General features: G+C 42.7%; 2 protein-coding genes and 1 pseudogene across 2 annotated transcripts; 1 reads left to right on the top strand and 2 right to left on the bottom strand.

The window, feature by feature from the left end:
- Positions 1 to 41227: 41227 nt before the first annotated feature.
- Positions 41228 to 100182, top strand: LOC147904671 (uncharacterized). Its single transcript, XM_087387891.1, has 8 exons — positions 41228 to 42098; positions 68301 to 68350; positions 73391 to 73526; positions 73723 to 73840; positions 74136 to 74866; positions 75005 to 75139; positions 99103 to 99147; positions 99480 to 100182. Exons 1-8 carry the CDS (start codon positions 41343 to 41345, stop codon positions 99606 to 99608), a joined length of 2100 nt encoding a protein of 699 aa, XP_087244017.1. The 5' UTR covers positions 41228 to 41342; the 3' UTR covers positions 99609 to 100182.
- Positions 100183 to 116681: 16499 nt separating this feature from the next.
- LOC147904669 (uncharacterized) lies at positions 116682 to 125785 on the bottom strand. Its single transcript, XM_087387879.1, has 6 exons — positions 125079 to 125785; positions 124726 to 124858; positions 124466 to 124569; positions 124060 to 124231; positions 119886 to 120026; positions 116682 to 119292 (listed from the first exon to the last, which is right to left on the bottom strand). The coding sequence occupies exons 1-6, from the start codon at positions 125117 to 125119 to the stop codon at positions 116842 to 116844; spliced, it is 3042 nt and encodes a 1013-aa protein (XP_087244005.1). The 5' UTR covers positions 125120 to 125785; the 3' UTR covers positions 116682 to 116841.
- Positions 120168 to 122373, bottom strand: LOC147904670 (uncharacterized; annotated as a pseudogene).
- Positions 125786 to 144179: the final 18394 nt, after the last annotated feature.

Raw genomic sequence — 144179 nt, 5'->3', positions numbered from 1 at the left:
CGAGGAGCATCTATAATATCTGGATCATAATGATTGGCATCCCACCGGTAGCTAAAAGCCAACACTTTATGAGGTCCTCCCACTTTGTGTAGAGACTAAAAGGTCCTCCCACTTTGTGTAGAAACTCAAAGGTCCCCCCACTTTGTGTAAAGACTCAAAGGTCCCCCACTTTGTATAGAGACCCAAAAGGTCCCCCTAATAAATGGAGGAACTCTTGTCCAAAAGGTCTCCTACAAAAGAGGTCCCACCACGGAGGTACCTACGGATTGTGTAGAGACCAACATATATAAGTATCTCTTAATAGAATGAAGCTCCCACTCTTTGGGGTTCAATATTCAAGCTCACTATTGTGTTCATGTGATTGATCTCCATTGTGTCCATGCTGTCTTATACTATCGTGTTCTAGCATGCCCTTACCCTTGCACTCCCTACCCTTGTACCCCCTCCTCCTCCTCTCTCCTCCTCCTCCTTCCTCTTCCTCCTTCTCTTTCTTCTCGTCCTCTTCCCTCCTCCTCTCCCTCCCTTCCCCTCCTCCTCTTCCCTCCTCCTCTCCCCTCCCTTCTTCTCCTCCCTCCTCCTTCTCCTCTTCCCTCCTCCTTCCCCCTCCCTTCTCCTCCTCCCTCGCTCCCTCCTCCCTCCTCCAGTGTCCCTCCTCTTCAACCCTTACCCCTCGAAGTCGCGAAGAAGACTAGCTCTCCACTCCTTAACCCTGGACTCCTCATAAACTCGGCAACCCCCTTTGAACCTTGGAAATCCTAGATAGCTCTCTCAACCCTATCCCCATTTTGAACCCTGCGACCACCTTTTTTAAACCCTTGAAATCCCATGGAGGCGAGAGCCTCCATACATCGTTGTGATCAAGCCTCCTTTCTCACCCACCACGTATGAGAGCTACTTTACATGCTTTAGCCTATTGTGAGGTAATAACTATGCACCTAGAGTAAGGTTAGGGAATAGTCACATGGGGGATGTGAAGGGGTGTGAATGGACCCTGAGGTTCCAACTTCCCTTAGTCTTCTCTCTTGAGAAATTCAGTCATGTATTGCACCTATGAAGAGTTACAAGGATTTCTCTATTTGCATTTCTGAGTTTTTAGGTAGGTAGCATAGCTGGTTGAGCCACGTGTCACCCTCGATTTACGGTTTGCTTTTTTCTTTGCTAATTCAAGCAATGGTTCGATGCTTGCATAGCGGTATTGCATGAACTCCTTTGCTTCAGCAAGCTAGTCTTCATCTTCTTCATGCCTTGCCGTCTCCAAGGGGCTTAGCACATGGGAAGAAATAGGATGGGAATGGGAAAAGGTGGTCCCAAGTGGTCCCATGCATATTTCTATCCTATTACCATCCCACCATGTGCTAACAAAAAAAGAACTAGGGATGGGTTTAGGAGGAAGAGCATCATTTCATGTGTTTAATAGGTGGGCACCTTGTGGGGACAAGGACACATGTCATCCTTCCATGTTTTTGAATCCCTAAAAAAGGGGAACCCATTTTGGCTACCAGGGTCTAGAGGCCATGGTTTACTCCCATTCTAAATCCATCCTAGACCACTTGGTGTAGGATGGGAGTAATGATGACAAAAAGATTCCCATCCTAAACCCATGCTAGCCACATCAGTGTGCTAAGGCCCCAACTCTATGCTACTGCCTCTACTCACCTTCATGCTCCACTGCTTTGGGAGCCTATGAGATTCGCTTTTCTCCCCCTCCGCCCTTCTTTCTTTCCCTTGTGTTTTTCGTAGTCTTTTTGGCCAAAATTATTGTTGTGGGACGTATGCACAGTCATAGGTGCACAGTCGCTGTGGGATGTCATGACAGGGGCATCCTCTTTGGAAGTTGTGGGCATGATCACGTCTACCCAGCAGGTAAGATCTCATGAGAAAGGAGTTTGGTGATCGAAAGAGAGGCCGGATTGTGCAGCTGGCTGGAATAACAGAAGTTCACGATGCAATCCAAAGATGGCCGAGGAGCCAATCGTTTCTATTCATTTTTTTTCAGGCTTCTAGACTTGCAATCCTGCTTGTGCAGCGTTTCGTCATCTCAGCTACAACTATGGGGCATGATCCGGAGCTTGCTCCCGAACAAGAGACAATTGTTCAAACCTTCCTCCTCATACTGCCTGCAAGCGAGCCATATACCTGGGTGTATCAATGGCAAAACTGCCTTCTGACCTTTGCTTAGCAATGATCACAGCTTGCCACGAATAGCATCCCGTTTCTTTTACTGTCAACTCATGGAACACTCCTCGAATCAACTGCAATAATCAATAGGTTGCTGCAAACATCCACGAGGTCCCTCAAACGATCAAGAACCTCTGGAACAAGCGAAAATAGCAACTGGCAATCAGCTCTTGTGAGCATCCATGAGCCCTTACACTGTTTTCTTCTGGCTTTTCTCCCACTGCTGCTGCTATGAGCTACTGTCGTTCACTCCTCGAATCAACTACAACAATCAACAGGCTACTGAGAACATCCACGAGGTCCCTCAAATGATCAAGAACCTCTTGAACGAGCGAAAATAGCAACTGGCGATCATTGGTTGCAAGCATCCACGAGTCCCTACACTGTTTTCTCTTGGCTTTTCTCCCACTGCTGCGAGCTACTGTCATTCAAGCATACGTAGCATGGACCTTGACTACTGTCTATAGCTTGATCACAGAAACATAAGAGCTACAGCTGTTTCGTGTTTTGTTGAAGCAACTTCTGGAAGCGAAATCCAAGTTCTTAGCGAACAAAAATTATAGATATTGCTGTGTTTTCTGCAGCGGCAATCATGATCATGTCTTCCTGTCCCAAAAGACGAAGTGGAAAGCTCCCTTAGTGGTTCCATCAGGTCATTGATGATTCGACAAAATCAAACTTATGTCATTGAACATTTATGCCCACCACTGTTGCGAAGGAACGACGGAGGTCCGCCATGAAAGCAGAAGCTTGATTGCTACAGCTACTGATCTCATTTGGTCACTGGGTGGGTATGCATGGTAGGCCCAAACCATAACCCTTTTGCACTGCAGGAGTAAGAAAATGGAGGGAGGGGGGCAAGCTGCAGCTGCAGATTTGGGGGTAGCGTCATAAGAGGGATCCATGGAAATCCTGTAGGAGTTCTTTCTAGACAAGTAGGGATCCCTCTTCACAAAATACGAGGGAAATGTTCTTTGTATCAGCCACATGGCTTGCCTGTAGGGGCGGATGGGAGGCTTATTTCTTCTTCATCCTTTGAGCATTGAAACATTGTCCCATATCATGCTATCATACTATTGTTGTGGTGGCAAGCACACATGAACATTCAAAGAATAACAAATTCATGCCTAATATACTACCTCTTAAAGGATGCTATGAAAATAGAGCCGATGGGACAAAATAGAGCCGATGGGACATATGAACTTGAACATCGAGGATGCAAAGCTCCTCGGACTTGAGAATCTAGATCCTTTGAAGTTGAAAATGATATCTGCATGTATTTTATCAAAGCCGACATCACCAACAGAGGCAGCACTATCATGCTTGCAAATTCCCACCATACAAAGGAGCGAGGCTGTATACTTCATAGACTCATCTCCACCATCGCTGCGCCAATGATATCTGTGTCACAACAATGCATCCAGTAGATACGTAATGTGGTCGACCAAACATCATGGAAAACCTCACATTCTACGAATTCTGGAAGAAAAATGAGATTCAAAAAGGCAAGCGCAAGAACAATTCAAATGTAATCATGAAGGATTCTTTTGGTAACTATCTATATCCCTCCACACGCATTGTATGCTTCACAGATTACCATCTTGTTCATCATTTTGATGGATTTTTCTATAATCTTCTACTGAAGCACATACATTTCAGAAATGAAAATGAGCTCATTTCCCATGCGAATCGCTCGAAGTCATACTTCTTGACATGCCATATACAACAACTCATACAAACAGAAGATGACATTGAATCAATCGTTGAACAATATTGCAGGGTGCACATGCTTATTGATGAGAATCGCCACCAACTAAAAAATATGATTCTACAAAAGAGTCCATTACGTGCATCGAAAGGAAATTGTATAACATCAACAGATCTTAACGAAGGAGACAATATCAACAACAAATCTCAAATCTCAATACTTCGAATGATAAACGAGTTCAAGGAATTTGAAAAAGAGACTCTATCATCTGAGCAACAAGATGTTTACGATAAAATAGGCCTCCATGTGATTTGTGGTACACCAGGATCAGGAAAGACCTTCATGATCAAATACATCACTCACAAGTACGTAGAACAATGAAAATCAGTTGTTCTTACAGCCACAATAGGTGCAACGGCACTAAGACTTAGCCGCTTAGCAACTACAGTCCATCATCAATTTGCTCTTCCAAAGAAGCATGACATGTTTCGTGCATCACTTCCAGTAGGCAACGAACGCTATCAAGACCTAAAATCTATAGATGTCATCATTATTGATGAAATCTCGATGACTTGCTAAATGCTATACATGGTTGTCAACAAACAGTTGTGCGGGGCGTGTAATCAAACACTACAAAAAAAAAAAAGCTCTTATTCGGAGACATGGCACAACTACCGCCTGTGTGCAAATGCAACATTCAAGACAACCAGTACTGTTGAAAGTGTCACATCTGTAACTCAAGCTTTTGGACAGTTGCTAAATTCTCATTTCTACAAACAGCTATGTGTCATCTCAAAGATCCTACATATGTCAATTTCCTAAATATTATTAGAATACGATAGCCTAGCATAGAAGAGATTCAATACTACTTAGGAGACTTGATCATCAATGAGACTAAGGTAGCCGAATTCATTGACAACAATACAACTATACTCTGTACTCATCAAAACGACACACGCCGCTATAATGAGCTCATTCTTCATAAACAATTTAGTGGAAGACACATCGAGAAAATTAAAGTGACTTCGAATGCAGAAAACATAATCCAATTACAAGAATGGCTAAAGGATTCTAATTTTCACTCAATACAAGAAATCGCAATTGGAGCACGAATTATGATTATTGAGAATATAGATCTCTCTATTGGAGCTACAAATGTTGCAATTTGTAACAGTTGTTGCATTAGATAATGACAACCAAACGAAAATTTTGTTCTAGTTCCAAAGTTTCGAATGAGGAAAGACTCTTTATCACATTTGAGTTCCTGTTATCTAATAGCATTAACGACCATGTCAATCATGTAGCTACGTCAGTTGTGTAAGTCGCCATGAGAGCGGATAACTGAATAACCTTAACGATTATCTTGGAAGTGTCGTAACTTCTTGATGTAAGGGTTCTCACTTGTCTTAAGATATGAGAGCAGACAATGAAGATTATCTTTGATTGGAAGTCCTTTGCATCGTTCGTGGTTCGCTTATCTCTCTGTTCTTTGTGGTTCTCATAATCTAGTTGCTACATCTTTTGGTGGAGACACCGGGCAAATGGATTTCGAACCACAAAGCTTTGATTCCTAGCCTCAAGAACAACCATCTCCTTCACGTCATGTTCAGTCGGATATCTTGAGGACACTTCTGACGGAATTGATCCGATCAAATGTGCAAGTAGCTAATCTTACTAACCATCTCATGAACACCAAGGCTTACAATGTTGGACATGACTCCAAAGTATGCCCCAAGCCGTATGGAGGCTCTTCAAGAGGATGATATTTATATGTGGGTGGACCACTTTTCCAATTTAGCAGAATATCGTCGCTGGAATGATGCATAGGTGGTGGAAGAGATTAAACCCTCTTTCCAAGGCTTAGCTGTTGCAGCTTGATGAGAATGTCAAGCATTCCTGGCCCCATCTTCAACATGCTTTTTTTGTGAAACCAGTAACTATATTATTAACATGAAATCAATGTACATGACATTAGACTCCAAAAGAGAGCCTAATGGAAGAACTCAAAAGCAGTCAGAAAACACTTTAAGGCTAGTAGCATCCAAGTCCCTCGCAGCATAACTATCATATAAGGATTGCTTGAGGGACATTCTGAAGAAAGCATTGCCTGAGGAAACTGTTGTCCCATCCTAGAATGCACTCACAACTGCCTTTGGCAATAGAGATACTGATAAGGGCGCATTAACACAGCTTCAAGAACTCAGCTAGCGCTCTGATTCGGTGTCTCAATTCAAAGTGAAACTCCCTCATCTTCTTCTTCAAGTAGACCCGAATATGATTGAAGATTTAAAGTTGTTCTTCCTTTGGCCTCATCTTGGTCCAGACATCTCAAGTAGGACTCAGGATCAAGGTCTGAAGACACTCAATGAAGCATCGCTGGTTGCATGCACAACGCATCGAATTTGCATCCAATAAGCCAAATGCTAAGCCGCCTGCTCTTCCTCCATTGTTGTCTGTCCCTACATATCCTGCCGGTCCAACACCCATGGACATTGATCATACCCAGAGCGCTCAGGTTGGTCCAAGGCCGTCATTTCGACCCCGCACATTCAATGACCAGAAGATCCCTGATCGTGACAGTGATGGTCGCCCACGTTGCTTTTACTGCAACAAGTATGGGCATTTTAAGAAGTATTGCCGTCTCTTACGGGCAACACAAAGCGCTCAAGCTAATACGACTAGTGATTCAGTCGTGTCAGGAAAAGATCACCTGGAGCCATAAGGGAGGCCATGTCTCCAGATAATTCTTTGCCTCCGTCAATTGCCTTTGTGGTTGAAGCCCTCTGTCATTCAAAGACCATCTTCGTTCTGGTGGATTCCGGAAGCTCGCTCACAACGTCATTCTTACCTTTTGTGAGAGATCATCTATTCTCTGCCGCCCAACAACATAACGTTTGGGGATAAGAAGACAACTGTTAATTCTTCTTTGGGAGCTGATGTTGAGCTCCAATTTTCTGGCACGATGTTCGTGGTTCCAACAACTGTACTGCCGCAACAGATCTTTCAAGTAACACTGGGGTGCAACTGGTTGACCAAAAATCAAGCTTCTATTGATTTTAAGCGCAAGTGTCTTCATCTTCCGAATTCTGCTGCTGCTATTCCGTGGGTTTACTCCAGGATCATTTCTTCCCAGGTATCTTCCTCTATGTTGCATAATGATCTCCTTCATCAAGCTCAAGTAAAGCAATTGTTATTACATTTTCCTCATATATTTGCTGGAGATATTCCGACAATCACCACAGCAAAAGTATGTAATGAGATCCCTACGCTTGATTCACGTCCTATTTCAACACCTTAACGCAGGAGATCTATTCGGGAGATACAAGTGTTACAAGAGCATGTTAATACAATGCTCCGTGACAAGATCATTAGTCATTCCAACAGCCCATGGGCCTGTGAACCGCATTTGGTAAAAAAGGGAGATGGATTATACCGGTTTTGTGTTGATTTCAGACCTCTTAATAAAGTCACTGTTCGTGACGAGTATCCACTCCCTAGACTTGATGACATTTTGAATTCTCTGGCAAATTCAAAGTTTTTTACCACACTTGATTTAAAATCTGGCTATTGGCAGATACCTCTTCGCCCAGAGGATTGAGAAAAAACTGCTTTTAGAACTCCGTTTGGATTATATCAGTTCAATGTAATGCCCTTTGGGTTAAAAAACGCTCCTTGATCATTTCAAAAACTAATGAATTTTGTGTTACATGATTTAATTGAACAAGGGAAGGTGCTAGTATATCTTGATGATGTACTAATTCATACTGCAACTTGGGAAGAGCATCAAGATGTACTTGACAAAGTTCTAAGATTGCTGCATAAATTTAACCTTCGGTTGAATTCAGCAAAGTGCAAATGGGCTCAAGCAAGCCTTAAATATCTGGGCTTCATCATCTCAGCAGAAGGGATTCAACCTGATCCTGATAAAGTACAAGCATTACATCGATTCCCAGTGCCTCAGTCAGTAAAACAACTCCAACGATTTCTTGGCATGGCCACATTCAGTTCGAGATTCATGCCGGAATTGGCCATTTTGTCAGCTCCACTTAGGCGACTGTTGCTCAAAGGTCACCGATTTATTTGGTCACCTTCTTGCCAGAAAGCTTTTGATCAGATCAAGGAAGTGCTGAAAGAAGACGCTTTGCTGCGACATCCAGATCTACAGAAGCCGTTCCTTATCAGAACGGATGCCTCTACAGATGGATTGGGAGCGGTTCTTCTTCAACATGGTGAATGGCATCCAATAATGTATGTAAGTCAATCTCTATTAGCCCCAGAATCTAGATATGCAGCCACCGAATTGGAATCTCTTGCTGTGGTTTGGGCAATCTCAAAATTCCATGTATATGTCCATGGAACAGTTTTTGAAGTTCAGACTGATCATGAAGCCCTAACAAGTCTCCTGAAAAGAAAGAATCGCCAGGGACGTTTGGCCAAATGGGTTCTTCTTTTGCAGGACTACACTTTCACAATATCATATCGTCCTGGCAAAGACAGCCAAGTTGCTGATGCTCTCTCACGCTCCTATGTTATGGCGGCCCCAGCACTCAAATTCTGTACCAACTGCTTCTCAGACTCCTCTGCCTATACCTCAAAATCAACCTCCTTTACCTTCAATTCGAGATCTCAAAGCAGCACAAGATCGTGATCCACAAATACAGCAGCTGATAAGTCGAATGCAATCTTCAGCTGCACCTCAGCATCTTCAACTCATTGATGGATTATTATACTACCATCGGCCTCCATTGCAACCACGACTGTTTAAACATCCCAGCCGATTATAGACAGCATTACTTACACGCTTTCCATGATGGCATGTTTGGTGGTCATTTAGGATTTTTACAAGTCCTAACAAAGCTGCAGGCTCGGTTTTATTGGCCAAAAATGCGCTTCTCTCTACATCAGTATCTTCAGTCATGCCCAATTTGCCAAGCTTTTAAGAGCCCTATTACTAAGCCAGCGGGAAGTATGCAATCTATCACTGTCTCACGGCCTTTCGAACTGGTGGCTTATGATTTAATCGGACCATTCCCTACATCATCAAATGGATTTCGATATGTCATTGTGTTGACAGATTACCTTACAAGGTGGGGGATTGCTCAGCCGCTCAATACTGCCTCTGCCGCCGCTAAAGTCACAGAATTTCTTCTCTAATATCTTATCTTACCGCATGGGTGTCCAGAGAACATCCTCTCTGATCAGGGAAGTAACTTCAATTCTGAAGTTATGAAGGTGGTAGCTGACAAATTGAATGTGAAGCAGCAATTTACTAGTCCCCATCATCCCGATGGCAATGCATTGACAGAGCGATTGAATCGGGCAGTCAAATTGATGTTAGCAATGTACATCGACCCCCAGCATTCCAATTGGGATGTTTCACTTCCATATGTCATGGCAGCATATAACACAGCAATTCAAGATTCTACCAGGCTCAGTCCCTTTGAAGCACTTTTTGGCCGACCACCAGTCTTTCCTCCTGAAGTGGGTACAATCTCACTAGATCAGAATAAGCATAAAGACGCAGCTCAATGGGCTAATTGTTTGGCCAAAGCTCTCTCCTTTGTTCGTCAAAATGCTGCAGCTCATTTGCGCAAAGCCCAAAGCCGCCAAAAAAGGTTGTATCGTCATCGTCCAGCAAATTATTATGTGGGAGATTTGGTAATGGTTCATTACCCAACTCAGCAAAAGGGATTGACTGAAAAATTTCTTGCAAAGTGGATCGGCCCATACCAAGTTCTTCAGCCCGTTGGGAGGAACACCTATGCACTCCAGCTACAAACAGATGGTCGAAAGAAAACACAGATGACAACCCATATAGCTCGCATAAAGCCTTATTATTCGCGGGCTGTTTTCTTTTCGGGGGGAGTAGACATAACGACCATGTCAATCATGTAGCTACGTTAATCGACCCTCCATCCACGTAGGCTGATCAGTCAGCAAATAGATCAGCTTAGTAAGCTGTGTAAGTCGCCATGAGAGCGGATAACTGAATAACCTTAACGGTTATTTTGGAAGTGTCGTAACTTCTTGATGTAAGGGCTCTCACCTGTCTTAAGGTGCGAGAGCGGACAATGAAGATTATCTTCGGTTGGAAGTCCTTTGCATAGTTCTTGGTTCTCTCTCTGTTCTTTGTGGTTCTCATAATCTAGTTGCTACGATAGGTAGAATTCTGGAATAAATCTCTACCTGTTACAGTGGCAATCCTGCACTTGATTCAATCATTCCGGCTTCTCTTGAGAAATGCATACCGACTCAATTCCAAGTGATCAGTGCTTTTAAGATTGAAGGACATGAAGGACAAGAATTTGATTTTTGAAGTTGCAAAGGTACGAGGGGTTGCAAGGACAATGTGACGAATTACGATCTCGGTGCACATAACTGTCACATTTGTTGCTCATACATTTTGAAGAAAGCTGGTCCAAGAACGAAGCCGAAAGAAAGGAAATTTCCGATGAATGAAAAAAGATTGAGGGCGCTACAATGAAGGATGAATTGATTCGGCTTGTGACAATGATGAAGAGTGAAGGTGATGGAAAACGATCAAGCTATGGTAGGGTTTTTAAGAATGGAGACACGTGTTTGGAACCCCCACGCTGCTACAGGAAAGACAGAATGGAAGGCGCAAATTTGGCGACGCGTTCCATCAGGAGAGACAGGGGAAAAAGCAATTCTCGCTGACCCAAATTTTCCCTTGTGGAATCTTGAGAGGAAAGTTTTGCTGGACCACATACTAGACAACCGGTTGACTTCCAAGGTCGTATGCTAAGGACATATGAAGCAAACGACTTCAGACTTTGCGCTCAATTGAAGAAATCCATGTGGATGGAGAACCAACCGAATACAGAGACCAAGTTGCAGGTTCACTTTGAGATCCATTCCGCAACGTGAACCCAATCTAGTTCATCTAGAAGCTTATTCGACAATCCGACCCAATTTCTAGTAGCGTTCTGGCAATCCGTAATCCATTCAAAAACTCCAGACTCGGATCTAGCCTTCACAAAAATCCTCTGGAATATGTCTATCGTCAAAGATACCGTATTCACAAAACTATGGAAAGCCAGGCTTGTGCATGAATCCGCCTTATTCTATCCTAGTATTCAACATCGAAGAGATCCGATAGTCCAGATTATTCCAGCAAGTTCATCCGGTAGCGATGAAGCATCTTGTAATGAATAGCACTTTATAGATGGGAGACGATTGCCTTAAGGAACATAAATAAAGACCAGGAGGCACGGCACTTCAATTATCCGAACAAAAGCACCCAGTTCCAGCAATTACAAAAGCAAGGCCCCAAGATTGGATCGGTTCAGAGAGGCGCAAACAACCTGCTGTTGGAGTCAACAACTTCAGAGGCGATCACAAATGAAGCATACATGGAATGGGAGGATTGATCAATCGTGAAAGGAAGCACATGATGGCAGTAGATATTCTATGTGAATTATCAAAGCCTCTAAATCTTGGAAGAGAGAAGATGCACCATATCTTTGTGTGAGGTGATGAGCAAATATTGATCCACATGCAATCCCACCAACAATAAGAAGCATCCATTAATGCAGTAAAGAAATTGGTCTGTTGCTTGTGATGAAAGGAGCTGCCATGAATGGGAGTGACTTGGAAGAAATGTTTCAGCCTTTTGTTATAGCATGCAGCCATGAAGCACAAATATTGGCCAGTTTATGATGAAAGTTTCAAGCAAAAGAAGAATTAAGATCTTAGTAATTGTATATAAAAGGTAGCCTGTATGATCAAAGCAGACTCATCACAATGAGCATTCATGAAGATTAACAACCTGTTATGAAGAGCTATGCAGTCCATGAAGTAGAAAGGTCAGCCATGAGGTACAAGGAGAATCAACCTTGCTTCCAATGTGCATAATCAATCTATTATAATCAATTTGTTGCAGGCTATGTGCTTGTGCAGAATTGGCCATTTCTTAAAGGGGGAAAAGAACTAAACACTTGCAACCACAAGCCAATGGGATTTCAAGAAGCACTTGAAGGCAACTCATTTTAATGAAGAGAAGTGTTGCCTCAAGTTTGCAGCCAATATAATCAGCCTTTCCAACATGTATGATGAAGATTCAGCTTGCTTGCTCTTGAGCAAAGAAAGAGAAATTCAATATGGAATCACCCAAGCATATTAAAAGTTCTGTAGAAGACAGCAACCAGCTCATACCTCTCATGGAAAACCTTGCTAAAACATACTAGGGGTTCATAATTTTGGTTCTTTTGGGGAAGATAAAGATCTTTTTAAGTTAGCTTTGAAGCAACATATGTAGCAGACGATGAGAATATTATGTTACAACTCTATATGAGAAAGAAATTACCCCGGCAAAGAAGAAACTCCATTTCAGCCATTGAGAAGAGGAAATATGAATCGAACCAAGATTGGGGGCATACTATTACAACAAAATGACGAAGAATTCAGCTTGTATGTGCAGCTCATGTTCTTTGCATTTCAAAAACTAAAACTCTCTTGAATGGGAGCAGCAATGGAATTCCAAATCTGAAATTCTATCAATGCTCAAGCTTTGGGACTATCAACAAACAATCCAACAGTTTAATATGCATAATTTTGAAGCTCAAACAATCTAGGGCATGGAGCAGAGGTATTTTTCGCTCTACAATTTCTAATTTCCATCAACAAAAAGTTTCCGATTATCATCATGGCAAAGACTCAGAAGCAGAATCGCAGCAAGCAATGTCATTTATGTGGAAGCGTTGATCATAGTACGAAAGATTATTATATGTATTTGTGCAACCATTGCAAGCAATATGGTCAACAAAGAAGGTATTGTTCTTATCTTTTGGAGCAGAAGTTATATGATATATTGTCAACTTTATGTGAAGAAAAAGCAGTCCGAAAGGTCAACAAGCTTTTGGATAAACTTTCCAAATATTCTGGTTTGCTTCATGATGCACAAGATATTTCATAAAGATGATTGCAGATGTCATCAATATATTGCCGATATCTTGAAACTTCAAGATAGAGTTCAGATTTTACAGTTCGAACATTCTCATGAGGAGGAGGACAATTCAGATTCTAAAGATGATTCTAAAGATGAGCAAGGCATTCGCTTTGTTTATTCAAATAATTTAGTTTCTAATCAAATTACAGATGTTTCAGATTAGATCAGATCCAAAAGTCATTCCGAACAGTCCAAAAGCAGTTTCAGACATTCTGAAAGCAAGTATGGATAGCCAAAGAACTCAAGTATGTGTGAGGATCATGCGATGCCAATCAGTTCTGGGTTTTTCCATAGACAAATGGAGCAGCAACCAAATGATTCATCAAGTGAGGACAACGATCCAAAAGATGATTACTATTTGCAAGAAGATGATGATGATACATGTTCATGCTATGCATATGCACTAGCTTTTGCTAATGATGTGATGAAGAATCAAGAGAAGACAAATCCAAATGCAAGATTTGAGGAGCTTGAGTACAAAGGCCCTTACAACAAAGAACGTTTGGGATATGTTTCTATTTCATAAGCAAGGCAAAGCAATGAAGGTGCAAACCATGTGTTTGTAAGGAGGCTGATTTAGATGTGTTGGATGACTTTATGATGGAGTTTAATCAAGTGGGCTTGGGTATTCAAAGAACAATGTATGGACAACAATTTCATCAACTTATATCTCATTTTTAGTATGATTTGGGTGTGTTTCATTCTATGCCAAAATGCAAGCCTGGTTGGAAATTGCACTACAGGCTACCGGTTTGGCAGTTTTGAGGAGCTTCAAAATCAAGTCAAATAGGCTGATTTGACTGATGTCAGATGGCTGAGAGTTAGTCCTATATATGGTTTATACCACCTAAAATAGCTTTTGGTTTGGATAAGTTTAATCCATTCATCCGAGTGTGTTTTTTCAGCAAAAAATTTGATTTTCTGCAGTCCACAATCAACAATGCATGGCAAAGATATGATCAAATTGAGGGTGAGGTAAACAAAGAAAAGAGGTCAAATGAAGATAAAGCTGAAGGCCAATTGTTAGAAGATTTCAAAATGCAAATAAGTTCAGCTCAATCATTGAGTGAAGAAAATGATCCATGTTTTGGCATAGTTCCAGACCTTTGGCAAGATGCAAGTGCAAAAGCAGAATCAAAAAAATCAAATACCATTACAAAAAATGATAATGATGATATTGATTCTGGTGTGGATGAAATGGTAAGGATGAAAGATGAAGGGAAAACGAGGAGCTTAACCCGGAGCCAAAAGAGCCCAAAATGGAGCAAAAACAACTCGAAGGGAGTCCCCTAATCACCTCTACTTCATACCGGAAATATTTCAATACTTGGCAAGTGTTCAAGGTCAAAATACACAGAAAATGAAAGCTTCGAATCATGAAAAACAGCAAACAAAAATTCAGCAAACAGTTTGTACGTATGTCGGACAACAAAAATTCAACAAACAGTTTGTAAGTATGTCGGACAACAAAAAGCAGTTTTTGCATGTTTCGAATAGTCTGAAAGTCCGATTATCAAACTGATTTCAAAAAGAGGAAGTTCAGAAAGTCTGAATGGTAGAAAAATTGTAATTTTTGTGTTCTTTTATTCATCATACGTTGTTCAAATAGTCAAAATAATTCAAACAGAAAATTAGAAAGTCCAAATGTGGTGGATGTTAGTCCGAAGTCAAATTTCAGTAATGGAAATCAATCAAATTTGGAATTCAGAATTCCTATTGTTTAATTCGGATTTTTCAAAGAAAAATGAAGGATTTCTGTGAGGACTCTGCACCGACATTTTGTGGATGTTGGAGCTTCATTAACATATTCCTATTTGCTTAATCAAAGCGATATGTCCATTCCGTGCTGGTGGAATGTGAACATACTTAATCATGCATGGTTCTATTTATTTATTTTGTATGAACTAGCATGGATGACATTATATTTTATGGGTTCCTAGCCCTGGCATGTTGCCGTAAAATGGTAGCACTATATTTACACTCACATAATCATGATATGCACTATAGCTTAGTTTTACTTTCTGCATAATAATCTCTTCCTTTTGGAAGGTAGTGGACATCTATGTATGGGAGTAGTTTGAACCTTAGTACTGCACCAAGCTCTTCACTTTACTAACCTCATGGTCTTAAATTGATGTGATGTTTACATCATGAAGGGGGTCTACTAACTTCCATTAAATTGAACCTAGAAATAAATTGGTGAGTTTGAGTCTTGGAATTTTTTTAATTCCAATTATCTAATAGGTAGCATTTTGGAATAAATCTCTACTTGTTACACCTACACCTCTCTCCGGAATATGACCCAAGGACCTATGCTACACTTATGAACACCTATGCTACAACAAGCAACAACACGACTGTAGGTGACCAACACCCTCAGAGCCTGCACTTGGGAGAAACAGGGACAACACAAAGTGGGGGGACCTCAAAATGCTATTTATTTCTGTTGTAAAATATATTGTTGTTCAACCACCCTCATTTAGGACAATCACATAACTAGTGTTTGACCTAAACCAACACAGTGATATATTACATGATGTTCCAACCACCGGGCTAGTTTAGGACGATCACATTAAGTCCAAGCTAGCCCAACTTAGAAATTAAACAATTAAAATATTCTAAAACTCAATCACAAACAACCACCGGGCTGGTTTAGGTAACCACTAACCTGCATTGTATTAAGCATGTGTGTGATGTACTCATCCCACTACTTGTATTCTCATGCCAAAATGTTATTTTTCTATCAATGACTTCTACACTTACATTCTGTTGAAGCGCATAGACTTCTTGGATCATGATGATCATGCATTGCTTTTGCTCTATGTTTAACTGTTGGAGCCACGTTGGTTCTTCTGGTTGACAACATCTTTGTCATTGTGCACCCAAGCCATTTCTCCTTTGTTTCAGACAATATCAAGATTAGCTAATGTCGCCCTCTTTGCAGCAGCTAGTTGATCCAAGTTGTACACCGCTTTCACTTTTTATAGGCCATTTCTCATGTTAGAGAACATTGTCTCTTAGGCATCCATCTCCCAAGGGGTGGTTGAAAGGTAAGAGTGTCCACCTTTTGGCCATTGCCTGAACTTTGCAGAGGGAAAAATAGCCCATTTCGCACATAAAATGGATAAATTCACCTAGTTCCCTAATGATTCACTCTTTGAAGCCTTCTAACACAACATCACACATGCTTTTATGCACACAATGATATGGTCCAATTCAAAATCAAAGATATATAACTTCTATTTTTTCTTGGTGTCCTATAGGGTCATAGGGTTGGTCGCACTTTTTAGCAAATACACAGTATGATATTAAATCCATAATATCACACTCATTTGACATCAAATGGTACTACAATTTCTAGGAAGGCACATCAGATATTTTGGATCTTAACTTGATTTATTGAGAATTTTTTGAAATCTCTATGTAATTTAAATAAATTTTTTATGTTTAATAATTGATGAAAAATGTGTTTTTTGATACACCATACCTTTTTAGGCCTAATTTGAATTATTATTGACATTTTATTTGGTAGGGGGTTAAGGACACATAAGGGTATGTGGAACAAGTGTTAAATCTAAAATCCAATGGTTAGATTTTATGGAATGTACTTTCGATTATTACTTCAACTTGTTAGAGGATTGCTAAAGGGAATTTAAAAAATATATAATAAGTTGTAAAAGTTTTGAAATACACCCAAAATTTACAGGTATGTTAGACTTTGACTTGATGAAGCTATGAAAAAATTTTTGGTAAAATTTGAGTAAGAGTAGGGTCAATTTTGTCTTCCCCAATTGAAAACCCCTTATTTAAGTAAAAAGGACCACACTAGACAAACACCAAGGGTAGATAGACTTGGTGTTAGGCTTCAAAACGTAGGTTTGGGGAGCTACCAAGTATAGTGGCAACATTTTGGGTGGGGTATCTTGTCCATGTGGAAGGATGACATATCATCAGCTTACTTGCCACATCATTAGTCTTGCCACCTCAACATGCCACGTGAGCCCATTGACTTTCTTTGCCACATTGCCACCTTAGTAGAGTGACATGGCATAGAGGACACATCAGTAGGTTCCCTAGTGACACATTAGCAAGCATAGAGGACACATCAGTAGATCACCTAGTGCCACATTGACCTCACAAGCCACCTCATCATGCCACATCATAGATCACATCAACCTCTATATACCACCTCATTTTGCCACCTTATATTTCCATCTCATACTTACCACCTCATGCTGCCACCTCATACAAGAGGCACAACATATATGACACATCATCATACTAGTTGGTGCCACATGATGAGCACGCATGATGCCACATCAGCCATGAGTTGGCACAACAGCATCTCCACCTCCATGCATGTGCAACATCAAGAAAGTGTGCTACCATGTCATCATGCATGTAAAGTATGGAAGGTGGATGGTCTAATGCATGATGTGTTGTTTATGGATGCATGTGGCATGCATGCATGATGTGGTGACATGAAAGATGATGTATGATATAATCATATATTAAAATATTTCACCCACTTAATTTACAATAGAGTAGCCATATACATATACTCATATGGCTTAATTAAGATGAGTTCAAATTAGCATTGGAGTGTTCATCTAGGGCACAATTAAATTGAATTCAAATTAGCATTAGGATAGTCATATAGGGTATAGTCATATGGCTTAGGTAAATTGAATTCAAATAATTAGAATCGTATTTAGTCATATATTGAATAGTTATATATACATATTAAAATAACCCCGAATTGTAATTGGATTCCACCCAATTAGCAACCAAATAATAAAAAATTAAGGAAAATGTTGTCACATCTCTCCCAATGCTAGGTATTGTTATGGATAAATTTGTCTAAGGAAAAAAAGGCATAAATATGAGTGTGTGTTTGTATGTGTGGCAATAGTATAATAAAATATGGTGTGCATAGGGCCCAAGGTTGAGGTGGCAGGGCATGACCATGTGCCACCCTTCCACGTAAGAGGACCCATAAGGTGTGATGTACATAATCCATGGTAGTAATATTATAAAATGTAAGGTGGCATGGCTCCTCCATGTGCCACCCCTTCGCCTAGGCTGCATTTAGTGAGATATGGCTCAAAGTCCATGGGAGAAGTAATATAAAATAGGTGGAGATTGATATTATATTGAGTTATTCCCTCCATATGGGATAGGCCCATGTGGGGGAGGTATAGAAGGTCCAAGAGAGCAAGTTAAATAATGGGGAAAGTAGGATGAGGTGGCAAGATTCCTTGTGCCAACCCTCCACTTGTCCTCCTAGAGGTTTGAACATATTATTAAATTGGGAAGAGACCAAGGGAGTATCATAGACTTGAGATATGGGGCTTGATTTATGTGGAAAATTAAGGCAAAGGGTTATCGCACACAATTGAGAGTGTGTAACCGCCTAGCCCACATGGGAGACTTTTCCACACACACCATGCATGTGGGAGGATGCATTTATTGGGAGAGACCCCCTCTTTTGGCTATAAAAGGAGGGGGCTATTCCTTGATGAGACACGCTCATTCTTGTAAAGCCACCTAGCTAGTACTTTGATTTCCTCCTTCTCTTCCTTCCAAATAAAGCATGGTCCTCTTTCCTTGATGTCTCCATCTTTACATTCCTTCTCCAATCATGTACATGCTTCTCTTCCCCCTTTCCCTTTCCCCTTGTGCCATAGTCTCCCTCTTCATTCCTTCCCCTTCTAATCCCTTTTCCCCTCCCATGATAATGTTTCGCTCTCACGTTCTTCTTTCCTCTATGGCCCTTGAGCGTCGCCATGCTTAGTGTCTAGCCACTTGTCTTGATTTCTTTTCTGGCTAATGGAAATGGTGTGGCTGCTGGGATCGAAATCTCCACGGCTAGTGGTGTAAAACCTGTTACTCCTACGACTGGGTGCGGCTCTGCAGCCTCTTTCGTGCATAGTTCTCTACTTTTGCACCTCCAAACTGTGTACCTTCCCTGTCCCTATGGCTGCAAATCTCCCTACTTCTGCACTTTCAGACTGCCTACTTTCTGCTCACGGTTTCTACGTGTATTCTGGCCAGCAAATCTTTTGCTCGTACCGGTCGCATCTATAGAATTGTAACGTTTGTGCTCCTCCTGAGTTCCTACACGCGCATTTGATCCGCGCATCTACTGTGTTCACCCGCGCAACAGTTTCCAGGCTCCTGCATCTTCTAGTCGCGGATATTTTTTCTCATTTCGTGCGTCTACTATGTTCACCCGCATGACAGGTTTCTAGGCCACTGCGTCTCCTGGTCGCGGACAGTTCTCCTGAGTCTCTGCAAAACTGTAACAGTAGATCCCGCACCCCCCCTCTCACTTCTCTTCTTCTTCTCCTTCTCTCTCTTTCTCCTCACTTCTCTTTCTCTTTCTCTTCTCCTTCTCCTCTCCTCTCTTTTAATTAAAGAGTAGGATTTAAACCCAAGACCTCCCCCTTCACAAAAGGGAGACTTATCATTGGGCCAACAAGTTGGAAGTGATGAAAATGTAATGATTTTTGTTTATATATTGAAATCTCGGGAACTGTAACTCTCTAACCATGGGGAGTTTACTCTTGCTGTAAAAAGAAAAAGTACTTCATTTCATGTGCTCTATTCATATCTCCTGCTAGATCGCCGATTCGAAACTTTTCCAAGTCCACTTCACGAACGCATGCTACATGAGGAGGGTGGATATTTATGTCACTTCTTGACGCGTTTAAGGATTTGGTGCCTAGTCCTCCGTACTTACGGCCACCAATGCGCGAGATCTCTTCCTTGATCTTCATGTCGACCTTCAACGGCTGATTGTCCAGTGCATTGTTCAAGGAGACGACGGGTGGGATGATACACCATGGTTGATTCAAGGTGAAGAACTATTGATACACTGGGAGAACTTTGATTTTAATTCTACTCATTGTGCGGTGATCGAGCTACTTGTTGCTTTGGAGGTAATTAAAAGGGTGTCCTTCATCGAAGGGTGGGATGCTCCCCAAGCTTGGGGGGAGATTTGGCGCATCTGCTTGTTAATTCCTGTGGATAAGCTCGTCTTGAATGGTTTATTCTCAATCTCACTACAAAGGTTTCTAGGCCTCGGCTATGGTTGGTGATGTTTCGACCAAGGAATCCATGTATACCTAATCAACCTTTTGTGCCTCATTTTGAGCTTCAAGTTGTAATTCTTTTTGGTCTAAAGATAAACTATCAACAAAGGATTGCAAGTTTATTTGGTGCTGAACATTTGGCTTAAGTGTTGAATTCTCCCCACCCTCTCCTTCTACCTATCTTGGACTACCAAGAAACTTGGGATGTCCGAGTTTTAGTCTTGGTGTGATGACATCTTGGATCCTTCAATTTGATGGATCTTACAAACCTTCGACCAAGGCTACTGGCATAGGTATGAAGCTCACTTCACCGGGTGGTGAGAAGTATTGTTATAGCAAGTCTGCACCTGCAAGTACTTGCAATCAAGCTGAGTACTCGGCGCTCATTTTTGGGCTACAAAAGGCACAAGAACATCACGTCAAGCAACTGGAGGTGCAAGGAGATTCTCAACTAGTGTGTGAACAAGTTAGTGGAAGGTGGAAGGTGGAAGGTGCGGAGCAAAGGCTTGGTTCCACAACATCAACAAGCATTGGAACTTTGCAACCAATTTGAAGAGGTAAAAATTTAGCATATCGCTCGAGCTCAAAATCTAGTTGCTGATTTCTTGGCACGTGAAGCTTGTACTTCAATCACGCATGACGCGAGTGGAAGTACCATCCCAACAAAGCCGCAAGCCATGAAAGAGGGTGATCATTTGTAAGGAATGCAAAGGTTGTGGTCATCATGAAACTAAGTGTTGGGCATATTTGATACGAGTTTACTGACTTCGGAAGATCATCAGAAAGGTCCTCAAGGACATTGCTCAAAAGAAGGATGCCAAACCGCACACCCCTTGAAGAAATAGCATGGTGACTACAAGAACTGGAAGAAGCTGAAGGTGATGTGCAAGCTCTCCAACTGTTGACATTTGTCATGGCATTCTTGTTTGCCTTGATGAACAACCTCATGTAGCGCCATGTCTCTAACCGTCGCTTGTAAAGATGGATGTGATATCATGAGGGTTGGTCCTTTTAAGATTGTCTATGTGCTATTCTATGCTGAAGATTCTTCCCGTGTGGTATTTCACAATACACCAGTCACACCCTACCCTGCCTATGTGTGCTTTGTGGATGTATTTTCACCCGATTTTCAGTTCAAGCTTCCTCTTTCTATTGTTTGTCCATAGATAAGCCTCGTCTTGCCTCTCTCTTTTCCATCTTCCAAGCATGGCTGACATTCCCATGTTTTGTGGACGGGTGGAAGAAAATCCAAATGAGTATCTTATGGCCTTCAAGCGCCGTTGTGTTTCTCTCAACTTTCTTACTGAAGACAGATGGCTGTTGGTTCTTCCCACATTTCTAGAGGGTTTGGCTCAAGTGTGGTATGAGAAGCAAGCCGAAGACGTTCGCCAAAGCTGGCTAAGGTTGACAGCAGTGATGATTGAGTATTTTGGCAAAGAAGAGGAGCCGGAGAATGTGTACCTGTAGGTGGCAAACTTGAAGCAGTCAGAAGGTGAGATGGCGCGTCGATATGTGGATCGAGCGGCCGTGCTCCTGGACCATTTAATTGCCACGCAGGAGGACAATGCCAGATTTCGAGCTGGAATGACTCAGCATGTGTTGGGCTACCTTGTAGCAGGAGCAAGTGACGAACTCCGCCTCAAGCTTAAATGGGAGAATCCAGAAACTATGGTGCTAGCACATGAGATTGCTCAAAAGTTTGATAAAGTTCAGTCTGACCCCGCTTCAAAGAAGACCATTGTCCCTCCGCAACCCCCTCAATTCTTGCAACAACAACCTGAGGGGTCTAACTCAGGGGCATACCCCCACCCCTCATCAGGGATGTATCCACCGCCTCCACCTCAAATGTATGGTCCTTCCTTAGATGCTTACCCTCAACAAGGTGTATATTCTCACCCTCTGCCTCGAAGATTTCCTTATCCTCGCCCACGAGCCCCCCTCCTTTCTACTCCCTCGGCCCCTCCAGCTAAAGAGGCCCCCCCTGCAACAGAACCTGGAGTCAATGACCTAGCCAAGGCCCTAAATGATCTTCGGCTTGAGATGGTGGGCATCAGAAATCAAGCCAACCGCCCTCCAAGAGACCGTGCTAATGTTGTATGCTACAAGTGCCATCAGAAGGGTCATTATCGCACGGAATGCCCCAATATTCCCAGGGTGAATCTTCTAAGTGAATCAGGCACTGAGGATTCTGATGTAGAGATCCTTGACCTTGGGAAAAGAAGTCGTACCACCTCGGACCCCTCTCCAAACCGTGGATTGGGCTACCCCAGGAGGAAGGTGTCCTTCTCAGAGCCCTCAGATGCTGAGATGGCAGACCCACCAATAGAGAAGACTAAAAGATCCCGCAGGAGTAAGTGGTCGCCCTCGAATTTTGCCATCGGCTCGAGGCAAGAAGACTATTCAGTCATTCAGGACCTTGCTCATCGGTCTTTGAGCATCACGCTCCCTCAACTAATAGCATTAAGCCCTAAGGTAAGACGTGAGCTGTAGCAAGGGCTCTCAACAAGGAAGAGCAAGAAAAAGGGAAAGGTACGAGAGGTATCTTCTATCTCTGAAGAAATTGATCAGCACCCACATACAATAGATGTCATCATAGATAATTGTCGTGTCAAAAATGTGTGTGTTGATGGGGGAGCTGCATGTAATATCATGGTGCCCCGAATCATGAAGAAATTGAATTTGAAATGCACAAGGTGTTCCTCCACTCGAATCAAGGTAGCAGATGGTTGACGACTCGCCACCCTGGGAGTCATTGAGGATTTGCCCATCACTGTCAATGGGTTGACCACTACCATCAATTTCTATGTAGTGGACATCGAAGATACAGGTAGGAGTTATCTAGCCATACTCGGGAGACCATGGTTGAGAAAGAGTGATGCATTCAGCTATTGGAAGACAGGACACATGTCTTTTAGTGCTTCTAAGGAGAAGATCCCGGTGCAATCAGGTGCCACAGAACCAAAAGAAGAAGAGAAGCAAGGCAGTGATACTCTCTCATCCTCGGTGTCTGAATCAATGGAAGGATCATTCGGGGGGGAGGAGTTCTCAGATGAGGAAGTTTACATGATGGGGGTGTCTCTAACCCCGCCACCTGCAGAAAAGGTAACAGCTAGTCCTCAACAGCTTGAATCTATGCTTTCCCCAGACCTCACTCCAAGTGAGAAAGATGAGTTCTTAGAAATGTTTGAAGATTTCCCTGACCTTTTTGCAACTAGCTACCGCCACCTTCGCCATGTGACTGCCATAGAACACAAGATAGAGCTGAAGCCTGATGCGAAGCCTATGGCTCAGAAGTATCGGATATTAGGGCCCCTACAAACCGATGCTCTACGCTCAGAGTTGCAGAAACTTGTAGAAGCTGGGTTTATTGTTCCAGTTCACAATACTGAATGGGTTTCACCAGTGGTAGTCACCCCAAAGAAAAACAAGTGGTGGGTCTGCATTGACTATACGAAACTCAATGCGGCCACCAAGAGGGACCATCATCCTCTTCCCTTTCAAGACCTCATTCTTGAGAAGGTAAGTGGTCATGAGATGTATAGTTTCTGTGATGGTTACTCCGGGTTTTATCAAATCAGAATTGCCGAAGAAGATGTGCTCAAAACCACATTTGCCACACCTTGGGGGACATTTGCATTCAAGGTAATGCCATTTGGCCTCACCAATGCTCCTGCTACCTTTCAAAGATTTATGCAGATGGTGTTTGCTCCTTATTTGGGGGATTTCTTGGAGGTGTTTTTAGATGATTTTTGTATATTCTCGTCATGTAAGGAGCACGTCATGAAGGTTAGGTTGGCCTTCCAAAGGGTCAATGATGCGAATGGCAGTCTCAACCCTGAGAAATGCACCATTGGAGCCACTCAAGGGAGATTACTGGGACATGTTGTCTCATCTGAGGGCATCAAGCCTGACCCCAAGAAGGTAGAAGCTATCCTCAAGCTCTCCCTGCCAACAACCAAATGTCAGGTACGCTCATTTGTCAATCTAGCAGGATACTATCGCCGCTTCATTGATCAATATGCTGCTTTGACACGACCCATGACTATGCTATTAAAAGATGGGGTTGATTTCTCTTGGGATGAGGATTGTGATCATGGGTTTGCACAAATCAAGAATGCTTTGGCTTCAGAACCCATTCTACGCAATCCAGATTGGTCAAAGACTTTCTATATTAATCTTGGGTTTGGTGAACACACTCTGGCAGGTATTCTTCTCTAGTAAGGGGAGGATCGGTTCATGTATCCCGTTCGATTTGCTTCTCGACAATTGCTCGACACTGAGCGACACTATTCAAAGACTGACAAGCATGCCTTGTCTTTGGTGTTCTGCATTGAGAAATCTAAGCATTATGTGGCTGGAAAGTCCTTCATTATACTCACTAGCACTGGTCTTGCAAAGCAAGTTCTTCAATCACCAAATCCCATGGGCCAGTTGGCCAAATGGTTGGCAATTTTACAAGAATCTGATTTTTTTCAAAATTGTAAAAGGGGGTTGTTCCAACTTAAAGAATGCTTTGATTGATTTAGAGGAGTGCCTTGATGTAACCCTTGTAGCAGCCATAGAAGTTGGGGATCCATGGTATGGTGGTATCTACAGGTTTTTGACTGCTTTCTCCTTTCCTCCAAAAAGTACTAGCTATGAAAGAAAGAAGATCCATAGAGATAGTATGCGCTACACCCTTTTTGATGGGGTATTGTACCGTCAAGGCATGGATGGGGTACTAAGACAGGCCATTGATGCAGATGAAGTGCCTAAGGTATTGAAGAATTATCATGATGGATTTTGTGGAGGCCACTATGCCAGTGACTATACGGCTAAGAAGATTTTACATGCTGGAGACTGTTGGCCAACCTTGTTCAAAGATGCCACTTTGTATTGCAAAACTTGTGAACCATGCCAATTCTTTGGTAGGAAGGATTTGCGTCCTGGGCAACATCACCTAGTGATGTCCATCCATCCGTTTCAGAAGTGGGGAATAGATTTTGTCGGGCCCTTGCCCATGACTGCTCGGAAAAAGAAGTATCTTTTGGTAGCCACTCAGTATGTCACTAAGTGGGTTGAAGCTATGGCCCTCCCCGTTGCAAATGGTAAGGCAGTTTCAAATTTCATATTTGAACGTATCTGCACAAGGTTTGGGACACCCATGGAAATAGTCTCTAACCATGGGAGTCCATTTTTAAATGAAGCAGTGGAGTTGCTCATGGATCACATGGGTATTGATCATCGCACTTCTAGCATCTATTATCCACCATCCATGGGTCAAACGAAGCGGACCAATGGCCTCCTTTATAAAACCATGGGAAAAATGGCTACAGGGAATAGGAGCCAGTGGGATCAGAAGGTCATTGAAGCCGTGTGGGCTTACAACATCACTCATAAAACGTCTACAGGTCACACTTCTTTTGAGTTGGTGTATGGTACTGAGGCAGTTTTACCACTAGAGATAGAGATTCCGGCCTTGAGATTGGCACAAGAACAGAGGATGACAGAAGATGAACATGTAGAGGCCAGATTGGTACAACTTGAGAAGTTAGATGAAACCCGACGCCATCCAAAAGAATCGACAAAAGGCCCGCTTGGATGCTAAGATTCGCAAGGGATGGGAAAGACGCTTTGCTAAGGGCGATGTGCTGCTATGCTTTGATAACAGATTGGACCACCAAATGGATAAGAAGTTTTTGCCACTGTGGACCGGTCCATACAAAGTCATTAAGGAACATAGCAATGGGTTTGTACAAGTTCAGAAGCTGCATGAGCCATATGGCAAGAAGGTGATCAACAAGCGTTACCTCAAGCCCTTCTTTGTGCATGACCTGCCTGGGGGGGGGAACTGTTATGGATAAATTTGTCTAAGGAAAAAAAGGCATAAATATGAGTGTGTGTTTTTATGTGTGGCAATAGTATAATAAAATATGGTGTGCATAGGGCCCAAGGTTGAGGTGGCAGGGCATGACCATGTGCCACCCTTCCACGTAAGAGGACCCATAAGGTGTGATGTACATAATCCATGGTAGTAATATTATAAAATGTAAGGTGGCATGGCTCCTCCATGTGCCCCCCTCCACCTAGGCTACATTTAGTGAGATATGGCTCAAAGTCCATGGGAGAAGTAATATAAAATAGGTGGAGATGGATATTATATTGAGTTATTCCCTCCATATGGGATAGGCCCATGTGGGGGAGATATAGAAGGTCCAAGAGAGCAAGTTAAATAATGGGGAAAGTAGGATGAGGTGGCAAGATTCCTTGTGCCAACCCTCCACTTGTCCTCTTAGAGGTTTGAACATATTATAAAATTGGGAAGAGACCAAGGAAGTATCATAGACTTAAGATATGGGGCTTGATTTATGTGGAAAATTGAGGCAAAGGGTTGTCGCACACAATTGAGAGTGCGTCAGTGCTAGCCCACATGGGAGACTTTTCCACACACACCATGCATGTGGGAGGATGCATTTATTGGGAGAGACCCCCTCTTTTGGCTATAAAAGGAGGGGGCTATTCCTTGATGAGACACGCTCATTCTTGTAAAGCCACCTAGCTAGTACTTTGATTTCCCCCTTCTCTTTCTTCCAAATAAAGCATGGTCCTCTTTCCTTGATGTCTCCATCTTTACATTCCTCCTCCAATCATGTACATGCTTCTCTTCCCCCTCTCCCTTTCCCCTTGTGCCATAGTCTCCCTCTTCATTCCCTCCCCTTCTAATCCCTTTTCCCCTCCCATGATAATGTTTTGCCCTCACGTTCTCCTTTCCTCTATGGCCCTTGAGCGTCGCCATGCTTAGTGTCTAGCCACTTGTCTTGATTTCTTTTCCGGCTAATAGTATTGAGGGTGTTGGTCACTTACAGCCGTGGTGTTGCTCGTTTTAGCATAGGTGTTCACAAGTGTAGCATAGGTCCTTGGGTCTGTATTCTAGTGAGAGGTGTAGGTTGAAGCGTGGAAAGTAGCTTTCATACTCATGTAGGTGAGACAGAGGGTTGGATCACAATGATGGGTGGAGACTCTCACCTCCATGAGAGTTCAAGGGTTTAGAAGGGGGTTGCATGGTTCAAAAGGGGGATGAGGTTGAGACAACTAACTAGTAGTTCTAGGGTTTAGAGAGGGTTGCAGGGTTCAGGAGGAGCCCAGGGTTGAAGAATGGAGAGCTAGTCTCCTTCGAGACTACAAGGGGTAAAGAGTTGAGAAGGAGGATCAAGGGGGGGAGGAGGAGAAGGAGAGGAGGAGGAGGGAGGAGGAGTAGAAGGGAGGAGAAGGGACAAAGAGGATAAGAAGGGAGTAAAGGGTTGAGAAGGAGGATCAAGGGAGGGAGGAGGAGGGCAGAAGGGAGGAGAAGGAACGAAGAGGATAAGAAGGGGGTAAAGGGTTGAGAAGGAGGATCAAGGGAGGGAGGAGGAGGAGGAGGGAGGAGGAGCAGAAGGGAGGAGAAGGGATGAAGAGGATAAGAAGGGGGGAGGATGGGGGATCGCAAGGTTAGAGCCTGCTATCACACGATAGTGTTGAAAGAGCATAGACCCAAGGAGGACAAGTTTATAAACACTAAAGTGATATCAATAGTGAACCCCTAAGAGTGGGAGCTCCATTCCATTGAGAGATACTTATACATATTGGTCTCTACACAATTCATAGGTACCTCCAAGATGGGACCTCTTTTGTAGGGGACCGTTTGGACAAGAGTCGCTCCACTTTTTGGGGGGACCTCTTGGGTCTCTACACAAAGTGGGGGAACCTCATGAATCCCTCCACAAAGTGGCGGGACCTTTTGGGTCTCTACACAAAGTGGGAAAACCTCGATTCCCTCCACAAAGTGGAGGGACCTTTTGGGACCCTACACAAAGTGGGGGAACCTATGAGTCCCTCCACAAAGTGGGGGGACCTCAAAAAGTGTAGACTTTCAGTATATCTCTCTCTAGTTATAGTCTTTCTCTCTCTAGATCTTGATTTTGCAAGTATGATTGGACTTTTCTAGAGAGAATTTTGGATATCCTCATCCTTTAAGATTCATCATACCATATTTCATGATCAAGATATTACAAGAAGAACTTTGCCCTTACTACACACACAATGATCTCATCTTTGTTGCTCTAGACTTGCACTTTTGACCCTTGTTGTGAAAGAGTGAACATGAACCACCCAATTTAGTCAAATTACTCAATTATGTCAACTTGTTTCAGTGAAATTACAAGACTAAAGCAAGTCTAATCTAATTGTATGAAAATATAATCAAATCCAATCATATAAGAATCTCAGATCCAATCATATAAGAATCGAATCAGATCCAATCAAATGCAATCAAATTTAGGAGGAGTGGCTAACTTTCCTATAGGAGAGCACATTGTTTAGGCTCATTCCATTCATTGTTAGTTTGAATCCTTGCCCTTATTGCCTCCCCATAAGCTGGACACCTCCATCTACCTTCTTAGTTTGAAGTGTTGCCCTTATGTCCTCTCAGTAAGCTCAATACCTACTTCTAGTTTGAAGCCTTGCCTTTATTGCCTCCCCATAACCCTTCCTAGCTTCTTTGAGAATGGATTCTCAAAGTCATAGAGCTAATAGAGCTGAGAGGAATAGACCCCCTACCCATGATGTTGCAGAAGAAAAGCAGAAGAGGAGGGCTCGTGAGCAAAAGAGAGCATTGAGAGCTAGAATCCGTACTGCCAATCTTCTTGTAGATGAGCCAGCCCCCCCTCCTCTTGCACCCCCCCCCCTCTCCTCATCCTCCACCATGCCCCCTTCCCTCGCCTTGCACTAGTGATGGATCGAGAGCACATGACTTACTAGAGACAAGCATCCATCATTTCAATAGGATCATAGAGTCATTATTTAGTGATCTTATGGCTACTTCTTAGGCTACTATTCTTCTTTCTTGATTGTTCATCCTAACTTAGTAGAGTGTAGAAAGCTTTCTAGTATTGATGCGCATAGAGATAGGATAGAATGTAGTGAGGTCCTTAGTAGTATTTGTCATTTTTATGCTTCTCTCAAGAAGAGGAACACTGCAGATGCCTTGGCAATGTGTCATGCTATTGTGACTGCTATTAGTAGACCTCGCATGGAAGGTCATGTGCATGCTACATCTTGCATACTTCCCATTCCACCATGTATATGAGAGTGGGCATGATTAGGAGGAAAATGGGTCTTTCATAGAGTGGTTTTGGGAGGAACATTGCAGGGCATCAATCACCAATTTTCAAGAAGGCATTGAGAAAGAGTGTCTCATGTGGTGTTTACATTGAGCATGGGGCATGTTTTCTTGAGTTTAGCCAAACTCAGTTGTACACTTAGTTTATAGACATACATCCCCACTTTAGGATTGGGCAGAGATCTTTAGAGAGATGTACGCCACGGTGTTCTAAGGAGCATGATATGTGTTGTTGTTGATACCATGTAGACTTCAAGTTGTGTTATGATGTCTTTTCGTTCCCTCACTAGTCACAAGGGAGTGGTTGCCACTAGTCCTTGTGAGTTCATTCACTCTATCTTGTGTGTTGTACCATTTTGATTGCATGGAAGAAATATGTGCCGCATGTGACTTGGCCCTACTTCCTACAGTTCAAGAGGATGGTAGTGACATGGAGATCATGCATTGGTGGCGTTACAAGTATGTCACACACATGTTAGATGGTGGTGGATAGTCCAAGAGGTTGTAGATTGTGGAGAAGGAGACTCCACGTGTTGTTTTCATTGATCATTTCAGATGGCAGATATGCCCCTAATACATCACACCCACCATCTTGGGTTCCAATCAAAGGATTTAATTGTTGAACTGTGTTCAAGAGTGTGATTTGTATGTTGCATCATTACAATCTCTACAATTAGTGAAGGGCTTGCAACAAGCCATGAAGGAGGAGAAAGATGTAGGCCTTATAAGTCCAGCAAGTGAATGAGATTAGAGACACAATCAAGCATGCTATAACATATTTCAAAGATGTGGGTGTGGACATGGGGGAATTCATTCTTTGCATCCTAAACTTTTATCATTGATCACATGCATGAGCCTTAAAAGTTTTCAAATTTTGCCTAAACACAATGCATTGAAAGAAGTATTGTAGATATACTTGTCAATAATTCTTCAAGCACCCATTTGCTTACACAACCAAATTAGAACTATCTTGAGGAGGGCAATGTACCTTGGATCAAGGATGTCAAAAAAAATCTAGGGACATGATTGTTAGAATGTGGAGTGGAGCATAGAGGACTTGGTAGCTGGCATGATTGTGTTAGCAACCAGTTCTATAACTTGATAAAATGATGAGATAGATAGTATCATATTCAACTAGGTGTCTTTCTACCTCACATTTTCCTATGTTTTATTAAGTCTATAAGGGGTTTACAAATAGCGTAGATCCAATAAATATATTTAATGATCTACTTCTCTATCAGGGGGTAAACCATCAGGGAAGTCATTTAAAAAAATGTCTTTAAATTGAACCATTGAATCATTGAAAGAAACTTCTATATATAGTTATTATACATAGATAGTTATTATATATAGTTATTATACATTGAAAGCATATATGAATACACACACACACACACATTAATTCATACATACATACATACATGCATACCTACATACATACATATATACATATATGTATGCATGCATATATCTATGTATGTGTGTGTGCATGCGTGCATGCATATGTGTGCGTGCGTGTGTGTGTGCATGTGTGCATGCATATGTGTGTGTGTGCGTGTGTGTGCACGCACGCACGCATGCGTGTGTGTGCACAAGCACGCGTGTGTAAACATGTTGAACATTACTTAGCTATGGTTGGTCTACATCATTCCTCCCTCATTTAGTTTGATGCTAATCATAGCATCAAACTAAAGGAGAGATCATGGTTTTCTATTGTGTTCATCACTTATGGTATGCCGTATTAGGTTGAAAAAAATCTATGAAAAGATTAAGCAAAAAGGTGGAAAGGGCTATGGATATATTGCATGATTTATGTCAAGAGGTGTGTTCCTCCAAAGTAAACAAAGTTTCCAACTTTATCCCTTTTGGTTTACTTTAGCTTGTGTAAGTGGGCTTACATGTGCATGGTTCTATCATGTAGCTGTTGAGTACAGCTAAGGGATGCAATAGTATCATGGTAGTAGCTGACAAGATGACCAAATTTGCTCTCTTTATTCCAACCAAGACCATTTATATAGCTTCATAGGTTGCATCTCAATTGATTGCTAATGATAAAGATTCAAAATTCATTCTTCCTTTTTGGCAAGAACTCTTATCCGTTATGGAACTACTTCACCCCAAAACTCCTCATCACCTTGAAACTAATTGGTAGATGAGAGAGAGTTAATAAATGGTTGGAATAGTATATAATACTTTTTGCTGTGATATACAAAAGTCTTGGGACATGTGGATGAGCTTGGAAAACATTTTCCACAACTATCAAGTGTACTTTCAAGTCCATAGCTTTTAATATGACTATAAACTTAAGCTACCTAGTAGCATTGGTAATAAGGTTGTCATGGATCCTCAGTGCAAAAACAACTCAACAAAATGGAGGCATTGTTGTAGTGCCTAGCCAAGTAGAATATGGCAAGATCATAGAAGAGGATGAAAAGAAAATGTTAATAACATAGGAGGCATGAGCAATTTGAACAGGGCATGCAACAAGAAGGGAATAGCAACAATCCAAGAAAATGTTGTGGTTTAGTTGGAGTGCTTAGTTTTGGTCATCCATTTATTATAGGAACAATGCACTTCTTTGACTTTTCATGGCATCATGAGTATCACATTGGAGGGCCCCAATTTTCAACCTGCCACAATATTTTATCATCCATCATCTCTTTGCAAATTCCCTAACTGCATAAAAATTACTAGCTCATCACAAACACTATACCAGTGGCTCTTGATTAGAATACATGGTACTATGAAAGCCCCAATATGCTATTTGAACATGTGACATTGTCTAAAACTAGCCAAGTTAGCTACCATGGTCATTGGAATTAAATTGTTCAAACTTGATTACAATCTTGTCCAATGTTCATGATATCATATTTAGAGATGGCCAAGTAAAACACTGTGGGGGATGGCATTGAGTTATAATTATTTATTGTAATCATTCCTTTGATTAATCATATTTATGCCAGTGTATTAGTGGCCTCATTAAGTAGCCATCGTGGTGGGTGGAATTATTGTCCCTTTTGATTGTGATCACATTCTGATCTACCAATACAAAATCCCATGACAACATAATCCTATAAACATCATCCATGTCCCTAGCTACGATTCATCATCAAATTCATGCTAGCATGTAATTCAAACCATCATGGTACCCATAATCTCCATCGCACTGACTAGATGTAGGTTGTCCAATGTTAATATTTAGAGTTGCCAAATTAAGTCAAATTAACCCCAATGTGGCCCATCAAGCACTGTAATGGCTAGTCGTAATCACCCCTTTAATTAGTTATGTTTATGCCAGTGTGTTGGTTGGCCTAGTTGACTAAAGTAGCCACTACAATGGGTGGAATTTAACTATCCATATGGATTGTGGACCTATTTTGAGATTCCACTTCATATCTCCCATCCCAATGTAGTCGTACAAACACCATTCATATCCCTAGCCTGAGTTTAATTTATCACCGCATTCACGACTATAATTAAAATTAGCTTGGTGGTCCATGTCCTCCATGGAGGGCTAGAATTAGACTATCCATACCATATTTAGAGCTACTAAATTTAGTCAAATCAGCTCGATGGCCCACATCAACCATTGTGGTCGCTCAAATTAGATTGCCTAATCTTGATCATAACTTTACCCCAAAAAAAAGAAAACTTGATCATAACCACAATGTTCAGCCAAACTAGCCTAGTTGCCCACATCAACCATTGAAATGTCCAAAATTAGATTGTCCAACCTTGACCATAACCATACTTATATTGTCCAATATTGACCATAACAACATTTAGAGCTGCTAAATTACGTCACACACACCAGCTTGATGGCCATCACTCTTTCTATACTCGCATGCAAGTGCGATGACCAATTTTCTCCCTATGCTTTAGCTTCATTATTCCACATTTAGCTTCTCTCAAGCTCACTCCATGCACCTCGGGCCAATAAATGTTGAATGGGACGTAGGAAATTTGGTTTAGATAGAAGGTAGTCATGCAAAACATTATACAAAGAAACTAGAGCTTATATGCTACTTCAAAAGAATCAATCATCCTTTCAATCAAGCTACAAATGATAAGGTAATTCTCTATTTGAAAAGAATGTGGTTTAATTTATCCAACAATCATCTCATTGTAAAATGCTAGAAGAAAGCACAAGGAAGTGTGCAAAGGTTCAACAAATCCTGACATCCATAGTGATGAAAGCACTCAAGATAATTATAACTGCTAAGTAAACATTGAAATTGAATTGCCCAACAATGCTTGCATACAACTAGAATCTGCATCCTACAAAATTTCTTTAAATGTATAATTTTGGCATGAGTATAAATGTGTAGACCACCCACAAGAGGTATCTCAAGCAAAATTATTCCAAACATCTCAAAAGTGTCCATCATCAAGAAGCCATTATCAATGATAATAAAATACTTATTCAATATATAACAATCCATTTTGCAATTTAGTTAGGATCATGAATTGACGTAGAAAAACCATAATTTGTTAGCTCACATCCTTTTTTATACTTTTTTGTAATCTCCTCTATAATGAAGATGATATATAATAAGACAGTTTTCATATCATCATGTATTTCAATATATAATAAGACAGTTTTCATATCATCATGTATTTCAATATCAATATGAGGTTTCTAGGGAAACACAAGTTGACGATATGAGCAATGACACACCGCTCATGTTGTTGCTATATGGCTATAATGCCCTTTTCAAGCTTTAATCCATAGAGCTAGATGAGCTAATCCTAGAACATGCTGTTCTTGCCAAACACTTGCTCATCACCTCTAATGGCACCCCTCTGCTATATCATGATCTTCAAGATCCATATCATTTTCAATTCAATGATTATGTAGTATTCTACTTTCTACTTTTTTTCTTCCATAGCCCATATTGACTATGTCCAATGTTGCCATGAGAATGTGTTTATAGTTGTAGAGTCATATCTTGTTGACCAATCAGTTGGTATTGGCATCAATTTTCATCCCGTTCCAATAGATATTTTATCCAGGTGATCACATATGTTCTAACCATGGCTACTATAAATAGTATGGTTATGGTTGTCTAACTCATATGGTTAGCATTTCTTCACAATTTCTTTTTTGGGCATTTTGACCATGAGTTGATTTTAATGACATGGGATATATGTCCAAAATATAATATAGATGATTTTCATTAGGGAATGTACATTCATGATCATGTCCTTTATGACTTACCATAGAATAGACTGCATTATTATCATGCCCACAAAATGCTTATGAGGGCCCAAAAAATGATGTGGTGTGACTAAATATCATGAGTTTCCTTATCTCAAAGGAAGGTGTTATGTGCATTGCCTCATCCTCTTGGGGGAAAAAACTTATTAAATAAGATATGCAAGCTAATTTGCAATGATGCTCTACTTTTACTTGCAATTGTTGCTCATTATGAGGGATACTAATAATACACTACGGCCTAAAATGCAAGCAGAATATTATTTTTCTTGGATGTGCATACTATTGATCATGGACCCCTGCATGGGAGCTTAAAGAAGGCTTGCAACCCCATCAAGGAGCAAGGTTCCCACATTGATGGCATGATGGGAGTGCTTGCCCATTTGACTGTTCAAATGACTTCCACTACTCATGGGGATGGTGAGCATTCTATGTCAATATCTCAAAGGTTCCATTGAAGAACCTAAGTACCACTTGCTTCTTGAACGTCAAGGTTAGGGTCCCACAAGGAAGATCCTTTCAATTCTCTTATCCAAGTCAAGGAGACAAAGTCAAAAAAAGATTGTAAGACTATCCAAGAACTCTCGTGACAAGGACCCTGATAAGTTTCTCTCATGGATATGGCCTTTTAATATTTTTTGAGGGTGGTCCTCTATTCAAGGAAGATAATGTCAAGATCTGCATAGCTCACCTTGGAGGTTATGCTACACTTTGGTGGGTAGTATCCAATGCTTAGAGTGAACTTGCTACCAATTGGGAAGACTTCGAAAACAACAAGTTCAAGCCTCATGAGTCATGACAATAAAAGGGACCTACTCTTGAAATGGGATAGATTTCCTTAGGAATTAAGGAGAATCTACTATTGAGTATAGAACTCAATTTTGGAAGCTTTTACTCCGAATTTCAAACCACAAATGAAAAGATTTGGCAAAATTGAACTTTCAAATCTACAATGAAGTTGACATAATGAATCCTGCAACTTTGAAGGAAGGTTATTTCTCTCATCAAGAAGATCAAGTTGAAGCTCAAAAATACTAGAACTAAAGTCAAGTTGGACACCTTAAATAAGCAAAAGGATACAAGGCAACATTTTGATGGCAACTCAAACTTGGGAAAAAGGAAGTTTAATGGTCTGTTCTTTAAAAAGAAGGACCATAGGAATCCTCCCAACAACAAGGCTAAGATCCTCACTCTAGAAGAGTGGAAGAGGTACCTCCAAGAAGGAAAGGGATTCCAATGGTCTGTTCGTCAAATTAATGGTCTATGGACCATAGGAATCCTCCCAACAAGAAGGCTAAGACCCTTACTCTAGAAGAGCGGAAGAGGTACCTCCAAGAAGGAAAGCGATTCACATGTGGAGAGTTAGGACATGTCCTCCTTAATTGTCCCAGAAGAAATGCAAGGGCAAGGCCCCTCAAAATCCTAAGGAGCCATCGACTCATGCCATGAAAGTGCAAAATGTTGAGAAAATTCCTAACAATCACTCCTTAAAGTGTTAGGACAATTCATGAATAAACCATGCCTTTTCTTATTTAATGATGGAAGTACTCACAACTTCATATCTCCAAAAATAGAAAAATTTATTGGCTTATTGCATGAAGAATGAGCTTGTTAGTGCAAAAAGCCCTTTTGTTAGTGCAAAAGGCCCTTTTTTGAATGAGCATGAAGAATGAGCTTGTTAGTGCAAAAGGCCCTTTTTTGAAAACAACATGACTTGTGGTATTGTGGAATCCCCTATATGTGTTAATACTCAATAATACCTTGATCATCTTAACTTTCTTATAGCACCTCAAGAAGGAGATGGTGTCGCTATTAAGGGCAAAGGAACAATCATGCATTCCCCAACTATAGTATTTGAAAAGATCTACTTAGAACGTTATGGCAAGTCCTATGCTATTCAAGTTGGTGTATCTGGGAACAATATTCCAATCCTTAGGCTCAAGTCCTATGCTATTCAAGTTGGTTTTTCTAGGAACAATATTCCAATCCTTAGGCTTAATCATGGTGTCAAATCCTTCTTGGTTTATTTAAGGGACAACAAATGTTCCTAAAGGCATCTCATACCCACTTACTTAAGAGCACAAGACTTTTATCAATCAGAATGCGGAGTACCTTATTGATGGTTCTCCCCAAAGTTGCCTACAAAATTAGAAGAAGACCATCAATCTGACTTGATACTAGGGATCTCTTTCCCTCACCAAGCCCCATATTGAACTAATATTCCACAACAAGAAGAGATTCCAAAAAAGTGCAAAGTCTTGCTTCCAAGTGTGGGTTTTAATTGAAGATGTTTAAAAGATAACTTTTTGACTATCTTTGGGTCATTATGAGTCTCTTGTCATGTGCTGGGTCTTTCAACTATCTTTTGGCCATTATGAGTCTCTTGTAATGTCATTCGGCCTTACAAATTCTCTAACAACCTTCACTCATATGATGGAAGGAGTTTTTTTACAAATATCATGCATTTTGTGTTGTCTTCTTTAACAACATTTTGATCTTGAGTAAATCAGAAGAGAAGCATAGGAAGCATCTTGATATCATTCTAAGACATTGAAAGAGAACACGTTTTTCATTAATGCAAAGAAAAAGAATTATTTCTTTGTATTGGAAGTCACCTATCTTTTTCATATTGTGGTTACTGATGCTAGTGTCTTTGGAATTGGAGACACCCTTATACAAGAGGGACCTGCCATAGCATTAAAAAGTAGAAAAAATAGTTTATGGCTCTTACAAGCTAATCATGTCACAAAACATTTGATCCCATTGAACCATGTCACTTGATTTCATGATCACTAGACTATGACAACTAGATTAGACGACCGATTGCAATGTCCTTTTCAATTTGGACATTGGATTTGTTGAACTTAAACATTCTATGAAAAATATGTGGCACATCCAAGGGTGGACATAGAAACTCCATTTGAGATTGTAATAAAAAGGCCCCTTATGCTTCTTACCTTTGTGGATGTAGCATGGTCAATTGGAGGTATGCAATAAAAAATGCTTTGAAGACTAAGGAATCTTGGAGGTACTTGCCATGATTTCCATCCTATATCCATAAATTTATGGGCATGGGTTGATGTTTCAAGGTGGTGGAAGTGCTTAATAAGACAAATGAAAAAGTGTAAGTCTCTATTGAAATGGGGATCCACATTTGGAGACATTTTACCAAGAGCAATCAATCTAAGATCAATGAAATCAAAACAAGTACTTGAGTGTCCTTGAAGGAAATTATCCACATGTTTTGGTCCTAGTTGTCAGTTGTTTGGACATGCACTTTGACAAAATTCCATAGGATTGAGGTTTAGAACAATTTCATTATCCATAGAAGCAATGGTTTCAATTGCCTTGCTAGGCAAGGAATCTCCATCATGGTTATATGAGAGGAACTCTTTGATAATAATCTCTGCATCCATATACAATGGCCTATTGTCAATGAGAAAGGGCATTGGATGGGTTTAGCGGGTACAACCTAGTACAAATTGCTCATGAAGATTTGTCAAAAATAGCCTTTGCCACAAAATGTGAAATTTTTGCATACAAAGTCATGCCATTGGACAATGGCCCAAGCACTTTTCAAAGGTTCGTGTACACTACCTTCAAGACATTCCTCAACATTTCTGCAAGTATTCCTAGATGACGTATGCATACATTTATATAAAAAGGATCACTTAAGATGTCTTGAAGATGTACTAAAAAAATAACAGAGAGTATGTTGAACCCTCTAAAATTCCAAATCTTGTCAAACAAAGTTAGGGGTCACACACAGAGTAGTGTGTGGGACACATAATATCTAAACTTGGGATTGCTACTAACATGGACAAATTAAGATAATCATGGGACTTCCACCTCCACAAATTGCTAAGGGGTTTACAAGTAGCAATGGGCCATGCAAGGGTACTACAGAAGATTCATCCTCATGTATTCCATGACTGCAAGGCCCCTATACAAGCTACTGGGTAAAATTCATTTGAACAGAATAATGTGAGCAATCATTTGAAATCATCAAGTGGAAATTGATTGCAGTTCTTGTACTAAGGACTCCAAAATAGGATATTTAATTCCATGTACCTGCTAATGGTTCCAACTATGCAATAGGGAGTGTAGCAACTTGGCAAATACAATAAAGACCACCCAATATACTTTGCAAGCATGCAGTTTAGTGATGCAGAAATGAATTACACCACCATAGAATAAGAAGCCCTAGTAATGGCCTACACTGGGATTTTTTTTTGTCATTATCTATTGGCCATTGAATTTTTCTTGTACATCAATTATCAGGCATTGTTGTAGTTAGTTGATCGACCATGTATCATTGGTTGGATAAACCAAATGTACGACTATAAGGATTCAATTTCAAAATAGTGTGCAAAAAGGAGATTAGCACTATATTGTAGATCACATGTCATGCTTGATATAGGAGAAGAGCCAATTGGATTAGAAGATGATTTGCCAAATGAAGTAATGTCTAAAATAGATATTATCCTTGGCTAGGTACGCAGATATCATTGGAAGACCGCCCCCTAAATTGAGACCAATGAACTAAGACCTATCCCTATCTCCTGTCCACGTGCAAAGTGCTCTATCCATAGTCCCTCATGGTCTTGGGATCCCTTGTTATGCAGTTAGCATAATGCAGCCCCCACATTCCATGTGGTAAATAGGGCGAATGTGTGGGCCTAGGTCAAATTTTCATTGTAATGTACAAAAGAAATCAAGATTAAAACCATAGCAGAGCAAATATTGAATCAGGACTTATCAAAGAAATGTGCCAATAGGAAGACATCCCCTCTATGGAGATCTACATGCATGATCTTACAAAGTTGTGCAACATTGAAGTGAGAAAGACAATACAAAGCAATATGATGCATAATACAAGCGTTAATGTCTAAAAGTATTTTCCTCTATTCTTCATCAATAGACACCACATCACACTTGTTACTCACCCTTGGAAGCACCCATCCATCATAGCATTCGGAATAGAAGTTTGAATGTTAGCAAAGATTGCATGCTGGTCAACATTGAACTCATCTTCCATTCTATAGTTACCCCCCCTCATCCAAAAGACCCCCCCCTCCCCCTTGGGCCTCACATATTATGAAAAATATGTACAAATCTTAAAAATCTTGCCTATTTTTCGGGGTATATAACTTATATTTTGTAGGACGGGGGACATGAAATTTTCATTTTTTTCCTTGCATATTTGAATTTTTTAAAACAAATCCATGCATATTATATATGGATCTTGTCCCCCCATACCCTGGATTTTGGACGAGGGTAGTAACATATTACATATTGAGTTGGCACCCAAGGGGAAAAATGTGCAACAAACTCAACACAAACTCAAAACCATTGCCAAAAGAATGCCATACACTAGTCAACAAACCCATGAATCAAGATGAACCAAAGAAGCACATAATGCCATACACTAGTCAACAAACCCATGATCCAAAAGCAACCTACTAATGATGTTGCTACCACGGTTGGTTCCTGCAAAAAACGATCCTCACTCTTTGTTTAAAAGAGATTAATGCTCGAAATAGATCTCTCAAGGAAGAGTGCTGCCACATGCAATGTCTAGTTGGAGGTGCCACCTCTGTGATCAACGGCACACCCCCTTTTGTTGGACGCGTTCCTTGGCCACATGCTCCTAGAGCATCTGAACAGGGAGTAGGCAAAGATGGGTCAGAGGGGACAACTAAATTTTGGAGAGAGTAGGAGAGGACGACAACTCTCACTTTGTGCATGCTCCACCTTAATGATATATGCAAAAGTCCAATCTGAGCAAATGAAACAATAGAGGTGGAAGGGAGGGGCGGTTTTGGACCCTTTGATTTTAGTGGCTCGCCTCTGATGTGATGAGCCATCTATCTCCATTCCTAAATGCATGTGATTTAAACCTCCACACCGCTTTAAGGTGTGTGCAAAGTATCGTACCCATCAAACAAAGGCACATGCAACAAGAGCATGCCGATACATCACCTCCAAATAGCCATGCATGTGGCCGTGATCTAAGGATTGTCAAACACTCAATATGCTACTATTGTTGTGACATGCTTGTCATCGTTGCCATTCAAGATTGTTGAATCATGCATGTCACCATGGAGACCTGTAACTTCCAAGGTCCTGTTTTTGTGCAGGCCAAATGCGCTTGTTTGTGTGCTGTGGACATTTATTCAATTCACACGAATTTTAATTGAGGGGGGATGGTGGCCTTGAGCGCATTTGGGTGCGCGTTGTTTGGCCACCGGTGTTGGATCTCTAGCTAGCAATCTGTTGCTGTCTGCAACCTCTCCCTGCAACTCTTCCCTGCGACATACAACCTCTCCTTGCAGCCTCTCTCTGCGACAAACCTCTCACCTTGAGCACATGTAGCTTTTTTGGCATGGTTTAGGCAATGAAGGCAAGCAGATATCTTGTTAGAAGGCAATCGGATGCCCATGCAATCGGACTACACAGGCAAGTAAGGTTTAGTAGGAGGGTGATATCCAATAGGAAAGCTTTTCTCACCTATCAATTTTCAATCCTAACATGTGCCCATAACTCCGATAGGGTCCGGTGAGCGTCAGGCCGACATGTGCCCCTAGTTCTGATTACACCTGGCAGGAAATGTCTAGAAGTAATGCAATCGGAACAGAGACATGTGCCCGACCTATCAGCCTGCAACAACCACTCCCTGTGCGAATGGCAAACGAATGTCGATTGTTGCCGCTCCGGCCACCTACTTGCTGTGCATAGCATCGAGCTGCGTGGAAAAAGGCTAGAGGAACGTGTGTGTGGTGGGAGGTGCAAATACTACCCATAACCACCAAGTACGTGTGCCAGATACTGTGAGGACAATCCCGAGCGATAGTGGCAAACCAATTGCTTACCGGTTTGCCACGTGCAAGTGTTTGACTCGTAAACTAGCTGTACCATCCTTCATTGTTATATGTCTTCATTGTCGATCATCTTCTCCACCCGAGCTTTTGCTACCGTCCCTACCTTTGAGCTCTCTCTGTCGTCACCATGAGATCGGAGAATTTCGTGCACTTCAGTTCATAATGCTGGGCAATGGAGCTTCCATTGCTCTAACGGCTCCTCTTTGCATTCTCGGCTTCCCTGACGGAGACGCGGATTGGTCCTTTACGCGCTTATTCAAGGAGCTTGAGCGTCCTCCTGCTAGGATCTTGGGCAAACGAGCTCCCTGTAGACGTGCGATTAGGCAAGAATTTGGCGGAGAATCAGAGAAATTGGGAACCGGAGCATTTGGATACGTAGCGGAAGCAAAACAGGTGGAGAAGCCGGAGAGGCCTCCCACCCTTGGTCCCGAACGCAAGCCTGATGGTCAGGATGAAGGCAGAGTTTTCGCTAACGTCAAACTCCGCCTCGACGGTAGCAGCCGCAGTTTTCCCGTAAATAGGAAAGCCGATGACGCATCGGCCCTCACTTCTGAGTATTCTTCTCACTTACAAAGTGCTGCTCATCACCACGATGAAAGAGTTCGACGCGTTAATGTTCTTCCACCTTCGACCTCGGCGCAATCTTTCGAAGACAGACCGTGGACACCTACGGACAATTCTACTAGTCAAGGTGACAGAAAGACATCAGGGAGGCAATTGCAAGAGCCACATTCAGAGGCAGAAACGCAAGCGCCCAGGGACTCCGATGGAGAAGATTGGAGGAGGCTATCACGTGCTCTAGCTACAAGCCAGAGCTTTTGTAACATTTCAAATCACGATTTGATGCGCATAGCAGAACTAAGATTCTCTAGCGATATGCAAGAAGGAGACACTGGAGGCCAGGTCGCCCTTCTCCAGGTGAGCATTTACTTTGCACGGGAACTCCATGCAATCGTACTCTTTCTAACTGCTGTTACGTAGTAGGAATTTTGAAATGAAATTATTCCCCAACCTTGAGGAATGTCTGAAAGCTTGTCAAGGCTTTCCTATTGGCAGTTTTGAGGATCTCGAAGATGGGTTGGTTATAAGTTTTCCACATGCTAGCATAGACATAAACTGAGGGCGTTAGCATCGATTGGATTGAATTTCTTTTCATCGTGCATGGTCACAACTAAGACAACCTGCAGAGTGCCAAGTGATCTATTGTAAAAACAGATCATTGCTAATATGTCCCCCCTGACATTGAAAAACCAGGGAAATTCCCATAAGTTGTGGAGAAAAGAAGAGGGGTGAAAAGGAAGAGTGCAAGGCCATGGTAAAACTAAGGGATAAAGGGGAAGGGAAGGCGTTTCAATTCGGTAGGGGACATTAAAGAGGTGAGATTGGGGTGGACATGACAAAGGGGAGGGGGACGGGGAGGAGGGACCATTTATAATATTATACTTATCTTTAGAGTTATTATACTACTCTATGGCTTAGTGGTAAAGCTCACGCATGTGGAACACAAGATTATGGGTTCTAATCCCTTCTTGAATTTCACATATAATGTGCTCCCCTCTTAGACATAGGCTTAAAAGATTAACCTATGCATAAAATAAATTAACCCATGGGAAAAAATATGTTAATCAGCTTCCATGGGCCAAAACAAACACACAAAACAAATAGGAATAAAGTTAAGTTGAGCAAAGTATGTCCCCATGACATTGATAAATATCACACTAGAGAAAAAGATTCAAAGAGACTAAATAGTGTGGAGAATTAATAGTCATGGAAGATGACCAGCTGCAGCACCTGAGGAAATAACACTCAGTATATGGATACAGCCTTGTAAGGGCTACTCGAGAGCATGAAGTTAGAAGCAATGAAAGAGTTGCCAGGACCAATATTCTTTCCCCTAGTTTCTTTAATAACAGCGTGGGAGAGAGTTTTTTCTACCTTAAGGATGATATTGCAGTTTTTGTGAAATTTTCATCATGGTGGTTGGATTAGAGGATGCCATATAAGGACAGTCATTTCTATGCCTGCATCTTTTCAGGGGTCTAGCTTTAGTCATCCTCTGCTCTTTAAGGACTAATGATGTTTTTGGTGCTAAATTTTATCCCCGTTTTTTAAAATCAGGATGGGGCGGAGTGCTGTCAGAGGTCTGCTTTAAGGCTAATATTGCAATTTCACTTCAGCTTAGAATTGAAAAGCTTTGGCTATTCTGCATGTTTGACTTGAGGATGCCTATTATTCTGTGTAGCATATTTGTTCTAAAACCGACTATTCGCCCCCAAGATGCCTGCATCTTATCCGTTTAATGGCATATGGACTTTTTGATTCATTAAATGCACCCACCAGTCGTAGACATGCGCTTTTCTCGGATGAAAAATTTCCTGTGACTGTCTAGGTTAGCAACACGGGTCCTGAGTGGAACAAAGCTCCTCAAGTTATAACACCCTTGGCTATGTGCTCTTTACTAGGCAGTAGTTGAGGCTTAGTGATCCCAGCTGAGATCCAATATTTAGTTAAGGTATATGAGCGCCTCACAGTTATCCAGGCCCTCAAAGCATGGAATCACTTTTTATTTGGGCAGGAGTTTACTGTTTAGACCAACCATTAGGGTTGCAAACCATGCCAGCAGCACAATGGTCTGATCATGATTCGATGGAGCCAGATCCTTGGTGATTATGTCCGAGGAGTGCCAGCAGCACAATGGTCTGATCGTGATTTGAGGGAGCCAGACCCTCGGTGATTGAGTATGTCTGAGGAGCAGAGAATGTGGTAGCTAATGCTCTCAGCACGAAGTGTAGGTTTCTGCAATCTCCATTGTTCAGGAATCCATGCTTCTTGATATGTGGAAGCAGTACTATGATGATCAAGTTCATAAGCATGGGTTCAAAATCGTGTTGTACGACCAAGCCTGTACGACCAAGCCCGGTGACTATACCATCTTTTACAAGTGAAACTAGACTTGATTTCTGGTACCCTTCACCACATTCAAGTTCACCTGCATCCTTTTCACTGAAACTGCCCGAACTAGTTGGTAGGTTCGCTTCTCACTGTACCTTTGTCTTTTAGCCTCTTGGTTGAACATTCACAATGTTTTCTAGCAATGTGATCGTTGCATATGCACATCCTTTGGTCCACACTCCGTCACTGATGAATTTCGTGGCCTTTGTAACATTTAAAATTCTGGAATAAAGATTTTATAGTATGCTGCGACACCCAAAAACCTTTGGACTAGCTGCGTGATGCTCCTTTTGTAGTTTGACAGTAAGTAGTCTGGTCATGGCTGAGTTTGCCCTTCACCTCCGGAGTGCCGACAGAAACTCAGTACGAAGACTATGTATAAATGGATGCTCAAGTATGTGTAGGTGTGTGGATTCGTATGTGTGAGAGCATATTTTTATACTATGGTCTACACCCACTGTTGGGCGCTGATGACTTCATTGGGGATGTCATAGTAGCTAGTCCCTGCTATGCGTGATGGAGTCTATGGTTTTCAATCTTATGAGTGACTATCGTGAGATTGAAACTGCACTATGTTGTGTTTTTAGAGGATGAGATTGGGAATGTTCCTGGATTCATCTAGATATATGCTGCGACACCCAAAAACCTTTGGACTAGCTGCGTGATGTTCCTTTTGTAGTTTGATAGTAAGTAGTCTGGTTTGTGACTTGATCCACAAGTCATCCCTGGATAAATACTTTAAACACAACTGGATATACTGGTGAGGATGAAGTTTGAACTTAACGGCCTTCTCAAATTTCAGTAAAGCCTTTAAACTGAATTTGACCTGGGAACAATGAATAGAAACATACCAAAGAAGAGAGTTTCTTTGGGTTGATTGCTACCTTGGTGACATTGATGTTGAACATGTTATCTTCCAACTGCCAAACTTCTTTTGCATCTGTGAAAACTTTTGAAGAGATGATTTCGTAACTGTTAGAAGGTAAGCCTTTAAACAATCTCACAAAACTCTCCACTCATAACCTTGTTCTACAAGTGGCAGTTCTTCTACAAGGGTAGGTTTTGTGTCATGTCTCAGTTCCGGTCAGGTCTTTTGCATGCAGCTCATGATTCAATGGTTGTGGGCACGGAGGTATATAGGGCATCTTGGAGAAGATTTAGCAAAAGTCTTTCTAGCCGCATCTTTTGGAGTGATGTTCATGATTGATGCTCAAGACATGTTGTGTGTTCATCAAATATTGGTACCTGATGTATGGGGTTCCTAGGGCCATAGTGTTGAATCAAGTCTCCATGTTCGTCAATCAGTTTTGGACAGCTATCTTGAAACTTTGTTACTCAACTGAATTTTTGTTGAGAATTTTTACAGCAGTTTTACCCTTAGTTTAATGGACAGATAGAGATCTACAATCGGCTGGTATTCAATGTACTGAAGTGCTATGTTAGAGAAATGCAGCCTAGATGGGAGTAGTACCTTCCATATGTTGGAAATATTGTAAGATTTAAAGCAGTAGTACCTTCCAGATAGCAATGCGCTAATTAACTAAACACATTAATTCATTGACCAATTAACCTAAGCTTAAAGATGCCAATTATCTCATTAATCAAGAATTAACCTAAGATAACACAATTATATTAATTGATCCAGTAATTGATCAACGAAAATTTGGAGACACAAACATATGGCCAAAAAAAAGCTTTATTCCATTACATCTGATACATAAACAGCTTTATTCCATTACATCCAAGATCTATTGACTTCCCTGTTTCCATCCACAGCTATTACAAGAGTCAGGCAATGTGTATTCCATTCCTTGATCTGGTAATCAATGAAAGAAACTCAGGTAACTGAGGACAACCGATGCTCGAAGATTGACTTGCATCAGGACTGCAGGCCGGTGTTTTTGCACAGGCTCTCGCTTTAATTTGTAGCCAATGGGATCTCATTTGGAAACAGGAAATTCTGATCTGGGAATCTCATCAGCTCTGTACCGCACATACCCAAAAACCTTGGCATCTCCAGTTGTCTTCGCCCTCGACCTCGCAGACCTTTTAGTCGTCCTTCTCGTCCTGCAATGTGGAAACATCGTCAAATACGAAACCAAAATAGAAACTATGCAAATACAACCTGTTTCACTTACTCCTGCGTCACGAATCCATCACCCGCAACCTGTGTTTCCATCTCCTTCAAAAGCCGCTCTCGATCGCCATCCTCTGTCTCTCGCACATTGCGAGTCTAGACGCTTCCACACACATGCCACGTGGCCCACCATGCAACCTCTCCCCCTCCCCCCAACACCAATCAATTAATTAATAGGTGCTTGTTCTCACTGGGGGGCCCTATTTAAGGAAATGGCAAATGTATTAATTAGTTAGCAGGGTTAGGGGCACTTTTGCCTTCTAAGATTTCCCCCCTAACGAGAGTTAGTGGTTGAGTTTAGGTTTGTGTGAGTTTTAACCTTAGTGTGGGTTAACCTAGGGTTTTGTCATGTTGACAGTCCCTTGTAATCTCATCTTCATTTTAACACAGCTCCACGTTTTTGCTTACACCACCATCTCCATGTCTTACATTTGGTATCAAAGCGCACATGTGACCCTTCCCTACACTTCTTACTCCATTCCTAGCGTGGGAGAGGAGTTTTGTTGCAGAAAAACACCTGGGTTTCAGGGCTGCTGCAGCCGCTTGGGTTTGCAGATAGGCTGCCTACAACCTCAGAAGACCTTGCACCAGCCAGGTGCTGCTGCTGGAGGCATTTTCAGCAACTCTTCTGCAGATTTTGGGGTGCATGCAGCTGTTCAGAGCTGTTTGTACAGCCGGCCAGGCACTATTGTTGGAGGTCATTCCAGCAGAATTCCTGCTGTTTTCTGATGTTCCACTGCATTTTGGAGCTGTTTATACAGTCGTGACCTGCTGCAGATACATTTTAATGCAGGATGCACTGTTTTTGAGGCGTGCTAGCTGTTAAACAGCTGTTGCTACCTGCTGCAGACTAAAGTCGTGCATAGAGGGAGCCTTAGTTCATGCTATTTTCTTTGCGCTATCTCTCTCTCGGGATGGTCGACGAGACGTAATGGGCTTTCTTCTCCTCACCTCTCTTAAACTTGTTCAAGCCCGGTCGCAATAGCAACAAATTTGCCTATGTTTCATTGAACACTCTGCGCCTTGTTCTTCTCTGGTGGGAGAAGAGTTTCTTTGCAATATTTGGATCCACGATTTTGCCCAGAACATAGAATTAGATGCTTCCAGTCACAAAGCACTTGCTTACAAATTAGCCTTAACAGTTTTTCATGTGAGTAGGCTAAAAAGAAAGTTAGGAGATGATAATCTCATTGGAAATGAAGTTATAGTTGAACTCATTGAACCTGCTACTTTACCACATGAACCAGAAAGAAGTTTAGATAGACAAGGAAAAAAACAAGACACACTGTTTACCAAGAGTGTCTAGTTAATTCGAAAGATAGACCTACAGAGAGTTCGACATGGGAAAGGGTAAGCAATCTCCAAAGGAGGTTTCCTAGTATTGTTTTCGAGGACGTAAACTATTCTTAAGGCAAGGGAATGTTACGTAAGCCATAACCACAAACGCCTGAGGTTCGGTTATGGTGAGATAGTAAACTAGGAGAGCTCGGCAGTGCTTGCATCAATGGGAGTTTAGAGGGTCAGGGTATAGGGACAATCCTAGGCCTAGGCAATAGAATGGAGTGCAATGATAAGGCCTAGAGAGGCATAGAGGTTCTATGGTCCATAGAGACACATTTGGCACTAAATAAGACACTCAACTGAGACAAACACAACGTTGGAGGAGGGCTATGGTCCAAATACCATCCAGCCACGGATCCCAAGGTGAGCCTTCACAATGCTCCATCCATATGGTCTTCTACCTCAAATGAGCTCCTTCAAGCTCCCTTTGGAATCCTTCCCCTAGCTCAGTGCTTGCCAGCATTGGGTTGTGGAACAATGATTTTTATTGGTGTAGTATAATTCACAACACTTGAATTTTTGAGGACCGTTTGTGTGAGGTAGTCGATCAAGCGAGCGATGTCGAGCGAGTAGGACCAAATAAGCGAGCGAGAAAAAGCGAGCAAAGTAGAAATGGTTGGGCTATGAACACATAATCTCATTGTATGTATGTACTCATCATTAATAAAGATTTATAGTGCTTCCTCAACATTGAACATGATTATAACATAATATTGCAAGTACACATTAGTACACATAATCTCTACTCATCATTAATAAAGATTTATAGTGCTTCCTCCACATTGAACATGATTATAACATAATATTGCAAGTACACATTAGTAATAGTTTTCTATATTCTATGAGATGAGCTTAAATAGAAATGCTTTGGCTATCAATAACAAGTACTATATAGTTAAAGTGCTTCACTTGAGAAAAACATAACCTCACTATATGTATGTACTTATCGTTAATAAAGCTTTATAGTATCACCATAATTTTGAAGATTGGCTACCAACAAGTAGTATATTATTTAAGTGCATCGTTCAATAAAAACTTCAACATCGAACATGATCATAACATGTTATTACGAGTGACCTTGGTCTAAATCTAGTACAAGAAAATGGCAAAAATTTCATTAAATTCACATTTTGATGCATGAATTTTTACTAAATGGTGTAAAAGGTCATGATAATCATCTAAATCATGCCTTGCCATTCGTTTTGATATGTAACATGACCCCCCCCCATTTGGATTTATAAATCAAAAGATACAGGACGTGAAATTCTCATCTTTTGGGGATACAAATGGTCATGATAATCATCTAAATCATGCCTTGCCATTCGGTTTGATATGTAACATGACCCCATTTGGATTTTTAAATCAAAAGATACAGGACATCGAAATTCTCATCTTTTCCTGTTTTGGCCCAAAAGATGAAAATTTAGACATCCTAAATTTTCATCTTTTGAGCCAAAACAGGAAAAGATGAGAATTTCGACGTCCTGTATCTTTTGATTTAAAAATCCAAATGGGGTCATGTTACATATCAAACCGAATGGCAAGGCATGATTTAGATGATTATCATGACCTTTTGCACCATTTATTAAAAAATCATGCATCAAAATGTGAATTTAATAAACAATTAGTCGATTTCTTGTATCGGATCTAGAGGAAAGTTTACTTAATAGGGATCATGTCAATATGTTGTCTATTTTGGCTTCTACCATTGATTTCTATAAGCAAAGATTGATTTGTTTTCCAATTTAATTCATTTCAAATAAAGGGGTGTACTTACTCTTTAGATTTTGTTGGATTGCTGGGATGTAAGAGTGATTCATTAGGGAGGGTTTTTTTGCAAAAGAAAAACATGGGTTTTGTTCCAAGAGTGAATAGAGTTTCAAATACCAAGCATTTGCACATGCATATAATGTTGACTATTCCATTCAAGAAGTCCTATGAAACTTTTGACTTGTGTGGAAGATTTCATTGGGGATCTCACTCATGTTGGTGGAGAGAGAGAACTTGAATATGGAGGATTACAAAAAATTGAATGAGTAAAAGTGAGCGAAGATAGGGTGTGTCTTTACTAATGATGCCTTGGCAATGACATAGGTCCAACTCTCTCATGGACTTTTGAAGAACTTAGATAGTTGCTAAAGTAAGGATTTGTCAATCTATTATTGTTTTTGTTTTGATTGTTTTTTTTGGCTTGCTCACTTTTTCTTGCTCGCTTTTTTTGGTTCGCTCACTGTTCCTAGCTCTCTTTTTGGTAATCCTCCGTTTGTGCTCATCTTTGAAAATGGCAGAATCAAAATTGAGAAGAGGATGAATTGGATGGCACCAATTATTCCCCGTGAAGTTTTATGGAAAAGAATATGGTAGCTGCAAATTGTGTTGTAAAAGGAAGAAAGAATGACTCAATCCCCACACACGCGACAGATAACCTTCAACGCTGCTCAACACAATGATCTCATCTTTACAACCTCACCAAGCAACAAATAGAATAGAGAGAGAAAACTCAGATTTATTCATCCACAAGATGTGGGCAAAACAAGCTCATGGTGAGCACAATCATCCAGCAAAGGGACTGGGCAAGAGGCTGCTGAGAAACTCTTGATCACTCGTCCTATATGGTGTGCTGCCTGCTGGAGAGGCTTTAGTACTTGATTGGGAAAGTGAGGGGGGAAGGGGGGGTTATATAGGGGGCAGGCAGCCCCCTGAACTGGCTGACCCCCTAGTCGGTTCTCTAGGGCTGGGCCAACCAGCTAGGTATGACTTGGCTGACCCTGTTGGGCAGCCTATAAATAGGGGCTGCCCGGGGGTTCTGCTCCTTGTTGCAGCTGCGCCTACAGCCGGCCCAGGTGGCCTGATATGCAGCCCATACTGCCCTGCTGCAGCCCACGTAGCTCCCTCCACGATCTCTCCCCCTCACAATCAGATGCCCCCCAATGTGGTTCACAGGTGGGAGACATTGACTTCTAACACCCCCTCTCAATGACACCGCTATGGGCCGAACCCCATGCACAAAATGAGAAGTTCCATCTGCTCATGTGGGAGTGCCTTCGTGAATACATGTGATAGATTGTCGGCGATTGGACAGTAGATCAGCTCCAGTTCAGTTTCCATTAATGCAAGTCAGAGCAGGCCTAGGTCTTCCTTGCTGGTTTGGATCCTGGATCGTGTTGCGGATGTGCACTTGCTTTCTAGCATAGCTTGGATTCTTGGCGTAGTCATGAGCGCCTCCTGGTGGTATGGGACGCTGTGTGGATAAAAATGAAAAAATGTTTTTCACTCGTTGCATGTTGCTGGGTGAGTGCATAGCTAGTTGGTGGTGGCTTTGGGGTGTGGACACCCTCATGACGGACTCCACACTGATGATATACTTTCTTGAAATGGTAGATACTTCCACAGGGACTTCTGGGAGATAATGAAGTGCAGTGTGGTTGCAGCAGGATAATCCAGAGCATGGTATCCAGAGTATGACGGGGTTTTGTTGTGGGATGGCATACAGCTTTCATGGTTGTCCCGAGTTCTTTTTGTGTGAGGGCATGAGCATTTTTTTGTCGTGGTTGCCTTGTAAATCCATGGGATCGGGATTGTGTTCATCATATGTGGATGGTCAGTGGGCGATTAGATGCTAAGCGCTTGTGGCATGCATTGGTGTGTTAAAGGATGGGATTTTGGGCATCAATGGCCTTGGTATAAAATTTGAAGGAAGGGTGGAAGAGTGGTGGAAAATAAGGTGATGACGTGGCTATAATAAAATAGACATGCATACAAATGTGGCTACGTGAGGATGAAGGGAGGCTTCTAGTTGACGAGCTGGACGTAGATGGAGATGGCAGCTGGCAGGAGAATTCGAGAAGGTGATCATGGGCTCACAGAGAAGAAAAAGGGAGTTGAGAGGCAGCGAGAGGAAGGAGGACCGGGAAGGCCAGAGGTCGGGGTGCTCTGTGGTGAGCAGGAGAGAAGAAGATGATGAGTTTCATCATGAAGGAGAGGAGTGACGTAGATATTGCTTGAGGGAGAGCTAGGTGGTTCGGTGAGCTTGCAGGAGGGTGGCAATGGTCTGGAAGCTCCGGAATAGGGAGGCGATGCTACTCCAAGAGCTGGGGGATCTCTACCGAACGGGGAGGAGGAAGCTCATGAGAAGGAGCTGAGGAAAAGGGAGGGCGGCGCGCGCTCCATGAGGGGAAGAGAAGCTGTGAGGCTACGAGGACTGTGTGGGCAAGGACGAGTATCCGACGGTCTAGTGGGGGGAGCGGAACTGTGAGTTCATGAAGGGATCGTGGGCACCCGGAGGACTTCAGGCGACAGAGAGGGAGGCTTGCTAGAAGTCACGTACACAGAGAGGCCTTGGGCTGGCAGAGAGCGTTGCTACTGCAGGTCGTATTCCACCATATAGGCATGTGGCATGAAGCTTACCGAATGGAGAGTCTGGGGAGAAGGACGATCTCGTGAAGGCATAGTTGGGCGACAGGGGGGATTGGGCTGGGGGTACACGAGAGTGGGGAATCCCTCAAAGGAGCTTGGTGTGGACAACAGGACTGTCGTGGGCTGATGGAAAAGGATTGAGAGCCAAGGAGTTGAGGGACTCGAGGTGATGGGCGATTGATTTCAGGTTGTGGCGAACTACAACTCCGTAAGCACTGTGAGTAGAAGAGAAGCTACAGGAGGTCAGGCCGTAGCTCTACTAAAGGTGCTTATTAGAAGAATCAATGCGCAAGGGAGGATCTCAGACGTTGTAGCAATTTCTTGAGGCTTGGAGAACCTTGGACATCACGAGACAAGAGCTCCAGGTGTTAGAGAAGCTGCGATCACCTATTGTCTAGAAGACGTGAGGATCTATCATGCAAGAGATAATCGGTCTAAGGTGTTACTACAGAGTTGGATGGAGCTGTGGCGATGCTATCTAGGTGGGCTGATGCTTTTGGAAGGGAGAGGAGCTTGACAACTGAGTGGCAGTAGAAATTGGTCGTGGTTGGAGGATCATAGCGACAGAGAGGCATGGCGGTGATATCATTTCTGCGAGCAAGAGAGCGGGAGCTTTGTGATGGAGGTCGTGGGCGCCATAGATGGCTGTGTATAGCTCCATGCATAGCTTATAAAGATGTAGTGCATGATCGGCAATAGCAACAAGTCGAGTGCTTGTTGTAGATTATGGAAAGAGACCTTGTTGTGACGGCGAGACTACGGGCAGTAGTTGGCTTAAAATACTGGGCTTCATGGAGTCCAAAGGTGCAATTCCAAAATGAAGATGACATACTGTTGGTCGAAGAAGGAGCTCTTGTGATTGTCGCCATACATGATCGTGGATCTTGCAAGAAGAAGACTGGCCGATTGTAGTCTAGAATCATAGAGTTTCTTTCTGAGGTTGTTAGGCTTCCAGAGGAAAATGTAGCTAGTGTATGAGTTGTATTAGAAGGTGTGTAGAGTCAAGGAGTTTCAATGAATGCCTTTTGCCTTCTGATGGTGGTGTTCTGTTGTCTTAAACGTGGATGAGGGTGGCTGTGAAGGCGGATTGGGCTCTACTGCTTTTGTCCATCCAATGCCAGGAGGTTGTGGACTAGTTGAATGTAGATGTTCATGCTTGGAGCCCAGCCTGTGACTGGGGAGGATGCTCCGATTCTACGTGTGAGCATCATGGTTGGGGTGGTGAGCATGCCTTTGCCTCTCTTTGTGGTTCCACGATCGATTGTTTGTGCTTGCATGCAGGTCTGGATTTCCAGGAGTGATCGTGGCTGTGGTCGTGTTACCTATGCTTGAACTTGATTGCATACAAGTGTTGTCGATTGCCTAATTCTCTTTTGAACTGATGAAGTAAAATCTGCTCCGGTTCCACAATCTCGACCTTATCAACAATTTCAGGCTACTACACATCTCGGAGTGTGGTTTGTGCTATGGTTTGAGCCATGACACTTGGATGCATGGTCCATGTCAAAGGTAACTACAAATTCATGGCCACATCATTCACCACCTTGATGATTGGAAAAGATCCAAAACTCTGATAAGAAAGCTTTGGGCACTTCCTTCCAATCTGATTGAGACATTTCTTCACGATTCGAAGATAGACCCATTGCCCTTCCTTGGAACTCATGTCACGCCTGTGCTTGTTGGCTTGCGTTCGGTAGGTCTCCTAGGCTTTGGCAATGCAGTCCTTAACTGACTCCATGATCTGCTCATAGGTCTTTGTGATATGATCGGCTTTGTATTCCTTCTTGGATGTCCTGGTGAGAAGGGACTTGGATGTCTTGTAGGAAGCTACTTCATCTGGAGTTGATTTACGCTGGAAGAATGGGTGTCGTTCAGGATCCCTTGAACGAGGGGTAGATACTGTTCCAAGTGAGACTGAGCATCTACAACATAGCACTTTAGAAATGGTTGTGGACTTCAGTCTCGCCATCTGATTGCAGATGAAAACTGTTGGAGAAACTGAGCTTGGTACCAAAGTTGTTGAACAGGGCTCTCAAAAAATGACTAGTGAATTTGGAATCCTTGTCGGAGACAATGATACGAGGCATGCCACACAAACTTGCTAAACCTGTCCACAATGGTTAGGCACATGGTGTTCCTGGTACTTCTTTTTCTTCTCTTTCAAGCCCACCCCACCCTTGCTTCGGGTTTAACAAAATCCATGCTAATCTGCTTAAAAGGCTAATCCGGAATCTCAAAGGGCTGGAGTAATTCTGGTAGCTTCCCGTGGGATACCTTCACTTGCGAGCACACTTGGCAATGAGATACATACTGATAAACATCACTACATTAATGAGGCCATAAAAACTTACGTTCTATCTTCTCAAGAGTGCCTACGACTCCTCTGTGTATGCTTGTTGAAGAATTGTGCATATTATGGAGTATGGCAGCACGGTAAGAGAGCAACACACAAAGTCGTCCTTTGAAGAACAACCACCTGTCATGTATAGCATAATCGCTTGGGCGTGCATTAAGCATGACTTTGTACCATGGTGTCTGGAAATCTGGATCCGCCGTATGGTATTGGTTGTGCATATTTTCATTAGAAGACTCCTATACTATGGAAATGGAGGTAACCATGCCTCTTTTGCTAAGAGCATCTGCCACAACATTCTCTAGGCTGATACTCGATCATGTTGCCAAGTTGCTAAAAAGTTTGGCTCCATCTGGTCTGGCGATCGGACCACTGAGCGGCAGGCATGGTCTGAAGCCACTGCAAGGCTTGATGATCTGTGCGAACTGTGAAATTGTGACCATAGAGAAAATGTTTCCATGTCTTGAGGGCATGGATGACTGCACATAACTCCTTGTCATAGACTGAGTATGTGGTCAACTTGTGTCCCTCGAATGCGGCTGGGTGACCTTTCTACTCCAGAATTGCTTCAATGGCATAGTCGCTGGCATCGGTCCGTATGTCGAAGGGCTGATCCCATTGTGCCAATGCTAGACCTCCTTGAGTTGGGGTCGAAGGCCAAAAGAGCTGCTAGAGTAAAGGTGATAGGCTGCTTCTTGGCCTTCACTCCGTGTAAAAGGTTGGTGATGGGAACTGCAATTTTTGCCAAGTCTTTGATATGTTTCCCGTATATGCCTGGCAAATGCCCATAAACATTCGAACCTCCTGAGTTGTGGAAGGTACCTTCCACTCCATTACATCCTTCACCTTGGATGGGTCTAGGCGAACACCTGTTGGAGTGATGACGTACCCCTATAATGTATCTCCTCCAAGAAAAAATTACTTTTCTTGGTGTTGATGTGCAATTGGTTGTACTTCAGAAGTTGAAGAACCTGCTGAACGTGCATTACATGCTGTGCTGGATCCTTTGAGAAAATCAGAATGTTGTCTAGAAACATAAAGACACTCCGATCGATGGTTTGAAGATCTGGAGCATCATACAGTTGAAGGATGCGGGTGCCTATGTGAGACCGAAGGGCATCACCACGAACTCATGCTAGTATTCCTATGTGCAGAAGGCCATCTTCTGAATATTTGGCTCATGAATCTGGATCTGATGGTACCTGCTCTTCAGATCAATCTTTGAGAACATCGTGGCTCCATTCAGGTGCTCCAAGATGTCGTCAACCCTAGGCATGGGAAATCTGCTCTTGATTGTTAGCTTGCTCAGTGAGCGGTAATCCACACACATCCGTGCTGAGTTGTCCTTCTTGACAAAGAGGATTGAAGTTGTGTACGGTGAGTTACTAGGGTGGATAAAGCCAGTGTGTAACAACTCCTCTAACTACTGCTCAAATACGACAGTCCTCTAGCCAACTCGGTGGTAAGGTTGGAGGCAGGCTCGATGTGAGAGAAATGTCTTCGTACTTTTGAAGCAAAGTGTTCTGCTTGGGGGTCCTGGCTGGTACTTTTGTACTGGTTGCGTTGACATAGACAATGTATGCCTCTCCTCCCTTGCGAATCTTGTGTGCCATCTGGATTGTGAAAATCAAAGGGCGAAAGTGTCCTTTAGCCAAGCCATGAACTTACCCCCGTGATATGGAATTTTGAGATCCAAACCCTAGTTCTGATAGCCTTTGCGAACTTTGAACTGGTGCCACCATCGAGCTCCCAAGATGATGTCCGCTGCTTGAGTTGGTGCTTCCTTGAAAGTGCGAGTATCAGCCCATCCTCCTATCTTGAGAGTGGCTGTTGAGGCCACCTTGTTGCTCTCCGCTTGCTGTCCTTTGAATGCCCCATTCAAGGCGATGATATTTGATGGGGTGAGAGTCAACTTGGCTCGCTGAGCGGCTGGTAGAAATCATGTCCTTGGAACTCCTTGAATCGGCGAGAATGAGGACTTTCTGGCCGCTGATCTGACCGTAGAATTGGAACATCCTGGGAAACTGTTGAGAGTCCCCCTCCTGCTGATCTTCGATCTCCTCTATGAAAACTGAGGTCGTCTCGACTAGAGTCAAAGCTATAGAACAACCACTTGATGTGGATCCATCTGCTTGCTGCTTCTTAAATGTGGGCAATCTTGCTTTTTGTGCCCTTGCTCATGGCAAAAGAAGCAGCGGTTTTCTTTGGCCTGGGTCACTTGGGCTGCTGTGTCCTAGTACCCTCCATAGCTGTTGTTATCTTTCGCCGTCCAGTTCGTCTTCTGTTGCCCTGTGTCGGATTTCTTCCCTACATCTATAGCGGCAGAATCTAGGGGCTTCTTGCTATTGACTTGTTTGGGTCCTTGACCCTTGTGCATGAGCTCGAAATTTTGAGCAAGCTCGTATGATTGTCCTCCAGCTGCAGTTGTACAAACACTTGAGTGAATTTATTGGCATAATGATTCACTGACTCGGTGTCCCCGTGGTGTAGCTCGTAGAATCGACTCTAGAGCATGTCCAGATACTGAGGTGGTAGGAACTGTGTTTGAAGATCTTTCACCAATTCTGTCCAACTGTAAAGAGGTGTTTCCTTGTCTGCGTCATAGTGGTATTTCTGCCACTTGAGCCACCATGTGACCGCCTCGCCTGTAAGGTGCATGGATACTAGGATGCACCGCTCATTGTCATTCGTAGGCATCATTGATAAATAATTGTTGAACTTATTGAGCCACAAAGCAACACTAAGGGTTCCTGCTTACCATCGTACCTTGTGAAGTTGAGCTTCCCCGAAAAGGAAGGCTTGACTGGAGGTGGAAGTCTCTCCTTTTCTCCCCCCACTGGTCGGAGTAGAGAAATGAGAAGCTGCCCCTCGTGTTCTTCGTTCGCTTCTTCAGCGGTACGTTCTCGGAGCTCCCTGGCCTCTTGAGCCTCGTGGTCCCGGAGTTCTTTGGCTTCCCCAGGCTCTCGATCGCTTTCGTCTTTTACTTCCCGAGCTACCTGCTCGGCTTTTGGAGCCTCTCAATTGCGATCTTCTTTTGCTGCCTGACCTGCTCACTCGGCCTCTCGATTTCGTTCTTCTTTTGCATCCCGAGCTGCTCGATCACGTTCTTCTTTTGCTTCCCGAGCTGCCCGCTCAGCTTCTCGAGCCTCCCAATCGTGTTCTTCTTTTGCCTCTCAAGCTAGCCTCTTGCACTCTTTGGCGGCCTGCTCATGAACTTCTCGTACTTCCTAAAGCTAGGTCATGCAGATGAAGGGAGGCTCGGACTGTATCATAGCCAGCAACATGGCTGTCATGGCAGACATGGAAGGATTCTTCTGTGTTGGGAGGTTGGAACTTGATCCCTCCTCCCCTCTTGTTTTGGATTGCTCATTAGCGCTCATGGTATCCTTTCCTGATCTTGTCTGGACCACTATCCCTAAACTTACCCTCCCTATCTCAGGAAAGAAAGCTGAAGCTCTGATACCATTTTTTTCGGAGATAGACCAACTCACTCCCTCTCCTGCTCAACACTATTTGCAAACTGCAAAATAATGCACTCAATACACAAAGTGATGCTATGGATGTGAGTAGGAGAATCAGAGGGAGTGAACATAGTGGGCCTCCGAAGAGGAATAGATACAACTGAATAATGAATGCCCTTTGATGAATACAATTATATGAAGGGGCTGAACCCTCACTGCAAAATTGTCCTAGTCTAGATACTGAGGAGAGGAGGTGAATCCTCATTATAGATCCCTCTAGAGGCTGAGGCTACCCTGCTGGTCTACTACGGGGCTGCTGGAGTAAAGGCTGGAATGCCTGAATGTGGGATGAGGAATGAAGGCCAAGGGGCTGCCTTTTACAGGCCCCCCTGGGTCCCAAATAGACCGACTAGTATGGCCGACTCCTGTTGCTACTGAGCCGACCAGAGCTTTCCAGGTCCATCAACCCCTGTTGGGCAGTTGACTGGCCACGTGGCAGGTGCTGACGTTAGCGCTGATATGTGGCAGGTGCTGCTCTTTCCTGCGTGTCCTGCGCTGCTTGCGTGTCTTGCATCTGTTGGCTGACTGCGTGGCAGTCCCACGTGGCAGTTGCTGATGTGGTAGGCCACGTGGTTGCCTGCATGGTTGCTGTTGAGCTAGCTGCCTGCGTGGCAGTCTAGCATGGCCACGAGCTGTGTATGCTCGTGACATGTGGTGGGCCTAGGCAGAGATGACATGTCAGGTGGTGCCTGGATTGGAACGTTAAAGAGTGAGGTCGCATACGGGTGCTGGATGCGTGGATATATGATGGGGATGGTAGGTTCACCCTTAGAGAGAAGTCCCCATCCAATAGTGGGATCACCTCCTCGAAATGAACTGTTGACCTCATCCATCCAGTGGGAGAGGAAAGTCCGTCTCTTATGCCATGTCAAACGAGGTGATATCTGCTGTGCCTCAGGTGTTGAGAGGTGCTCTAAGGCCTGCTTGCGTATGAGGTGGGATCTCATCACATGTCATACCATGAGTTCTGGGCATCTTCCTAGTTGGGGGACGTGGTGTAGATCGATTCGTGGGAAAGGATCTGACAGCGGCAGCGTGGACCTCTGATATCGATGTGTCTGAAGCAGGGGCGAGGTTTGCATCATCTCCAATGAGGGTTGCTAGCTCATGGGGCAGGTGGCTCATGTAAACCTTATTAAGGGCATGGTTGAAGTGTATCTGAAGACGGGCGGGAGCCGGTGGGTCCCGTCTTGTGGCTGGCATGGTGATCGATATGCTGAATATCAGGTAAGTGTGGTCTACACCAAGTGGAGGAGGGATTGTGAGATCATGTACTTGTGACACAAAGGTAGTAGAGTCCATTAGGTAGACCATTGTACTTGTCCCCCCACCATGTAGGAAAAAAGTGAGCCCTCCGTATTGCGGCCATATGTGAAGGCCATTATATATGATCAACTCATGCACTGCTCCATTCTCCAGCAAGTGTTGACCATATCTTGTGACCTGTGGTGTATCATTCGAGTGCCTCGCTATCCCAAGCTCTACTGGATCAATCTCAGGTACTTTGAGGGGGTTAGATTAGAAGTCAAGTAAGCCGACCTGTCGGCTCCGTGTAGACGTATTGAAGTCACTCATGAGAAGGATCTCTCCCTACCTAGAGAACTCTGTGGTATCCCCGTGTGACCCTCTGTGGTGACCTCATGCGCATATGATGATGTGTTTGGGGGGAAGCAGCATACTGCAATGAAAATCGATCATGTGCTAGGTGCCTGAACTTGTACCCACATGTGGCGTGCATGCTCGCCCTCCTGCATCACGGATATGAACTGCCTCAGATGTGATCGAAAAATAACTACCACTTCTCCAGAGCCTCATATCCCACCCTCTCTCCTCATCTTGAGCTGACTCCCAAGTGTATCCTGTCACTGTGGGCAGCCCTCCCTCTATGTGTGTCGTCATAGCAAATCATGTCTCTATCGGTGTATGTTGCTGAGAAACCCCCTAGATCGGACCAGCGGGTACCATTGTAGTTCCACACTTGTATTTTGTGCACTTATCTCATGGGACCAACACTGTCATGTGCTGTCCATCTTCTTTCTTCATTTTCTTTCCTATCTACTCTCTCGGATAGCCACTTTACCGTCTCTGTAGGCAACGCATTTCCCTACTTCTCTTGCTGCCATCACGCGTACCATTCCCTCACTTTGGTGCTCTTGCTGTAAGAAAGTGAGGTCATCATCCAAGTATATCCTAGTCCCTTTCAAACTTTCCCTCATGCTCATGAGGGTAAACCTGTCCATTGCAGTCCGGAGTTTCATCACCAATGGCCTTGTTGGTGTCTCCACCTTAAACCGCCTCATCTGTGAGCTTGACACCGATCTTGGGGAACAAACCTTTGGCATTTGCCATTGGGGGTGTCTGCCATATAGGTCTCTTAGCAGAACATTAATGCCTTGCTGGTCCTTTTCTTTCTTCCTCCAAGGCCTCAGATATAAACTTCTTCTTGGGGGCTGTTTATCCTTTTTCACCAGTGCTGTCCATTCAAGCATCTCCACCTTCCTCTTGGTGAGCTGTTTTACAAATTCAGCATGCTTTCCATTCATGGTGGCTGCATGGCTGCAATCTCTTTCTTGAGAATTGCATTTTCTGTTTTAAGCTCTTCCATGGCTTTGCAGTCCCTCTCTGAAGTCATTTTCATGTCTTTCAGTCGGTGCAATTCAATTCTCAATGCATGTACCTTGTCTTGGAGGTTGGTTTTCATAGTTTCCCATCATGCTTTTTCCTTCTCCCAATCCTCCTTGCTTCTTTATTTCAGCTAGCGTCTTATCCACGTGAGCTTTCTCAGCTAGTAGAGCCACATTTGTTTCCTCCAAACTGTCAATCTTTTCAATCAAGATGAGGCATAGTTTGTTGAGGCTGGCGAGCAGATCGGATGTGGCCTTATGAGGTGTCACTGTTGAGAGGGTTGCCATAGCAGTTTCCAAAGCTTGCTTTCCTGATGTGTCTCCTACACATCCTAGTGTGGGTATTGTGCAAGATAGTCATGTATCTCAATGCCAGTTGCAAAAATATGCAACATTGTGACTTACATATTTCTTTGTCACCCTTTCTTGGTTGGAATCTTGACCTGGTGCTGAATTGGTCTCTGTTTTGCAGGTTTGCAGGCCCGGTGTGTGCTAGAGAGGGGCGCAGCAAAAACACAAGGCCCAATGTGGCCTGGAGCAGTTGGGGACCCCTTGAGGGGCAGTGTGCCTAGGCATTTGCGTGCTGTTTTCTCTATTGGGGGGGGGCCCTATGTTACGCTCAAGCTGAGATAACATGACCTCGAAAGGGTCGGTGGACATTTTTATTTAGAGGACCAACTGTTGTATTTTATTTCATAGCACTTCAAGTATATGGTTAAAGGAATCAATGTCAATGTCCTTGGTGGTGAAGGCGAACTGGCACTGATTAGATGGTTCTAAGCTCAGGGGCCTAGGTGCACCAAAATGTGTAATTGCCAAGGGGCAAATTGAATTAAGTGATACTCCAAGAGAGGGGTAAAAGGTGTACCAAAGGGTGGCCCCATGAATGTGACAGGTGGCATGCAGAACCATCTAGGGAGTTGTGGGCTTTGTGCACAGCTTGCAGGTGAAATAACGTAAGAATTTAATCGAGCTTGCTATGACAGAGGTTGGCTGGGAGGATTAACCGAGTGCCATTGCCCGCGAATTGAGAGGAGTAATCATGTTGTGCCTCTCATTTGATAGTTGGTTACGTTGTTCATCTCATTTGGTATCAGAGTAGGAAGTCGAAGGAGTTGGGGCTGGGTTTGATGTGGGATACAGTTGTCATCACTCACGGGACTGGAGTGTATTGCGTTGTGAAGCAAGTTTGGATTGGTGGACATTTATATAGCTGAGTTCCCGCTTTTCTGTTGGTGTGTCATAGGGTGGGGGAAGTCGGTGTCAATGTTGTCGTTGCGTGGCGATGGCTTGTGCATCGATGCTTGTACTTGTGAGACCCTTGTGAGTGCTTGGTCATCAGCACCCACTGCTATGGTCGTTGTCGCATAGGGGCTGCAAATTCCAAGGCAGGCGAGAATTTCAAAATCAGAAGCGTTAGTGGGGACGCTATTGCAGAGGCTCTTCTCTACGCTAGGCTACGTTCAGTCTCATTAGGTGTTTGTACGATCTTGTGACGGTGGCGTTGAGATGAAAATCCGATGGGCTGACGACGAGTTGCTTGTGCTTACGATTCTTATCGGTGAAGGCAGCTCGCAAGATGAATATATCGATGATACACCCACCATAGTGGAAGAGGTGGAGATAATCAAACCATGTGGGCCATTTGTCGCACAAGTCCTAGGAGTGTTGTTCAATGCTAAGGATAGCTTGCAAGCAAGAAGGCTAAGTTCAATAAGTACATTGACTCATATGGAATATTAAGGAAGGTGGGAGTCCCTCCTCCATGCTTTCATGGTAGAATTAGAGTGTCAAATAATGAGAATGATGTCCATGCACAAATGATTTACTTTTGTGGAGATAGTGTGGATCACTCATAAAACCCTTCCGCAACCACACCTAAAAGGTGGGTGGTGGAAAAAGGCATTGGATTGACTACAAATGATGCTAAACATCTTTTCTACGGAGAATTTGTTCTTGAAGGGTTAAAAGAAGTTGATGTTACAAAATAACCTAGGAGAGTAGAGGAAGCCATTGTGGGATGTAAGCTAGACCGATAGATAGAAAGTGACCTTCAGAAAACCATAACTAAGGAAACACCCACAAAATGGGCTTGATTCAATGTTAGTTATGGAGTGTGATTCTAAATACACATGTGGCGCAAGATAGAGAATATGTTGAGCTCATTATTGCTAGGTCTGAAAGGAGATGTCTTTAGCATATTACTTATAATCTCCATTTGACGATGGGTGAAGGTGGTTGAAGTTATTTTCACCCATTAGAGAAATTTATTAGTGTGGCTGAATACACTGATAAATTCAAAGAATGTGTAATGAAGGTTTATGAACCTCTTTCTCAGTCGGTACAGATAAAGGATTTTATTTTTAGACTGAATGATTGGATTAGGATGGAAGTTCGGGCTAAGTACGCGAATACTCTAGATGAAGCAATTGTCATAGCCTTGAACTATGAGGATGCCAAAGGAAACAGACCAAGTGGGTTTGTGCAGGTTGGGACTCGGTATGAGTACCCAAAGAAAACTGGGTTTAAGAAGAAGTGGGTTAGTAAAGGGAGTGTCTCACAGCCTAAGTGGCCAAGCCAAGTAGGCAAAGTCCCTTGAGGCTTCTTCTAAACCAAGTACTACCATTGGGGTGAAATGAAAAGTAACTCCAATGGCAGCCGGGGCTTGGTCCAAATCTTCTTTGACCCCAAAGCAAAAAGAGAAAGGGAGGAGAGAAGGTTTTTGTTTTGGATGCTTTCAGCCTCATCAGTGGAAAGATTGTCCATGAAACAAGGATCATAGGATGGCTGAGATGGTGATCTTGGAGTGGAACGTGGAGATGGGGGGGAGTCTCAAAGTAGAACAGATGTAGTTCAGCTAGTGGGATCTTCTTGGAGGTCAGTACTTGTCTTGTTATGCGTGTCTGTTGCTAAGCTAGGAAACAGTGCACCTGATAATATTCTATCAAAGCCCGCAACAATGGGGTATATGGCCTTTAGCGATATGGAGTTAATTAAGATGAAGGGGCAAGTGGCCAATCATGATGTCATTGTGTTGTTTGACTCAGCGTCAATGCACAATGTAATTAAATTCAAGCTCGTAAAGGGGCTGAAATAAAAAACTAGTCCATCTGACTATGCATATACGGTCAGGATGATAGATGGAAGTTTAACTAAAGTAGGAAACCAAAGGGTTACCGAGTTGGAATTTCGAATCCAGGACTATGCGGAGAAGCTAGATTTCGAAATGACCAGGCTTGCTCACGCAGATATAGCCCTGGGAAAGGCTTGGCATTCTAAGAAGGATCAAATCATCGATTGAAAAAATCACATTTATTAGTTCACGATGAATGATGTGCTGTATGTCTTATGAGGTGAAAAGGATTTATTTAAGGGATCCGTTAGTTTCTGTAATGAAAGTTCGAAAAACTCAAGAAGAGTTTATGTTTCTTTGTACAGTATCGGTAGAGTCGATTGATGGTCCATCGGCTAGCACTTATGTTATCCAAGATGGGGAGATGGCGAAGTTGGCTGATCACATAGCAGAGGAGTTCTTTGACTGTTTTAGGGATGAGTTGCCTTATGGGTTGCCTCTAGAGCAGATTGTTCAACATAAGATTGAACTTATTTCGGGGGCAGAACCTGTAAATAGACCTCCCTATAGGTTAAGTTTTATTGAAGAAGCTGAGGTGTGAAGACAATTGGAGGAATACCTCAAGCTGAGGTAGATTCAGCCCAGTTTCTCACCTTTTTCTTCGCCAGTGATATTGAAGAAAAAGAAAGACAATACGTTCCGCCTTTGTGTAGATTAGAGAGCATTGAATAATATCAATGTTAAGCACATGGATCCGATGGCTCGGATCGATGACTTGCTAGATGCATTATATGGAGCCATAATTTTCAGCAAGATAGATCTTAAAAGTGGCTACCATTAGATCCGCATTAGAGCCGAGGATGTGCATAAAATTGCTTTCAGAAGCAGGTTTGGACATTGGTAATTCCGTTTAGACTTACCAATGCTCCGGCTACACTCGTCATGCTTACGAACGATTTACTTAAACCGTATATCGAGAAGTTTGTATTACATTTTATTGACGATATCCTTGTTTTCAACAAAAGTATTGCTGAACATCGTGAATACTTAAGAATAGTGTTCAGTATTTTGAGAAAAGCTAGTCCGTATCTGAATAAAAAGAAAATTGTGCTCGGCATGGTAAGACTTGAATATATAGGATTCATTATTACTCCCGAGGGGTTGAAACGGATCCAAAGAAAGTGGCTGTGATATTGACTTGGCCTATACGGATCCAAAGAAAGTGGCTGTGATACTGACTTGGCCTATCCCTCAGAGTTTGATCGCTTTGCGATCATTCTTGGGATTTGTCCAATTTTATTGAAGGCATATCAAATAATATTCCGAAATAGTATCGCCATTGACTAATCTAACCTCAGATAAAGTACCTTTTATATGGGGACAAAATTAACAAGAAAGTTTTAATGCCATAAAACAAGCTGTGGTCTTAGGACCGGTGTTACAAATAGTTTATCCCTAGAAACCGTTTTTCATAGAAATTGATGCAAGTGGCATTGCGATAGGAGCAATTTTTCTCCAAGAGGGAAGGCCAGTAGCCTTTGAAAGCAAGAAGCTTTCTCCCTCTTTCTCCCTCTCAACGGAATTGGCCAATTTATGAATTAGAGTTGTATGCCATTGTCCATGCTTTGAAAACATGGAGACATTATTTATATGGTTCAGATCATGATACTCTGAAACATTTCTGTAAACAACCTGACTTGAGAGGCTGCTAAGCTAGATGGGCAGAACTCATGTATGAGTTTAACATGATAATTTGGTACCGAAGAGGGAAGGAAAATAACGTTGCTGATGCGTTGTCATGCATTATGCATAACATGAGTTTCACGGTATTAGAGAGTGCTCTAATGGCCAAGATTAGGAAAACTCAAAGGGTGGACGAGTTCATCTAGAGCCTTTGGCCTAAGGCTTATGTACTTAATCCGGGAAAGGAATGACCTGGTGTTCAGGAAAGGCCAAACTTATGCAAGATATACCGCAGGGAATGGTATGCTGAAAAGAAATGGCAAGATAGTAGTACCTAATTGGAATGATCTCAGGTAGAGAGTCATTCAACAGTGCCATGATAGCCCATGTGCGGGACATCCATGATAACCCTATTGACTAACTACTCTACTGCATGTAAGCAAACTATGACCGACATTTTATTCCATCACTATCTCCTCAACTCTACTGAGCTTGTTGGAGATCCATTACAACCACACACACAATCAGCTACAACCGTACATCTGCTAATGCTCCGAGCCATATCATATAGAGGAAGATTGAGGGTAGGTGTCGCCAAGCTCATCATGATCCTGCCATCACGGAGAAATCACAGACGCGTCATCAGATGGAGCCGAGGTCAAACTACGCTTAGATTCCTCCATGCATCTCACCATGTAGCTCCACGTGGAGTTGATCTACCAACTCCCCTTGCCTCAACCATGCACTCAACCCAAACTAGAGTTTGCATCTCCCAACACCCCTCTCAAATGAAAGAGAGGGCTGTAATTTCCAACATAGCAAGTCAAAACAGTAGAATTCTTAGAGCATTTCGTCCACATAGACTAGGTTCGCTTCTCACAGCAAGAGAAAGAACTTGTAGAGAATCAACTGGCAACCTGGGGGTTTACATGCTTTCGGAAATTTTATTAAACAAAAAGAAAGCTAAACTATGCTGTGATCACGTAATGAAGATTGTTTAGAAAGCCCATCCTTCATCGTCGCTATTGCCTGCCATGCAGAGCCCAAAAACCTCCTCGACTACATGTGCATTCTCTTTGTTCCTCCGAGTCATTTCATCACGCTTCTTGAAGCAGTATTCTTCCTTATGTCCTTGTTTACCACAGTAGGCGCACTTTTGATTGCCTTTCTTACCCTTTGTCGTAGAAGCTTGACTTGTGTACACATGCTCATCACTAATAGTTAACACCATTCGTTGTTCTTCATCCAAGAGTGGAAGTCATTTCAGCAAGACTAACTTCATTCGTATTGTTCACCCTCAGAATTTTGACGAAATCATCATAGGCAGAAGGAAGGCTTGAAAGCAATATGGCCTTTATATCATCATCCTCCACTCGAACACTGAGATTTGTCAATTGTCGAACAATTGAGCGCATACGATTTAGATGCTCTCCCATCGTCTAGTCATCATCTCACATCTTGAGACTGAATAGTTGTTGCTTGAGTAGGATCTTGGAGTTTCTGAGCTTCGAATCGAACGGAGTCTCTATTGTCGTCCAATTCTTGCATGTTGTCTTACTGAAGTCAAGATGGTGACTAAACTTCCCACCGAGTGCTCGCCCTAGAATACCAAGAGTCTTTTTGTTCCTAGACCGAGGAACAATGCAAGTACGCAATCGGAAGATACCCATGGTGTTGGTTGCATGGCATGGTTTGACTCTAAGGCTACCTGGGAATCTATGTACTAGATGTGGAGAGCATTCCTAGATTTTATCATCGAGGATGCTGATGCTTGAAGAGGAAAGGAATGTTATGCTCAAGATAAGATAACATGACCTCGGAAGGGTCTGTGGACATTTTCTTTGAGAGGATTAACTGTTGTATTTTATTTTATAGCGCTTCAAGTATATGGTTAAAGGAATCAATGTCAAGGTCCTTGGTGAGGGCGAACTGGCACTGACTAGATGGTTCTAAGATTAGGGGCCTAGGTGCACCAAAATGTATAATTGCCAAGGGGCAAATTGAATTAAATGATACTCCAAGAGAGGGGTAAAAGGTGTACCAAAGAGCAATCCTAGGAATGTGACATGTGGCATGCAGAACCATCTAGGGAGTTGTGGGCTTTGCTTGCAGGTGAAATAACGTGAGAATTTAATCGAGCTTGCTGTCACAACGGTTGGATGGGACGATTAACCGAGTGCCGTCGCACGTGACTTGAGAGGAGTAATCACGTTGTGTGTCTCATTTGATAGTTGGTTATGTTGTTCGTCTCACCCTAGGCAGGGCCTGGGGCTACAGGGCTGCTGGGAAAGCTATGGACTGCTTATAGCAGTTGCGTAGCCTGGCACATAGCCAGAGTGGCCCAATAAGCCCGTGACAGCCTCACGACCCCACAACAGCAGCCTGTGGCTTCAAATTTGTGCAAAAGGCCAAAAATGCCTACTACGAGAAATACATGGTGCTCATACTCCCATGTAGGGGACTAGAGGTGTCTAGTACGCGTCTAGTACATGCAATGAAAAGAAAAATTATGAAAATGCTCGTAGCAAAATACATCTGAGAGAGAGAGAGAGAGAGAGAGAGAGAGAGAGAGAATTGCTCCTTATGGTGCAGGGATGAGTTTTGCAGAGGTTTCTTCTGTCTCCTTGCTCAGTGTTGTTGAAATGTTACATTTGCACAAAACTTTACAATGTACATGTCATCCAGTAAATGTCATTGCAATGCTCTTTCCCCGTTATCTCTTTTGCAGCTGTCAAGTGCCACATGATGCAGGCTCAGATTCCTGGTGTCTGAGCCAAGGTCAAGTGATGTTTGTGTTTTTTTCTTGCTTGTTAGTCCGTGATAAAATGCTTGACATTAGCTTTAATCTGATGAGTGTCAAGCCAGCACTGAGGTTGTGGATAATGGAAGTTCCACTTCCCAGTAAGGTGTGTATCATGTGTGCAAGTAAAATTGTAGGTACTCATGTCTAAATATTATTATGGTTGATAACCCAATTTTGTTTGCCAACTCAATGGATGAGGGATGTTTCATTTTTGCAGAAGGCTCTGTTCTGGCTTGGCTTCTTGTCAAAGAGTTCTTATACCCCAGGGTAAGAAGTACTGTTCATGCCAGCTATTGCACATCATGCATTGCTTCGAATGCCGATGATTATGATTCCCCTTCCTCCGAAGTATTCTCTATCACACTCTACGTCTATGCACACACACACACATGGACACGCACACGCACACGCACACACTTTTGTGTATTGAAAGGACCGTGTTAATGTTCTATGAATAAATATCATTCCATGGGCTCGACGATTTTACTTTGTCGTAAATAACATAGTTCATAGCTTTTCTAAGCAACCTGATTTGTTTTCCTGAAAGTATTTTTATTTCTCTTTCAGTGCCATGGTAGAATCGAGGTGTTTAGCTCTGCCTAGCTGTGCTTCATAGGCAGCTCATTGGTTGTTGAAATGTTCATGTTTTTAGAATGTGGGTATATGATGGGCACAAATTATTGAAATGGTCTGCTTGTTTAGTACGCATCTTGAAATGTAGTCTAGTTGTTAGGGCTGTATCGTAGAGGTATCTTGTTACATCCATGTTAACTATGGGTTTCAATGCTGGCCCAAGGGTTAGGGGAGACTCTACAGGGGGAGGCTATTAGCCTAGGGTGGAAGGCCCTAGGGCTAAGGTTAAGAAATATCATATGGATTAAAGGTCTAAGGGGTAAAAAGTATTCATGATATATTTAGCATGGCCTAGGTTATATATTGGCATGGAGGTCATTAATCAATACCTAGATTGTGGAACTTGGGCATATGCATGGTAGATTGGCAAGGTAGTCCGATGTCTCCCTTGTGGAGGGGATGCATGTGGTATGGGACGCAAATGCCCACTGGCCTAGGATCAAGCCATAGCCCCTCACCTACTATGTGCTCGGGGTGAGCAGGAAGAGCTCTATGTTTGGGTGGTGAGTTTCAGATGGTGACTCATGTAGTTTGGTTCCTAGTCTCGAGTTCAGTGAATATGATCTGGTTAGCTGACTCGAGGAGGGAGTTGTTTCAGTGGTATTAGTGCAAGACTCCATCATGTGAATTGGAGTGGAATGGATGGAACTCTTTAGTGGTGAGTTTCAAATGGTGATTGATGTAGTTCACTTCCTAGTCTCTAATCCGGTGAAGATGGTCAAGGTAGCTAGCTGGAGGAGCTACTCCATTAGATAGTGAGTGAATTTGACCATAGGGCTAGAGTCTCTAGATCCTAATGAAAATGTTATGATGAATTCTACTTACGTTTATGGTTGAAACTTTGTGGAAACTTCAGCAAAAATAATCTTTTCTGAGGTTATGAATGTAATTGACTCTCGTGATGAGTGAATACTTGTTAAAAGATTAGACATGGTTCACACAGAATTTCCTTGGAGGAGAGGGTTAGACTCTCTATAAAGCTGTTGAGATGTTTAAGTATCCCTATGAAAACCACAAAGATATGTAGAAATGTATGATGTTCTTAATGAGTCCACTGGGGTGGCCTTTGGGATAGGTTTTCCTCACAATTGGCTATGTAGCGATTAAAAAAAGATGATGACATTTTGATTTCAGGAGTCTTATGATGAATTGATATTCCTAAGAAGTTTTATCCTTGAATATTCCTAAGACAAGTTTTATCCTTCAAATACTTTTGGATTATTTCTTGTAATGGACTATTTATTTTAGAAGATTGAAGGACTTAGTACTTCCCGTTCCCTCTCTAAGATATCAGCCTCTTCATTGACTGAAAAGTGGTTGGAATTGGATCGGAATGCCTTGTTGGATCTTGGGTACTCCTCTTAAGGGTAGGAATAAGGATCACAATTGTTTTCCTTGTGGACAATTGGTGACTATAGTAAAGGATATGGAGGCTACAATGGATATATAACTAATCATCGACGCAATAGATGAATGTTAGGAATATTATAAGATGGACCATGGTATTTTGGTGATTTGAGAATATAGAACCCTTAAATGGATTTGAAAAGTCAATTTCAAATGGCTAATACACAAAGACTAAAAATGTGATGTGGAATATAAAGTTTCACTAGAAGTCAATTTGTTATCATTCTCAAGTTAAAAAAAAAAACTACAAAAAACCATTCTCAAGTTAGGCCATGCAAAATCAATAGGAAATTTAGTTATGACAAGATATCGAGGATGTGAGCTCCAATGATATTGAGAATATGACTCTTTGAGAATGATAAATGAAGTCCAAGCTGGTAAGGATGTTGAGATATGGTGCCATGAGCACATAATTAGAGGCTAAGGTATGGTATAGGAAAGAATTAAAGTAGCCACCCTAGGATGTGGACTACATGATATGAGGATGTGGATCGAGGATATCCACAAGGAGAAATGTGGATCAAAGGATCCCACAAGTGTTGACTATTCTAAAGGCACTCTCTATATAAGAGGCCTATCATGTATTGTTGAGAAGAGAAATACACATACACTTAAGATTTTGTTTATGAGTCCAAGCTAATCTATCTTGGAACCTAATTGACTTGAGGTACATGTCATGAGCACTCTCTTCATCATGTTTCCACATAGGTTCCATCCACCTTAGAGCGCTCCATAGATCCTAAGGCACACATGTTTTCTTAAAGGAGGATTGATGTTTCATAAACCTAGGTTTTGTTTAGTAGATCACGATGAATTTGGCAATTAGAGATCTCTCATTTTCTTAAATGCTAGCAAGTATGCAAATAATCTTGGGGTCTACAAACCTACAAATTGATTGAATAAAATGAGAATATGTTTATCCAGTGCTATGTGGTTAAGTGTTGATCAAGTCAATAGGTTTTTGAGTGAAATATTTTAGGCTAATTTTTGATTGGCATAATAGCTTCTTTGAAAATAGTGAAGTATGATAAGATCTATGATGAAGCAATGGTAAGCTATTGACTTTTGCTTCATATGATCTAAAAATGCTTCAATCTTGAGAAGAGTGATATATACACCTATGAAGTAGAAATGTTGTGAAAGTACTCTTAGAAACTTAAGAGTCTTCATAAATGCTACCGTGAATATGGGTGATCATAAATTATGAACCTTGTAAGATTGCCAAAGGTTAAGGCATGCTCTCAAAACCTGAGATTCTAAAAAAATTGACCTTTGAAATTGCAATGTGGTCCCACTTGGGAAGAAAAGAAATGAAGAATTACTAGCTCATCTTTGATTACCTTGTGTTTTGGGCCATAATAGACAATGAACCTATGCTTTTGCATATACTTTTCATAGCATAGGTTAATTTTTTAAACCTAAGGCTTAGTGATATTTATGTTTTTCAATTAATTTGTACTCATGTGGAGATGGGATAATGTGGAGAGGTGGATACATTAATCCTTCAAATGAGGGGATTTGATAGACAAGATTTCTCTCACATATAGGGGCTCTCTCACATATAGAAGCTTTATTACCCTTAAAAGAAACCATACATTGACACTTGAGGTCTAAATATACCAATGCATTGTAGTCTACTAGTGGCATATCATAGACAAATGGATAAGTGCACAGATATCTTTGAACTTGTTGCCTTGTAGGACACCCAACCGAAAGAAATCCTCTAAATTAAAGACATGAAGACATCAAGTGACATCCTACCATAATGATGCAAGTTCTAACAAATTGCAAAGAAAGCTTTTGGCATACCAAACATAAACGAAGACATTGCATATATCCACTCCCTAGAGTCAAGGTTGAGTTCCTAAAAAGCAAGGAAATGTTACAAATGAACAATGGTAACCTAGTTATAGTAAACTCCTACGGTATTATGGACGATGGTATTGCGAGTTGGCAAGAAAAGTTTAGTCTACAAGAGATTTCGGAATCTTTTGAAACCCAGATTGGCACTCACGTTTTGCATGGAATTGCCTTTGAGAGATTTGTGGATGCATGTCTTGGACTAGCCTGTCGCTAATATGTATGTTAGATTTGACCGCATTGCAAATTGATAATCATGAGGGCAAAATTTGCACTTTTGGTTTTCTCTCACATGATGAGCCTGACCGTGGTCTGGATTATGCTAGTGTATGTGCCATTGAAGAACTAGTAGAGAAACAGTTTAGAAAGCTCTTGTGACTGATCTCTGGAGCATTTGAATTTCATAAGTGGTCCAATGAGTCTGCAAGAATCGCAAAAGGTGGAGGGCAGACCTACTGCAAGTTATCTGCGGCCAACATCATGATGCTGACCCAACTTCCATCATGTGTACCTTCCGTATTGGAGATATCAGAGTGTGCTTAACATTTTATGCTAGCTAGAGGAGAATTACTGGGGTGTGAAGAAATAAGCTCCACCTTAAGTTCAGCAAGGGGTTCTTAGGTGATATTCCCAGAGCACATTCTCTTTGGATGGAAAAACTGAGTGAGAAGTAAAAGGTGCTTGAGGAGTTTCCAAGGTCGAGGAGGCAGTATGGAGGCTGGGGAGGAGATAATACAGGGGAGGGACAACTTTTCAGGCTTGCCCCAAAGCTTTCTATATTCGACGGGCATGATTTACTCCCACCTATGCCATGTTAGGAATTAAAATTTTTTTTCTTAAGATTATTACAATCATTCGCTTCCATAAAATTGTCTACAATCTGTGATTTAAGTATTTGTATGATACAGTGGTCTCGTAGCGATTTGACCCTGGGATTTTTCTTTCTTAATATTGTTACAATCATTGCTTTCATAAAATTGTCTATGATCTGTGATCTATGTTAAGTAGTTGTATGATACAGGGTCTCATAGTGATTTGACTTCTGGGTTATGAGTATATTGTTGCATCAATGCTTAGTGCCATCATTGGTATGACAATGGGCACGATTTACTCCCACCTATGCCATTTTAGGAATTCAAGTTTTCTTTCTTAGATTGTTACAATCATTGCTTCCATAAAATTGTCTATGATCTGTGATCTATGTACGTAGTTGTATGATACAGTGGTCTCGTAGTGATATGACTGCTGGGATATGAGAATATGGACTTAGATGTTGCATAAATGCTCAGTGCCCTCATTTGATATGACATGTGTTTTTTATGGATGAAAGTTCATATAGAAGTCTAATTGTTTTTATTGTAAAGTGGCAAGGGTTGAATATCGATCTGATACAGGGATGTGCACTAGGTTTTTTGGGACAGAAACGAAGCAAGCACTATGTGAATTTCAGGAAGCACATGGACTCCATAGCACTGGCCTATGGGGTTCTCTCTCTAAACAGGCACTTTGGCATAACATATCTGGAGAAATTCTGCATAGGGCGGTTAGTGCCTCTCTCATTCTATATCTTCTACCCCTAACATTGGCTTAACAGAATTACCCAGGCACAGATGTCTTCGTTGAATGGACTTTTCTTCGCATAGCTTGCAGTAGCATAAAAATCAGCATCAAAGTGACAACTCTCTTTTTATTAGTTTCATTTGTGACTTAGCTCCTCTGAGGTTGCTGTGACGTGATAGGGAGATAGAAAGGCCAGCGAACCACCAGAAGCGGCTCAAACCCATGCTTTTCCAGAATCAGTATCTGTGAAGCAAGCGTTCCAAAGTACGCAATCATGGGACCCTGGGAGATTTGCAGGTTTGTTTTGCAATCCACTTTCTGTCTCTTATACTCTATTTTGAATACTGTTTTTACAACCAATTAGGAATATTACCACAGCTGCAACTCATTGTGAGTTATCAATAGGAATGTAGCAGTAGCTGACAAAGTAGCATCCAAAGAATCATTTTACCGAAATCAAACTGTCATGCTGTGTTTGTAAAATCCTTTAGACATTAATTGCAAGTTTATCTTTGAACCATAAAGATCATCTGTGATTTTGTGAAATTGAAGCAAAATAATATTAAGCTTATGTTGATGAGCAAACCTGCAGGTGCTATATCTGCGGCAGTCCCTGGAGGTGATTGGAAACTGCTAGTTGGGATAGTCTTCCTGGTGTGTGTGACACTGTTTGGTTTTCTCAGATTGGAATCTTCTGGAAAGAGATTTCCCAAAGATAACTCCACAAAACGTAGAATTATTGTATCAGGTGGACCTGAGGACTCTACTCTTCCAGTTCAAGGGGACAGGTTGTCGAAGATGAATTCAAATCTCAAGGAGTTTCAACCGAAGAGAACAGATGGTACGATCATGAAGGATGTACAGCTTGCTCATAAAAAGCCGACATCTTCTGGCCTGAAAGTGGAACCAGGGCTCCAGCATACCATAGTCCATCCTTACAGACTTGCAAGGAAATCCACATCTGCGCCTTCAGTGTCTTCTGAAAAGGCTGCAAGTCCCAAATCAGTGGTTGAAGCTGATAGGCAGCCTACTTCAAAGGGCAGAGCTGCAGGACGTCTAGGGTCAACTCCAGTCACGAGCCAACCTCAAACACCTGATCTCTCATCCTCAAATAGGAGGGACATTTTAAAATTGCAGACTGAAAACAAGGAGCCATTTGAAAAATCTTCCTTGCAAGGGGCTGGCTCAGAAGACACTCCCAATAGAAGTCGAAGAAATGCAGCCACAAGGCCTTCTAAGAATCCACAATTGCACCATACAACTCAAATGAAAAGTACTAGTCAGTGGCCAAGGGATGAAACTGATCAGCAAGACGAGCATGAGGTGACATCTGCACCTTGAAGTTTTCATGTGTTCTTTGGAATGCAATTTTTTTGAAACCTGTGGAGCGGGCTTTAAGGACAGTCTATACAGCACAGGAAATGTAGCATAAGTTTGCTTTTATCTGCTGCACATTTCTAGTTAAGCATAAAGAGGCGAATCGAGGAGCTTCGAGAAGCTGTTGAAGCTGCAGAACAGAATGGTCAGGCTGCCATGCATGCGCTTGCTGAGGAAAGGCAACGAAGCCTTGAGTTAGAAGAGAAAATAAGTAGGCAGGTAATAATCCACATCTTCATTTGCACTTTTTTTTGTCACAGTAATGTGCCTCAAGTGAAACAGACAGTGACAAACTCAGTTCCTGATGCAATGCAGAGAAACCTGAATAGTCTGAATATTTAAGTTCAGTTTTCTCTTAAGTGAAAGTTATATATAGCATGAACAACGGGCTTTGTACAATAATTGAACGACTCAACAGGTTGACTATCAATTTGTATACAAAACATGGGGACTTTCTGCTGTTAGATTCTTATCTGCCGATAATGAGGTTTTGGTAATTGTACTGTCCAAACTCACTCAAATTTATTCAAAATTAAGACTATATAGCTCAAACTTGTTTTCAAAGCATTTTGACTGCCACTGCCAGCTCAGTGGCTCCCTCAAGTAGCTTTATTTCTTCCAATTGAGATTTGGGCTGTTGAACGCATAAAGACTGAAAGCCCAGAAAATCCTAATTACATTAACTAAAGTCAACTTAGGGATATCTCTGTTTCCACATAAAGTACATAGTGCACTGTTTGGATTGCAGTAAGGGAGACAAGAGCCGCACCACAGCCTAGCACATTGGGTTTGCCTGCTGTAGCTTACTGATGGCAGACAGCAAATCATCCACACATACTCCTTGCTAGACATTTGGCTCAACACTATCTGCATTTTTAAGAGTGGACAGGACAAAGAGTCTGCCCATTTGTCTTACATTAGCTATCAGTACTTCCAAACATCGATTGATAGAAGAGTCTAAAAAGACCAATAAAATATGTATCCAAGCTCTCTTAAACAATGACTTGCCTTGGTGAGTGGATGCTTTATGATTGAATATAAAGGAGGCTTTTGAAGGAGTAAGAGCAGAGCTGAAAGCAGCCCAGTTTGTACAATTAGAAGAGCAGAAAGGTATGACATTTGACTTTCAAGACTTTATGTACAAAGACGCTAATGCTTTTGGAGAAGTAATCTATCCTCGTGACTCTTGTGAACTTAAACTGCACTTCCAGAGGGGATTCCTGTGTTTTCTTAGATCTAAAACTCTCTCAATCTGCCATACGATTAGAGGTGGATATTTATGATAAACGTCAACAACCTAACCATATTAAAATTGCCTCACATTGACTAAACATTCTGATATGGCAAAATATGGAGTCGTTTCTTCCCAATTCCATAGGTTTTCTCGCGAGCTGAACTGTGATTTCTAAGTAAGGGCTGTAATTTTTCATCATTGTAGGAAGTGGTAAATAAGTGTAATTGGTTCCTTTAGTTTTTTATGTTTTAAATAATTCATTTATTCTATCATTCTTTCTTTCATTAATACATGAGAGAGAGAGAGACAGAGAGAGAGAGAGATTTTATTCTTGTTTTTTAATCTCTTTTGTTTTTTATTTGTTTGTTGGTTTTTGCTTAGTCACCTTCTTCCTTTCTTCTTTATTTCTTGTTTTCTTTCTCTTTCCCTTTTGTTTATTTGACGTATTTTAGTAAGCGTTGGGTTTGCCCAAGAGACCACGGGTCTTTAGAAACCTAGTTTAGCTGCTTATGCTTGGGCATTGGTGACGACATAAGCATTGCTTTGCTTGCTAGGTATGTCTACCTTTTGTTTTTCGAAAAAAAAATTGTAAGATAATTTCTTCTCTTTCATTTTCTCTTTTATTTTCATTGTAGAATTCAGGACTTTAGAACAACAAAAATCTGAATTTGTACGATTGGATTTATTCTAGTCTTACAAAGCTATATATAATTGAAACTTCCCTTTTGAATGCAGGCATAGGCTCATCATCTCCCATATAATGAGTGAGATCGACCTTAAAATTTGATGGCATGGAATGTTGAGCAACTGTATACCTCCATTCGCTTCTTGACATAATGATAGTGAACTTCTTTGTGCTTGTACACGCATGAAACATGGGGTTGCACACAATAGCCAAGGCATTTTGGTTGTGAGTGTAGATGGTACTAGAAGATGTTTGGCTGACATCCAGATCTGCAAGTAGCGGACAACCCCCCGCAGTAGCTGTAAAGGCTACCTTGTACTCAACCTCACAACTAGAAGGAGCAACTACATGCTGCTCCTTGCTAACTATGTATACATGAAGCCGCAAGCATAAGACATTGCCACTGTGCGACACCCTAGTGTAGCTAGTCACTATCTGTGAAAGCATGCATGGTCGCTGAAGACTTATAATCATAGAGAAGCCCCACTTGAAACTAATGTGACTTGTACTTGATGAATGCCTCTTGCCAGATAAGATGCATTTTTGGGCACGTGTAACTATGCCCTCCTTAGGTGCATCATCCAAGGACATAAAGAGTTTCTTGCAAGAGGTAATATGCTTGGAAGCACCACGATGAATGTTACCAATCAGACATAGAATCAGCCATAGATAAAGCTGCATCATGCTTGGAAGGATCGTTATGTCATGTGACAACAAGAGCAGTGTTTGCTTCATCATGCCCAATCATCAAGAGGAGTGTTTGCTGCCTGTGTTCACCTACAGTAGGAGCATCTAAAACTGTAAGTCCTTGCTGCTTCTTCTTCTTCTCTGAAGCAATGCACTTTCTGCATTCTAAATTGTCATGTCCAGGCTTCTTGCAATAATTGAATCTTTTTTCTTCTTATTATCACCCTGACTAGAGGAAGATGAGGTACTAGCAGTATTTGTAGACTTGCTGAAATTCTTGCCCCCCCTTTATGGTTAGTGGCAAAGGCTTGGTCTGCATTTAGGAGGTGGCCCGGTTTGCACAGCTCCCTCTTGCAAAAGCAATGTGACTAGCTGATCAAAAGTATAGTGTTTGGGATTCCCATGGCCACGAATCTCAATGTAGGAGCAAAGCCCTGATAAGAATCAGGAAGTCAGCATAGTAGACACAACTGGAGGATATTCCCCAATCTCATCAGTATTAATGAGCTGCTCTTTGTAGTCCTTTATCTTGGTCAAGTAGGCATCCATGCTGTCCCCTTCTTCAATTTTGATACCATCTATCTGCTTGCACAAAAGGGCAACTTTGGCCTCATGCCTGACCTGATAAAGAGTCGCCAATTAATCCCATGCAGCCTTTGCTGTTCTGCAAGACCAAATATGGGGGACAATAAACCTCTTCCAATAAGGCAATCAAAGCATGTGCCTGTGCGTCTCTCCATCCCGTCAGATTTGATCCTGAGTAGGAGGCAATGCGGCAACGGTGGTAGATGACCTTGAAGTAGTGACTGTACCACCACCCGTGGTAGCGGCCGTAGTGGCAGCAGGTGCGTGAGACACATCTCACATCTGTTCCTGCGGCAATACCCCAAAGATTTTTGGCAACCAATATGTGGCATACCATGTACGACCACATAGGATAGTTGGTGCCATCAAGCTTATCCTTGGAAGAAATCATCCCAAACAAATCATGTGACTTTGCACAAAGTGACCCAAGCCTCAAGGCTATCATTGCAAATGAGCTTTCTGTCCACAATATCTAACTGCAATGGCTGCAAATGTTGGACAACAAATGACAACAAATGTGACTGCCTCAATTGTTTGCTTCAACGTGATCCAAATGCACAAGTTTGGCACAGATTCTTGGCCGTAATGTACCTAAAAAGAAACTACCCAAGGCACGAGGGCGAATGTTCAATGCACAACAGTAGTAGCAAAGCTTCAAACTTGGCAGAGGAAAATGGCACTAAAAATCAAGGCATAAGAGCCCGAACTCTTACCAAGGTAGTCTTTACAGTAAATGGCATCAAACTCTCTTGCTGCTGTTGACTGTATAGCCAAAGAACCAGTCAACTGAGTCGACCAAAAACAATATGTGAGTATCCAACAATGGATGTGTAAAGAAACTCGGCTTGTCCTTAGCTAGATGTTGACCAAAAAGCTCCAAATTTGGCAGCCAGAAATGTCTGGAAAATTAGCCGAAGGTAGAAATGACCAGTATACAGTATGGACTATATGGATTGGAGCTGGACAGTTTGCCTGGAGCTGAGGGACTGTACTGATTTGTATGGTAGGGAACCATATGGCAGTACAGACGGAGATCAGCGCTGAAGCTAGAACGTAGCAGATCTGGTTGGTGGTGGTGCAGATCTGGAACTGGTTGCGGGATGAAGGCGGGAGCTGGTGGAAGCTCTAGTGCTGCAATGAGGAGCACCTGCTAGTCGTGGGACTGACGAATGTTTACACCAGCATGTGACGAACTAGTATTTTAAAGCGATGAACTAGCAACCAGCAGACAATGGCTGGTTGAAGTAGACTGTAATGAAGGAAAAAGGGGCCAATTTACTAGCACTGTAGCGGGAGTTAGAGGGAAATGTGGGGTCCTCTCTAGGGAGGGTTGCTTTGTTGGCTTAAGGTTTGGAAAGGTGGAAGAATCCTTGGGCTCATTGGTTGGCTGACGACATCAACTCATGGGTGATTGGCCCTTTGATGTGTTCAATGGGGCTGTTGAAACACATTTTTCACGTGAACTCCTTGAAATGATTGACTCGTGACAGTTGGGCAATGCATGGCTGCCATTTGGAGTACATGACTGGTCATTCCAGTGGAGGAGAAGGAAGAGGCTTCTACAAAACTGAAGGGTTGGCGGTCGAATCAACCTGCACAGGTCCAAGTAGCATAGGTGTGTGTGTTTTGGGACTTCTGAGAGTTGATTGAGAGTACAGCGTGTGTTGCACAGCAAGCACATCTTGCAGTAGGGTCCATAGATCTGTTGGTCATGAAGCCTTTTGTAAGGCAACAACAAGCCCCGTAGGGATGCACTGCCGTCGGTCCTTGTCTTGTAAGTCGATGTGAATAACATAGTTTCAGTTGGCTTTTGGCTTGCAATCTTCTTCTCTGATGTGAACAATTGAATGAGTTGCATGTGACGTGAGTTATCGGGTTTCTCTAGGCTAAATCGTATCTAATCGTCGTGTGTTAATTGCGGTTTGAAAGAGTAGCTTGCATGCCTTAGATTCTAACAAAGTCCAAATTCCACCACTCGTTGTACTACAATTTGATGTGACATTGAACCCTATCCTACACTCCCTCCTTCCTCCTCCTACTTGCACCCCCCCCCCCCCCTTCTCTCTCTCTCTCACTTACCTCTACTGCGTGCACGCTTATGGCTCTTGTACCACAGGTCGACGCAGGCTACCTTGGTTGTTACTAGCATCTTCTATGGCATTAGCAGCTCAGGGTGATCAAAGATGTTTGTGTGCGTTCACATGCGGGTGTTTGAGAGATTGGGTTTTCATATAGACAGGCTGCCACACTTCCAGTACAGCATTGATGCTCTGTTTGTCCCGTTCCGGGGCAACGAGTTCAACCCAATCATCTGGGAGGATCTCCTATAGCTACACATATTCAGGACTTGGCTAGCACATGCAGAGCTTCTTGTGAAGCTAAGTTTCTATCGGGACCATTGTTTGCACATTTCAGCGGAGGGTATCATCATCCCACCGGGGTACACCTAGATCCACCTACTCAAGATTGCCCTTGGATAGTTGGGTGTGTCATCACACCTACTCCGTATCGAGAGCGGACAAGCAGAGGGGATACCCAAAGAGAGTCGTATTTGCACATTGTGTGAGCGTCATGAATTGGAGTCAGAGGAGACTTTATCTCCGTTGCCTAGTCTACTATGAGATTCGTGGACGATACCATTGCCTTTTTAGAGACAGATTGGAGGGCCTCTTCAGAGTCCTCCTATACCCAGATCAAGATTCCTGGCAGCTTTTATTCACGAGGCAGTTCGGCATAAAGATCGTCTCATCAGATTGAGGAGAGAGGAGCAAGGGATCGTGCCTGGTCCATCCCAGAGTACGATCACAGAGTTCTTCGAGGTAGAGCATGTTGCCCCCCAACCATGGATAGCAGGAGAGGAAGAGATCCTGAGACTGAGATGCGACACACCCGACAGAGGATAGACACACAGATCGCACTCACTGACATTTTCTCTATTTGCAGACCTGGGGTACGGCCTACCGAGGTTACTGTGGCGCTCGTCAAGCGTCGGGTAGCGGCCAAGAGGGCACGACGGATTACTCATCCAGATAGCAGACAACGATCCATTACGGGCTTCTTGCCTGCACTGCCTAGTTCGTCATTTGGTGTACCTTGACGTTTTGTATGCATATTGTATTGTATTGGATCAGACTACGTCTCCACATGAGGATGATGGCGCCAGGATTGTTGTATATGACTATGGTGGACATGTACGATGATATCACTTATTATGTCTACACAATTTTCTAGCATGGGTTAGGATGCTTGCTTAGGAGCTCCACCCTTTTGCTCATTGTATCATCAGTCTCATAGATCCATCGGTCTTCAGCAGACTTTAATAAACTCTCTCTCTCTCTCTCTCTCTCTCTCTTCCCCACCACTTCCTCTCTTCCTTCTTCCCCATCTTCTTTCTTTCCCCCCCCCTTCCACTACAGGTTACGACATAGTCTTTTATACAGAGACACATCAGAGTCCAGAGCATCCACTATAAGTAGTCAGCGGGTATACATGGGAGTGTGCCTATAGAGATGAGATGAGGGATACAGGAGGGGTCCGAGGGTCAGGAGAAGTCGCAGTCCTTTATAGATCCACACTTTTGGGAGCCATCTCAATAGAGCACAGAGATGCACAGTCCAAGTTTCTTTGGATCTGGATTCGGCACAAGGACAGCCGGGATCTGTTTATTGCAGTTTGCTACTTCCCCCCTGAGACCTCCCACTTTGCCAGAGATATTCGAGGTGAGGATGAGACATCTCCATTTGCTGCTCTTTATCAGTACTTCTCTAGCCGTGGAGAAGTCCTCCTAGTTGGGGACTTCAACGCAAGGACAGACGCTCGTCAGGCACCACTCCTCGACTTCAGGGATGATTCTACTCTACTGCCAGACATTGATCTTGAGGAGGCAGGTATGCTACGGGTTTCGGCTGATAGATGAAGACCGTTCACATCTTATGGGTGAGCCCTATTAGACCTCGGCAGGATGCATGATCTCATTATTTATAACAATCTTGACAGATGGCCCCCCTCAGGTGGTTTCATGTGCTCTACACATGGGGGAGGCTCTAGTGTTGTTGACTACATCATGGGATCCCTTGGCTTCACATCTTGCATCATTGACTTTACCATAGCACCTCTCCCTCCTCCAAGGGCTAATCATACCTATCTTTTCTTTAGCATTTCCACTCCCCCTCGCACAGCACTTTCCACCCTGCCGAGTTCTTACTCCACCTACCATGATATACGGTTTGATCGCGATCACTTACCTACTTACTTTGGCCGTCTGTACATACTTCTCGCCTACATTGACTTCATACTCGTATTAGAGGATTGTGCTGTCCTAGTCACCCGCTCACTACACGAGGCTGCTCTTTACGCTTTCTCCCACACCACTTGCTCCACCCGCCTACCACCCCCTTGGACCGTACCCTGTAATAGCTGGTACGATGATGAGTGTAAGGCTTTATGCTGTCAGCTCAGATTCGAAACAAAAAACAGTCTTCCGAGCGAACTAGAGACTCTACGTGAGTATCGTCGACTGGTACACAAAAATAAACTAGACTTTGTTTGCCGAAATGAGAAGGAGCTTCTAAACATTTTGTTCAGTAACAACTCTAAGGACTTTTGGCAGAGATTTCTAGAGGGACAGTCCCCCTCACCACTCATTGACACTCAAGTGTGGTTTGATTATTCATGCACACTCTATGATATCCCAAATTAGGCAGTCCCTAACCTCTCACATATGCCACGTTCCACATCTTGCACCCTCTTCACTAGGGGGAGGGTAAAGGATGCTGTAATGAAACTTCATAATGGCCGAGCGAAGGATCATGAGCGACTATGCACCGAGTTCATTGCATATGGATTAATCTCCTAGCCCCAATCTTAGCAAAGCTATTTAATGAAGCTGTTTGTTAGTGTTTGCATGCACCTGGAACATTAACACTATCTCACCCATTCACAAGGTAGGGGATTCCATGAGCCCGGAGAACTACAGGACCATTATGATTGGACATGTCATGTCCAAGATTTATGTATTAGTACTTGATTCCGAGGTCAGCCGATTTGCGAAGTGTCGAGGACTTAGAGCAGCAGGACAGGTCGGATTATGGCGTGATCATGGGACCATGGACCACATTCTCATGATCAGATGCATCATCGAGGAGGTGAGGGCATGGAAGCAGAGGGTTTACTGTTGCTTTGTGGATTTTCGCAAGGCATTTGACACGGTCTTGAGAGCCCGCCTCATACGGCGCCTACACGATTTGGGTTACAACCAGGAGATCATTTGGGCTGTCATAGCACTTTACGAGAGAGTTTCAGGCAGAGTTCGGGCAGGATCTGGGTGGACATATGAGATCAGAAGTACTATTGGGGTCAAACAAGGGTGTCTGTTATCACCTACCTTGTTTGGCCTCTACATTGACGAGCTTGAGACAGTGATGCAGACACAGGGGGGGTAAGGTTACTCTCTTGCGGGCACAGTGATCCGGATATTGCTTTACGCAGATGACGTGGCTCTCTTGTCTTCCTCAGCAGAGAGACACCTTGACGCACTACAGTCCTTTTGTGAGTCTCATGATTTGAAGGTCAACCTGGGTAAAACCAAGGGTATGATCTTCAATACATCTCAAGCCGTCATGCGCCAAGAGCAATTCGCATCTGATAGGTCACCTGTTGAGGTAGTTTCATCATACACTTATCTTGGGGTTGTTTTTCCGGACCCATCTTCACTATGAGACCCGCGATGCAAGCACGCTTGAGCAGAGGATATGATTCATCAGTGCTTCCGCTCTCACTTTCAGGATCCACGGATGAAAGGGTTACTTTTTGACTCCTTGGTCCGTCCAGCGGGGATGTATGGCAGTCCATGCTGGGGGCCAGATTTGTCAGATACAGAGTGAGCCAGGGTGGAGCGGCTACAGGTTCTCATGTTATCACGGATGATCGGTGGTAAGCCATACGTTCCTCACCAGATTATTCGGGCTCAGTGCTTTCGCTCTTACTTTCAGGATCCACGGACCAAAGGGTTGCTTTTTGACTCCTTGGTCTATCCAATTGTCATGTGCACGGATCGGTATCTAACGTGTACTAGGTACACAGAACTAGCTCAGGTTAGCCTGGGGAGGCTTAGAGTTAGGCAGGCTTGATTCTCGGGTTGAGTGGCAAGGGTACGAACTATTTATAGGTCTTCGCTATTTTTGGCGCCGGGGCCCGAGTCTATAAAAGAGGCCCAAGGGGTTCAGTTCTCAGTGTGCAGTTGGGAGCAAGTCTCGTTCCCAGGTGCTAGGTCTGATCCTGGATTGTGTCGCGGACGCGCGCCTGCATCTTAGCGTAGCCCAAGGCCCAGTGGCAGATCCAGGGCTTCACAGCGCCACCTGGTGGTATGGGACACCAGGCTGGTTGGGATCTGATTGGGAGTTCGTGCCGGTAGCTCAGCTCGTGGCTCGGGGGGACATCTTCTGATTCGGGATCACATCCTGTAGATGTCACGGTTGGGTGGTGAGCAGCCTGCTCAGTTCTGATGTTGTGTGTGGTTATTTTGCAGATCAGGGGTTTCAGGAGTGCTGGGATGTGTCAGTTGGTATCAGAGCCAGCTCCTGAGGTAGGAACTTCTGATGCGAGAAATTTGACGGATTTCTCTTCCAGGTATGCCCTAAAATTCGAGATTTCCTGCTGCGTTTTTGCTGTCTACCTGGGGTAGAAGGGGTGAAGAAATATCTGGAAAAGGAAGAAGAAGAGGAGTGAAAAAGAATCGAAATTTCTGAAGGCTATAGAGAGAAGTTTTGAGGGAGGAGAAGGAGAGCAGAAAGGAAGGAGAGTAGGGCAGGAAATATACAGCCAGGGAGTAGGGGATGCGGAGCGTAGGAAGGGGCGTTGAAGGCGAGGCAGTGTGGCGGGACAGCCTGTGTAAAAGGCTGTCCCCAGCCAGCATAGCGGGCTGTCCACAGCCTGCGCAACAGGCTACGAGCAGCCTGCGCTGAAGCAGGGTGCTTTTTCCGAAAAAGCACCCCTCCAAAGTTGGAGGGGCTCAGGTGCTTTTTCCGAAAAAAAGCACCCCTCCAAAGCTGGAGGGGCTTAGCCTTCTTTGGAAGCCTAGCTTCCAAATCAGGCAGCCCTGCACCCTATATAGGTGGGGGGCTGGGTGCTAGACAACCCACAAGCAGCCCAAGATTCGAGACGTTACCTCGAAATCTGTGCCAGCCAGCCTCGCCCTTCAACAGCGCCCTGTTCGCACAGTTTCCCTGCATCCGCCCTGCCTGCGATAACCCTGCGCAACTCCCGAAGCAGCCGTACCAGCCGTACAGCCCCAGCGACAGCCGTACAGCCTGTACGGACTGTCCTGTCTGTTCCGAACCAGCTGCTGTATCGAACAGCAGCTGCGCCAGCTTCTGCAGCCACCGTACGGACTGCGTCAGCAGCCGTACAGGCCACGTCAGCAGTCCGTACAGCTCTTATTGTCGACTGCGCATCCGGTTGCAGATTCGGGGAGGCACCAGGGCTCGTGGTCTTCCAGATTTCAGCATCTTTTCTGTCAGATTTATCTGGGACGGTTTTCTTCTACTCCATCTCCCTCCGTGCTCCGTTTCAGTCATTTATTTCTCTCCGTTTGTAATCGAATCAATATTCAGCCATGTCTGATGCTCCGAATCCCGAGTTCACTATGGGAGAGCAGGAATTAGATTACACTCCAGTGGGAGAGGATGATCAGGGTCTCTATGACGACCTGATCACTAAGAAAGCCTTCAGTGAGTTCACGACTGCTCTTGATGGTAAATTTGAGCAGGTCAACGCTAATCAGTCGGGGTTGACACAGCAACTCCAAGGGATACAAGCTACTTTGACTCTTCTGGCTAGCACGGTTCAGGCACTCACGCTTGTGGATGCCATGGCCTCCGTGCTAGGCCCGAATATCACTCCGGATCCCTTTCCAGGTGACCAGAAATCAAGAACAAAGGAGGTGGTTGACACTTGGTTGCACAAGTGGCAAGTACACTTCCAATTTCACCCCTATCCAGACGAGAAAAAGATTCAGCTAGCAGCAGGGTTTATGTCGGGTAAAGCCTTGCTTTGGTGGAAAGAACTTCAGCCTAAGCCTGACACTTGGACAGAATTTGAGGGTATCTTGAGGAAGGAGTTCCTGAAGAAGGAAGATGACTATGATATCGTCGGCAAGCTCAAAGCCCTCGATACGTCAAAATTGAATTTAACTTTTGAAGTTTATCTTCAGAGATTTAGGGATCTGCAAACCAGGGCCACCAAAATGGATCCTGTAACCTTGTTAGGTTTTTTCGTGGATGGTTTGTCAGACTCCTATAAGTTACAGATTAAGAATAACAAGTGCACAACATTGTAGGAGGCCATGACATATGCGCGCATATATGATGATACCATGGCCGGTACCAAGGCAACCACAGTTACCGAGACTAGCGGAAAGAACAAACGCAAGTTCTTTCAGCATGCGACTGGTATTGGGGAGACAAAGTCTACCGACAACGCCTCCAGGAAAAGCTTAACTCTTGTGAAGAATGGTAAGGCCCGTTTCCTTCGCACTCTCAGGCTCAAGAAAGAGGGCCGGTGTTTTTATTGCGAGGAGCGGGGCCACACGAAGAATGAGTGTCCTAAGCGGAAGAACCAGAAATTGGTGCTAGGTCCGAAGCTCCAGGCAGGTCCACGTACCGTAGCCAAGGGAGCCAACCAGGTTACGATGACAGGTATTTCAGTAAATGTCATTACCTGCCCCCTTTCTTGTAATTGTACCTTTAATACTTCGTTGTTTGGTTCCCATGATCTTTTCCGAGCTTATGGAGAAGTTAGGGACCAACAGGTTCACATTCTCTTTGATCCGGGTAGCTCTCTCTTAGTGAAATACTTCGCTCCGGCCAAACGGTCTATCAAATCATCAGAACGCGGTAAAGGATAGCGGTTCTTAATTGTAACTTTATTTAGTCGTTTATAATCTATACACATCCTCCAGGAAGAATCCTTCTTCTTTCTTAAGAGGACAGGTGCACCCCAAGGAGATTTACTTGGGCGGATATAGCCCATATTCAGGTAATCCTGAAGCTGGATAGCTAACTCATCCTCCTCTATCTGGCTCATCCTATACGGTGGTACACTGATAGGTTGAGCCCCTGGGACTAAGTCTATGCGATGATCTACTGCCCTTTCTGGAGGTAACCCTTCCGTCAGTTGAGCTGGGAATACGTCCTTAAAATTATCTAACAACGTTCTCAATTCGCGGTGTTCAAACACACTTAATTCATTTTTGTTAATTACCGAAACAACAAATGAAGAAAGTGGAATCAAAACACACTGATAGACATCATAATGAGAAGTGTTCAATATTTTCCGAAGCTACATCGCAGATACAATAGGCCCCTGAGAAGGGGTAATCTTATCACACTGAATACAAAATTGGGTGCCTTTGTCTACAAAAGAAAGCGTATGCCTCGTCCATCCGATCTGGATATTGTGGGTTTTAAACCACTCTATCCCGATCAGCAAGTCTACATGCTCTAGATGCATAACATAACATGTGAGAGCTCCCGTGTAGGCTTGAATCCGGATGGGAAGCGCTTCAACCTTGCGATCCCAAAACTGCTTCCCGGCTGGAAGCTGCACCTCGTAGGTGTGGTCGCTAGGTACTGTGGACAGCCCCATCTTCTGCACAAATTTGTAATTAACAAACGGGTTATCACCAAATCCGTATCTATGCTAAACACATAGATAGGACCGCATTCCGGACTAGGTATGGTCATTACGAGTTTCTCGTATTACCTTTTGGTTTGACCAATGCTCCTGCTACTTTTCAGCAGATGATGAACGATTTGTTCAGAGATTATCTGGGCAAATTTGTTGTAGTGTTCTTAGATGATATCTTGGTATATAGTAAAACGCTTGAGGATCATATAGGACACCTTCGGGTTGTCTTACTTGTTCTAAGACAGCATAAGCTTTATGCTAAGATGAGTAAATGTGACTTCTTTATGAAGGAGATCATTTACTTAGGACACAAGATTTCTTCTGCAGGTATTAGCATTGATCTGGATCGTATCCAGAAGGTTTTAGATTGGCCTATACCTCAGACTGTGAAACAACTTCGCTCTTTCCTAGGATTTACGGTATTTCTTCGGAAGTCAGTCCGTGATTATTCACAAATCACGGTACCCTTGACCAACATATTGAAAGGTCGTGGACGCAGGTCTACTCAACCGATCCCTTGGAATGATGCAATGAACAAGGCTTTTGAAACCTTGAAGTTATCTATCAAGGAAGCACCCGTTCTTGCGTTACCCGATCCTACCCGGTCTTATGTTTTAGAGCCGATGCGAGTGATTATGCGATTGGGGCAGTTCTATTCCAAGAGGGCAGACCTGTAGCTTTTGAGAGTAAGAAGCTAGACGACACTCAGTACCGTTGGCCCACCCTTGAGAAGGAACTTTATGCAGTAGTGTATGCTCTCAAGGTTTGGAGACACTACTTGTATGGTTCAAAGTTCCTTGTATTGACTGATCACCAGTCAATTAAGTATGTGTGTGATGGATCAGACTTGAGAGGAAGGAAAGCCAGATGGGCAGAGTTAATGCAGGATTTTGATTTCGAAATACGTTATCGTAAGGGTTCGTTGAATAGTGTGGCGGATGCCTTAAGTCGAGTTAAGTTTGTAAATGCTTTGTCATTTACGGAAATATCCTCAGACCTATTTCAATCCTTGAGAGGGCTATACGCAACTGATAGTCATTTCAGTTCTTATTGGCAGAAAGTCTAGGATGGGAATTCCATGGTTGACCAGGACTCAGGGATTGTGCCACCTAGGATACAGGCGGCGGGAGGTCAGTGGCTGATTAGGAACGGCTTGCTGTTCCGGAATGCAAAGATTTGTGTGCCTAATGTTCTGGACCTAAAATCCAAGATTTTCTGGGAGTGTCATGATGCTCCTAGTGCGGGACATCCAGGTATACATAGGACTCTGTCTCTTGTGAAGCATACCTTTTATTGTCCTAAGATGCGTGCATTCATAGAGAACTATGTGGTAGGTTGCCGAGTTTGTCAAGTTACTAAGGCTGAACGCCTTAGAAGCGCGGGCTTATTACAGCCATTACAGATTCCAGGTAATAAATGGGAAAGTATTTCCATGGATTTTATTACTGGTTTACCTCGAACGCGCAAGGGTCATGACTCTATTTGGGTCATAGTCGACCGTTTGACAAAAATGGCTAGATTCTTACCTACAAGAACAACTATTTCAGCTGTTCAGTTGGCTCACGAGTTTGTGGACCACTTGTTCAAGCTGTATGGTTTGCCATCTGACATAGTCAGTGACAGGGACTCAAAGTTTACAAGTAACTTTTGGACACTTGTATTTGAGAAGTTGGAAACTACTCTAAGTATGAGTTCCTCAGATCATGCACAATCTGATGGCAGTACAGAAAAGGTCAACCAGTTGGTTGAAGACATGCTTCGGGCATATGTATCTAAGAGACAGTCTTCATGGGAAGATTATCTACCCATGATTGAATTTGCTTACAACAGTGCAAAGCATTCTAGTACAGGTTATAGTCCTTTTATGCTTATGTACGGGTTTCAACCTAAGTCACCAGTTATGGTAGGATTCAAAGGGATTCAAAATGATGCTGCTAAGAACTTCTTGCAAGACATGCAGGAAATGTTGCAGTTTGCCAAGGAGTCTATTAGAAGTGCCCAAGATCGGGACAGATTTTATGCTAATAGACATCGTTCACCTAGAGAGTTCTCTGAAGGAACGATGGTATATTTGAGAATTCCTAAGGAATCCAAGAGCCTAAGTACTGGTTTGGTTCCGAAATTATCCCCCAGATACTGTGGCCCATTCAAGGTCATTAAAAGAATTGGACCAGTTGCATATCGACTAGAATTGCCTCCTGATGTTAAAGTACATCCAGTCTTTCATGTCAGTAGACTGAAAGAAGTATTGGGTGCAGATGATCAAATTGTTTCTCCTCATGAGATTATAGAAGTTACACTTTTATTCCTCACGAACCTGAATCTAGTCTTGAATTTCGTGAAAGACAGATTCGAAATCGTACTATCACGGAATACAAGATTAAGTGGAAGGATCGTGTTGAGGAGGATGCAACATGGGAGACATTACAAAACCTCCAAAGAACATTTCCCGATTTCTTAGCGAACTCAGGAGTGAGTTCTTAGAGGAGGGGGAGTATGTCATGTGCATGGATCGGTATCTAACGTGTACTAGGTACACAGAACTAGCTCAGGTTAGCCTGGGGAGGCTTAGAGTTAGGCAGGCTTGATTCTCGGGTTGAGTGGCAAGGGTACGAACTATTTATAGGTCTTCGCTATTTTTGGCGTCGGGGCCCGAGTCTATAAAAGAGGCCCAAGGGGTTCAGTTCTCAGTGTGCAGTTGGGAGCAAGTCTCGTTCCCAGGTGCTAGGTCTGATCCTGGATTGTGTCGCGGACGCGCGCCTGCATCTTAGCGTAGCCCAAGGCCCAGTGGCAGATCCAGGGCTTCACAGCGCCACCTGGTGGTATGGGACACCAGGCTGGTTGGGATCTGATTGGGAGTTCGTACCGGTAGCTCAGCTCGTGGCTCGGGGGGACATCTTCTGATTCGGGATCACATCCTGTAGATGTCACGGTTGGGTGGTGAGCAGCCTGCTCAGTTCTGATGTTGTGTGTGGTTATTTTGCAGATCAGGGGTTTCAGGAGTGCTGGGATGTGTCACCAGTGGGGATGTATGGCAGTCCATGATGGGGGCCAGACTTGTCAGATACAAAGTGGGCCAGGGTGGAGTGGCTACAGATTCTCGTGTTATCACGGATGATCAGTGGTAAGCAATACGTTCCTCACAAGATTATTCGGGCAGAGTTTGGGTCACCTCCATTATAGCTAGATGCTGCATTTTAGGTCGTCGCGTATGTGTACCAAGTCAAGGAGTATGGGGATTACACCTCTAGGCGTAGCAGGCTACCATGGCTATCATTGTCCTCTTCTATGGCACTTGCAGCAGGAGGAGACCAGAGTGGTATGCACACACAAAGAGATGGTTTAAGGGACTAGGGCTCCACATGGACAGACTATCTCCATTCCATTACAGCATGGATGCTCCGTTTTCTCCCCTCCTATCACACGAGGTCAACCAGGTTATTCGTGAGGATCTATTACAGCTACACACATTGCGGACCTAGTTGGGCTCGAGTGATCTTCCAGTGAAGCTGGGCTTCTACAGAGATCACTTCTTACATATCATAGCGGAGGGTTTCATTGACCCACCACGGTACACACAGATTCACTTACCCCACTCATTGAGGATCTCTCTTGGGCAGTTTCGAGTCTCTTCACATAGACTTCGTATCGAGAGCGACAGAGCAGAGCGACTACCCAGGGAGAGGTGTATATGCACTTTGTGTGACATGCAGGAGGTTGAGACAGAGGAGCACGTAATCTTCAGGTGTCCTGTTTACTATGAGATCTGCTGACGTTTCTATTGCCTCTTCAAAAACAGCTATGGGATTTTGGGCCGATTCATCTCCTACCTAGACCAACGATGTTTGGCAGGTTTCGTTCATGAGGCACTCAGACACCGCAAGAGGATACTTCGAGCACAGAGACAAGAGCAAACTTTTTCCTTGGCTGATCCCTCTCAGAGTTCTATCACGGAGTTTTTCCAGTCAATTCACATGGACACCCACGGGACGAGGCCTTGACATGACCGTGATCCGGAGCGTGTGACCCGACAACTCAGACATAGGGTTGATACACAGATCACACTTGGGAACATCTCCTCCCTGCTTAGAGTTGGGTCCCGTCCGACGGGGGTCACAGTAGCCCTGGTTAGACGCAGAGTTATGGCTAGGAGACATGCTAGGGCTGCACCTTTGAGTGGCCAACAACACTCTATCACCGATTTCATGCCCCCATTGCCTCATCCACCCTGATATCTTGATGTTGATGATGAGATAGTCGACTACCGACATGACTATGTTGTACTTATGATAACATTGACATTTTGTATTTTTTGCATTTGCATTGGTGTGGATGCTCGTTTTAGTAGCTCCACCACCACAGCTCATTTGTACCAGGTTTTTCACAGTCTCATAGACCCATCGGTCTTCCAAAGACTTCAATAAACTTTCTTTCTTTCTTTTTTCTCTTCCTTCCGTGCATTCTACCCTCTTTCTCTAATTTTCCCTACCCACTTTTCTACATTGGTATCAAAGCCCAAGCTCTTGGCACCTTTCTTCCTTGATTCTACACAGAGTTGTACCCTCACTGGACTTCCCATCAGTTTCGGGAGTGGTGAACTGTGTTGACCGCCACTACCAAGTTTCTTCAGTTTGCTTTTGATTGACAAATGGAATTCAAGCAACAAATTAGCTGGCAAATTTGAGAGCAGCAATCTTTCTCCTTTGGTGCTAGCCTTTGTCATGGCTGAGTCTGCCCTTCACCTCTGGAGTGCCGACAGAACCTCAGTACGGAGACTTTGTATAAAAGGATGCTCAAGTATGTGTGGGTGTGTGGATTTGTATGTGTGAGAGCATATTTTTATACTATGGTCTACACCCACTGTTGGGTGCTGATGACGTCAGTGGGGATGTCATAGTAGCTAGTCCCTGCTATGCACTCAGCATATCCTAGCCGTTCACAACAGCATACCCAGGCCAGATAACATCGCACCTTGGCGGTACAATAGCAGTGTGTACACAGCCTATCATGGCTGAACAACAGTATTATGTACACAGCCTATTCTGGCTGTACAACAGCAGTCTGTACACAGCCTATGCACCCGTACAGCCCGTACATACAACAAGTCTTCAACTGGACTCACAACCCCTTGGAAACCCCTCGCGTGCAGCTTTTTCTCTTGGCACTGATCCCAGAGAGAAACTTGTCACCCCTCCTGCTCTCTCTCCGAATTTTGTCCGTCCATCTGTCGTCAGTGCCCACGCTCTATTTTCCAGCTGGTTCCAGTAGTCCCTAAGCCATGCACATAGCCTTAGCTATTTTTCTGGGTACCATCTGGCACCTACGTTTCATTTGCCCCCATGGCCCCTCTAGTGGAGCACTTTTTGGGACCAAACCAATGATCCAATGTTAGATCCTTAGAGCCCTTTGCCCCCTCTTTGGACCCATCAACCAATTCACCCCCAAGGCATTAATGATTCCTAAGGGCCCTTACACACTGAGCTTTCCATGGCCTTGCCCATTATTTTCCTAGGGTCCTGCCCACTCGCAAGCTCGAAAACTCACGTCCTTGTGACATAGCCTCTCTTGAAAAATGGCAAGCAAACTCGATTGCATCTGGATATATGATTCTTAGAGCCTAGGATAGCAAACCATATACACTGCAACAAACTTTCTCATAGTGACTAATACACTGATCATAGAAGTCCCAAGGCAGATATACTATCAACAAGCAATATTTGAGCCTGTCCGTACCAAAGTAATGGAGGTACCACCCTTATCTTGAGCATCAGGCAATGCTCTAGATCTACGCTCTGCTGAGCCTAAAGAAGCCGCAACCAAAGTTGGCTCAAGCTGAAAAGCTTCCAAGTAGAGTTGTAATAGCTAAGGTGTATTTGCTAGCTCACCCTCTTCCAACCACTATTTTTTTTTCAAGAAAAGTACTTCATTAAGTATGAATAAAAACCGCTGAGCAAGCTCAAGTGCGGGAGTAAATTATGTAAAGCATGAGAAAAAACAGCTTAGAATGAGCAAACAAAAATCCGGGGTGGCGGCTGAAAATGCCACCTCATCCCTGAAGGAGAGTCAGAGAAGAAAGGACAATCCTTCAGACTTTGAGAAAAGCAACCCTCCTAGTAGTAGCAGTCCTGGAGGTTCCCTGTATGTTCGCCCAAATGGTCATCAAAATGTGTATAGTATCTGCCCAGATACTGGCCATAGTCTAAGAAGGGTGAACTTGGGAGTCCTCCAAAGCCTCTGTACCTCTTCCAGCCACTTTGCATGCAATGGTGAATAATTCCACATCCATGCTCTCAACATACTCTAAAAAATCTTATCCATGATATTCCACATCCATGATATTCCACATCCATGATATTCCACATCCATGCTCTCAACATACTCTAAAAAATCTTATCCTTAGTATGCAAGATAGGCGGGACTTTCCTTCCTCCTTCCACTATTTCAAATCGAGCATTACTAGTGGAAGTATGAACAGTATTGTTATAAGCAAACTCCACTAGTCATTGTGTCTTATGCTCACACACATAGCATTTCTGCAAATCAAGTATAGTGGAATTAGCCTGTTTTGACTGCCCATCAAAGTAGATGAAAACTTCAAAGTAGTGCCCATATTCTCAAAGAGCCCTCTCCAGTGGATCTTTGTCACTAATGATAGACTGAGGCATCCCATGATATTTGAAGATGTCCTGCATGAACAAATTTGCCATGTCATGCGCTGTTATTTTCTTCCTTACTGGAATGAAAATTGCCTGCTTGCTGAACCGGCATATAATAGTCCAAAGGCCATCATTCTGTGTAGGTGCCCTAGGAGATAAAAATAAAAGCTATGGCAATGCTTTCCCACAGTCTATCTGGAATAGGCAATGGATGCAACAATCCAGATGCCTTTTGTCGGTCAAACTTGACCTTCTGACAGATGATGCATGCTCTAACAAAGGAATCCACATTCCATCTCAAAGCTGGCCAATAGAAAAAGTGCTCTACGGCCTTCACCGTGGCATCAGTGCCTCTTTGCCCTGCATACGGTGTAGCATGACTTTCTACTAAAACTTTAGACCTCAACTGCTTTGTGACACAAAGGCGACCATGCATCATAAGAAAGCCATCCCTGAGAGTATAGTGCTCATATCGCTGACCATTAGAAGCTGGTCATAGACTCTTGCAAAATCCTCATCTTGAGCATACCGTTCCTTCATTGCATCCAACTCATGGTGGTATGCAATGGACATTGCTGAAACCTGGGGCTTCCTTGATAATGCATCAGCCATAACATTCTTTTTACCCTCAATATGCACAATCTGATAATGAATGGCCCAATGCATCTACTTCTCAGACAACGTGGACTAAGGAAATATTTGAGGGACTGATGATGTGTCTGCACTGTGAAATCAACCCCAAGCAGATAGTGTTTCCAAATAGAAAGAGCATGAATTACAGCCAACATCTCTTTCTCATAAATCCCCAAAGTCTCTCAGCATCTTGAAAGATTATACTCTCATAAGCAACAACTTGGCCATCCTACATTAGAATTGCTCCAAGGCCGTTCTTCCCACATACATCACATTGGAGATGAAAGCTTTGCGGAGATCTGGCAAGATCAACACTGGATCCGAAGTAAGCTTTCTTTCAGCATTGCAAATGCTACAATTTGACTTTCAGTCCATATGAAAGATGCTCCGTTCTTCTGCATTGCATGGAGGGGTGAAGCAATCTCAGCGAATGGCGTGTAAAGCATCTATAGTATGAGCATAAATTCAAAAATCTCTGTACATCTTGCGAATTTCTTACCTGTGGCCAATTGTGGATTGCTTCCATCTTAGCAGGACCCATACGCATTCCATCCTTGGAGACAATGTGTCCCAGAAAGTGAATCTTAGACATAGAGAATCCACGTTTCTTTGCATTTACAACCAGCCTATAGTTTCTGAGTTTTGCAAACATGGCCAAATGCTTCCAATCCAATGTGATTCGGTGATACCCACTCTTCAAATCTAGCCTTCGTCATGGTTGAACAATGCAGCAGTCTCCCCTACATCTTTACCATCATTTGACCCTCCAGGCTGTGTTTCATTCACATCAGCTCACTGTACATCAGCATTTTTGAGCATCTTGAGAAGTTCCCTCATTCATAGGCTGTCCATGTTGCTCATCCTGAGAGGACTCCTCTTCCATATTCCAGTCATCATCAGTGAGTGACATATTACTGAATTTCGCTTTGCTGTAACTTAATTGCAACAAGCAATACTTCACCACAGACAACCACATGCTCACCTCCTTAAAGAAGATGGTGATGTCCTGGCAACGGAACTATGAAACCGGGCCTCAATGCCAACAAGAGGGCGGTAATAGACAATTAACCAACCAATGCTCTCACTTAAACAATTTAGCCACTAGAATGGGAGCTAGAATCCTCCTGCTCCAGACAATGACACAGACTGGCCCCAAACCTTGGGGCCCCTTTCAGTAGTCCTTTATTAATTGGAGAACCCTGCAAATGAGATACACAATAGATTCAAATTCCCTTGCATTTTGTGCATATCTCACTTCCATTGGGCATCAATACCACAAGCAATAACCCTGCGGGACTCTTCTCTCACCTCACAAAGCAATAGGCAATCAACACTATTCCAACTGGGAAATTGTTACTAGCAAACTGTGCAGGGTCACACAACTCCCCTGAGTGCCTCAAATGTTCACTGCTGATAATGCCCAAGAAATGGGTGAAAGCAGAAATGATCAGCCTGCAATCTCGGGAACTTTGCACTGGAACTGGAAGTATCCACTGTAAACCACCCTACCAACAAAGTCTCTCCAAGACAGCTCACAACAAAGGAGCAGGATCAAGCGGAAGCAACTGGTCTATGTGGGGGCATCCAACTAAGCTCATACATGAGCTTGTGCAACCCATTCTCAATTGTGCATCATCATGCCCATACATCAGCGTATCATGGCCGTTCAACAGCATACCCAGGCCATACAACAGCCTACCCTGGCCGTACAACAGCAGCCCGTGCACAGCCTACCCTGGCTGTACAACAGCAGTCCGTACACAGCCTATCCTAGCCTTACAACAGCACTCCGTACACAGCCTATGCTGGCCGTACAACAGCAGTCCATATACTACCTATCCTGGCCGTACAAGAGCAGTCCGTACACAGCCTATGCACCCGTACAGCCCGTACGTACGACAAATCTTCAACTGGACTCACAACCCCTTGGAAACTACCGCCTGAAACTTTCTCTTGGTGATGATCCCGTACGGAAACTCGTCGCCCCTCCCACTCTCTCTTCAACGTATCAAAGCGCTGTATCATTAACACAGTCAAGGTGGTAGTAGTATCTTCCATTAGTGCACCGTTTCAAACAATATGGACTAGACGTTAGAGAGCTATGAGTAGACTTTGGAGGTAGATTCTGGAGACAATGTCGGAGAAAATAACCAAAGCACAGGAGTAATACTAGACACAGGCCAACAAACACTAGGCACAGGTTTGAGGATAATAAAAAAGGGACTGGAGCAGATTAGGAAGAACTGCCTGAAATTGTCCCACTGGAGTTTTGGGCCATTTCCCATCATTCAAGGCATAAATGATAAATGATGTTTCTTGGAAAAAAAAAGAGAGAAATGATGTTGATATGAAGCTCAGTCACCCAAGAAGTGGACGATGCATCCAATGTTCCATGTGTCGTGGCTTAATTTGTATATGGGACCAGCATTGATTAAGATGCCATAAGTGGAGTGGCCAGAGATTGTCGACGATGTAGAAGTGGTTGAGCCTGAGCAGATTTTACTCCACAGGTTGAAGAAAGGTATTGGAAACCACCCGTGTTGTATGAAATTAAGCTCAAGCTCCAAGGGTCCCATGGGTAGAAGATATTATTTTTGCAGACTATCCTCACCTCCTAGTAGTGTATAGAGAGGCCTTAAGGCTTCCATGGTTTCAGCCTCAGCAAAAGGGGATGTCATGGGCATCCTCAGTCCATGGCAGGCTGCCTAGGTGGCAAAAAGGAGCCTTAGACACTTGGTAGCCAGCCCATGGGACTGTGTCACGGTTCCAGCAGCACATGTGGCAGGCTCACAGGCTGCCATGCCATCTATTGGGCTGAACAACAGCAGGACAGGCCAGATCAGGAAGCCATACTGTCACATCAGCATGTGTGAGAAACACGCCACATGTTAGCCATGCAGGCTGCCATGTCTGCAAGGGATCTTGCAGCAGGTCTGCAGCAACAACCAGGTCACATACCTGACCTGGTCGGGTGTGTTCCAGGGCAGCAAAGCTGCTATGCGGCAGCATAGCAGACAGCAGGGGCCCAGAGGCAGGCCGGTTTCGCTACAGACCAGCCCAGGTCTGTAAAAGGGGCATTCCAGACAATTCCATGTTGCCCAGATCCTAGATCCAGTCAATCCGGTTTTTTAAGGGGCCAACCCCTTCATTTACCATTCAGCCAGCCTCAACAGTCAGCCTACAGCTCAGCACAAAAGATCTTCGAGTCTCAATAGAGACGGGGAAGAATTCAGCAAGAGTTTCTCAGTGTAAAGGAGTAGAAGAAAAGGTGATTGCCTCTCTCCACTCTTCCCTTTAGGAAGGCTCACAGCCTTTACCAACAGTCGCAACTGCTTTTTTATATAAAATATGCTACGGCAGGGGGCAGTTTCATCTAGAGAGGCTCTTTGCATATCACCACTCACATGCATCTCACATGTAATTTAGTTCATTACACTTCATTAATGTGATAATATTGGTCTATGTATTATGCAATCGTATTCTTTCAAATGACATTTGCATTTCTCGATATATGGGTGAAGTGATATTAATGCCTTAATGTTGTCCTATTTGTTATGCAATCCTATGCTTTTAAATGACGCTTGGGTTTCCCCACATATGGGTGAAGAGATATTAATGTGGTAGTATTGTTCTATGTATTAAGCAATCGTATGCTTTCAAATGACACTTGTGTTTCCAGACATATGGGTGAAGTGATATTAATGTCTTAATATTGTTCTATGTATTATGCAATCCTATGCTTTTAAATGACAATTGGGTTTCCCCACATGCAGTTCTATGCTTTTAAATGACACTTGGGTTTCCGGAACCACATATGGGTGAAGTGATTACTATTGCTAAGTATAAATAGCTTAAATTCACATACTTGTTACACATTACCAATATGTCAAACATATACATATTTAGAGGAATCCTTGATAATAGTCTTCAATGTTATCTTCATATCAGCCTTAAGCTTGCAATTGCCCAATGTATTCTGTGTTCTGATTTTCGTAATTCTATTGTTTCACTGTATTAGAGGGAAGCAGCTGCAGCACTTGAAGCAGAAGTCCGAGTTCTGAAGGTATGTATGTACATGAAGTGCAAAATCATTTGCTGTTTTGGACATACCTTCCTTTAAAATTTGTAATCAATTCTCTATTTTGGAGGGAGGACCATCATAAAAGATAATAAGAAAAATGTGTGTATTATTGAACTTGTTGAGGTGTGATTTGAGTTTCATGGACATGCTCATATGAATATGTTAATGACAATGGTCCTTTTTGTCCATTGATGAAAAAGAATGAAAATTTTATTAATGAATATTGCTCAAAATCCTGAAGAAGGGTCTTAAAATGTATGTTCTGTATAACTGTTAAATTTAGTAATGCTGTGAGCAAATTGTGATTTTTCCAGGAGTCTCATGATGTACTCTTGGCATCTCTTCGTAAAAAGCTTAGATCATCGCCAGAATCTCGAGCAACGTCTTTACTTTATCAGGCATTTAACTCGGACGATGATTCGAATGGGGATTCTAGTTCCTAAATAGGGATGTACATTTTTTGATGGCAAGCCATCATGTATCATGCTCTGATTCAAGGGGTCAGGCTATTTTTGACAGCAAATAGATATCACAAACTAGAGAAGGGCTGTTGGGTGCTCTTGAGGTATGGATGTCCTCCATGTGGTGCTTCTCTATTCCTTCTTTACATGTTCCTTGAGTAGTATTTTAAAGGAAAACTTTCTTAAATTAGAGCCGTTGGTAAAACAGTCTCCCTTCCTTGTTGCTCACTGGGGATTGATTTAAACAACTAGAAAGATTTAAAAGTTTCACCTTGCTTCAGTATACTATTGTGTAGACTGAGGATCTCTCCAGGTCAAAACATAAAAACATGATAGTTATGCAGTAACGTCCTTTCCAAGGGTGAGGCATTGAGAGATCTTCGATTTTGGGGTCTTGTTAATTGCATGGGTTTGGGTAAGTGGCAAGCCTTGAGATGCTTTTGTGGAATTATTGGAAGATATTTTACATTCCAATGCCATGTTGGTGGTCGCGTTGAAAGGGACAAATGAGGTCGTGTTGAAAGGGCAATAATAGTTGGCACTATTTTTTAAAATCATTTGTCTCTAAGTTGATTCTTCTTTCTTTCCCTTAGCAATATTGTTATGGCTTCTTGGACTCCAAGGAATGTAGACCCATGTACTTTCGATCTAGCCTTTAGCATGGGCCTCTAAATTTTTTGATTCTGTCATCAAGAAGGCAAATCGACATTCCTAGGATCATGACAAGGTATGGTGTCGAATCTCCAACAGCAATAACCAAAATCTAATTCTTGGTTGATGTATCATGCTTTGTTGTACCCCCCTATTCAATGGTTTATGTCAATTGACTAGTTGGCGAAGGCACAACAATTCAATATTGGTGGGATTCAGGAACACGAAGGGTTTTTATGCATATGATGTGTTTGTGACATGGAGGGCTTTCGAATGGAGTAGATGACATTTCCAATATTGAGGAGACGACCTCTTCATACCCAAATGTTCATTGTGAGTGTACTCTTTGATAAAGAGTCTATTGTGTCAATGTTCATCTTGTTATGCGTGCATTCTTGTTGTGTTGGTGTTTGAGTTGGTTGCATTCAATCCTCAAAGTTGAAGCCTTCCTAGGCCTTTAGACGCCCCATTTTGCCCTTCTAGGACGGGTTCCATTAAAAACTTACATTCACTCAATCCTCAAAGTTGAAGCCTTCCTAGGCCTTTAGACCCCCATTTTTCCCTTCTAGGAAGGGTGTAAAATCTTACATTCACAAAAAAGTGAAAATTAGTTGGTTTCCTTCACAATGAGGAAGGGTGAGGTATTTCTTATATGATCAAAAGATGGGTAGGTGTGAGAGAGACCTTTAAAAATCTACTCTAAAATGTGAAACTCTCTTCACAAGTCTCCAGAGTCTAGAGTCTAGGCCTTTCATACATCGGCACCAAGCATCACATCGGGAATTACAAGCTACATTGTTAATTCTTGATATTGCATATGCATTGAGCTTGTAGACTCCACAAGCCTCTTGACTCTTGAGCTCTCTATATTGCTTACTTCCCATAGTGCTCTAAAGCTTGTTCAGCATGCACTTTCTTCATCCATTGTCTAGGAATCCTCAAAAGCATGAATGTTTGATTTCTATGTACCACCAATGGCCAATGCCCTATTTAAAAAGAAATCAACACAGACTTAGAACTAAAGAGGGTTAGGTTTGTAATTTCATGACTTTTTTGTTTCTACAATTAGAGAGAGAGAGAGAGAGAGATCTAAGCTTAATGAATTGTTATGTGTAGGGAATAGTGTGGATGAGATGAAGGATGTTTAAAAGTCACATTATATGGATAGAAATTAAAAAATGGAATGCAAAGCAATGTTCTTGAAGTGTCTTCTTGTGACATTGTTGTCTAAAACTTTTAAAGAATTAAAATAATACTTTGAATTGGGGAGAAAGGAATGAATACATCTTTTGCAGATCTTGCTTTATGGCTTATGTGCATGATGAAAAATGAAGATATGTATTGGTAAATTTCTTAATATTTTTATGTAAGCATTCACAAAAAACTAGGCCAAGTTAAAATTTTTAACCTAGTGGATATGAACAACACGTCCAAAATATGAAAACAAATCGTGGGTTTCAATATTCCGTTTCTTGAAAGCGGAAAGGCTTCATGAAATCAAAGAGAAAAGTGTTAAATGCTTTTGTTTTTGTGAAAGGTGTCAATCTCAAAAGATTAAAGATTCCATCTCTTTTCTTCTTAAAGAAGGGTCAAATTCATGTGCAAGGAATTTTATGGGTGAAGGCTCATACGAAAAGGCCATGTGAAAGAGAAGAGAAAAGATCCATGAGAGAATTCATGGCAAGATGTAATAATGCAAGGCTAATTTTCTTATAGTGGACTTGTTCTCATAATTGCTTGTGTGATGGACCTTTAAGATTATTTGCTCACGTGATGGATCCTTTAAGGTTAATATACTAATATTGGAGTAATGTTGTGTTGGTGAACTTCATTGTTCTAGTGTTAATAAGAATATAATTATCCTAGTCGTACTACAAATAATGTTTTGTCAAAGAATTAGAGTCAACTCCCCTTCTGTAAGCCCCCAAATAAGGAGAGCATGGGGAAGCGATGGATTTAGAATGATAGGGAAACATCGAGGGAAAGAGAGGATGCCATGTGCATAGCACACAAGCTACCACATGGAAAGCAAGAAGACATCATCTTAGGCATATTGATAAATTCATCTCATACTCAAAATTTCTATAGATATTCTTACTAAAGGGAGTTGGCAGGGTGTACCACTCACTCGGCCTTCCAAAAACATAAGGCCTATAGCTCTTTCTATCAGTCGTCCATGACCTTATACATACGAAGGTGGGCATGACAGATGGAGGTCAGGAGACCTTGTTCTTTTGAGCGGACGTCATGCATACGTGGTCTATGGAACTAACCAAATGGAAGACTTAGGAGAGCGAATAGGGAAACCTAAAGCTCTTTCAAATATTAAGGTGAAATTTCAAAATTTCAAGGATACTAATGATGAAAGGCCCATATAGCCATCTTCTAATTTTTTTGTGGGTATGTCATATAAAAGGTGCCATAATAGATGAAGCATACATGGACTATTTTTTGTGTACTTTGATAAAAAATGCACATAGATGGTTCAACCCATTTCCAATTGGGTATTTTTCTGATTGGTATGCTATGTTTGAAGTGTTCCTATGTCGATTCAGACAATAAATTAATGAGGAAGATGTTCGCACCAAGTTGAGCGAACTGAAATAGAATAAGGGGAATTTGTCCAAGACTTTGTGCTATGGATTTGAGCCCTTATCAATCAATTGAAAACTATGCCATTTGGCAAGTCCATGAGAGCTTGATTGATTAGAGGATGCACTCAAGTGGACTTACATGAGCTTACATAAGCGACAAATAGCAAATCCAACGAAGACATATGAGGAGTTACTTGATCGAGCTATTGCTCTGAAAAAGAATGAAGGCCTTAAGGGCAAGAAAAAGAATAAAGATGCAGATAATGACACTAAAGAAACATCAGCAACAACAAAGAAAGGAAAGCTCAAGTCTGAGTTGAAAAAGGCATTGAAGGAATTAGGCATTCGAGGAAAGCTAGGTAGTAATGAAAAATGGTTCAATGAGTGTTCTAGAAATGGAAACTTGGAAGAAGATTGCAAAACCAAGTATTGCAACACTTGCACCAAGTTTGGGCATGATGAGACAGATATCACTCAAAACCTCTTAGCGAGCATGTAGAAAAGGATAAAACAACCTAATCCATGAAGGAGACTTGCTCTTTATTTCTCAAACCTCCAACTCTTTCTCAACCCTAGAACTCTTTCTCAACTTATAGCTCTTCTAAATCCTATAAGTCTTTCTTAACCTTAACTCTTTCTCAACCTCAACTCTTTCTCAGCTTTATAGCTTTTTTTCAGCCTACAATTGTTTCTAAACCCTCAAAATCTTTCTTAACCATATAACACTTTCTTAACCTACAGCTCTTCTCAACCCTCTAGCTCTTTCTCAACCCTACAACTCTTTGTCAACCTTCAACTCTTTCTAAACTCGTAAATTCCCAATGGAGGCAATAACCTACATCAAATAATTGGAATAATGCTTCTTCTTCACTTAAGCTCATTTAAGGATGGGTTCCCATGCTTTGAGCCTACATCTCTAATAAAAAATGACATGAGGACTTCTGTTACACTTTTGTATCCTTATGCTACAATGAGCAATAGACATAACTGTAGGTGACGCTCCTTTGTAGATTAAATGAGAAATACTTCCTTTTCCAACTCCAAAGTATTGCATGTAAATCAATATTGTTGCCTACACAATATAGTTATATGCAAAAAATACTACTGATAAATATTTTTTATATTTAATGACTATGCCCTATGAAGCTACACCTTATACATGTTATGTTGGTAGCCTATGGTACATTACAACGATCAACATAAGGCCTACACATTGTATGACAAAGCAATCAATGAAATTCAATATTCCAAAACATCTATTTGGTGAGGTAGTCAATAGATCGAGTGATAAAAAGCGAGCGATATTTTCCACAATCCCCTTCAAAACGTGGGATTGCTTTGCTGATACAACAATTCTTCCACATTCAACATGGGTCTTATTATCACAACAATCAAAACATCCACAGTGCATGAATACACTTCACGCATATGTGGGGAAACCCAAGTGTCATTTGAAAGTATAGGATCGCACAACACATAGGACAATATTAAGGCATTCATATCACTTCCCCATATATCGAGAAATGCAAGTGTCATTTGAAAGAATAGGATTGCATAATACATAGACCATTATTATCACATTACTAGTCACTTCACCCATATGTGGGGAAACCCAGGTGTCATTTGAAAGTATAGGATTGCACAACACAAAACAATATTGCCCCATTCAAAATTGTGTCTTCTTTTCACAACTATCACCAAGATGTCAACAAATTTGAGTTTTAAAAATATTCTACTCCTCTTCACACTCATCATCAACAAAGTAGTTGCGAACTCGTGGCCTATCATCATATCTCCTTTCTGTTGACATGAATCTTATTATATCTTTTGCATAGCATGGTAGCAAACTACAATGAAACATACATTTCAAAAACAAAATCTAGCAAGTTGAACTTGCTAATATCTTCTCTCATTATAGTTTCTTCTTTACAATATGTTTTCCTACTAATACTAATCACACCATGTTTCTCCACTAAAAATGATTAACTACAAGGTAAATATCACTAAGTTTAGTTTTATGGTTCAAAGTTTCCCGATTAAAGTTAACATTCGTCCAAAACTTGCAGATGTTCACAAAGATTATCAAAAGCCACAATAACAACCATATATCAATATCTAAATGTCATTAAACAAAGATATAAGTTTAGTACCATACTAATCATAGTATAGATTCATGATGGGGTCCACCCTATCTTCATCCCCATCTCCATCATGGTCAGAGCTCACCCGTTTCTTAGAATGGCTTGCTACAAGTGGCTCAATAATGTTAGTCACAATACTAGTACCTGAATCGAAAGAAAAACAAGGCCTATTGTAACCTAGTAGGTGCACATGAGAGGAGTTGTGCCACAACCCATCTCTAAAACCAGCCCTTTTGGAACACAAAGGAGAGATAGAAGGCACTCAACAAAGTAACAACACCGCTCAAGTCCACCTGGAGCCATCTAAGAAGACATAGGCAATGTTGTCCTCTCACTCATAGGCACATAATGAGTCCACAAGTCGGCTAGTGGGTCAATGAAGAGATAGAAGGCACTCAACAAAGTAACAACACCGCTCAAGTCCACTTGGAGCCATCTAAGAAGACATAGGCAATGTTGTCCTCTCACTCATAGGCACATAATGAGTCCACAAGTCGGCTAGTGGGTCAATGAAAAGTCTTTGAAATAGTGGAGCACTCTCATCTAAAAAAATAGATGGATTTTCTTCACTCGATGAACTAGAGCCAACATAGATGACTGCATTTGCAAACCATGCATAGCTAGCAAGCATAATAGTTGAAAGATTGCATGTGCTATGAACCATAGATACAGAAACCCAAAAGAAATGGATGACTTTACCATCAAAACCGTTCCATACTACATGCAACAAAGCATCTTTCAATCACACATAAAGAAACACATAAAAAAGAATGAATGCTTTATTACAACACAACATGCATGGAATTGTAGCATAATTTAAGAGTTTTTAAAGTATCCATGTGGAAGCTTGTTATGAATGACTACACGTCTGACAACTTCCAGGCCTTGCACATGTGCAAAACACTCCATCCAAGAAATACAATGTCCTACAATCAAATGATATTATCTCAAACCAAAAGAAAGAGGATAGAAGACATATAAATGCAATAGTGATAGTGCACCTTACCCGCCATAGGACATGAAATTGCTAGCCATTCATTATTTGATAATGAAGCCGCTACCACTGCAAGCCACCAATGACACACTTGGTCCTCCAACAAGATGTTCCAAACCGGGGCCTCTCTCATCAAGTGGGAATCCAGTCAAAAGGTCAAGCAACTTTCTTGCCCAACTTCATGTAGTCACAATTGGGGCTAACAACAATCGTGAAAAAATCATGTAGAATAGTATACTTATCGTTTTTCTTGGACCGTGCAAAGTCCATGCCCATAGTAATATAATCACCCACCATACAAGCATATAATGGGGTGATACCACAATTCAATGTACTATCTGGCGATTGTGCCTTTTGGAATACGTAATGATGTACTAACCTTATGATAGAATGTGAACCTACAGGTTAAAATTATATCAAACACAACTAAACTAATCTTTGAAACACCAACAACAAACACCAAAAATAACCATACCCTTACCTGCATACTCCATTTGGTCCCTATCTTCCCTTGTTGGACTAGATGTCTCCTCATCTAAGCAGACAAGAAAGAATAAAATTAGTATACTTTGTGAAATCCTAATCATTAATAACAATAGAAACTGAGTATGTATGCATGTTTCCTACCTTTCTTTTGAGATTGTTCTTGTTTTTCTCTCTGTGATGTTTTCTTAGAGATTTGGCCAATTTTATCCTTACTTTCATCATTGTCCTTAGCTAAAGCATATTTCTTATACAAGTCTCTCTCCCACACTAAGACTTGTCCTTTGGGGAAGTCTATCCAAGGACAATTTGCAGGTTCCCATTGAGAGAGATTGTGCATGCTAGGAGGATACATGCATACAACCAATATCTACCCAACTCTTGTACAAATTTGGAATATCTAAGATCTTACTCTCTCTTGCTATATGAGCAAGATACCTAAGGGTCAACAATCAAGAATGATTGGATCTCCCATTCCAAGAAAAGGCTCTAAAAAAAATGAAACAAATAAGAATGATTTGTCAAGTTCTATGTTGTAAAAAGATTAATAAAACAAAATTGAGAAATGAAAGGAACCAAACCTGTAAACAACCCTATGAGTAGCCATATCCAACTTAGAGAGTCCATCTACTTTCTTTCCACCCTTACTCTCAATCTTTGAGTCCTTTGATTGCAGTGCCAAGAACAAATGCTTTCTTCCTTCTAATTTTTATGTCCTCCATATACTGTTGCATCGTGTAATCCTTTGGTGTCTTTAAAGGGATGCCCATGGTTGTTACAACCCTCAAGTCATCAAGAACTTTCAATGCTTGGGTCTCTACTTTTTCAAGAAATATCTCTCTATTAATCCATCGAGATTCTACACAATAAATTATTCTCACAACCAAGCATCGTGGAACTTCTATAATGCAAAGAATCATAGCCAAAGAAGTTTACTTATGAAAGCAACAACTCATCCTCTATACTCCACCTCCCACAAACGTGGAATACATATCCCTCATTGGTTTTGTAGTCTCCAACAATGAAAGAAAAATGATTTTTTTCTCCAATCTCAAATCAGATTTCGCTATGAGTTGCAGCTTCTCCAAAGTTACACAGGATTCCAAACTGTCAAACCTCAAGGCAAATAACTTTTCCAACCAAGCCTTACCCAATACTAGATCTATACAATTCAAAACCTATCCAAGCATTGCATGTTCGATACAAAAAATGTAAATTAAATCTTATGAAGTAGAAAAATTCAATTCTCACCTTGCCCATTCTATCAACAATTCTCTTTTGAATCAGGTTATTGCTTTCCTTCAACTTCTGTCCTTTTCTCTTTAAACAACTTCATGGATATCTTATCCATTGCCTTTTTTAGTTCTATATTGTAATCTTTTTATAGAAAGCAAAGGAATAAAAGAGAAACAAGAATCTATAAAAGTGTAGCTTTATACTTGGAAGACCAGTCTTGCAAGATACCCTCTTATCAACGGAAACCAGGGACTTTTGCCCTTACTCTCTAGAGCCCTCCAATTCTCTATGGATTTCAATTCAATAGGGGATAATTATTTCATAAATATCATAGGATCAGACTCACAAATGTTGTGTGCATTTTCAGTATGTCTCGGAGGCTAGGTTTAATGATCCCATGCCCATTCATACTACAACATAGAGTACAATATTAATTCATTTGTATCCACCATAAATAATGAAGACAATAAAGTGTCCAATATAAATTAATGGAAGAAAAAAAAGAGTCCTAGTACTTATAAGTTCATGCATTGTAGGCCAGCCAAGAGAGCAATCTCACATATTTTTCTAGGAACAATTATTGTGCAAACCACTCTTATATGTCACTTTTTGTTTGTAGGAAAGATATCCTTTATGACACTCATCCATGTAGTAGTTATGTGATTTCTCTGCCAAACCAAAAACATCTTCCCTGACATAAACGTAAAGTCTTGGCTTGCTAGCAATTCCTTCTCAAAGTCTACATCAACCTCTCTCCAAGCGGAAGACCAACAGTTCTCCCTCATATCATCTATCACAATCACCTCCTTTCCATCACCCTTGCAAATAGACATGATGAGAGATCCTTTCTTTGGAAGGTAGCCCTCCACCTAGAATGCACTTTTCAATGAAGACACATCATCACACAGTCCACATACCCTTGGATAAGGGCTAGCCTACACAAAGGAATGCGTGGACACCAGTTTGAATCAAGGACCCTACATTTTTCAATCACATCACCTCCACCTCCTATTTGCACTTTTGTTTCCTCCAACTCAACCTCCTCTACTCTTGCCCCTTCATCTCTTGGAGCATAGGATGTGTCGTGCTTAGAACCAACTGCACTCCCTAGCTTCTCAGTCCCACCTACTAAAGATTGGGTAGGAGGGTTCACTTTCTTTCCTCTTGGTGCCTTTGAACTCAAATGGTAGCGCGATCCATGACCTGCTAACAAGAGCATGAGCTCAAACATTAATTCTTTGGGATTGCATGTCAGAGGGTAGAGGATTACATGTCAAAGAGTGGTGGGATTACATGTCATAGGGAATCGCTAATATTAATACTTTGACATTACTTTTATTCTAAGATTACTAACATTAGAAACATTTATAACATTCTAGCATTGTGAATAGAAGTAACATTACTAATATTCTAACATTGCTAGCATTTCTAGAATGTCTTTCAGTGATACTATTACCATTATTACTATCATTTCTAACATTGTGAGAACATTACAATATTTACTAGTATTAGCATTATTTTTAACATTTCTATTATTTCTAGATTGCTAACATTTTTAGCTATTACTTCTATTATTACTAACATTAGTAATAATAGAAGTAATAGATTATTACTTCTATTTTTAACATTTCTATTGTTTCTAGATTGCTAACATTTGGAGGCGCATGAAAGTGACTATCTTTACATTGTTGTCGCAGTGCAATGTATTTGAATATTGAAAAGTGACATCAATTTTATATGCAATGCATGAAACTAACGTTTTAAACCAAGTTGTTTCCCAAGTTCGTGTTATGTTCATTATCTAGCAGTATTCTAGGCATGGATATTATTTTTTTTCTCTTGCCCAAATCATGTTTCCAAGTCATGGAGCCTTTATTCAAATTGCCATCCTGTGAAATGATTACCATTTTTGTGTAAAAAACCACAGGATATTATGAAATTAAGTATAGCATTAGTTGATCCACATGGAAAGATAATTGTGATGGCTCAGCCAATCTTTTAAGAACAAGATGTGTGACTGTGCCACCTCTAAAGAAGGTTGTTGCTTGGGATTCTTATTTGTGGCTAGAGTTGGAATTTTTAAATACTCTCCTAGCCTTTGAGTGATATGTCCATGATAGTTTGTGGTGGTTTGTTCTTCACACATGCTTACATATGTCTATGTTTTACTTAAGACTCTAGTCTCCTTGGCAAATGTAGGCTCTATCCCATGGCTTCTGTAGGATGAGTAGGGTATGCAGGATGTGCACTGTTCCGAGGGTTTTGGTAACCTACAGATATATTGGGATCATCGTTTGTAGTACAAGTGTAGCTTAGGACCTTGGGTCATATTCTGATGAGAGATGTAGACTCAAGTGTGGAAAGCAAACATTGCACATGCTTGTGTGAAAGAAACATTCCTCAACATGGTTGGGGTAATGAAGAATTTTGCCTCCACTTGGGGTTTAAGGATTTAGAAAGAGTTTCATGGTTCAGAAGGGGATTTAAGGTTAGAGGGAGTTCCAAGGTGGGGGAAAACCTTTCACTATTCATTCCTTCATCTGAAACATGCCCACTTCTATGTTCATTCGTGTTGGAGAAGTTGAAACATTATGACATTCCTTCATTGGAAGTCTCACGAGTAGATATCAAGGAACACTTTCACATTAGGGATGAGGAGATTAGTCTACATCAAGAAATCAGATTGCCATAGTGCTTCCATTGGTGGACTTGGATGATGGTTAGAAGGGTTCAAGATCAATGGGAAACAACATTCAACCTTCAGAGTTGAGGTGATCAAAAGGCAAGGTTCTCATATTGACTTTCAAAATCATGAAGTGAATAGTGTTTTTCCACTTATTGAGAAGATGCCTTTGAATAGTTCTTTTCACATTGCACTGACTTTTGCAGTTCGGGTTGAGAAGGTTACTGAAATGCCTCAAACTTACGATGGATATGTTGTCTTTGAACTACCCCCTTTGCATGATGGATCTCCAATGTTTGGAATGGAACAAAATGCTGATGGCCATGTCACGTGTGGACAAAATGTTTGACATGTTCACAAGAAATTTTCAATGGAGTTGTGAGGATGAGTAGATGTTCTGGATACTTGAGATGTTGTAATGTTGATTGTCCTTACCTTGGGCAAATGGGAGTTTTGAATGACACACAATGTAAGGGAAAGATTAGGAAGCCTCTTATGCTTGGACCAATTGATTCAACCTTGGGATCAATTGTCTGCAAGCATTGTTTGGCAATCCCAGAGTGTCTTCATCAATGTAGTGCTATTATATATTATTTCTTACCTCATGAAAGAGTGAAGACAACAAGGTGTGCAGTCCATGTTGGGTTCCCCCTGTTGAGAAATACAAAACTAGATCAAAGGAAATGCAAGTGGATGATCTTGTTTCAATGTGTGCTAGGCTAATGCACATGCGTCTTGCAAAAACATTGAGGTCATAATGAGACAAGACCTTTTGATGGATATGTTGCTTGCAAAGGCGGGGTTGCTGTGGAACCCCTAGAAGATCAGCAATTTGAAGAGGTTTTAGATACTATCACACCAATGACACAAAGGAGAAGGCTTCAAAGAATAGTTTAGAGTGCAAGATGTAATGCTAGATGAGGATATGGTGGAATGAATTCAATTCTGGGTTTGAAAAGGAGATGCAAATATACATACGTGCAAAGTATCTTATTTCTTGGACAACTGCAAGATGAACAACGACCACTTATTTTCAAAATGTCAACAATAGGTCGACGATCTGGGGTCGATCTCATGAATTGGATGTAGCCAGGAGGAAGCCTTGGCTCATAATGGGTCTATTTTGACCATGTCCATTGAGTAAAAGAATGGTCAACAATGGGTGCTCATGTGTATGACTCGTACATAAGGGAACTCTTGACAATAGCTAATTGTGAATTCAAGGTGGAAGATATCCATGCACAAGTGCAATTATGGAAGCTTTTTAATAGCCAGATGGAGAAGATGGTTTTGGACCACTTGAATTCAAAGGATTCATGGCAGATGGAGTAGGAGCTAATTGGCTTTCTATCCACATGGTTTATAATGGTGGGCTTGGAAATGTAATGGAGGGTAGAGAAGAACTTATGATTTCCATTGGGAGATGAGCATGGTTGAGCATACCAAACCGTGCATTAAGTCACACTTTCAAGAGGAGCATAAAGTTTTGTGTAGGAAAGGGAGGGCAGCAATGACAGCCGCTTCTGCAGACCAATGCAAGAGAACATTGATCTTGTATTGGTCTCCATTTCATGTGAAAGAGGGTGAGTTGCAAACACTCCACACATGGTTGGCTTGGTGGGATGTTAGAGTCAACCAATGGGGGGAATGCTTTTGCGGCAAGAGAAAAAATTTTGGATTTGTTCCTATAGTTAATCTTTTGGAGACAAAACACTCTAGCATGAGAGCAACACATGGGTATGCAAGACACATAACATTGTATGAAGCTTGTGCAGTAGATCTTGAGAGTGTCCTTTAGAGTGCTCATTATAATGCCTTTATGTGTGGGAAATACTTGGGTACAAGTCCAAATTTGGATGCTCTACCGCAGATAATACTTGATGGTAGTGGTTTTAGTAAAGGAGATAGAAATAGGCTTGTTTATTTGTCACATACTCTGATTACATATTTTGTCTCAATTTCAGAATTTCCACATTGTACATGTCTTGATTTCACAAAAAAGGGAAGCAAATAAGAGTCCTTATATGCCTTGCAACAAGCACATATACTTTGTATTCATTGTAGTGCTGGGATTGAGTGATACAATGCATCGTCAAGTAGCCCTGACAAAGGTTGAGTTATTTCAAGCTCTAGGTGGCAAAAGAAACCCATCTTCCATAGACTAGATGATGTGAAACACCTTCTGTTATGCTTTGCTGAACATGCGGATTATGGAGGTAGGGGTCCATCCATGTTTTTGTAATGGACGTGAGCATGCATTGGAGGCAAGATATGTGAACCTATAATATGAGAAGTTTGAGGGGTGGAAGAGGTGGAACATGTAATGTGATTTTTGTCTCTACATGTGTATCACATAGTTCGTTTCTCTTCCATGTTTTTGTATCAGATGTACTTCTGCAAGCATGGGAGGCATGATATGTAAATGCTATTTTGAATAATATATTTTACCAGCTCCTGTGTCATTGTCTCTCCATAGGGATTTCAATATGAAAGTAAGGAGAGGAAGGATTTTAATATGTTTTATAGTCTGCTCCTTTCTATTTGATGGATGTGTGGAGATATCAAGTGTGGGGAGGAAGGAGATGTGTAGTTTGCTATTTGTCTTCTTAGAGAGATTTTCGTTGTTACAAACTTGTGTGAGAAAGATATTTGCTCCTATGTCTATTCAGAGTTAGTTATTTTCCTTAGGGAAAGAGATTTATTTTGAGATCCAAAAACAGATTCATCTCACTCTTCATAGCTAAGAGTTGACTCTATGCCCAGCGACTAATAGATGAGCGACAAGCAACTACATGCACTGAAGGGCAACTTGAAGGCAACAACACCTACACACAACACCATCTATGACCCTAGTGCCTCTCGACACAAACAAGGCAAGAGGCAATCCCAAAAGCAGTGACAACAGCTAACCAACTAGCACAACTTCATGTAATAAGCGACAAGTGGCTATCTATAAGCTTAGTCCAATGATAAGCTCTAGTAAAGAAGGTGACACACTAGCACTCAATGCAAAGAGTAGCACCAACAACTACATCGACGTTCGCAAGTGAGAAACAATGAGCTGCATCAAAACTCACAACAAAGGCGACTTCAACTACTACCACAATGAAGCAGCCTAGCTGTGACTTGCAATGAACAACATGTCCTCCCCCCATGTGGAGGATAGGGTCAAAGGATCACACCTCCTCAAGCTTGCCACATCAGCGTAGCTCAATCCTATCTGCCATGTCAGTTTTGCGACATCATCTATGACATGTGTCACAAAGTAACATCTCAGCACCCTTGCTAAGCATTGTTTTGAATGCTACATATGAATACCCTCTACCACATCATCATGTCCACTCTCTCTTCATGAAAACTTTGACAAGCCGTAACTTTCAATCCAAAAAGAATTTGCATGCGCTCCAAAAAGAAAAAATAATAATTTTTCTGAACTCTACACGCGTGTCAAGTTAGTTTTGTTGTATGTAATTAGACACTACCAAAATTTAAAGTTTCTTCTAGTAAGACCTTTGAAATGGCACTACGCACCCCAACTATTGACAAGTTCTTTGGGGAAGGGTTCCACACTTGGTCAACACAAATGAGGTATCTACTGATTCACCACAAGATTTGAAAGATTGTAAAAGAATATATACCCATTGCACAAAATGAAACGTGGAAAGAAAAAGACGAAGCAGCACTATCACTCATTGGATTGCACTTGGGTCCGAACATAATTCATCATATAGATTCTAAGGGTCATGCCAAAGATGCATGGGATGAGTTGAACACAATGTTTGGAGCAAAAGCAAAGAACCAAGAAATTCATCTTAAGATTGAATTCTATGGTTTGCACGTGAGTGTCCATGAATCCATGGCACAATTCATCTCAACAAGATAAAAAACATTATGACCCAGTCAGAGGGCATAAATGCAAAAGTAGGAGAAAAGGATGCACTTGCAATCCTCCTTAAAAGCATGCCTAAAGAGTATAATGCATTGAGAACAACCTTGAAGAATCTTCCATATCCAAAATTTGAGGAATGTGTGTCATCTCTTCTTGAGAAAGAAAGAGAGTTAAAGGCATCTACATTGACATCTACATCAACATGTAGTAACAACCATGAAGAACAAGCATTGTTCGGCAAAGCATCAAAGAAGTGTTACCATTGTGGAAGGACGGGTCACTATCAAAGTGATTGTAGATTGAAGAACAAACCAAAGTGTCACCATTGCAAGAAGCTGGGACACAAAGAAGAAGACTGCAGATTGAAGCAATAGTAGGTCAACTACGCGGAGTCGTCATCAAGCAAGGAGCAGAATGGCGACAACAACAAAATTTACAAAGATGCAAACCTTGCCACCTTTAGCCTATATTCTTGTAATCAAACCTAACCACCTGCAAGTAGCCATGCAAGCACTCAGGGGAGGTATTGACGTGTTAAAACCACAGAGGCTAAAAAGCCCAAAATGATGAATATGAACCAATACAATCAACAAGAGACACAAATAAATGTAAATCACACACAAACACAAACATAAACATAAACATAAGCATTTAAGTTCAATAGTTTTGCTTTGATGATAATAATATTAAAGAAGATTTCAAAAAATGCAATACATAAGCTAAATGCGATACATAATCTCAATGGAACCCCACACAAAATGAGGGAAAAAATATATAGGAGCTATGTAATTTGTGAGAGAAGGGAAAGAAAATGGCAAGCAAATGCATTTATAAAAAGTGAAATGTAATTAAAATGGTGGTAGATAGATGCTCTAATTGTGATCGGAGCAATGAGAAGATCATAAATAAGCTAAAGGCATTGTATTTGTAAAGTTTGACACAAACAAATTATCTTTTGGGCACTAAATTTGTGTGTGTGTGTGAGAGAGAGAGAGAGCACTTTGATGATTCAATGAAAGATTCCATAAAGATTATGAGAGCTTATTGCTGATTAATTCAAATGTAGCATATTTGAAACAAAACAAAATAGAACACAACAAAAGGACTGATGGGGTATATTAAAGGAACAAAAAAATTGGGAAATGGATATCGAGACAGTTAATCAGTATTGCATGCATCATGTGATAGTAGTTACAATGGAGATCCTGAGAATAAAAGGAGCTTGATCACACCATTATCTCATAAGCAACCGATTGTTTCTTTATGAGTTGTAACCTCACGATCATGTGTAGCAATATGGTTGAGAGGGATACTTTCAAAGACACTAACTTGGTAAGATAAAGCTATCAAAGTGTATTGTAGTCAACCGACACAATTACTAGCAAAGAATTTGAATACATTATTTGATGTTAAAGTATACTCATCTTTGAGAGCATTTCTTTAGAGAAAGAGCGCTTTGTGGTGGGGACATCACACTGCAATATTATGATAGCAAAGAAAATGTTTGGAAACAACATTTTGGAAAGTGCTCACAAGCTTTAGGCTTATTAAATCTTTTAGATTATTCCCTCTCCACTCATGCGTCCTTTTTGTGCTCTAACATGCATTATTGAGTGCAAATTAGAGTCTCAGTCTATGGTTACAACTTTCCCTCACTTTCATCTACTCAACCTTCTATCATTTTCATATGCAATCACCCACCCCCATCCAAATAGTCCAAAAAGACAGCCACATATATCACTCCCTTTTACTTTTGAGCCATGCTCACGAAACTCTCTTTCAATCAAGATCCTATGAATCATACAAAGATTGTGTTTCTTTGCTTTGAGGTATTATACCCTACAATCACTTGTGGAAATTTGAAGTCCTCCTAATGATGATCATGTAATCCTCAGTTAAAAAAAGAATTCTCGATAGGATTGAGAGCTAAAAATGTGGGAACGGCATGCATAGAATTGCATTGGGTCGACCAACGATACCCATGAGATTTATATTCTAGATCTACAACGTTTCCCCTAGTAGAAATGTCCTTTCTTTAAGGTCCCAAAAGAGTTTGTCATGGCATGTGGCCATGTCCATCTTAAGGTGCTAAAATTCAATACATAAGGTGGGGGGAAAGAGTGCTCTATGAGAGGTGTACAAAGAAAGCGGGCTCTCAAAACAAAACAAAACAAAGTGAATTTCATTCATGTGGCTTGCTTGAGATGGTCTGAGAAAAAAGGGAGAATTAAACGCAGAGAGAGAGAGAGAGAGAGAGAGAGAGAGAGAGAGAGAGAGAAAGGGGGGCACGGGAAAAAAAATAAGGGCTGTTACACACCGACGCTTGCCCAATGTTGGAAAGGGATGTGGGCCGACGTGTTCGTGAAGTGGCACTTGTTGATTCAAGTAGCTGAACTGCAAGCCCCTCGGACTGTCCAGATACAGAAATCAAAGTAACAATTAGAGTGAGGAATAAAAAATTTCGAAGGGAGACCCTTGATTGGGAATCACTCTTGGTGAGATGGGTACAAAGATTCAGAGCACAGTAGCAAAAATTCCACATTTTCATCTAAATCTGAAGTCTAATTCACTAGACTGTTCATGTTCAAACGTAGAAGGAAAATGGCTGTGAGTGCTCTCATGCCTCAAAGTTTGAGCAGGGAGCTGTGGACTCTGTTGTGGCCTGGAAGACCTGACAGACCTGCGGCTTTCACCATAGAATGACTTGCCTTTCAAAGTTCGAGGGCCCTGATTTGTCTGGATTGAGTATGCCTCAGCTGGTTTCTGCCTTCTGTTTGCATGGATTGCAGGGATCTGTTGTGGCTTATGAGGAAATTCATCTGATGAAGTCAGCTGTTGTTTCTCAGCTTGAGGGGACTGTTCATCATCTTGTGAAGGAAAATCAGATGATACAGAAGTTGACGAATGCCACTTCAGACTGCGCTCTGTTGCACCCTCGTCTGGTTCGTTCCTCGTCTCTACTTGGGTTCCGAGATTCCATTCTCTCAGATGCGCCCTTGGACGATCTTCCTCGTGAGAAGACAGCATGGACGCACTTAATGCAGATTGTGGATACACATCAGACTCCTCAGAAATTGAGGAGTGCCACCCGAGCTTGCGGTTAGTTGTTGTGTGTGGTTTGTGGTCGCTGAAATTGTCTATTGCCAGGCTAGCGGTCGGAGCTTTGCCATTTGACCTGCGACTCATGACAGGTGACTTAGAGCTGGCTCTAGAACTCATCCGGTCAGATATCTCAGCTGACTCTATGTAGTCATCAAACTGTGGTCTTTCAAAATAATCTCGTTCTGCGATTTGCTGTGCCTCCCTCTCAACTGCCACTGTTCTTTTCGATTTGTTTCTAAATTTCAGGCTCTCCGCTGTTGGTTCTTCTTCACTGACTGTACGTTGTGGTGTGAAGGGGCTAGTATTTCTTGTCTCAGTAAATACGCTGGACCTCTGTGGCTTGTCAAAGGGACGGTTATCTGTGAATTCTCTATAGTCTTCCTTACCAATAGCGGCCCTACCCTTCAGATAAAATGGTGCTTCTGCATCAGAGGACTCACCACTGTCATAATCATCGAATTTAGGCACTCTTGATTCGTATTCTTCTTCAAAGCCTCCCTTCTGATTGGAATTAGTTTCATGTTTCCAGCTTGAGCTCAAAAACTTAGCCCGTCCATCTTCCCCTAAATCTTGTCCTGAAGTAACTCGGGATCCCTTATTACTTATAGCCTGATCATGATCCTCTAGGTCTGTATCACTGGTATCAACTAGCTCCTCAGTATCCACCCATCGTGGAACGTGGACGTTTTCATCTGTTCGGGAGCCTGTATCTGTAGAGCAATTTTGACCCTTCCTCTGTGAGTGAAATTTTTTTGCCGGTTCATTTAAACATTCCTCACCTGCATCATGAGTCGTAATTGTATTCGCCCTCGAGAACTCTGATGACGTCACATGCAAAGCGGATTGTGTAAGTGATGAGTAAGTGCTGTTATAAGGTCCCTTAATCACTTCATCCTTCTCTTCACAAGCGTCTTCCCCATACTCATCTTCTTTAAATGACTGCTTGGAATCCACCCTGCTATGGTTTCTGATAGCTTGGGCAACCTTTTCCCCTAAGTTTAAATCCTCTTCCCTTACCATCTTCTTGTTTGACCTGTTTATGGCATCACTGTGTGCCAAATCGATAGCAGCTCTTGCTGCTTCAGCAGCAAGGGCTGCTGACTCAAAAGCCACTTGAGCTGCAGTTGCAACATCTGGATATTCAGACAGCATGTCCTTTGTACTATTTGAATCAGATTTAGTTAACTTGAACGAAGGTGGCCTTGTAGGCCTTGTGGGTTTTCGATCAGATCCCTCTGCCATGGATACATTCCCATGGTGTCGTCCATCTTCAGTGTTGTCTCTCAAATGGGAATTGTGTGTGTTGTAATGCCTGCCTCTTTCTGCCTCTGGCTCTGCATGATGGTGAACGGATGCCTCTTGATTTCGTTTTACAGCCTCTTCGTTTTGTTGTGTGTCATTATTTGGGGAAGCCTGTCCCATCAGATCAGGCACTTTTTTGTAGTCCATTCTGCCTTCTGCCTTTGCCTTTGCATAAGGGTTGGCCTCAGGACTCTGTTCGCCATGATTTCTATCAGTGTGAGTCCAGGGATTGCCCATGCTTTTGTAATCCATTTTTCCTTCTGCCTTGGCCTTAGAGTAGACATCTATCGCAGGTGAAAAGCTATCTTGAGTTGCAAAGCTCGAAGGTAAGGAAGGTGACACATGGGAAGGAGATGCAAATGAAGAGATTGTATTGTCAGAGGCTGCATGTAAGTGTACAGAAGGTGGTTGTCCTTTGAGATGTGATGGAAAAACTGGGTGTGCAAAGATGGTATTTGTCTTCTTCTCATTGAAGCTGTCTATGACAACAGGAATATTGGTATTTGTCTTGTTCTCATTGGAGCTGTCTGACACCACAGGGGCATTGGTTTTGGACACTTCACTTGCACTGAGAAAATGTGTAGGTCCGCCCTGTATATGCACAAACAACTATGTAAGAAGGAATATTCAGCTCCTGTCATCAAAGTTCAAAGAAGCAAGCAGGTGCAATGTCTTCTTTAGGAAAAGAAACACCAATTCAATTGAATTAAAAATTAAATTTAGGATTCGAAAATGCATAAATGAAGACTCAATAGACACTGTTCTGATAAAGGATTTAACATTGTGTGTGTGTGTACACCCCCCCGCCCCCCCCCCCAATCCCCCCTCTCTCCTTTTTCTTCTCTCACACACGCACGCACACCACACCACTCACACCTGTATGCATAAAGAGATGTGTGCGTGTGCATGTGTGTGCGCGTGCATGCGGGGAGGGTGCATGTGTGTGTGTTATGTGCAGGTCTTTCACCCATCGTTTTTTGGGCGCAGTTCCGTAGCCCTACTATTGTGTGGCCTCAAGCCATCATCGATCAAAGATGTACCCACAGGTCAGGTTGAGCTGCACTCCATGCTTTATTTTCTGAGTGATATTTGCCAATATTGATATTGACATGTAATATATGAATCTAACTTCATACACACAAAAAAAGATCTTGAAAAAGGAAACAGCTTCATGTCAAACTTACAAGCAAATCTTCTGATGGCTTGTGACTCTCAGAGACACCTCTGCCTGGATCCCAGTCGACCTGATGCTCTGCAGCTATTTCTTTCATTAATTTCAGCTTGGTCTGTACACTGGGAGCATTCGTTGACAATCTCTGTATGATCTGGCAACCAATTTAATACAACCAAATTATTTGGAAATGAGTAGGCATTTGGGCATCTTACTACAGAATTGGCAAAAAAAATCGCTTGGTGCTTCTTAAGACCTTTATGAACTCAAATTACATTTGTCAGAGAAAGATGCATTAGCAAAAAGATGCCCTGCTAGCAAGTTGAGGTGATAGAGCATGAAAAGTGAGGACAGAAAAACTGAAACAAAATACACTGAGAGAATATCAAGGTAAAGAGACGATTAGATTAAGGGAAGAGGTAGGGAAGCCACAAAACATGCAATGGCCTAAGTATGAGACGTATCTGATCACATATGTATGCCTTCATATGAATTTAAAGATTGAATAAAGTCAAGAAAGAAAACAAAAAATGTGTGTGTGCACGGGGACACGCGTGCGTGTGTGCGTGTGTGTGTGTGTGTGAGAGAGAGAGAGAGAGAGAGAGAGAGAGAGAGAGAGATATATATATTAACGTCTCTAAAAGGCCAAACGGCCTATGAGGCTAAAACAGTTGATACATTTGCTTTCTTTTGTCTATGTCTGACACCTCCTTCTTGGCCACTGATGTACCCATTCTTGGTGATTGGATGTTAGATCCATGTGCTTCATGTCATATGACCCCTCATAGGTCATCGTTCAGTGCATATCAGGAATGCATTATGGAGAGTGGTTTGATGGGCATTGATCATTCTATAAATGTCTATGGTTATGGGGATATCCACCTTGTTATGCCTAGTGGCTCTATTCTTGTTCTACAGAGGGTTAGACATATACCAGGACTTGCTACGAGCAAGATCAGTACTGGCTCTCATCAAAGAGAACAACAAAATAAATAAGCTGAAGGCTGAGAACTACTAAAGGTACTTACAGGCAGAGGGACTGCAAGTGACCCAAAACTAATGAAATACCAAGCAAGTATTTACTAAAAGTACCAATTGATCAGCATAGGCAGAAAGCTAATCAATAAAAAGGTTGCACTCTTCTTATGTCAAAAATCCCAATCATGGGCAGCTCTAGGATCTCATAACTCGGTGCCACACGTTTCCGGTGTTCAACTCCGTGTGGCAATCTGCCTGTGTGTGATAAGGTGGTGGTGGCGCTAGGGGTTTTTGATGGTGGGGAGGGCATAAAACTAGCTGAGGTGTTGGCAGTGAAGAAGTCTCTGAGTGTACTTTGCCTGGGTGGGGCTGGTCTCGGCTGTCTGTCTCCCAACAAAGTCTCTCTATGTCGCTTGAGCTACAAACCCAAGCATTTTTTATCTTCGTATTCCATCACCCTACGGAGTGGGCCAAATCCCTTTCTGAATAGACAGTAGTATCTTCCTCGGATTTCATAATATACGGTGCATCTACGTACGTAATGCTCCTCTGTCTCCTCCTCCTGCTGGCATAACTGACATATCCGATCCTGAGGGGATATGTGGGTGTATCTCCCTGTCTCTATTCTCAAACTGATGTGATGAGGTTCGAATTTGGCCAATAATACTACGTAGCCCGTGAGATAGGTGTGTGTCCATGTATGGTGGCATGGTTATAAGTTCATCTGGAGATAAATGAAGAAAATGGCTCTGGTAGTGTGCCATCTTCTTCCCTAAGGGCTCATGTGGTCTAGTCCAGGTTCTCTCAGTCTCCAACTTGACAATATCAGCTCTAATGATCTTGTTTCGGTCATGGCGAGACAGGTCTAACTTGGGACAATCCAAACTGTATTGAAAGGGTGGGAGTGCATCCATTGTCAACTCATGCTCTACAAACCATCTCTGTAGCTGAGCATACCAGCACCATGTTCGACCCTCCTCTGCTAGCTGCCTGGATGATATCATAGCCAACCGTGCACATCTGGAGCCAGGTAGATCCCACAATCTATGTATGCAAGTTACTGCCTGGAACAGAGCCTCAGTCACGAGTGGAGCAGCTCCTAATTCAGCTCGTATTATCAGATGTGGTACAGATGACTTGCTCCGGATCATGCGGGCAATCAATGTCACTAATGGCCTTTCCAATCTCCTCCACTCAGTTGCACCCCCTACACTGGGGCCCCATATAGCTGCACCATAAAATAGTGTGGGCACAACCAATGTCTCAAACAACCATAATTTTGTGCGTGGCTCTTGGAACTGTACATGTGCACACTGTCTCTCTAGTGCCCCCAAAGCTGCATAGCCTCTATCCAATCTTGCATCAATCGCGGCTCTCAGTGAAAATTGTGGACCAGAAAAGATCACCCTGAGGTACACATAAGATCGTACCTGCTCTACTGTCTCAACTTTGAAAGTGAACTGTTGTGCTGAGCGCGTCACCCAAGCCTGTGTAGTATTAAATACCATCACCTTGGTTTTCCCAAGGTTTACTGTTAGATCCCTGTCCTCACAAAAAGCCTGTAGCGCATCTAAATGTCTTTGTAATCCTTCTGGAGAATCTGCAATCAAAACTACATCATCTGCATAGAGCAGTATGGGTATCAACACTCCTGCTAGGCTGGCTCCGGGTCCTCCTATCCTGTTGATTGGAGTTTCAAGGAGACAGATGGGCTGTAAATGAAAGCTCTCTCTGATGCAAAACTTTGTCTCTGTAAGCACATCAATTGGTGCTCATTTTCATTCCATTTCCCTTATGGTGCAGATGTATCAGATGTTGTCTTTTGAAATGCTTGGGTTCCTTCACTTGTCAAACTCTTTTATTTTAGTTTCACCTAAACAAATAGAGCGTCCTATAGGATTTTGCATGTCTAAAGCATATTTTTGTGGCCTATGTGTGGAGTCCCAGGCCTTCTTTTGACAAAGAGGAGTCTGTCATTGCATGGGTGACCACCTTCTATAGAATCCATCCTGTACTTGCCACAGCTTGCAGTCAAACAAGAAAAAATATGGAAGCCCTAATCAAGGAACGTGGATCCACAATGAACATCTGATGTATCCAAGCCCCATCGGACGCAAGTTACTGGCTCACCACCCATAGGTGTGCTATGTTGACTTATCCCTGAAGCTGAGGCTAGAACACCACGAGAGTGTGTGCCTGACACATGAGCAGACTTCTCATACTACATGCTGCCACTGTAAAGAGTGGAGACCCAATTACCTCTATGGCATCAGGTCTCCCCTTAAAAGAGTATTAATGCCCTCATAAAGCAGGGTAGAGTTTTGGTTTGCGTGCGATGGACTTTGGGACATTGCTTTGATGACAAAATCATACCTATAACCGTTCTGCCAAAACTTTGGAAAATTTAGCGTAGCCATGATGCCTTCGAGTCCATGTAAAACAAAAAGCCATAGTCTCATACCACCGTTACACCCAAAAGGTGTCCCACCATGACACCCCATGGTTGTCCTTCTTGTCTCAGCTCCTAGAGTTACAATAGTGATCCACGCTCCAGAATATGCCCATTACATACATTTATGTTTCTTGGAACAACGTTACTGTCTGCACCAAAATTTGACATCTGCTAGTCTATATGGCTTGGCATAGGGCATTTCCATGCCCATGTATAGGAGACTTAGGAGCTGGAGTTGCTGCTTGCCATGCGCCAAAATTCTGTATGGCTTGGTATAGGGAATTCTGTGTGTGTGTGATACTAGGAAATGAGGCTACTGCCTGCCATGCACCTCTTATGCCCATGCTCAGTTTGTACTTGCTAGACACTTTGACTCAAAAAAGTCAGCAAACTTTGGAGCCTTAAAAAGATGTGCGAACCTTTTGCACAAAAAGAGCCCTGATCTAGTAGTTGTATACCTAGACTGTGCTAGTCTCGAACAATGGATAAAGATCGAGGCAATTATTGCAAGAATTCAGTCACCAAAGATGGTTCGAAATTTGAAACGTTTTGGAATTTTGAAACATTCCAAAATGTCTCAAAATAGGGCCCAACATTCAAAAATACGAACTTCTTTCATCCATACTAAAAAGGTATATCCCTACTCGGGAAATCCAAAAATATGGTTTGAACAAGACGGGAATATGCAAAACGGTAAGCTTGCAAACGAAGCGGTGGATCTACATAGAACTTGACTTTGGTACAAAGTTTTGCACACCTGACTATGGACACCGCAATCTGGACGAAGCTCCATCGCAATAACTGCAAATTCCTTTCCATACTTTGAAGTAAAAAGCTCTCGTATCTTCTGTAATTCCTGGAGATCCCCAACTCTTGGTGCAGCATAAATCAAGCTTGCAATTGCTTCCTTCAAGTCGGGAGGGCAGTGCCTGCAACGTCAGCAAAACTTAGTGGACCTAGATTTTTCAGGTCTCCACAAGAAAACAGATTGTCCCAAAGTCAATGCACTAGAAACATACGCCTAATCAATAATAATACAAATTTAAAAGCAATGCACTTGAAACATATGCCCAATCAATAATAATACAAATTTAAAAGTAAGTGAGCTATTCTGAAAGCACGTAATGATTACAGGATTACTTCGAAAATGGCAGAACAATTACTTCTGTGATTCTATGCTTGGCAAGCGATTACTAAGAGACTCGCAGAACTGCTCTATCAGGTCATAAGCTGCCAGCATGTTCTCTTCCCTAAAAACATGCTCAGCCTGCAGAGAAAACTTTGCACAAAACCAGTTAGAACGCCTGCATCAAAATATTTCAACGCCTTGATGGCAGCTTAGTCATGTATTTTTCAATGACAGGACTCTTCGTGTCGACAGGTCATAATAGTGTTGGTAGATCTGAGACAATAAGGAGTTTACCCTGACTCGTGCATTGCTTTCTTGCCCATGCTGTAGAAGCGACGCAACATCTTTTCGTGCTTGTTTGGCCACGACAATCCGTTTGTTTCTTAATAGCTTGATTCGTGACACTGTGAGCTTTAGTAGTGTCTTGCTGTGAAATGGAGAGTATAAGACGTCAATTTACCGGAATTGAATGCAATATGCTCAAGCCAAGATAGAAACGTGTAGAGAATAAATAGATCCCGGTCCAGTTTGGCCTCCCTAACTCCGTTAAAGTCAGAACTTTTAGCTGATGGAGGTCTGCCACTGACGAAGCTTCCAAATGCATCCCTACTCTATTTATAAGTGCGACGAAAATACAGATTTCTCACCATTTCGAGGCTTTGAAGCTCTTCTTCAAAAGCGAACTCATTTGGATATCGTTTCTTGCCGGCAACTTTCTGTCTGCTGAAGCAGATAGCCGTATAAGGATCACGCAAGGAACGAGATCAAGGTTCAAGAGCTTTGCGCGATCTTGCGTCAGAAATAAAGGTTCGTGAGATCTTGAGATGCGGTTCGATGGGGGGATTATGACGAGGAAGCAGTTGTGACCTTCTTCCTAATTTCCTGACTCAAAGATTCGGATTGCTCCAGGCCAATTCGCCTTCCAAATTGTGGCGATTTCTGTCCAAACGATTGCCTATGGTGCCAACTGCTAGCGACCGTGTTAATTCGGGCGCAGACCATGGGAATGAAATGAAAGATCAGCGAAGGGGGGGCGGAATCTGCAAGGAAGGGAGGCACGTTGACCAGATAACGTCTGTGAAGCATTCGATGTTGCATAGACGGCATCATCGTCGTCAAAGTCGTCAGCTGGTGTGCAATTTCCGTGAGACTTCATGGACGTTAGAAAGTAGGCGATGTCTCTCTCGCTGGCGGCAAGGCAAAGTCGGTGTCGTGGGGATGGATGTTTCCAAGAAAAGCAAGGGAGAGGCGAGGATGAAAACGAATTGTGGAGCTATTTCCGCGAAAGCTGTTGGTGAAAAGATGGCGGTTTGCGAGAGAGAAAACAGGGTGCAGAATTCGATTGGGAAAGAAATTTGATTTAAGAAGAGAAGACGAAGACGATGATGATATTTGCGCAAGATGGTTCGTTCTCATTCTCAATAGGAAGTATGTAGACAGCACTACCTATTTGGCCACGTGGCCTTTACCCACCTATTATAAGTCCTTTCCACCTCATCATTACCTATCTATCTTGTTCTTTATTGCTTACCCTTTGGGCACATGACACCTTTTTCAAGCCCTTCAGCCAACTTGGGATGATGTGGCAAATGGAATGCCAAACAGAAGGCCAAACCTTGCCTGACCCTTGCAATCGGATTGCACACGCAGGTATTGGCAGGCACGGATCTGGCAACCAATGAGAAGTTGCCCCTTATCCCTTCCTTGCTCTCAAGGAGCATGTGCCCATACTCCGGCGGAGTCCAACAACTTCGTGCCCCTGATTGTGATTCCTTCTTGTAGGCAACTCTCTAAACGCAAGGGAGATGGAAGGGAACATGTGCCCAACCTATCGGATGTTGTCCGGCGGAAGATCCCATGCAAGTCGCTGCTGTCAATGGCTTAAAAATCCGCATTTTTGAGGTGTCTACGAGAAGATTACCCTCGCAAGTCTTTTTCGTTGTCTTAGTGCACTGTTGCTTACCCAAGACCTCCACTCCCACAGGAGGCGTGTCTCGAAAATGAAAATGGCTCGCGGCTCCCATCGCTTGCCATTTTCATTTTTGAGAAATGCCTCCCGTGGGCATTTCCCTCAAAGCATGAAGTCCTACATTGACAAAAGAGAGGGGATGATTCCATCCACCAACGGCTCACAAAATCCACTCACTCATCATTTTCTGATCCCCTTTCTGCACCCTCCCCCCCCCCCTCCCCCCCATTCCATGACATATCAATAACTCACATAAAGAGTAACCACATAAGAGCACATAGAAGCGTGCAAGTCTTGAGGAAGGGGCCATAGTTGCTCTACGTAGAGAAACGCTTTTCAAGGCTCACTTATAGAGGACAATGCAAGTGCTTGAATCATGACATGGAACTATGCTTTTTCATCATGCTTTTGGCTTTTAAAATTAACAGAGCTTGATTCTCTTTTGCTTACTATGCTCAAAAGGGCCTTTAAGTATTCCTTGGACTTGGACTATGCTCAAGATGGCTTTTCCATCATTTAAAAGTCTTTGTTTTGCTTTAGTCTCTTCCTTAATAATTTTTCCCTCCTAGGGATTTCAACACCCATTTTCATTTTGCTTTAATCTCTTCCTTAATAAAATTTTCTCTCCTAGGGATCTCAACACCGATTTTTCATTTGTGGAGAGAAGTCCCCACTTGCCATTTTTTTCCCTTGGATTCACTTTGCCTTCTCTTTTTACCTTTCCTACTTTAAGAGAAAATCAAAAGAATAAATGAAATTTGGAATTATTGTACATGTGATTATGTACCCATTTTAAAGCTTAGCTTGCAATATAGCGCATTAAGGATGGCGTGTTCGTTCTCATAGGTGGACTACAACACTTAGAGAGCAAAGCTGAACTTCTATAACGAGACAAACTATGTGTTTTGGAGGGAAGCTCTTCATTTCATTGCAGATATTTGTCAATGCATTAATACAGAGGTTTGTATTAGTAGGAGTTCATAGGGATGCATGGCATTTTGTTTGTCTAGTGTCATGTGAAACTTTTCAATGAGTATATGTACACATTAGGAGTAGTTTAGAGGATTGTCCTCTTTGATGCTTTATAAAAAGAACTAACAAAATCAAACTCCCAACTATGGTCGTATTGAGTCATTGATAGACCAGGAATTGGATCCACTATCTTGCCATTACCTAGTCAACTACCCTCTTTAGTGTTATGTAGCTACTTTTCAATTTATACTTTGTTTTTGGGGCTAACATGTAGGCACATATAAGCTTTCAAAGCATGGGTCACAAGGAAAATGTTCATGAAAAACTCAGGCTTAACATTGTTAACCTTTTCTCCTTGCTAGAGAAGCACTTTAGTAATTGGAGGTTGCTAAGTGTTTAATCTTTATAAATCATTGTTAATTGATTACTTTTTGCTCTCTCTCTCTCTCTCTCTCTCTCTCTCTCTCTCTCTTTCTCTTGTTGCTATGTTGCTTCAGTAAACCACAAGGCAATACCCATGAGTTTTGTTTATGAAAGTCACAAACTTTCAAACTCTTTTTTATTGCACTTAATATGTCTTCTTAAAGGATGTGTAAAGTACTACAGCCCCCACTAGGGATGGGTCGTAGAGAGAGGGATCATGCATGGTTGGAGGATAGAGATGAATTGAGAAGCTTGAGCTATGAGCTCGCCATTGTAACAATGAACTTTCTATATTTGTGAAAGATTGGAATAATATTTTTTTCCCTTTTTGCATACTTTGCTCAAGTATGTCACCTTTCACCATTGTATTGATCCAAGGGCCTTGTCTCACACTAGTAATGCTTCTTTGTGTACAAGCCAGCTAAATTTAGTAGTAATACCTTCACAACTCATGCATAGCATCATTGGAAGATAACCAAAGGTAGTCCTTCATTGCATCAATCACTCTATGCTAATTTAGTATACTCGATGCTAGAACATTTGCAAATGAAGTTTCAACATAATAAATCCTCACATTGATGGATACTACATATAAATGGGGGGCATATTAATTGCAAAAATAAGCACTACAAGTATGCCTATTAATGTTGAGGTAGGCCTCGATAGAGATAGGGGAGAAAGAGGGCCTGACAACCAACCAATGATTCTAATCAATGATATCGACGAAGTGAATGATAATGTTCCTAAAAGTGTAGATGATTGTATTTTGGCAAAAAATACAACAACATGCATATTGCTTAATCCATAGTATCGTGACTCTCATTTAATTCAATGAAATTTCCAAATATGTATGCCCATTAATTTTTAATACAATGTCAAATAATTGCTTTTATTGATCATAAATTTTCTTTTGAATTTTGTGACTAACCATGCTTGATCCCAAGTTATATATGTTTAGTTATGACTTTTGGAGGATCTACTCCAAAAATAGGACCATTTCACTCAATATGTATTGAGTGAACTATTTATTGATATAAGGTTGGTTTCACACACGGGCAGACAAGGCAACATGAAGGGGCGTTCAGCTTTGATGGCACAAAGTCATTGGTAGAACTCCTTGTCCGTTGGATTTTTTTCCATCCGACCTAGGCAAGCCGCCCGAGGTGCGGACAACCAAAAAGTATTATGTGTTTCAGGCCCCATCTTCTCTCTTGTTTGTGGAATTTGCTCTGATGTTTGCCCGTGTGTGAAATAACACAATGCCCGAATGTGTTTTTCGTGAGTGGGCGACGGATATGTGTGAAACCAGTAAGTGCATATTTTTTTCTTTGATTGTCCCCTCTACCTTGTATAAGCCCATAGTCATTTATCACATCTCTTAATTGTCCACCTTTTCCACCTTCTTTGGCATGCCCATTAGCACTACCTTTAGGTAGTTAGATTGTCCCATTTTAAGTTGGTGTTTCTAAATTCGAATTTTTTGCCACATGTAAGATGCTTATTGGACGCCTTTTTGTTTTCAACTTGTATTGGTTGAAAATACCACCCATGCCTTTTTTGGTTGTCTCCTTGCAAAACCCAACTTTCTTATTATTATCCAAATTTGGAAGTACTGAATATGCGAGTCTTGTACCTTTGTTGATTGTTCATGGTTCGTTACCTCCTTTGGAAGAGGATGAACGTCCTTTATTGCTTCGTGTATGGTCTACTGCAAGTTATTCTGCTCTTCCATCATGTGCTGGCTTTCACTTGCAAGTATTCTCTTCTTCCATCATCTTCACTTTACCCAACATAAGTGGGCAAACGGAAAAGCTAAAAGTTCAAGGAATCGTCTCGGAGCACGCACATCCTTTCTAGCAAGCGTAATCATCCGCCTCAAATGAGCACCTGCAAGGGTCAAACCATTCGGTGATTGCGAGAGGTTATCTGAAAGAAAAAGTTCGCAAAAAGGAGAATAGTGGATGTATGATAGATTACGCTGCGTTTCTGTTGAGCTAGTCCTGGGCAGGGTCGTGTCGGAATCTTTCGAGGAAGGCGACCTCTAACTCCCCACATGCGATCCACGGACGGAAACTATGCACAAGGAAGATGCAAGGTGGTGAAATTTTATGTTGCAGCTGCGTTTGGATTAGCTTGATTTCAACGTGGAAAGTTCCTACATCCGAAAACAACATTGGCTGTCTATTAGCTGTTGTTGGATTAGCTTGATTCAACGTGGAAGGCTGCCACATCTGAAACAAGATTGGAGAAGAGAGTCTGTGTATTTTATGTTGCAGAAGCGTTTGGATTAGCTTGATTCAACGTGGAAGGTTCCCACATCTGAAAACAAGATTGGAGAAGGGAGAGTTTATCTGTCTGCCGAGGTGGGCAGTCTAGAATTTCATTTGGAAGAGTCATCCTTCAAGTTAAGATGATTTGATCATTTTTTGAAGGGCACTACACCAAATTTTTGGTCTTTGTATAATGAAAACACCAAGGAGAAACGAATTTCTCTTTCTTTCCACGACTTGGACTTTCCCTCTCTTTCTTGCCACGACTCCCACTCTCTCTCTCTCTCTCTCCTTTTTGCCCTCTTTTCCACGTTGCACATGCAATTCTTCTCTCTCACTATTTTTCAGGTAGTCCTTATGAATAATCGATTTATGAGCATGGTTTTTGAAGGTTCATTCTCTTGCCTTTTTGTGGAAGGGCAAAACCCCTTTTGAAGGGCATTGCACTCTTCAAATATATGTGGGGTTACCTCCACCTTGTATATCGCTTATTAGCCCATTACTCTAAAGGTCCATCTCCCCTTCTTCATATCCAATGCATCACTCTCCGAGTCACAAAGTCGTGACAACTCAAGGACATTTTTCCTTGCAATCAAATTGCCAAATTATCAAGGCTAAATGAGCTAGAGCAAAGTGACTAGTCTATGATCAAGTACATCATCCAAGATTACGTCATCCAAATCCCCTTACCAGATAAGAAAGGTTTTGTGCACCATTCAATCATTTGAGTCTATGTATGATATTACTTAAAATGAGAGGGCCCCTATTAACATCCACAGAGTAATCAATGAGTAAAAGTGACCACGAATGATCTACTTCAATGGACAAGCTTAAGGGAGTTTGACCCCCAAATACCCCAAGGTCAGTGATTACAAGCAATGTGCACACATAAGGAGTATAGCTCAAACTCAAAAAGTTTGATCCCCAAATACCCAAAGTCTGCTCCAAAGTCCAAGGATTCAAGGATTCCAGGCACAGGTTGTATGTTCCAGCTACCACCAAGACCAAGGAGATGCACACTTCAGGTCCACATCCATAGAAATAGCTACACCAACAAAAATAGCCATGAAAGGAGTACAGCTCAAACTCATGTAGTTTGATCCACAAATATCTCAAGATAGAGTTACCGTTGAGTGTCTCGCGAAAGTTAAGCCTCACCACTCCAGGTTTTGAGCCGCATTCATGGGGTTCGAACCACAAATAGGTTAAGGCGTGAGGGCGCTCAGGGAGTTTGAGCCCAAAATCACCTAAGCCTAGGAGGCGCGAGGTTAACACAAGCACTATTTGGGAGCCGGTTTGTCCCAAGCGCTCGAATATGGTTAACACAAGCGCTATTTTCGCTAGTAGGGAGAGATGGTAATAATAGCAATATGCCTTGGCACCCTATGGGCCCAAGAGCCCTTGGTTATAAAGAGAGAGAGAGTGCTAAAAAGGAAAAGGGTTGGCCCTCCCTTCAAAAGGTGACTTGTATAAAAGGCCAAACAGTTGACTTTGGTCTTCATTGTTGTTTGCACCAAGTTGAATATAAGCTCCCTCTTCTCTTCCAAGAGAGTGTTTTGGGTGTTCTCTTGTTTTCTTCATAGTGCCCTTGTGTCTGCCACTCCATCCCCGTTCACCCTTCTCTTCTCTTCTTCTTCCTCATCCCTTCTCCCTCCCCTTCCCTTCTTCACTCCCCTCTTCCTCTTCCCCCTTCTTACGTGGAGACACATTACAACAATTCGGAGGCCACTTGCATGACACTTGCAGACGACTCGTGCTATGCATTGCTCCCACAAGGAGTAGCTAGGAGTGGAGACTTCGTCGGCATATCTTCAACATCCCATGACACGTGAGTCACCACCGAGACCCACTACATTTTTGGCACCGCTGTTGGGGAGAGAAGGTATGCTTTTGCATTTGCACTTGTCTTCCTTCGATATATTCCCATTGGACAAGTCTTCAAGCGTAACTTGGAGCTTGTTAGTGGAGTTGTAGGAGAGAAGAGAGGGAGAAAGTGAGAGTGAGGACGGAAAGTGTTTTCTCTTGTAGGAAAGCCATTTGAGAGCTTGGGAAGCTTGTCTTTGATGCTTTTTGGTATTTCAAGTTGATATAAACTTAGTGGGTGTGAGTGCTAAGGTGTGTGTGAGGTCCAAACACCTCAAAAAACAACAAAAATAAGGATTCTTGCCAAAATTTAAAGTAGTTTTGTGTCTTAGAACTCACCCTTTCTAAAATTTTGCATTTTGGCTTTCAAAAAGTGTTTTGTTTTCATGTTTTTTTCATTGAGTAGGTAGATTAGGTAGTTTAACATCCCCCCATCACAAAAAATCATGAACAAAAACTGCGAAATATTCATAATCATCAAAAATCAGTTGGCGATACTGTGGTTGCCTATCCCGTCGACGCCATAGCCCTATCGTGTTGACCAAATACTTTGTTGATCGGTGCGTTAGCCGTATCCCGCCGGTCAACCTACGTTGACCCGACATAGTAGTCCTATCCGATCGACCTAACCTCTGACCACGGTCTATCCCGTTGCACTGATTTAATGCGTGTTAGAGTTACTTCCCTGTTGATCTGACAGCCATTGACCGTCGCGTTAGAGCTACCTCACTGACCATTGCCATCTTGTTACTTCACTGCCTGCGCGGTGTACCCACCCCCACGCCCGTGGTCATATTCGTACCCCTCTGCTCGTCGTGCTACTCCCATCACATCGACCGATGCTATTTGCATTCGGTCGATCGTCGCAATTTTGAGCCCACTGTCTGGTGCTATATACTTACTCCGCTGTCGCGATATGCTCATTCCACCGATCATCGCCGTTTCGATCCCCACGACCATCGTGATAACTATACCGCCGACCGACACGTTGGTAAGATCCCACCGATTCCCTATCTCGCCGCCCGCTGTCTTATCCATACCCCTACACCCGCGGGGATAGCACCTGTAGCCGTTCGCACTGGCCACATGGCAATATCTATCCAGTCGATCGTCACGATACATCTATCCCACCGCCCATGGTTATATTCTTACTCTGCCATCGTTGCTATACCCTTACGTCATCACTTGCCGCTAAACCCGTATCACACCACCCGGTGCTATACCGAATCCCTCCGACCATTGCTATAGAGCTATCCCGCTAATCGGCACGATACCTCTGGGGTAGCCAAAGAATTAAAAGAAAATTGAAGAACCTCAGTTCAGACTTAGTGTGGCCAGCCAGAGACATCCCACATGCGCTTGAGGTTCAGGAGGATTTTGCCAAAGGATCCCACGCCAGAAGAAAGCACTTCAAGCTATGCTCAGCCCACCCTCCATCCTAGTTGGAAATCTAGAAGCTCGATCCCGAGCCTCCACTCGTTCGTAGGTCCCCGACCAGAAACTCTATCAATTTCTGATGAAACAGAGAGTTTGGAAGAAGTGATGCAAGGCCCCTCGGGGCCAAGGGCATCGGAAGCTCCATTTACAAATGTAGCCTCTCCCAACTCCCCTGCACCTTCGGTTGCATCCAGGCTTAGAGGTACATTCTCCAACATGTTCGACCGCTTAGGCCGAACAGAGTCGGAAGACATGGAGAACCCCTTTGCCACCATGTCACCAGGGAGGGAAGGCCAGCAATAGCCAACTCCTGAACCCTAGATCGGGACATAGACCACTTTCACCGATCTAGGTCCCTCTGCCTATGCCTGACCTCCCCAGTGGGAGAACATGGATGATGAAGATCCATGGATTAGGGAATTTCATAGGACAAGACCCAAGCCAAGGGGATACTAGGACCTCAAAGGTGGAGTGCCTTATGACCCTCTAACAGCCCCAATGCCACCAGCCTTCGTCAACTATGAGGCACCATAGTTTCCACCCTACTACCTACTGCATGGAACCAACGTTACCATGCCCCAGGACCCACCACCTTCGGGGGTCCGTCCCTTCCTGACTATACCGGTTGCACCAATGAATGCAGGCCTTGGAACCTCCGTCCCAATGCGACACCAACAACTACATGGAGACCACCACCTGGGCTAGGCTTACGGCCAGCCTTGCATCCCATCAGGCCCACATCAACACCACCCTCGCGAGACCCTTGCTAGCCACTCAAACGATGTTGACTGATGAGGCAATGTGTATTTTGGTGAATGCCCTAGGAAGGGGGGCAACACCACCTCCACCTGCCCCAGTGTTTCCTACAGGGATGGTGAATCCCTCAAGAAGCTGTCCCATAGCCATCTCCAAGATGATGACTAAGTTCCTAAGAGAAGGAGACCCGGTCTCCCACGTGGAACCGTTCGAACAGATTTGTGAAGCCTTTAGTATGCCTGGCGACCTAGAGATGGCCAATGCATTTGGCCTCAGCCTGGATGGCAAGGCAGGCCAATGAGATAGGGCTCTCACCTAGGAGAAAAGATCAATTGGGAGACATTGAGAAAGGCCTTTATTATGGGGTTTGCCCCCAGCGGCCATAAATGGAGCCCAATCAACCAATTGTATGGGGTGAAACAGACCGACAAGGAATCCTTGCGGGACTACATCGCTAGGATCAAGCACCTCAATGCCCGTTGTGAGCCATATTGGCAGAACCGAAGCTGCGCGACCACCTCATGGTGATGAACCCTACCTCCTTTGATCTATGCAGCAAGGTGGCCATCTGTATATGTGACAACATGATGGATAAAGTGAATTCAAACAAGGCCTTGGCCCCCTCCGAAATAGCTCCATCGGTTAGGTCCTCGAGTGTAGAGTCAATCAAGAAGAAGGCTAACGAGCGTAAAGGCTTGGATATGAGTGAGATGGCCTCCAATGTATTGGATCAACTAGGCCAACAATGGAGGACAGGAACCTCCAAGGAGATGCCGATCAACCCCCACTTGTTTCCATGGAGAGACAATGTGGTGTGGGGTATGAAATGGCAACCACCCCTCTAATGAGTGCCCATGCCTAAGGGCAAGGCCGGCACTCTACTGTGCACACTGCCATAGGTGGGGAAATCATGATACCTCCCAATGTCGATTTTTGAGGACCCTTCCCCAACCCATGTATCAAATGAGACCCCCATTAGCCCTAACGGCCCCATGTAACCCCCAGATCTCTCAAGGTGGCCCCATGGCTAGCTCCAGCTAGTACATGACTCGGCCAGCTCCGCTACTGCCACCCATATTAGGTCCACAACTCCCGCTACCTCGTATAGCCCCAGTCAATCAAGTGTTGGTTGAAGAATTGCCCAATGGCTGGGAGGCGGTCCTGATCACGGACCTCATGATTACTACCCTTACGAGGAGGGAAGTGGTACCCTGATCCACTACCTCCCGCTAGAGGATCAACAAGTCCCTATATTCCAGACTTGCCCCCGTAAATGCAAGGGCAAGAGATCTAAACTCAATCGCTCGAAGACCCCCCGCTCCAATGTTACACCTGCCAGGGTCCCCATAGAGTAAGTGAATGCCCCTACCGAGGTACTTCAAACCCTCCGGTGTCCTACTTCAAATGCCAGGGCCCACACTTCTTGAAGGACTATCCATACAAAGATCATACTCCCACCGCCCCAACCACGACCAATCCCACCCCTTTGTGTGTGGGATGCGGAACGGAGCATCTATTCTAGGACTATGAGACCGACCACCCCAATCATTCTGCCAAAGAGCACCAGCTTCAATTTGCGTAGCATCGAACAAGGCCATGTGGCCGCAGTGCCACTACAAGTCATTATGAGGATGCAAGCCAAGGCATTAGGCAAGGCAATGAGGAAGCTCAAAAAGAAGGGTAAGGAATCCCCGTTGCCCGGTCCTAAGATTCCCCCACATCCTCTAACCCCATCCAAGAAGGCCATTCAAGTAGGTGACGGCTCCGACCAGGTGCTCATCTAACACAGTTCAGATGAGGAGACAGCTACTCTTGCCACCTCCTCTGCTCGGAATAGTCTTCAACCCAGGGTAACCCTGAGGTACCCCTGATCCTAGAGGTGAACAAACCAGTGCAGGCCCAAGGCATGGCATCCTCACCCACCTATAAGGAGACCTATCCCGACCCGGTCTTAGAAAAGAAATACATAAAGGATGCCCAAAACTTGGTACGAGATTGCCGAGAGAAGTTCGAGCATCGACTCAAGGCCAGTTAGGGGTTAGATACTATTCATCCAGCCCACCTGATGGGCCACCGAGGGGAGAAATTGCTCAAAAAGCCAGAAAGGGTGGAGGAAGAGGAACACCTAAGCTTGGAGTAGTCAGAAGCTCCGAATCTGATGCAGAAGATGTTCCAAGAAGACCCAGTGTTCCATAACTTGTAGGATGAAGGAGACCTATACGGCTTCTATGACATGTTGTCCATGGAGGAATAAGCTTCATCAGAGTTGTCTTGCGATAGCGTTGGGTTGGGTGCCTTCCTGTCGACAAAGGTGAAAATGCCGATCGCTTCCCTACTAAGAGGAAATCCCATCCTATGGCGTGATCTGTCCAATTGGATGAACAGACCATTCCTACCTCCAACCCTTGCCAGCCCTAAGCCCAACCAATCAATGTTAGAAAAGGGGCAGAACCTACCTAAGGTTCCCATCAACAAGTTAGGCCAGTACTTCAAGGATGATGACACAAATGCCTCTATCCCCATAGTCTACCAAAACTAGAAGGTGGAATCCATCTCGGATGGGGGAGTAGGACTAAGTGTCTGCATCGAGGAATGCTGGGAGAAATGGGGAAAACCCGCACTCGAGTAGACTCATCTAGTAGTAAAGTTAGCCAATGGGGGAACCGCTGAACCCCTAGGAGTGCTGACTGGCATAAACATTAAGGTATTTGGATTCACGTCCCCCGTTAGGTTCGTGGTCATGGACTTCACTCGACAGCCAAGATATGAAGCTATCCTAGGCAGACCTTTCTTACAAATGTCCGGACTTGTGCATGACTGGCGCAATGATAATATCTACTTGCGGCACGAGGAGCAAACCATGAGAGTGGACCTACACACCTACAAGGCCCACCCATTGTTAGGACACCTCTTTGCCATAGAGTCTGACATCACCACTCGAACCACCTTCGTAAAGCTATTCCAACCCTGTGACAAGGAAGAGGATGAGAAAGAGTTTGATGACTTCTGGTATGCACCTCTCCCCAAGCCAGAATTCTTGTAGAACTGGATGCACATCTTAGCCAACATAGATGTCCCAGAAAGAGTAGGGTTTTAGATCACCACCCTAGAGCTCGAGGGTCTCTAACCCCGGTTTTTCCCCTAAGAATGTTTAACATGATCAAACCCCGAGAGGTAAGCAATGGAACCGTGAGGATAAAATTAGATCTTCACTGGCTATCCTATGTAGGTGCCACGATTGCTCACCACGAGTTCTTCTCTAACTGGGGAAATAGGGTAAGTAGGGTAACCACCCCCCGTTGGCTCTATAAGTACAATGGAAGAGCCCCCTTCAGGTCCCAAATCCCTTGTATCCAAAGGCAAGGCTAAGGCTAAAAAGACCACTGCTCTGGTAGAAAAAGAGGAGAAAATTGAGGATAAAGAAGATCTATGGCAGGTACCAGACCACTACAAGGCCTATATTGTTCAAGATCGTAAGATCTTATACCAACATGCCAAAAGGTCTCGGGAGGACGGTTGTTCTCAAGGGTATGATGGGCCGGCCCCGGTCAAATAGGTAAACTTAGCCTCGGAAGGGCAAGACCCACAACCCATATTTGTCGCTGATGACCTCACCTCCAATGCCTTAATAGCTCTCCTATGGGAATACAAGGACTACATGGCCTGGAAGTACACAGACATGAAAGGGGTGCCTACCGTAGTAGTGCAGCATACAATCCCCATGATGGATGATGCCAGGCCAGTACGGCAATGCCCCTACCCTATGAATCCTAAATCCTCACGCATAGTGAGGGAAGAAATCCAGAAACTCATAGATGCAGGATTCATCTATGAGATCGAGCATATGGACTGGGTATCACCCATTGTGATATTCCTAAAGAAAAATGGGAAAATTAGAGTATGCGTGGATTTGAATAAGGTCAATGTTGCCACGAGACATGACCACTACCCCTTGCCATTCACGGAACATGTTCTAGAAAGGGTGGCCGTAAAGGAAGCATAGACGCGACCACCACCCCTTGCCATTCACAGAACATGTTCTAGAAAGGGTGGCTAGAAAGGAAGCGTATAGCTTCCTAGATGGATTTTCAAGTTACAACCAAGTGTCGATTGCCCCACAAGATCAACATAAGACCGCCTTCCCAACTGAATGGGGTGTATATGCAGCCAGGGTGATGATATTCGGATTAACCAATGCCCCTACCACCTTCCAACGTATGATGATTACGGTATTCAAGGAATACCTAAGGGACTTCGTGGAAGTCTTCTTGGATGACATCTCTGTAAACTCGAAATGGGATGACCACTTGAAGTACCTTAGGCTCGTCCTCAAGAAGTGTTGCTTATACCACATATCCCTCAGCCCCCTTAAGTGCCAGTTTTGGGTCAAACATGGTGTCATCCTAGGCCACATAGTGTCCCGGAATGGTATCTCTATGGACCACAGTAAAATCAAACTCATCTTGGAGTTACCGCCCCCCACTAATGCCAAGGGAGTCCAACGATTTATTGGCCACACGGGCTATTACTGGAGATTCATCTTGTTCTATACTAACATAGCCCATCCATTATACAAACTGCTAGTATCCTTTGAGTGGACCGAGGAATGCCAAACATACTTTGAAACCCTTAAACTAGCTCTAGCCACCGCACTAGTGCTGAGGTCACCCGATCGGAATTTAATATTACATGTCCATATTGATGCCTCTAACTTTGCCATCGACTGTGTGTTAGCCCAACCCGGAGAGCATGACTTGGATTACCCGGTATACTTTGCGAGCCACCAACTAAACGAGGTCGAGATTAATTGCACTACAAGTGAGATGGAAGGTCTCACCATGGTCTATGCAGTAAAGATGTTCAGGCACTACTTGTTAGCTAACAAGTTTGTCTTCTTCGTGGACCATCAAGCATTACTATATTTGGTCAACAAACCCTGCATGATGGGATGCATCACTAGGTGGATGTTGATCCTACTAGAATTCGACTTCACAGTGGCTGTGTACAAGGGCAAAACCCATATTTTGGCCGACCACCTATCGAGGATCCCGAACGGTGAGGCTTCAATGGGAGTGGAAGATGATCTCCCCGATGCTTCTCTCTTCTTCCTCGACATCATTCCCGAATGGGCCGCCCAAATCGACCACTACTTGGCCAACGGACTACTCCTAGGCTAGACCCTTAAGAAGGATAGAGCCCGTAAACTCATTAAGGACGTAGCACCATATCAGCTGATAGCAGCCCAACTATACCAAGAGACAAGGATGGCATACTGCAAAGATGCGTGTGCGAATGCAAATACATCGAGGTGCTTGGAGAAGCCCACTTACGAATTGCAGGAGGTCATTTTGCCGATGATGTTATAGCACGTAAGGTGCTGCAAGCTAGCCTCTGGTGGCCAACGCTCTTCGGAGACGCGGCCGAATTCATCAAATGATGATGCAACCCTTGCCAGCGTATCCAAATCCCACACAAGGTAGACATGATGCCCTTGACGGGAATCTTGGCCGATCAACCCTTCAAAAAATGGGGCATCAATTTCATTGGTCCCATAAGCCCAGCAACTAAGGGGACCAAGGCCCGATACATCATCCTGGCCACTGACTACACCAAGTGGGTAGAAGGAAGAGCCACAGTGAAGGATGATGCAAGATCCACCACCAAATTCTTATATGAACAAATCATTACGCGGTTCGAATGTCTGTTGGAGTTAGTTAGCAACCGAGGAACTCACTTCCTCAATGAAACGATTGCAATCCTGACTAGCGAGTTTATGATCATTCATAGGAAGTCAATGCCATACTACCCTAGGGCAAATGGCTTGGCTGAAAGCTCCAACAAAATATGCTGTAAGATCATCACATGTACCGTAGAAGCCAGTCGTACCAACTTGGAGCATAAGCTCATAGCAGTGTTATGGGCCTACAGAACCTCCTACAAAGTGGCAACACATTGTACCCCCTTTAGGTTAGCCTTTGGCATGGAGGCAGTGATGCCAATGGAGTATGTAGTGCCTAGCCTTCGTCTTGTAGTAAAAGAAAGACTCACAGAAAATGCACTAGTTGAATGGCTAGTCGACCTTGAAAAGTTAGAAGAGACAAGGTTGTGTGCAGCCTACTCTCTCCGGGTAAAAAAGGCTCGACGTAAAAAGTGGTTCGACTGCAACCTCAAGAACAAGGACCTGATAGAAGGAGATTTGGCACTCCTATACAACGTCTGTAATACCAAACATAAGCTTAAGTACCGAGGTATGGGTCCTTACTGCATAGTTGAGATCACTCCCCAGGGGTTGTGCCGAATAGCCACCCTTGATGGGATAGAAATGGATGGCTACGTTAATGGGAGAAAGTTAAAAAGATACTACAGACCATCTCTCCACACTTCGGACCAAATGGTGGCAATGTAGTTTTATTTTAATATTTCAGTGGTGAATATTTTAGCTTAGATATTTTAGTTTAATATTATTTTTGAAAAAAGATAAAGGAAAAATTTTATTATTTTATTGTAATATTTCAATAGGAAATATTTTAGGATAATTATTTTAGTTTAATATCTTAATTCTCATGTGTCTAAGGATCAAAATTAATCTATGTAAGTGGTTGTGTAACGTGCATAGAGAAAAAGAACTTAAAGCCAAGGTGGCCAGGATGAAACGCCAGGCTATTGAGGAAGCCATAATTCTTAATGCTAAGCTCTGATAGCATAGGCAAATGACATTGCTTAAGGCAACAATTGAGCAGGTGCAACTAACAGATGAGCTAACAATAGAGCCAGCTAGGTTACTTGTTCAACTGCAGGTTCCATGCATGCATCCACCGACTCCCTTGTCACTCAATTCCCATCCCTATTTGTGATGGATACCAAACACGACCCATCGGACTCCCAAAGCACTCCCTCTACAATGATTCGCATGCTGGCCGAGATGCACTTGGAAGACTTACAAGGTGAAGAGACTTCCACCAGGTAGGCCACTCAAGAGGATCCAACTACGGCAGGCACACCTCCCTCAAGGTCATGAAAGTGCAGCTCGGCACCAACCATAGGCGAGTACAAGGTCGTGCACTCCCAAGCAGACTCGCCACTTGGAGAAGCATGGCTCCAAGAGCTAAATGCTTGCATGATACACGCTTTGCATACAAGGGCCATGACTACACCCTCCACTACCATATAGCAGCAACATACACAACTTTACAGGATCCAGCAGTGGTAGAACATCAATTAGATGGAGACCTATGGCTGAGCCTCTCAGTCGTCCAATCTCAAGGGCACCTTGCGGCCTACCAGTCCACAACCTACCACTCCCTCGGAATAAGTATACTCTTCAATAGGGTGCTATAGGCTCTCCAAGACTCACTTGAGTCGTTGGTGAGCAATTTTGAAACAATTCATGTAGCCTACCCAAAGGAAGTCATTGAGGAAGAGAGCAATGATGCAATCACCCTCTTTATTAATACCACTGCCCCCTGCAGAAATTCTGCTACCGCCTCCTCTAGATCTTGCCCTACCACCCAACAAGCCACCCACCCTCCCCTCCCTCGGACAACACTGCCTGAGTACTCGATATCTTAGTGTATAGCCAGGCATCTCTTGTGCACTCCTCTCACTCTCTCTCCTTGATCTCTAACAAATATGATATGAATTGGGCAAATTATGTGCTATTTTAGGTATCTAGGAGCACCTTCAACTATTAAGGTAACCTTAAAACAAAAATTGAGGACATGGCATTGTAAAATGCTAAGTTGGAGTGCTTACTAGGGTTTAGTTGTGTTTTTCTTACCATTGACAATGTATGTGGGTAGCATATTAAACTTTAGAACAAGTCATTAGCAGTGACTTAGAATACGTAATTGGGCATTGATTTAAAAGAAGCTTAGGAGTTTTCCTTGGGAATGTTCAAGGAAAAAAGAGATTCCATTCTATCCCTTAGGATACCTTACTCTTGACCAAGAGAGGAGGGAGTCTAAGATTTCCTAACCTAAGGAAAGCTTACACAAAAATTGAGGTCATGGAATTGTGAAAAACTAAGTCGGAATGCTTACTAGGTTTAGTTGTGTTCTTCTTTTCCTTGGCTATGTATGTGGTTATCAAATTGAGCTTTAAAATAATTCACTTGCAATGATTTAGAATATGTAATTGGGCAATTACTTAGAGCATGGTAATTGGTGATGATTTAGAAGAAGACCATGAATTTTCTTTTGGGAAAGTTCTAGGTGAGAAGAGGTTCCATTTTATCCCTTTAGATACCTTACTAGTGGCCAAGAGAAGAGGGTGTCCAAGCTCTCCTAACCTAAGGATAAAGGCACATGATTATTGGGTAAATGGATACCCAAAAGTAGTTAGAGTCTTGAAAACTCTTGAGAATAGGAGATTATTCTCTAGAGGAAATAATGAAAGACCACTCTCCCACTTTCCCACCTCACTCATGTTTTGGGAAGAACAACCACCACTTTTATTGCAATCTTAATGCTTCACATGAACTCATACTAGAATTAAGACCAGATATATCCCATGTACCTTATGAAATATTTTCACAAAGATCCAACAAGAGAGACGCAAGAAGTTGGCAGTGGGAAATATTGATGTTTCAACTACCTAGAAGCCTTATGAAGGAATCTAACGCACAATTCATGGAGCTGGGAACATGAGAAAAAAAACAGTGCAGAGGAGTTGGAAAAGTGGTGCAGGGACTTCGACCAAGTATTTGGATTCTACTTTGTTCCATTTCACATAAGCATGTCCTTGTGTTCCTTGATCCACATCTACTTGTAGCTCACTTCATTTTCTTGGCCATTTGGCTTTTATCTAGATGTCAATCTGCCTCCCCTTAAAGCCTTTAACTTGTGCTTGTCATTGGTAGGAGGAGCAACAGCTAGGTTGCAATGTTGAGAAATTGTTCTCCTCTCCATTTGTTCAAGGCAAATGACTAGTGAGACTTGAGTGTCTCCTTGTAGTATGGTTGCTATAGGAAGGCTAGCGATTTGATAGCATAAATCCCAAGAAGTCTATTGATCCCCAAGTGGATTAATTTGGCTAGAAGCTTTCACCTTCAGATCATGGAGTGTCATCCCATTAACATGTTACCAGTTTAGTTTCAGAGAGCTTTTTCTCATTATACTTTACTTCTCTCATTCTGTTTTTCGACTCCGTGATTCATACCACGTTTTCTGGGTAGTTCTTATTCTATGTATGGGATCTTAGTCCCTTTAGTAGATGATCGAAATTTGACGATAGGCTTGACTAGAAGCCTTGCTAATTGAAGGACTAGGATGAATAGTCATTACCCATAGCCTTGGTTTTCCAAAAGTTTCGACCATGACCCATCTTTTCCAAGGCAATTCAAACATTCTTCTCCTGTTTTGATGATTAACAAAACTCATATGAGCGTTACTTGTAACATTGACCCAGATAATGCAAGTATGATTGCCATTTCCCTCATTATCAACCTGCAAGTTGTGTTTTTACGAACCATAAGTTTACGAAGGCAATCCATTAGTTTATGATGGAAACCCATTCGATTTGCATTGTTTTGACACGACTTCATCCTTTGCTCCTCCCTTACTGGTGTTTATGGTTTTGTGTGCTCGACTAGTAGCTAGTTTTTGGTTGGGTGTTAACTCCAAGAGCATTGGAGCTTGGAGAGATTTAGGAACTATGAAGATAGCTAGCACTTCTATTTAACTATGATAGAGAAAGAAGTTTTGTACTTAGCAACATGGAAAATTGAACAAGAGAAGTCAAAGTTATAGTCCATGATAGCTATGCTCCACCTTTTCGGATGCTAAGGTCTACTTGGATTTAAGAAGAGATTTGTTTTGCATCATATATGCTACTTAGGATAGGCATATATTTGCTAGGCAAATTAGTATGTTTGGATTTCTTTTTCATATAGACCACAGGCCTTGACATAATAGTGATTGGACATTTTCCTATGTTTTTCCCTTTAATTAATGAGGATACCCATATGGCAACATATATATTAGTAGCTTTCTATGGTATTTTAAGTCTTTTACATTGATTTTTTTTAAAAACTACACTAAGAAGGAAAATGCCTTACACTT

This window comes from Dipteris shenzhenensis, chromosome 2, assembly GCF_047967505.1.
Source record: "Dipteris shenzhenensis isolate YYH24624 ecotype China chromosome 2, Dip_SZ_1.0, whole genome shotgun sequence".
NCBI classification, from domain to species: Eukaryota; Viridiplantae; Streptophyta; class Polypodiopsida; order Gleicheniales; family Dipteridaceae; genus Dipteris; species Dipteris shenzhenensis.
This window is presented reverse-complemented; position numbering and strand designations above follow the sequence as displayed.

Excerpts from the sequence above, each read along its gene's own strand:
- LOC147904671 (XM_087387891.1), top strand. The coding sequence starts at position 41,343 with ATGCTGGGCAATGGAGCTTCCATTGCTCTAACGGCTCCTCTTTGCATT. Across the intron at positions 42,099-68,300 it reads GCCAGGTCGCCCTTCTCCAG|AAGGCTCTGTTCTGGCTTGG; the intron begins GTGAGCATTTAC and ends TCATTTTTGCAG. Across the intron at positions 99,148-99,479 it reads CAGAAGTCCGAGTTCTGAAG|GAGTCTCATGATGTACTCTT; the intron begins GTATGTATGTAC and ends TGATTTTTCCAG.
- LOC147904669 (XM_087387879.1), bottom strand. The coding sequence starts at position 125,119 with ATGAGTTCGCTTTTGAAGAAGAGCTTCAAAGCCTCGAAATG. Across the intron at positions 124,570-124,725 it reads AAAGCAATGCACGAGTCAGG|GCTGAGCATGTTTTTAGGGA; the intron begins GTAAACTCCTTA and ends TTTTCTCTGCAG. Across the intron at positions 124,232-124,465 it reads CCAAGCATAGAATCACAGAA|GCACTGCCCTCCCGACTTGA; the intron begins GTAATTGTTCTG and ends CTGACGTTGCAG.